This window comes from Myotis myotis, unplaced genomic scaffold (assembly GCF_014108235.1).
Source record: "Myotis myotis isolate mMyoMyo1 unplaced genomic scaffold, mMyoMyo1.p scaffold_m19_p_4, whole genome shotgun sequence".
Lineage (NCBI taxonomy): Eukaryota > Metazoa > Chordata > Mammalia > Chiroptera > Vespertilionidae > Myotis > Myotis myotis.
Window position 1 is genome coordinate 51,481,485 of NW_023416346.1, and position 144,179 is coordinate 51,625,663.

The following is a 144,179-nucleotide window of genomic DNA, read 5'->3' on the forward strand; positions in this document are numbered from 1 at the left end:
TTGAATGACAATAACTTGGCCTCTACCAGGTGCCATATATGGTCCAAATGAAGGTGATAGATTTATTACAGCATTTTAATTTGAGTAAGGATTATTTTGAATAAATGTTCATGGATTGAGCAAAGTGAATATCTAGGTATAATTATGGGGTTTTTCCAATTTCATAGAAGGCATTATCAAAGGGTATATTTAGAGGATTGAAGGGAATGGAGGTTAGCTTGGAGATTACAGAGTGATTTAATGAATGAAAGTGAAGGTGGTGGTGGTAGAACACTTCTTAAGGAATTTAGTCCTTGGCTTTAAAGAAAGTCAGTTAATAAACAGGAGAATCTGAAGAAAGACTGGTGTGGTATAATGGAAGAATATGAGTTTTGATTCTAGCTTATTTTTTTTTACTCATCTGTAAAATGAGGAGGTTGGTAATTAGTAGTTACCATTTACTACACATTTGCCATAAGCCAGGCATTTTATAAGCATAATTTCATTTAATCCTTTCTCAGAGGAGCCTTATGAATGAAATAATATTATCCCCAATTTACAGATGAGGAAGCTGAGGCTCTGAATCAGTTATGTAACACGGTGGAAGGTGGTCCAAGTTCAAAGTTCAAATTGTTTCTATGTGGCTTCTGGATTTTAATAGTTAATGATTCTGAATAAGGGGCATTTTAAAATTTTGTTGTTATTTAACTTGTCTGTTAAGAATGAGAGATAAAATAGAATCTTCTTGTATGTGAAAGGGAAAGAAAGCTAGAGATTTAAGGTGAGTTATGATATTGATTACCTTTTCTCCTAACCTAGGCTAGAATCACTACAGAAAGTGGGTAAAAATCCTTGCAGACTTGTTGACAACCACAGCCCATTTCATTTGCCTCAAGGGTAATATGAATATTTTGTGGTTTTTTTTCTTTTGGGGAAGGTTGATAAAGCAATTTTCAAGGATACTGCAGATTTTATTTAGAGGGGATAGATAGGAGTTTGCTTTTTTAAAAAATTGAATTTATTGGGGTGCAATTTGTTAATAAAATCATACAGCTTTCAAGTGTACAACTCAATAAAACACCATCTTCATACTGCATTGTGTGCTCACTACCCAAAGTAAAGTCCTTTCACTTTTTGAAAGACAAAGAATGAGTTAGTGAGAGACACTGAAATCAAGTTCCATTAAAATCCCGCTGGGATTTTGATCTGGACTGCACTGACTTTATAGATTAATTTGGGAAGAAACGGACTCTTTATAATATTCACTGTTCCCATCCAGTCTTTCCATTTGTTCTGGGTTTTCAATTAATTAAAAACTATAAAATGTACTTCAATCACAAGAAATGGTTGGAATGACAAAGAATTATTTCTCAAAAAAAGAACATTTAGATATAACTACTATATGAATTTGACTATTTTTTAAAAGAGTAACTTGGGTTATTACTTATGCTCACAGTGAGATCATCTTCTGTCTAGGTTTCTGATTTCACCAGTTGTTTCAGACACGCCATTAAAGACAATATTTGTCCTGGTTATTTGGTCTGAAAAAAATAAAGTCTTAGTAATGACAAGACATAATTGGACTGTGCAAAAATTGTTATAAAATCCTGCTGCCTGTGATTTCCTCCACAAGAGGAAATTATTACTTTACAAACCTGTGAAATATATTTAACACACCAAGGCCTGTTCCCCAGTCAATGAAGAATTGTTCTTTTCTGACCTTCCATAAATAACTAATGCCAGCAGCCTGGCTATCTGTTTCAGTTTCTTATTACAGGAGAGTAAAATGGGCAAGACCTAAATATCAGTACCTGCTAGCAGAGCTGTCCTGCTCAATTCTCTTTGGCTTCAAACAGTTTAATTTTCATGCTTTCATTGCTTTTTATGTTGTATTTTGAATTTGTCAATTTTGCTGTACAATTTTCCCTTTTTAATTTCCACGTTTTTCTTTTCTGTTTCTAATTGCGTTGGTGATTCTGAGGAGGACTTATTACTGAGAAAGCCTGATATAGTGGCAAGTACCCAGGCTAGAAGCCATCAGAACTGTGGTAGGAAATCCAGGCTTTGCTACTAGTTAGTTGTGTGACTGGACAAGTCATTTGACCTGCATATGGTTCTCCATCTGTAAAATAAGGATAATAATCCCCTGTCTTCCTAACTAGTAAACAATGGTTCAAATGTTCTGCCTAAAATGTCAGACAGCTGGCAGGGGGAATGTTTTGCTCCTGGGTAGTAGTTCTGGAGGGTTTCTGGTGACAAGGAATTAAACAAGGTTTGTTTTGATCCTGAAAAATGAAAAAGGAAAAGCTATAAATACACTTGGTTTTCTTTTTGGCAATGTAGCTCTTCTTTCCTCTACATCCTGGGTGCAATTAACTGTAGAGGAAAAGGTGAGCTATGGTAGGTGATAAAAATAGCCAGAACTGTCAGCATTACTGAATAGCTTAAGTGATACAGATATTGAAAATTCAAGTAGTTTCTTGGTCTCTAAAATATACCTATATTATACACGCATGCATATACATAGTGTGTTATGTGTCCATACATATAAACAAACAAACAACAACAACAACAAAAAAAACCTGAGAGCTTCAGGCTCTTTCCTCGAAACCTTGTAGAATTTGAGGAACTGCAGTAAGCTGAGGACTCAATGTTCAGAGGACTCGGTGTTCAGAGGAAATTACCTAATTGAAAAGGTCTGGGCTAAGCGACTGATGGTAAAGAAAATTGACAAAACTGTTCTTTAATTACAAGTTCTTTTTCGTCTTGGTCCAACAGATTAATGTGTTACACTGGGTCTGTACTTTGTGTTTTAATTCCACAACTAGACACTAAGTTTGTTGAGGGCAGGGATCATCATTTCTTTGATTTGTGTTAACCTGACTATAGGTGACAATGCTCTCTGTATAGTAAGGTCTCCCTTAATTTCTAAGCAAAATGAGGTATAACAAAACCAATTTTACCCTAGGCCTAGGCCCGTGGTCGGCAAACTGCGGCTCGCGAGCCACATGCGGCTCTTTGGCCCCTTGAGTGTGGCTCTTCCTAAGCCTTAGGAGTACCCTAATTAAGTTAATAACAATGTACCTACCTATATAGTTTAAGTTTAAAAAATGTGGCTCTCAAAAGAAATTTCAATCGTTGTACTGTTGATATTTGGCTCTGTTGACTAATGAGTTTGCCGACCACTGGCCTAGGCTAATTAATATAAACAAGCGTTAAGTTCCTAAGGCATCTCATCAACTTTAAAATGAAATGACGTTGAACAAACGTCATTCAAGAACCTGCTCTATACTATAGGTACCCAGTGAATTATATAGCTGATAAATAATTATTTATTTCTGGTATTACAACAAGATCTCGTGAAATAAATATGACAATTACACTTGTTGTTTGAAGTCCTGAACTTTCTAGGTCAATCAAAAAAGCAAGTTACAGAACTGCCATAGCAATAATTATAGGCATGTTATATATAAGTGGGTGGGTCTGTTGGAAATTGGATGAGTGATCCCACTTCAGAGTAGTAATATACAAAAGCTATAACTCCATGCTCTCTTAATTATAAACCTCCAACCACCTATAGCGTTACCTGGAATGCTTATTAAAAAATTCAAATTTCACCCTGGCGGTGTGGTTCAGTGCTTGAGCGTTCACCTATGAACCAAGAGGTCACTAGTACGATTCCTGGTCAGGGCACATGCCCAGGTTGTGGGCTCAATCCCTAGTGTGGAGCATGCAGGAGGCAGCAGATCAATGACTCTCTCTTTGATGTTTCTATCTTTCTCCCTTCCTCTCTAAAATCAATAAAACATTAAAAATTCAAATTTCTCAGCCCCACTCATATCTGAATGCAATACATTGGCGTTGTAGATACAGGCACCCATATTTTAACAAGCACCCCAGAGGATTCAGATGCAAACTAACGTTTTAGAATGACTCTAGTTGAGGCGGTGAGACACACATGCATGTTGTTACCTCTGGTAATTCTATGGAAAATGAAAATAGCAAGTGAAATGAAATGTCAATTACTAGCAGGAAGAGGAAGCTAGTCTTCCATTCTGCATCAGGAAACTGGAAGAATACTGGCGCTTTATTCTTATTGTTTTTGATGATACATTCTTAGCAGTTTGTCGTGGCTCATTTGCAATTAAGATCTGTTCCTGTTGAAGTCCAGCGACAGTTTGCCGGAATTTTATTTTAACAGCAATTTCTCAAATCTCTTAGGAACAGTATTTGTAGGACCGGCCCATAAGCAACGATCAGGTCCAGCGAGATATCAGAGCGCTGCAGTGGCTTTTCCTTGCAGCATCGTGGATACGAAAGGCATAAAGTGAAAACCCTGCATCCTTGTGATATTTCATCAGCAGGCGGGGCGGGGGTCTTAACGCAGTGAGAGGCGAGATAAATGGAAGCTGCAGGCATTAGCTCAGGCTTGGAGGAGCAAGGTGTCCTTGCTCGGCAAGATCTCTCTCCATAGGAAGGGTAGTGAATCCAAAGATGAATTCTCTTTAAAGGGCAGCTGGAAGATGACCTGAGAGGAACTTTCATGCTGGGAAGCCAGCACAGGTGCTGGCTTGGGCCGGTTCTGCACTTCGCCGAAACCAGCCAGGCGCAGAGCTTGAAAACACACGGGATAACGCGGCCAGCCAGCCCGGCAGCAGCGACTAGGAAGCGCGGGAGTGGAGACCCTGCGGCGAGCCTGCGGGGCGCCGTTAGCCTGTGCAGCTTCGCCGCAGCGCCCCCTCCCTCGCGCTGGGTGCCCGCCCGGCCCCGCCTCCCCGGCTGACGTCCCGGGCGAGCGGAGGCAAAAGCGTGGGTGGGCCGAGCCATGGGCGCCAGCGATTCGGCTGCCGCAGCCTCACCACCGCGCGCCCCGACTCCGCCCGCCCCTCCAGGCGCGTCTTTTTCCGGGCTCGCTCCGCCGCTCCTCGCCCCGCCTCCGCCTCCGCCTCCGCCGGTCGTTGGGGTGCGCGCGCGCCGCTGCGGCTTTTTCTCCGGCCTCCCCGGCGCGCCGCTCCTCGCCTCAGCGCTAGCGGACTCGCCGCTCCTTCCCGCCAGCTCCCCGAGGGCCTGGCGCCTGCCGGCTGCGAGATCGCCGTGGGTAACGCGTCCGGTGAGTAACCCCCCGCTGGTGAGGCTTCGGCCCGGCGCCACCGTCCGACATCTGAGCCCAGAGGCGGTCGAGCGAACGTTCCTATTCCCGTTCCCGAAATCGGCTCCATTTCTTTTTGAACCCCAGCGACTATCCGCCCGCCTCCCCCGGGGCCGGAGAGATCCCCGAGATTTCTACATCTTCCCCTTTACTGAAGTCTGGGGTCCTCGAGACCCTGGGCTGCCTCTTCTGCCGCTCACCATTCCCGGAGAGAGACAGGCATCTTCCTGATCGGGGTACTATCCTTTGCCATGCCCTTTTCCAAAGGGGCACACCAAGAGCTTGCCAGGCTTCCCAACGACCTTTAGGGCGTCCCTAGACCTCAACTCCATTTTGTCCCCTCTGGCTCGCTCTATATATCTGAGGGTAAGCGGGTCTCTTACCTTAGAAGCATCCGCCCTTCTAATGTGAGGGATGCCCTGGTTTTCACTATCCTCTTAGCTTCCGTATTGTTACATATGGTAGAAAACAGCTGGATTTTAGCAGAAGCATGCTCTTATTTCCCCCCCCCCCCGTTCTTTCTATATTCTTGTCCTCAGTGAGTGCTATATATTTAGTATTAGCTTTATTCACTTCCTCATCCTCTCATTCCAGTACCCAACAGAAAGAACTGTGGCGGATTACTATAGCACATAGAAAAATCGAGGAGAATATGATTCATTGCCTAACCCCCATCAAGGGGTTACATATTTTAAATAAGACGTCATTTCTCCTCTTCACTCCAGCATATCCTCCTTCAAAGGCATTTTTTTCCACCCTCTCGTAATGAATTTGCTCTATTCGCTCTTTGACCTTAAAAAAAAAAATCAATCATCACTGCTGTGAGATGCAGAACAAGGACAAAATGGCATTTATATGAATCCCATTGAAAAAGTAAGCAGTCTGCTTTATGGTTTAATCAGCCATTTCCCAGTAGTTGCTTGTCACTTTAGTTTTTCTTGTACTTTGCCTCTAAAATTAGTTTTTTTAAGTTTTTATTTACTGATTTTAGAGAAACATCGATTTGTTGTTTCACTTATATATGCATTCATTGGTTGTTTCTTGTATGTGCCCTGATCAGGATCAAACTTTCAACCGTAGTGGATCAGACCACGCTCTAACCAACTGTGTTACTGGGCCAGGGCTTAACTGTTTCTGATACCTAAGGCTGCATGCAAGTGGAGATTCAATTACAGTAATGTCCATGAGCATATCAGTCAAGATTTTAATAGTGAAAGCCTCTTCCTTGAATTGTAAAATAGCTCATATTTTTCATTGAAGCTGGTAAAGTGCAAGATATGTAAGACTTCTGTAAGAGTTAACACCCTCTCAGCCATTTAAGTGAAGGATGAAACATTAAACTGTTAGTATAGTACTTGCACCATAGAATAAAGCACCTTATTGTTCTGATGTGAGAGTAATTTGACAACTAAAAGTTCACAGACAGTGTAATGAAACACTGAAAAGCTTGAGTAAATTCAGTTTACCCCCATCCTTTTAAAAACCCTATTTAAAAAATAAGTAATTTAGCCCTGGCCTGGTAGCTCAGTTGGTTAGAGCATTGCCGCCCTGACACACCATGGTTTCGGGCTTGATCCCAAATTCATATATAAGTGGAACAACAAATGAATGTCTCTTCCTCTCTCTTTCTCTCCCTCTCTCCCCTCACTTCCCATCTCTCTCTAAAAATAATAAAAAATGATTTATATTAAGATTTGTTTCTGTTTTTGTAATTGAATTTATTGGGGTGACATTGGTTAATTAAATTATGTAGGTTTCAGGTGTACAATTCTGTAGCACATCATCTGTATATTGTATTGCGTGTTTAGCACCCCAAGTCAAGTCTCCTTCTATCACTATTTATCCCCCTATATCCTCTTCTACCTCCCCCACCCCCCTTTCCCTCTGCCAATCACCATACTGTTGTCTAGGTCCATGAGTCTTTCCTTTTTTTCTTTAATTGTTTTGGGTAGGAGTGGAATGGGAGGGGAAATGAGAGTCTTGCCATATTTAGTGAGAAATGAATTGAGGTGTTGGAGAGGCTCAGATTCAGTTCCAGTTCTAGCTAATTGTATAACCTTGAGCAAGTAACTTTACCTCTCTTAGTTTTTGTATTTGTAAAAGCGTCTTGATGGTTGACAGAGTGATCCATAAGTCCCCCAATTTGCATTCTTTGTTCATATACTATATATATGGACACATATATATGTCTATCTGATGCCATTTGCATCAAGGTTGTGCCATATATACTTAGTTATACCAGTTGTTTAGGATGTTTTTCTCAAAGATCTGCATATACTAGTTCCAATTTATATATACATAATTCTTAATCCATTCTTAGCAAATGATTACGCTATGTGTGGAGATCTCTAAATTGGGAAGCATTTTACAAAAAGTCAGGTATTGCTCATTTCTTTTTGTAAGTAAAATGTGCGCAGTGTGCATAACACACTTATTTTCTATAACCCTCATCCAAGGATATGCTGAGAGAGAGAGAGAGAGAAAGAGAGAGAGAGAGAGAGAGAGAGAGAGAGAGAGAGAGAGAGAGAGAGAGAGAGAGAGAGAGAGAGAGAGAAGAAGAAGAAGAAGAAGAAGAAGAAGAAGAAGAAAAAGAGAGAGAGAGAGAGAATCAGTTGCCTCTCATATGTGTCCTAACCAGGGATCAAACCCCAAACCTAGGTATGTGCCCAGGAATCAGCCCTGAAACCTTTTTGGTGTACGGGACAACATTCCAACGAACTGAGCCACTAGGCCAGGTCCATACCACAGTTTGTTTTTTTAGTGTTCATGACTTTTAGAAATTTGTAAGGAAATGTATAAATACTGCCTTGTAACTGTAATTGACTAAGAACTTTAAAAGAATATGCAGGCATCTCTTTCATTCATTTATTTGTTCATTTAATTTACCTTGTTCCTTCATCTGTCACTTATTTTTGTGCCAGTCTCCAGGATATGATGGTTAAGACAAGCCCTACCCTATGAGTTTAATCTGGGATGATAGTGATAGAGGTGGGGATTATGTAGAGATATATGTATAGACAGTTTATTTTTAGGAACAACAATAACAGTCAAATCACAGACATAAAGTCCTGAGGATACTGAAGCTCTACAGGGTAGGAAGATGTGGGTGATAGTATTAATTGCAGCCTTTAGACTCTCTTCTTGGCATTCCTTTTTTTCTTTCTTCCTTAACTTTTAATTGCTGAGACTTTAGCAAAAATAAAAGCTCTTTTTCCCCACTCCTAGCACTCACTGGCTTGTTTTACTCTTTTCTTTCTCTTTTAACTGTTTATTTTGAGATGTAGATACTTAAACACTTGTTAAGAAATGATACACTTTATCTAATTTACTCCAATGGTAACATCTTGCATCACTGTGGTACAATATTACAACGAAGGAAATTGAAATAGATACATTCCATCCATCTGATTCAGAATTCATCAGTTTTACATACACACATTTCGTGTGTATTTAGCTCTATGCAGTGTTATCACATGGTTAAATCTGTGTATTAACTACCACCACAGTTAAGATACAGAACTGTTTCATCACCATTTTGTATCCATAGCCATCTCTCTCTCTCTCCCTCCATGACCCTGGCAACCACTAATTTGTTTTACATGCCTATACTTTTGCCATTTCAAGAATGCTATATAAATAGCATTATACAGTATGTAACTTTTTGAGATTGGGTTTTTTTTTCACTTAGCATAATTCCCTGGAGATTCCTGCAGGGAATGTGTCTTGTATTGATAGTTCCTTTTCATTGTTGAGTCGTAGTCCATGGTGTGGATGTACTAGTTTGTTTAAACATTCACCCTTTGAAGGACATCTGGCTATTTCCTGTGGTTTTTTTAACCTGTTATGAATAAAGCTCCTGTGAACAGTCATGTAGTACTTTTTATGTAAATATAAATTTTCATTTCTTTGGGATAGGTGCCTAAGAGCACAATTGCTGCTTGTATGTTAGTTGCATGTTTAGTTTGATGTAGAACTGCCAAACTGTTTGCCAGAATGGCTTACTATTTTACATTCCCACCAGCAACATATCAATACTCCTTATTCTTGCCAGCATTGGGTGGTGGTACTATTTCATATTTTAGCCATTTTGATAGGTGTATAGTGATATCTTGCCATAGTTTTAATTTGCATTTCCTTTATGGCTAATAATGTTGAATATCTTTTCATGTGCTCATCTCTGAATTCTCTTTAGTGAACTGTATGATCATGTCTTTTGTCAATTTTCCAGTTGGATATTCTTTTTATACTGTTGAGTTCTACAAGTTCTTTATATATTCTAAATACTAGTCCTCTGTTGGATACCTGGTTTGCAAATATATTCCCCCCATCTATAGCTTGCCTTTTCATCATCTTCACAGGGATTTTCATAGTACAAAAGTATTTAATTTTGGTGAGTCCCAGTTTATCAATTTTTTCTTTTATCTATCAGCCTTTGGGGTCAAGGGGTGCTATATACTTTTGTTATTTAATGTATTCCTTGAAATTCCAATAATTTTCTAAGCAGCCTGAACATTTTTAATTTCACAATCCTGGAGTTCAAATATATCCTGTGAACAAGTGGTCTTGATTGTGTAGAATGTGAATCCATACTCACACATGCTATATTAAAATGGCTGTATCTTTTTATGTCTTAACAATATAATTTCTGCCTTACAAGGCTGTCAAGTGAAATGTTAAAATTAATATTTTTAAATTAAATAAGCACAGGATGTGCCAAGGGAATTTTGGTTTCACTTTCTAAATTAAACATATTTTGGCAAAACTGTGTGTGTGTTTTTTTTTTAATCAAGGTTTTTGGTAAATAACCCAAAGGGAAGGAAGTTGTGTTCTCATTTAAATGTACTTTGGATATTTATTTTGCATTTTGAGTAGTGAAGTTGCAAATCATTACCATGTACTTAGTAGACTTTTTATACTCTATCATAATAATGAATGAAAGACTGTTGAATTTGTATGTCTAAACTGTATGTTTTCCTTTTGTAGTAGCTACTCAATGTTCATTTTAATTATCTTTTAAAATATTAGCTTGAAGGGAACTTGCAATTTTATATTTGAAAATGTATGTGCTCATATGAGAAGTTACAGGAAAAAGTTAGTGATTAACTTTGAAAGTATTTGTTTCTGTAAGGTGGTAATGAAATGATTACTTGTCCCTTCATGTCACCATATTTGCTCAACTAAGTGTACAGCTAGGGTAGTGGATTGCTATTTCAAAAAGATCAACCATTGGTATAATGCAAGGACTAGCCAAATCCTGACAATAGCCAAATCTTGCTCACCACCTGTCTTTGTAAAAACAAAAACAAAACAACACACACACACACACACACACACACACACACACACACGAAACAAGAACAATGAGAAATCCAAAGTATAACTTCTGATGTAACACAGCCACATCATTTCATTTCTGTATTGTCTCTGCATTCAAAATTTTAAATTACAATCTCAAAGTTGAAACAGAGAACTATGGCCCTAAAAGCCTATTTAATCCCTGGTCCTTACAGAAAAAGTTTGCCTAGGGACAAAACAACCTTGAAATTTTTTGAGTCTTTATGTTATAAAGGAAATTTAACAAAATTTACCTCGACTTTTAGTACCTTTTAGTTATGTTTCCATGGGAAATTGTGGTTGGGAAGAGTGTATTCATTTTCTTTACTAAGTCCACAAGACACTATTTGTTGTCCAAGAGCAGCATTAAGGAATGGATGAAGAGGGTTGATTTGTTGTCAAGTGTGGGCTATTTTATTGTGAATGTAAATTCACAGGTATGGCAATTAGTGAGATTCAGAAAGAGGCCTATGTGGTCCTGATGTCCTTGGGTGATTTTGTTGTTGCCAGTGTGGTAATGAGAAAGCCAGGAATGGCACTGCTGTTATTCCTGTTCCCAGAACTGCTATGTGATTAAAAAATACATAGTAGTTTGAGCCTATCAAGCTGTGCTTAGACTGTTGGTTTATTGTTTAAAAAAATAACATTCTTTTGTAAATTAGAAGTTGACCCTTTACTTCTTATTTTTTAAATCCTCACCTGAGGATGTTTTTATTGATTTTAGAGAGAGAGGAAGTGAGGGGGAGAGAGAGAGAGAGAGAGAGAGAGAGAGAGAGAGAGAGAGAGAGAGAGAGACATCGATAGATTGCACCCCAATCAGGGAGGGAACCTGCAACCTTTTGGTGTATGGGACAATGCTCCAACCAACTGAGCCACTTGGCCAGGGCAACACTTTAGTTCTTTTAAATGACCTATATATGTGATGTTGAAAATGGAAATCGAGTTAGGAAATTTGATATACATTTGGAAAGAAATTGATTTCCATCTCACATCGTACACTAAAAATAAATTAAGAGTGTATTTAAAAATATAAGCATATATTTTAAAAGCGTCTGGAAAGCATAAGACAATCAAAACAAAGTTAAAAAGGCAGATGACAGACTGAGGAAAATAGCTTCTACATATGCAGTAGAATATTTAATTGACTTTCACTTAACTGACTCACCACATTAAATGATGCTTTTCATTTTCTTTTTAAATTAAACTGTACAGTGAACACTTGCTATTAGTAAGCTGATCTCCAGTATACCAGTGTGCTTGTGTACCCATCAGTAGAACCTATGCTTTTATCACTGAATTTATATATGCTGGCTGTTTTTGCCATTTATTTTCATATTTTGTAATGTGATAAAATATGAGGGAGTGAATTGAAGTTCTTACTGAAAGTTTACAGATGAAATGATGTGATATCTGGGATTTGCTTCAAATGATATGAGGGATGGTGGGTGTGTGGAGTGTGTAGAGATATAAAAGAAATAAAATATAGCACATATGGATATTTTTTGAAGCTGGGTGATAGTTACATTAGGATCATTTCTTTTTTGTTAATCCTCACCCAAGAATATTTTTTCCATTGATTTTTAGAGAGAGTAGAAGGGACGGACACTGACACACTGGTGGAGGAAGAGAGGGAGAAAGGAAGGGGGAAGGAGGCACAGGGGAGAGAGAGGGAGAGAGAGAGAGAGAGAGAGAGAAGAGAGTCACATTGACTGGTTGCCTCCCTTATGTGCCTCGACCTGGCCAGGATCAAACCTGCAACCCAGGTACTTGCCCTTGACTGGGAATCAAACCCATGACCCTTTGGTGCTCTGGTTGACATCCTAACCACAGAGCACCACCAGTCAGAGCAGGTTCATTTTAAAATACAAAACAAATTGTTTTTGAAAGAGTTGAAGAAAGCAAGTTATTACTGTCCAATTAGGGTAAGATGATAAAAGATTCATATAAAATAAATATAAATATTTAAAAGTGTTCTTTACTCAGTGCTTTGCCAATATGTTTTGAGTTCTTTGAAGTTCTATGTTGTCTAAGACTCCTGTTTACATTTCTTTAAACTCAGTGGGCCTAGAGTTAAATAAAAAGCTTTGGCTTCTTGGCCCTATATCAGAAGTTTGATGAATGAGTGTACATTTACTACTGATAAAATGAAATCAAGATAAAATGACTTGTTTGTCGTATGCATTTTTACGATTATTCATCTTAATTGACCTTTTCAATTAACTAATCATCTGTTTCAAATAACATTATATTAAAAGGTATCTACTTTATATCCATGATATATAAAGAGCTCCTACAAATCAATAAGAAAAAAAGACACCCATTTGAAAACGTGGCAGAGGTTATAAATAGGCATTTCCCAGAAAAAAAAAAAGATGCATAAAAAAAAGGATACTAAAATTCACTGTTAGTAATTAGGGATATTAAAACCATTGTTAAAGAACAAAATTCAATCCAGTAAATTTGAAGCTTTGATTTGGCTCTATTAAGCGATTTGTGAATCAGCAACATCTCTTCTAGCAACTAGCCAGGTGTTCTGAGGGGTTGCACAAAATGAAAGATTTTTATAGGAACAATGATGTAGCAGGTATGTTATTAGTAAAATAAAGTAAACGATTATTTTTAGGCTGGGTCATATTCTTTTTTTGTTGTTGTTGGGAAGGGAATGGCAAAGATTACTTTTTAAGATTTTTTTTAAAGAGAGACATTAAGAGAGAGGAAGAGAGAAACATCAATGTAAGAGTGAAGCATCAGCTGTTTGCCTCCCACACAACCTTTACCTGGAATTGGGCCCACAATCCAGGCAGGTGCCCTGACCAGAATGGAACTGGCAACCTTTCAGTGCGCAGGACAATGCCCAACCAACCAAACCACACTGGCCAGGGTGGGAATGGCAAAGATTTTATCCTGGCATTGACCAGGAAATTTCAGACTAATTGGTTTGAATTTCCACTCCTGGGAGAGACTGAAACTACAATTAAGTTAGTTATTAAGTTTTGGTTTGGTGATGGGTTTAGCAAAAGTGACTCCATTTTGGCTACTGTTTCCTTTTTTCAACACCATTTTCACCAAATCCATTGGCAAAAACTATAACATTCACTTTTAGAAAGAACTGGGCAGTGCTATACACTGTTAAAGAGAATGCAAATAGTTAAACTTTTTGATAAAGAATACCAAAATCCTCTTATTTTTTAAATATACTTTTTTTTTTTTTTTACCCAGCAATTCTGTTAGGAACCTATTCTAGGGAAATATCCACACATGTATATAAATGTATACATAAGTTTTTACTGTAGTGAAACAGGTCATAACAGTGAAAACTTGGAAGTAACCTAAATACCCATTAATTGGGGAATGATTTCAATAATAATATGCTGTTATATGGAATACTCTTGATACATACCACCAGTAATCTCTAGAGCAGTGGTTCTCAACCTTGGCTGCACATTAGAATCACCTGGGAATCTTTTTAAAATCCTGATTTCTATGAGGCCCAGAAAAGGGAGTAGTATCAGAGGAGCCATTTAGGGGTTCTTTTACTTTCTATCCTTTACCATTCTACAATGTATTTCTAAATTTATAAGGACTGTTTTGATAGTGACTATACAGATTAATAATATCAAACTTTTACACACTGGAGGACACTTGCTTTCCTCATTGTATATTTTACAATGACACCGTGCTAGAGGTGTAGTACCTTGTACTTAATGAGCGCTCAGATATTTTTAAAAAATACTTTTCTCCCTTCATTAAAATACCATTTGTATTTTTAAATTTTGTATGTTGAAAGTATAAGTATAAAGAAAAAGAAAAACACCTAATCCCAGTATATGCTTGTGCACACATGTTTGTGTACACACATGCATGGACACTTGCATGCCCTATATACACATAGGCATACACATGTGCAAACATGTATCATTCTACACAGTGCATTCTTGCTATACACCAGGAGTGGGGAACCTTTTTTCTCTTTTTTCTGCCAAGGGCCATTTAGATATTTATAACATCATTCGTAGGGCATACAAAATTATCAGCTTAAAAATTAGCCTGTTATATTTAGTCAAACATTTAATGAACTCACTCCTAATGCCTTGGCAGGGCCAGACCAAATGATTTTGCAGGCTTCATGTGACCTGTGGGCTGGACATTACCCACCCGTGTTGTACACAGTGATTTGTAACTTCTTTACTTTAACTTGACACTGTATTGTAAACATCTTTCATGATTGGTAACTCTGAATAAGTGAAAAAGACATCTTGGTGAGAAAAGAACAACATGGTGCCATGTAAATATAGTGCTCTATTCTAGTTAAAATAACTGGTCTCTAGAACAAACTATGTAATCTTTTTAAAAAAGTCCTGGTCACCAAAAGTAAATAACTAAGGAATTTTTAATTTCTCAATGTTGAACCAGTTCAGTTCTGACTTGAATTTAACTGTGTGTATGGATAACACAAAAGGTCTAGTTGATACATACCACCTGGTTAAATTCAAGTTAAATTGTAATTATTAGTAATGATGAATAATTGAAACACATTAAAATGTCATTAGGAATCTTATTTGGGTGGAGTTTGGTTTTAATGAAGATTTTAAACTGAACTTGAACAGTATTTTCAGTTCAAGGAAAAACCAAATGCTCTAATTTTTGTTAAAGGTGAGGGCCTAGTTCCGTGGTCGGCAAACTGTGGCTCGCGAGCCACATGCGGCTCTTTGGCCCCTTGAGTGTGGCTCTTCCTAAGCCTTAGGAGTACCCTAATTAAGTTAATAACAGTGTACCTACCTATATAGTTTAAGTTTAAAAAATTTGGCTCTCAAAAGAAATTTCAATCGTTGTACTGTTGATATTTGGCTCTGTTGACTAATGAGTTTGCCGACCACTGGCCTAGTTGTATTCATTTACAACTTATGAAAGTAAAGAAAATCTATCTATCTATAGAAACATGAATCTTTGTCTATGATATATAAAATTGAATATTAAGAGTACTGTGTTGGAAACCAAGTTTGATTTGGGCAAGTATATATTTATATTCTGCTCTCATATTATCTAGAAACATTAATTAAACTGAAGACTCATTATAAAATCTTCATATTTATCTGTTGCTCTTAAGAGTGAAATACCTTGTCCTAGCCAGTTTGGCTCAGTGGATGGAGCATTGGCCTGTGGACTCAAGGGTCCTGGGTTTGATTCTGGTCAAGGGCACATGCCCGGGTTGCAGGCTTGATCCCTAGTAGGGGACGTGCAGGAGGCAGCCGATCAATGATTCTCTCTGATCATTGATGTTTCTCTCTCTCTCTCCTTCTACCTTCCTCTCTGAAATCAATAATATACACACACAAACACACATACACACACACACACACACACACACACACACACACTAGGGGCCCAGTGCAATGCATGAATTCGTGCACCTTGAAAGGAACTGTGAGCCACGAAGCTGTGGTGGGCACAGGGGCAGGTCTTGGTCCTTCCTCTGTGCCCCCGCCCGGCCCCTCTCACCTTGGCCCCCTGTCTGCCGGCAGCCTCGCTACCGCTGCTCCCACACGCTGATGGCGCCAGCCCCGCTTGCATCCGCTGACGGCTCAGAGTGATTGGGGCCTGTGCCAGCAGCATGTGCGAGTGGGGCCGGCGCCATCAGCAGGTGAGAGCAGCAGGTACTGCCCCAATCACCCCTCAGGAGCAGGGAGAGGTGAAGAAGCCCTCAGGGGCGATCAGGGCTGGCAGCCGCTGCTCACACCTGCTGCTCACACCCACTGACGATTGGGACTGGCACCCAGTGCCATCAGCAGGTGCGAGCGGCAGCTCCGGCGCCATCTGCGGGTGCAAGCAGGGCCAGCACTGGCAGTGGGTGTGAGTGACTGCTACTGGCTCTGATAGCCCCTCAGGAGTAGGGAAGGTGGAGAAGCCCTCAGGGATGATTGGGGCCGGAAGCCGCCACTCGCACCCGCTGATAAATAATTTTCAGTAACCACCAGAGGCTTGCCCTGATGATAGCAACTGGCGCCCCACCTTGGTCTGGCGCCCCCACTCACCTGTTCCACCATCCCACTGTGGCTGACACACAAAATGTTCCGTGCTCTGCCACCTGCTGCCAATGCCCGCCATATTCTGCATGCGCCCCCCTGGTGGTCAGCGCATGTCATAGTGACCAGTTTTTCAGTTGTTCCACTGTTCAGTCTATTTGCATATTAGCCTTTTATTATATAGGATACACACACACACACATACATACTAGAGGCCTGGTGCACAAAAATTTGTGTACTGGTTGGGGGGGGGCTGTCCCTCAGCCCCACTTGTGCCCTCTCACAGTCTGGGACCCCTCGGGAGATAACGACCTGCTGGCTTAGACCTGCTCCCGGGTGGCAGAGGGCAGGCACAATCCCTAGGTGCAGTCCCAGGTCGGGCTGATTGGGGAGTTGCGGCGTCACCCCCGTCACACACAGAACAGGGCCCATCAGGGGGGTTGGGGCACCGTCCCCTGTCACGCACAGAGCAGGGCCAATCAGGGGGTTGGGGAGCTCCCCCCTGTCATGCACAGAGCAGGGCCGATAGGGGAGTTGGGGCACCGCCCCCTGTCACACACAGAGCAGGGCAGATCAGGGGGTTGGGGCACTCCCCCTTGTCACACTCAGGGCAGGGCAGATGGGGAGGTTGCAGCTCTACCCTGTCACACACAGAGCAGGGCCTATCAGGGGGTTGGGGAGCTCCCCCCATCAGGCACAGAGCAGGGCTGATCAGGGGGTTGGGGCACCTTCACCTGTCACGAACAGAGCAGAGCGGATAGGGAGGTTGTGGCCCCACCCCCTGTCACACACTGAGCCACAGGGCGATCAGGGGGTTTGGGCACTGCCCCCTGTCACGCTGCTCCAGGGGCCAGGAGGCCTCGCCGCTCCGCTGATCCCAGTGCTGGGAGGCCTCACGGCTCCGCTTGACACTGAGGCAGTGAGGTCTCATGGCTCTGCTGATCCCGGTGCCAGGAGGCCTCGAGGCTCCGCTGATCCAAGGCCAGGAGGCCTCGCAGCTCCGCTGATCCCGGTGCCAGGAGGCCTCGTGGCTCCGCTGATCCCAGTGCTGGGAGGCATATTACCCTTTTACTATATAGTATAGAGGCCTGGGGCATGGGTGGGGGCAAGGGTGTCCCGGATCAGGGTGGGGGCCCCACTTGGGTGCCTGGCCAGCCTGGATGAGGCGATGATGGCTGTTTGCAGCTGGTCACACCCCCTTCAGGGTGGGGGTCCTCACTGGGGTGCCTGGCCAGTCTGGGTGAGGGGCTGAGGGCCGTTTTCAGGCTGGCGGGCAACTGAAGCTCCCAACCTCTCCTTTTTTTCTTTTTTTTTATTCTGGGATTTATTTACCCTCTGTGGCTGTCACTGGAACTGAGAGCTGGCTTTAGCTCTGAGGCTCGGCTCCAGCTCTGAGACCTTGGCTGCTGAAAGGAGGCATCTGGGTTTGTTTGGCTTCTATAATTGAAACACTGTTGCAGCTCCAGCTCTGAGGCCCGGTTGGCTGAAAGCAGGTTTCTGGGGTTTGTTTAGCTTCTATAATTGCAACAGTGTTTCTTAGAGTGCAGCTCAGAGGCCGGCAGCGGCAGGCGGGGAACCTTGGCTTCCTCCATCACTGGAGCAAGCAAGCCTCCTGTTCGGTTCAGCTGCCTGGCTGCCCGCTGCCGTCTTGATTGGCAGTTAATTTGCATATCTCGCTGATTAGCCAATGGGAAGGGTAGTGAAGTTATGGTTAATTACCATGTTTCTCTATTATTAGATAGGAGATATATATTAGAGGTCCGATGCACAAAATTAGTGCACAGAGGTGGGAGGTGTCCCTCAGCCTGGCCTGCGCCCTCTCACACTCCGGGACCCCTTGGGTAGGGTCCCTAGTCCTGGCTGGCCATCAAGGGCTATTGATCAGGGGCTATCGGGGCTTTCCTTTCCCCTGCTGCCAGCAGCTGGCCCCACCCCCAACGCTGCCACTGCTTGCCATCTGTGCAGTGCTGCCCCCCTCCCCCGCCACCAGTCGCCTCCCTCTGCCTGTGGCAGGTGTGGGGTGCGATTGCTTGGCTGGCCTGGGTCTCCCTCTGCAGGGCAATTGATCATGGGGCTCCCAGATCAATAGTCCTGCAGAGGGAGGCCCCACCCACCTGTGGCAACACCGCCGGGTCGGGAAGTCTGGGCCTCCCTCTTTGAGGCGATTGATCACAGGGCTCTGTGATTGATCGCCTGGCAGAGGGTGGCCTGGGCCTCCCTCTGTGGGGTGATTGTGGGGCAATGGCTGGGCCCCCCCGGCCCCTGACCAATTGCATCCCATTCGCCTTGGCTGGCCTGGAGCCAGTACATGTCATAGGACGGTCGTCTGGACATTCTGCTGTTTGGTCGTTCAGTCTATTTGCATATTATGCTTTAATTATTAGAGAGAGAGAGAGAGAGAGAGAGAGAGAGAGAGAGAGAGAGAGAGAGAGAGAAAGAAGAGGAGAGAGGAGAGAGAAATACCTTACTTTACATTGAAAACTTTGATACTTTAATACTTTTCCATGGATTCAGTAGTCTTTTATAAAAGAAGAGTCTACCATGTAGAGAGTGATGTTAATATGAAGGCTAGTTAGCAATTTGTTTTTTTATATATATATTTTATTGATTTTTTTACAGAGAAGAAGGGAGAGGGATAGTTAGAAACATCGATGAGAGAGATCGATCAGCTGCCTCCTGCACACCCCCCAGTGGGGATGTGCCCGCAACCAAGGTACATGCCCTTGACCAGAATCGAACCTGGGACCCTTGAGTCTGCAGGCTGACGCTCTATCCACTGAGCCAAACCGGTTCGGTAACTTGTGTTTTTATTATGGCATTTGAAACAGTATCTCTGATCTCTAAGGCTGTGCTTCTTGGCTTTTTGGAATTGATGTTACAGCATGAGGATTTTTCTCTCAGAGGCACTGTCAAATTAGCTGATAATATGGGGAAGTCAGGATAGGGGTTCCCTATTCCTGACATGATTAATGAGAGGAGCATGTGAGATGTAGATTATTAGAGAAATGTGGAAAACATTAATGGTGGATTCTAGTGGTTATGAAGTTAATGCAGTATAAGGTATGGTGAAATACCTGTTTTCTCTTAGGTGTTCTGTTTATTACCTATGTGCTTAAAGTATTTTTATACTATAAAAAAGTAATGATAGGGTTTTGAAGGACCACTGCCCTGGAGGTACCTGAGTGATGAGTCATCAAAGAGAACCTGGAGAAATGGGAAGAGCTGCTACCACTGAAATAGTGATCAGTCATTATTGTTCAGAATAAAGGTTTCCCTTGCTATCGGAAAATAGAGCATGCCCTATATACACATAGGCAGCCCCAAGAGTACCACGTATTCAGTGGGGATAAAAATACACTTGCATCAGCCCTGCTAACTGTCTTGAATCCTAGCTCCATGGGGGTCTACAAAGGTGGCATCTCTGGCCTTTGGGAGAACATTCCAGTGTAATCGCCCTCCAATCCCTGTCTTATCTCAGTGGTGTCCTGCACTTACGCAGTTGTTCTTTGGTTACATTAAATGTTGGTGTGGAGTGATTGGCTTATGGTCACAATGCTAACTTTTGTAAAATAGGAGATTTCTTCCTAACAAAATTTTCAGACAGCTGATCTTTTTTCTTTTTTAAAGGCCCCCTAATCCTAAAGATATAGTTTATTTTCAAACCTTTTTACAGAGAAAGTTTGTGCTTACTATCTTGTTTTTAATTCACCCCAACTAACGAAGACCATTCACCAGCTCCCTCCCTGCCCTTGTTCGAAGGTACATGTTGCTTAGGGTACTTCTGACAGGAAAGAGGAGGTGGGTGCTATACTAGGGCATTACCAAAGGAGGAGCAGGTGACAGTGAATTTATGGTTTAAGCCAGTGGTTGGCAAACTCATTAGTCAACAGAGCCAAATATCAACAGTACAATGATTGAAATTTCTTTTGAGAGCCAAATTTTTTAAACTTAAACTATATAGGTAGGTACATTGTTATTAACTTAATTAGGGTACTCCTAAGGCTTAGGAAGAGCCACACTCAAGGGGCCAAAGAGCCCCATGTGGCTCGCAAGCCGCAGTTTGCCGACCACAGGTTTAAGCCAAGTGGACCCCGAGTTTTGAAAACCAGTAATCTCAACTCTAGTTTGTACTTTAGACACATATTTTGAAAGCAAGTTTTAGTCTATGGGGTTCCTTAAGCTAAGTGTACTAGTATATATAGCAGGTCCTTAAATAGCATCATTTAGTTCAATGCCGCTTTATTATAACTTTGTGAGTAACAGTGATTTTGCTCATATATGGCTTTGCTTAAAGTTGCAGAACCTATCAATGATGTTAAGTGAGGATTTACTGTATACATAGTGAGAAGCCCTGTAGTGTATAATGATATCAGTCTCCAGTGGAAATCGCAATATTGAGTAAAAACTACTTGTAGTTCTCAAAGCTGGGATTATTGTTTATACACACACACACACACACACACACACAACTTTAATGACTTTAATGAGATGCAAGCTACTCATTTTAAAGTATCTAATTTTGGTTGAAAGAATTGTTTCTCAACCTTGTTGATTCCTCTAATTTTGCATCATTCCTAGCTAATGTAACACTGAGGTAATTTTATTTGTCCATTCGCTTCTAGAAATCATAATGTTTTCTCATGAATTCATTCCTTTTGCATTAAAAAGAGTGATTAGGAATGTGTTTAGGATGGTGTTTGGTACTTGGCCAGATCTGGGGCCATGTCCTGTTATTGCTGGACCTATTTTAAAAAAAACAACAAACTTTTTCTTGCTTTTAGCGGCACTGCCCCATTGCTGTTGAAAGATCAGGATGTTGGCCTGAGCTTGGCACTAGGCACTGAACCTCACTCAATGCCTTTCCCCTCTACTTTTAGGCATACCAGCACTGGAAACCATAAGATGGGGGTGTTGGAAAAATTTTGACAATACCTTAAGACACTGTCACATAACCATCAGACCTTCAAATGTATGGAAAAAGAGAACTTTTGATTTCAAAACTTCCTCTGTGTTGACCTTAGTTTTTGCTTTTGAAGAATAAGCAGAAGATTGCCCCATAGACATGAGACAGAAAACCACCATCTTACCTTTTAATGCTGCTGGCATGGGTTGCAGATACTTGAAGGAATTATAACCTAGTTTAAAGATGATACGTTTTAGATTAAATATTTACAGAAATAACTGCCAAGAAATGTCTTAAAGGCAAATTACATTGCAGATGCAGCAGAAGTTAAATGCTTTAGGGATAAATGGGTGATATCTACTAGCAGGAAATAGTAACACTGTTGAAACTGTAGCAGGCCCTTGGCTGACCTTTGTACCGGAACACAGAATACATAACCCCTTCCTTAAACAGTATTTCATTGAGATGGGAAAAGACTTCTGCTCTGCTTGGGAGTTTTTGGTACTCTAGTGCTTCTCTTTGAATCTGTTCTTGAAATTCTTGTTTGGATGTCATCCTATGCAAAAGTGCCTCATATTGAGGCATTTTAAATACTTAAGTAATGAATCCTACATTGAGTGTGTTTCACAGTGGGATTAACCTATTCCAAATTTTACACTTGCTGGAGTAGTATTATAACCAGAAGGCAGTCTTGTTTGTAACAGCCACAAATAGTCCCCAGATGAAGTTAATCAAGTCATTTTGGATTTCTGATTTTTTTTTTTAGCTATGTATACAATTCTTTCCCCCAATATTTTGAAGGAAGTTTTTTTTTTTTTAAAAAAAATCATGTTTAGGCAAGCCAACTGATACCTAAGCAGTAACAGGTGTAACTGGATAATCCCGGAGGATAGCTGTTATTATTAGCTTTTTAAAAATATATAAATGTCTGGTTGGGTGTATTATTATTACAGGGTTGAGGGTTGCTTCAAGGGTGACCCTCTTTTCATATTCTTTCTATATGTCTGCTTTCTGTGTTAGTCTAATGTTCATTTAAAGTATTATCTATTGAGTAGTAAGCTCCACAAGTACAAGACATATGTTCACTGAATATTTATTGAACAAATACATGCGCCTGCACCTCTCAATGCCCAGGATTTGGGAAACTAGATTTTAAAAAATATTACCAAGGAAAAGGGTTGTTACTGGCTGTACTTATTTTTAATCCCCTTCCTGAAATAAAAATGTTATTATGGTACTTAATCTTCAGGAATGATGTTTACAAAATGAAAGAAAATAGAGACCTAACCATGTGTTTTCTGCTTTAGTTGAGTCTATGCCCAATAGGGTGACATTACTTTCATATTTTAGAGAGGCCATATTATGGAATAGTCTTTACAGCTTTCTATTGCCATGCTAGAAAGTCTAGTGACTTAGTACCAGACAAATTTTATTCCAATGTATTGTTCATATGTAGGGATCTCTTAACCAAATAGATTCTTTATGTTTTATTGGTTTTAGGAGAGAGAGGGAAGGAGAGGGAGAGAGAGAAAGAAATGTTCATGAGAAAGAAACATCATTTGGCTGCATTCTGCACGCCCCCTATTGGGGATCGAGCCCACAACATGGGTATGTGCCCTGGCAGGGAATCAACAGGAGACTTTTTGGTTCATGGGACAATACTCAACCAAGACACACCAGACAGGGCTTTCTTCCAGATTTTTAAAATGTGATCTTATTACATGGCTTATTTTTAAAATGAATATTTCATTTTGAAATAATTTTAGATTTATAACACAATCATAAAGAGAGTCCAGAGGTCCTATATATCTTTACCCAGCACCCCCTAATGTCATTATTTTACATAACATTGGTGCAGTACTTTTAATTAAACTACAGAATTTATTTGGGTTTCCCTAGTTTTTCTACCAAAGTGTTTTTTCCTGTTCTAGGATCCAAAATTGTTATATATGTTTATTTTAGAAAATATGAATAGATAAAAAGACAAACCAACTGCAATTCCCCTATCCAGAGAGAACTACTGAAATTTTTAGTATATATCCTTCCATATTTTTTCCTATAGAGAATAGAAATCCATCCCCCCAAAACGTTTGGATTTTCCTAAAAGACAGATTAGAAATGTTTCATATACTATTTTTTTAAAATATATTTTATTGATTTTTTACAGAGAGGAAGGGAGAGAGATAAAGAGCCAGAAACATCGATGAGAGAGAAACATCAATCAGCTGCCTCCTGCACATCCCCCACTGGGGAAGTGCCCGCAACCCAGGTACATGCCCTTGACCGGAATCGAACCTGGGACCTTCAGTCCACAGGCCGATGCTCCATCCACTGAGCCAAACCGGCCTCGGCATCATATACTATTTTTTGTGATTTACTTCTTTTACTCTTAATATGGCATTTACATTTTTGTGAATATCTTCCTATGTCTGCTGTTTTTTAATATAGTTATACTTTAATTATTCTCTATCCTTAGGTATTTTGTTTCAATTTCTCTGATTATTTAATTCTTCATTACTTAAGGTCAAATTGTATATTATCTTCCCCCACCCCAACAAACCTGAAAAATGACATACTCTTATCAGTAAATGTAGCTCATTAAGTCAGTGATTCAAAATATGTGTGTATTAATTAGGTTGAACCATTTGAAATTGCCTTTTTTTGGTATGTAACAGATTTGTGACTATTGGGAGTTTTATATGGTTCAACCTAATAGTTTGTAAAAACTTTCGAGGTTGCTCGGATCTCTCCCCCTTGCCTCCCCCCCCCCCCCCGCCCCTTCTTACCCCACTGAGAATCCCTGGCCTCTCACTCAACTGAAAATTTCTGCACGTTAGAATGGTGAGTCGATTCTGAAGCATGTTGACCTGGCAAAAATGTTAACAAACACCTCCCAGGTAGCTCTGTAATTTACAACACCCTTAAGACCTATGCCATGTCAAAGACATATGCAGAGAACTTGAACTCCAGTGAACTGCATCTGCCCATAGTATATTGAAAATAGACATCTGAGCATTCAACCTAAGCTCTGCAAGGTAGCCCAAAGGCTGTTTCCTGGTTCCATAACTGTATTGGATAATTAGGGCACTGGTACCACCTAGTGGCACCTTACAGATGATCTGCTGATGTTGCTGTACTGCTCTGCAACATTTCAAATACTTTTACCTCTTTTCCTTTCTTTTATGCTCTTCCATGTTCACGATCTCACCTTTCTTTCCTCCCCACCTATGCCAGTGGCACTTATGGGTTTCCTTTAGCCCAGATAATAATATTCAGGAAACTATACCTGCCATATGCTTTTGTGGTGTTATCCTTATTTAAATTAAGGCTTTGGAATATGAGACATGAAATAGAGAAAACACACCGAATCAGGTGCTATTTCTCTGCTACAAAGCCATGATTCCTACCCAGAATGGGTATAAAGTTTTTACTTTTTTAAAATATGGCACTTCTCATGTTTAATTTAAAGTTTCTCAATATATGGGAGGAAGCACTCCTATATATCTCAGATGTGAAGAGATATAAACTATTACCTACAGTGAAATCTTTAACTCAGAAGACATTCTTTGTTTTCCTTTCTCTTGAGTATGACTTATTATTTTATTCCATGTTCAGTCAAGAACCATATAGTAAGCACCTACTGTGTACCTGTACTGTGATAGATTATGAAGATTATAGTGGTGATCAGGACAGACTTGACTTCTGGCTTTAATGGGCTTACAACCCAATAGGGGAACAGAAACTTGAACAAGTTTAAGTGCTGTACTCTATGGGTGCTGGGAAAGCAAATAGCAGAGACACCTGAAGGAAGGCTTTTTAGAAGTGTCATTTAAGCTCAGACCTAAAGGAAGCCAGAAAAAAAGGAAGAGAATGTTCTTGGCAGAGGGAAAAGCCTGTGCCAGATGTTTAGGTGAGAGATTAAACGTGGTGCTTTTGAGAAACTTATGGTGGCTGGAGCTCAGAGATCAATCTTTTAAACCTCACAACAGTCCCGTAGTTAGTATTATTCCCTCCATTTTAAAGTTGTAGTAAATGAGGCGCAAAGAGGTTAAATAATTTGCCTAAGGTCATAAAACTCTAGGAAGTGGAACAGCCAGGAATTGGACCCAGGCCATCTGGCTCCAGGATATTGGCCCCTCACTACCACAGTAGACTGCCTCTCAGCAGGGCATTGTGTCATGTTGAAGCATCATTGGTCAACTCTGCAGACTTCCATGAAGCGTAACATCATGTTAATCTGTGGTCTTCTTTTCTGATGGGCAATGTTAAATGAAATCTATACTAGTCACAGACTATTCCTAGAGCTGGAACTTATGAGTATGTGAAAAATCCCTTAAGCTTATAGTATCTGGGTTAGCCCAGAAACTTTCCAGTTAGCTTTGATCTTTTTTTCACTGATTGGAAATCAGATACCTCATTTGTTATGCAACTCTTAAGTTTGTTAACTGGTATTTCCCAGAACATCATAGATGGGAAGTTACAATTGGTTGTACTTTTTTTTTTTTTTTTTTGGCAAAAAATGAGTACAAGATATGTACTGCCTTCAAGACTAGAATTTTTGTTTTTGAATTCTCAATTTAACTTGGCCATATCCTTTTCTATGACTTTTAAAGTTAGTTAAAGGGTTAATACAGCTTCTTAAATAGGTCTATAGTCTTTAAAAGTCATATAAATTAAAAAATCTGTACATGGAGATGTTTTCAAACATTGGATCTGATTTATTCTTTATGTACCTAAAATACAAGTATGTGTTTTTTAAGATGAGGAATTGACTTCCATTTGAAGTTATTAGTTAAGGTCTTACCCTAGATTTTAGAAGTTGGGTGTTCAGTCTTATACAAACTATTTAAGCTTGTCACGATTTGATATTGGAAGTGGAAACATGTAATAGTCGTGTGTGTGTTTGTGTGTGTGTGTGCGTGTGTGCGTGCATGTGTGTAAAGTGGCACAGTGCAGGTGCTTTCATTTATTTGCCCATTTGTATATTACTGTGGATTCCATCCGGAGATAGTACTTGGAAATATCTTTTCCAGTAGTGAATGTTGGCTTCTGCTGATGTAACCAGGCCATTCTTGCCTTGTTCTCTATGGGTCATCACTAGGGATGTTTTCCAAAAAGAGAGGGGACTCTGATAATAATTACAGTGAACAGTAAGTGTAAACCAGGGAACAGACCTTAGCAAGGTGGGAAATGTGATCATCCTCATTCTAACCAATTCATACAGGGATCAAATTTGTGAATTTAGCACAGAAGCATTGGCTCAACTCAGTTGAGATATCCAGTAGCTACAGGTAGATTTGGAGCAAAAACATTAAATTTCAATTAAGTGTATTATTGTATATTGCAGTGAAATTGTTTGTATAGCTATAGCAGCTGTATTTTTACAGGTTTTTGCATTGTAAAGTCTGTGCTGTGAGGCCCTGTTGAGGTTATTGAAGGTCACATTCAGAACTGTGTGGGCCTTTCAGGAAGTGAGATTACTTAATTATACCTTGCTGTTGCCCAAAATGTTTTGAAATGAAAACTTTGAGGGAAAGAAATGATTCTGCCTTTTCTGGCTCCTAATGCTTTTAGACATTAATTTAGCTCGTACACATTTGTAACATGATGTTAAGTTTATTGTAATGTCTAATGTCTAAAGCAAGACAGTCGTAGGTAAGATGATATCCTCTGAAGTTTGAGTTGTTAACCCTAGGGTTCAGTTGTAAACAAGATGGTAGTGATGGAGAACTAACTTCTGAAATCCTCTCCTTTCATAATCCCTCTTATCACCCGAGTGGAATGCAAATACGTGATACCCATTTGGTGCCTTTTGTCTTGTGATACCTTGTGATCTTTTCCAGTGGCAGCCCTCACTTACCATAAGGGGGCTGGTTCTGGTCAGGTGAAAACCATTTTCCTTTTGGAGCAGAAAAGTGCACGTATGTCGTGGTACCTATTAAATCTTACGCAGATATCATCTAGCGCTGGCATTTGAGTTCCTGTTCGTTTTAATAGGATAAGTGAGTGGAACTGTGAGTTTTAAAAAAATTATATTTCCATCTGTGCACAACCCCTCATGATTGTCTGGCTGTTTGATATTGTTTATTCACTTGCTAGTAGTAGTCAAATTTTGTTAGTCACATTTTGACACAGGTGACTACAAAGGCACATTTAACATTTTATAGTAAGAGAAAAGAAACTTAATTTTATTTTATAGTACACAAGCAAAATAAATTTATTTTCCTTTGAGTTTAAAAACAGAGGTGTTTAATCTTCTTTCTGTAGCGGTTGAGGTCAAGTTGTGGCTCCTTTTAGTGGCACTTTGCCACTTGAGTAGGGCCACATAGCCCTATTTGTTGTCACTTATCAACATACAGAATTAATTAAAAGACTGGTGCTGTATTTTCTGCTTATTAAATGATATAATAAAGAGCTAATTAGACCGAACAGCAGAACGACCATCCGGACAATCTTCTGGGTGACTGTCCGGACGACCTTCCAGACGAAGCCAGAGCTGCGAGGGCTGAGTCCCTTGCATGAATTTCGTGCACCAGGCCTCTAGTTAAATGATAAAAGTAATATATTCACTGTAGAAGTTTTAGAAAATTTAAATAAAATATAAGGATAAAACAAAATTACCTATCATTTACAACCCAGAGATGAACATTTGTCTTGGAGCCTACATATATTTGAAGAAGCTGATACTGTACTTTAAGTTTCATGTTAAACCAATTTCACTTCATATATTTCCTATATCCTTGAATATTCTTTCATAATGTTGCATTTGATGACTATAGTAGTTAATCATATGGTTACATCATTATTTACCAATCTCCTTTTGGGCATTCAAAGTTATTTCTAGTTTTTCTGTTATTTATATTACCATGATGACTATTGTCTACATTTTTGTGTTTGCATTTCTGGTTATTTTCTTAGCATATTCCTAGAAGTAGGAAGTGAAATTACTAGGCTATGAAGTATGACTTAAGGCCTTGTAGTGCATATTGCCAAGTTCCTTTCTATAAAGCTTGTACCAATTTACACTTCTGTCAACAGTATATAAAGTGCCTTTTAAAAATACATTTGACAGCACTGAGAAGTTTCTTTGGTCTTAATTTGTACTACTTTTGATGAAGCCCCAGTGCCTTCCTCTCTGTTGTAGTAAATAAAATTATTGCTGGCAAAAATGAAAGTAGCAATGTAATATTATAAACGGTAGTGCTATAAGGAACTGGTAGCCCCAGATACTTTGAGAATCATTGAAACAGGCCATATTTTAGCTCTGAGTCTGTGTTTCTAAAAATATATTTTTCCTTTCTCAAGCAGTTTATCAATCTTAGCTTTAATGTAATGGAAAGTGCTAATTTTTTTCTCATAAAGTTATTGCTCCATGAGTACTTACTGTTTATTATGTTAGTCCTTTCTGTGCGTATATCTCTTGACTCATATTTTGTTGTCTTCAAAAACAAAATGTAACTTCTGCTAAAAATTGCACAAATTTTTGGAAAGTTTTGATCGTCACAGTAGTAGTACTTTCTGGTCAGGATCACTTAAAGTAATAAACACTTCTTTCAAGTATTGTTCAGGTCTTTTGTATTTTAATGAAAGCCTTGTAAATTCAGTACCATCCATGTTTCAACACACTTCTTGAATAAACTTGGAAGAGATTTGGTAAGTTCAATGTTTGATATTATGCAATCTATTTATAAAAATATTTTAAAAATCAGTATCGTAAGATTTTTGGTCCTGATTCATGAGTTACCAGTGTGACAGCAATTTTCCTCTATTAAAACTTTTCACCCCCAGTGGTTGTTTCATAATAGTCAAGCTGTGTCTTAGACCTTACAAATAGGATTTGTTGAGGTTTGTGACTTTCAAAATTATTATTTAAATGCATTTGATATACTGAATGTTTTTAAAGAGAATATATTTTTCTCTCTTGGTACTGTTAATTTAATCCTAGGTAGCTGAAAAGATGAGAATAGTGCACATTTTTGTTGTTTTCTAATATTAAGACATTCATCTTAAGATTGAAACTAATCACTAGTGATTAGAAATAAATTCTTAATTTTACTATATAGCTAATCACATGAGATCGTAAAGTTGGAGAAAGTAGACCCTATTTTAGCTCCTATGGTGTTTTGGAGGGGAGAGGGAGAAGCGTTTCTGATTTTAAAGCCTATTTTGGCTCTGAAAGTCTACAACTTTGTGAGTAAGGATGGAAATTTGCATGTGGTTAATCTTTTTGTCCCAGTTGAAGTCTGATACTTATATTGTAGACTAGGTACTTTTATTTTTTATTTATTTGCTTTTTAAAAAATATTTTTATTGATTTCAGAGAGGAAGGGAAAGGGAGAGATAGGAATATCAATGATGAGAGAAAATCATTATCAGCTGCCTCCTGCATGCCCCCTCCTGGGGATTGAGCGCACAACTGGGGCATGTGCCCTGACCTGGAATCGAATCATGACCTCCTGGTTCATAGATCAATGCTCAACCACTGAACCACACTGGCTGGGCAATACCTTTATTTTTATACACACACAATTTGTGTGTGTGTGTGTTTGTGTGTGTGTGTATATATATACATATATACACACATATATATACATATATACACATACATATAATATATATATAATTTTTTTAAAACTCAAGATTTCCACTCACTTATCACATGTGTATGTGTGTGTGTGTGTGTGTGTATATATGTATGTATGTATATATATATATATATATATATATATATATATATAATTGATCATATTCATGCTAAATTTATCATATTCACTGCCACCAAGCTAATGCCAATAGGGTCTCCAATCTGGGGTAGAGAAAGCTGAGAAATCTTATTTAGGTGAACAGTTTACAAATTCAAGAAAGGCAGTTTCTGGTAGAAGCATAAAGTGTGCTCCATCAAGATAAATCAGAGGCTATCTTTTATAGAGAAAGTTGCTGCCCTGGTTATGGGTTAGTCCATTTTTATGCAAATGAAGAATCAAAATTTACACAGTCTCATTGGTCCAAATAGAACTGTCCTGATTGGTTGGCTTTGCACATTCTGATTGGTTGTTCTGGAACCACTCTGATTGGTCAGTACATATGCAAATTAGGGTATAACTGACATTCCGATTAGATGAAGCAGGTCTCTAAGGATGATGGCTGAAGCTCCCTTACAAGGGTTGACTCAGGTGGGAACACAGTGCAGGAGTCTGGCAGCTCAATTCTGGCTTTCCCCGAGAGCATGAGATGCTTCTGCCAGCAATTGCAGCTAGACTCTGGTTGTGAATTTGGACCCAGTAAACTACAAGGAGTCCTTTTTGGCAGATATATTCCTTCTTGAGGTTCACAAACTAAGTGTGTGTGTGTGTGTGTGTGTGTGTGTGTGTGTGTACGCGTGCGCTTGCATTTACCATGTTAATTATAAAGGAAAAAGTTATCACAAATGGGTGATAACAGATTTTTTAGCGAGAGTTGAAGTATTTCTTTTGGTATTCAAACTAACTCAGTCTTTGATGTTGGATAAAGGCAATGGATGCAGTATTAATTACCCCAGAATACTGCAGATTTATCTATGTAAAGAAATATCTACTGTTCTCATGAAATTTATATGTTCTTCTAGCACTGAAAATGAGCTTTGAGTTAAGAGTAGAACCAAGGATTTTATGTTTAGCTAAAATTGTTATATTTCTAAAATACAATGGCACCTTTTTGTTATACATACTTTCCCAAAATATCTGCTTAAAATGATAAAATAAAGTAAAAAAAATCCGGCAAAGAGGTTTGGTTGGTTGTTGGAGCAGTTTCTTTTGCTCAGCGACTGCAGCTTCTCCTTGGGCAGCAGACGTGGTGAGTCAGTTCAGGACAAGGCCTAAGACTTCCGGCATTGGGTGAAAGAAAATGGTTCAAACCAAGCCCAGTGCTCACAGATCCACATGAGGGAAAGCTTCCTGAAAGAGCTGGCCACTAAAGCTGCCAGGGAAAGTGCCCCCTCTACTGGTGCGGTGTGAAAACGTCATTAAGGGCCGGCCACTAAAGCTGCCAGGGAAAGTGCCCCCTCTACTGGCGCGGTGTGAAAACGTCATCACTACAGGCCCAGGACCATTGTTCCGTCATTACCAGAAATCAACCTACCTAGTTTCTGTTCTTTAAGCTGCGTTTCCAGAGGTAGGTGAGGGAGATCACCCAGGATTTCAAAACGGATTGAGGTTTCCGACTCCGTCACTGGTGCACTACAGAAGGCTAGTGAAGCGTACCTGGTGGGTTTATTTGAAGGTACTAATCTGTGTACCATTCACACTAAGAGAGTTACCATCATGCCCAAAGATACACAGTTGGCTCGCCAGATACAGGGAGAGAGAGATTAAGTGAAGGTAATTTTTATCGTGTTGTAGCAAATTCTGTAAAATACTTTGGTTTAATTTGTGACCTTTTTTTGTAAGAAATTGTTTATAATATGTTGCACTGTACTTAAGTCATTCCATCTTTCTCTCAGGTTGAATGTGAAAAGTGATTGTTCACACACCTTAGTGATATGAGCACTCTTGCTCAGGAGTGAAAACTTAATGGTATTAAGAAGGGATGGGTGATACTTCTTGCTTCTCATGTTTCTGTATGTTAATGACTTGTTGGGTAGCTATTAAGGTACTAGAATTGATAAATGTGTACAGGAGCTTTTTGCGATAAAACTGGTTATGACTTGATCCAAGTGTTTAACAATTGGGGCTAAGTCTAACAATGCATGTAATAAAATGTAGAATGTAGGATTTTTCAAGGGTGAAGATACAAGTCTTAACCACAGTGTGACTTACAATTTCCTAAAAAAAAAACAAAAGTAACCAGGCAGCTATAGAACACACTATTTGCATTTATAATAGCAATTTTATATATAGTAATGTCAACATTTTTAAATTAAATGTTTTACATTCTCCTGTGGGGCACCTTGTCATTAAGGTGTGTGTAATTTAGGGTCCAGTTGGTTTTCGCCTAACTAAACTGCTCTTGTTTTCATAGTAGTAAAATACTTTGCAAATTATACCTTTCATAAGTTCTTATTCTAGCATATGTTAACTGACCCTCTAGCTGATAAAGTAAACACTAATAGGGGGATTTTATAAAGGCTCTAGAATATAATACTAGTTATTCACACAGTATAATCTGTTGCTAATATTCTGAACTAGTTAGTGCAGCTTTTCTTTGTGTTGTGGTTGGTCTCATAACTAGGTTGACTTTTTTCTCTATCAACAGGAAACAAAACCAAAATTATTTTCTTTGTGGAATTTGTATTATAATAACCCTTAGAGTAAACTTGCTGGGAAGGGGGGCACATAGCTCCTGCTTATTGAATCTCTTCTAGTTAAGATGGCGTCCAGTTAGGTTACATCTGGAATATGGTCCTGGGAAGATCACGTTATAGAGATGGTCTTCAAAATGGTTTTTATACTTATCTTTCTATTGAAGTTTTTAGGTCCTTATGTATGTTGACTAAATTTAAAAATAAACTTGTTTATCTAAAAAAATTCTATCATAAAAATAATTATAAACAGCCCAGCCCATGTTTCTCAGTGTTTGAGCATCGATCCATGAACCAGGAGGTCATGGTTCGATTCCCAGTCAGGGCACATGCCCAGGTTGCAGGCTCGATCCCCAGTAGGGCACATGCAGGGGGCAGCCTATTGATGAGTGTCATCATTGATGTTTCTCTCTCTCCCTGTCCCTTCCTCTCTCTGAAATCAATAAAAACATATTTTAAAAATTATTGCAAACAAATGAAATGATGTAAAGGAAAAAAAAATGACTTAATCCAGCCATACTTTCTGACAATTGTTTTATCTTTTACCCATTCCAACAAATATTTGATGCCATTTCCAAGTTAAAATATTATCAACTAGAGTCCGGTGCACAAAAATTTGTGCACTCAGGGGGAGGGGGGGGGTCCTTCAGCCCGGCCTGTACCTTCTCGCAGTCTGGGACCCCTCGGGGAATGACTACCTGCTGGCTTAGGCCCTCTCCCCAGGAGATTGGGCCTAAGCTGGCTGTCAGACATCCCTCTGGCAGCCCGGGAGCCCTTGGGGGATGTCCACTTGCCAGTGGGGAGCAGGCCTAAGCTGCAGTTGGACATGCTTAGCACTGCTGAGGAGGCAGGAGAGGCTCCCACAACCACCACTGTACTGGCAGCCGTCAGCCTGGCTTGTGGCTGAGCAGAGCTCCCGCTGTGGGAGCGCACTGACCACCAGGGGGCAGCTCCTGCATTGAGCGTCTGCCCTCTGGTGGTCAGTGTGTGTCATAGTGACCAGTCATTCCCAGTCATTTTGCTGTTAGGGTCAATTTGCATATTACCCTTTTATTATATAGAATAGAGGTCTGGTGCATGGGTGGGGGGCAGCTGGTTTGCCCTGAAGGGTGTCCCGGATCAGGGTGGGGGTCCTGCTGGGGTGCCTGGTCAGCCTGGGTGAGGGGCTGAGGGCCGTTTTCAGGCTGGCCACACCCCCTTCAGGGAGGAGGGTCCTGCTGGGGTGGCTGGCCACCCTGAGTGAGTGGCTGATGGCTATTTGCAGGCTGGCCACAGCCTCTTCAGTGTGGGGGTCCCCACTGGGGTGCCTGGCCAGCCTGGGTGAGGAACTGATGGCTGTTTTCAGGCTGGCCACAGCCCCTTCAGTGTGGGTGTCCCCACTGGGGTGCCTGGCCAGCCTGCGTGAGGGGCTGAAGGCCGTTTTCAGGCTGGCCAAACCCCCTTCAGGGTAGGGGGTCCTGCTGGGATGCCTGGCCAGCCTGGGCGAGTGGCTGATGGCTGCTTGCAGTCTGGCCACAGCCCCTTCAGGTTGGGGGTCCCCACTGGGGTGCCTGGCCAGCCTGGGTGAGGAACTGATGGCTGTTTTCAGGCTGGCCACAGCCCCTTCAGTGTGGGGATCCCCACTGGGGTGCCTGGCCAGCCTGGGTGAGGGGCAGAGGGCCATTTTCAGGCTGGCCAAACCCCCTTCAGGGTGGGGGGTCCTGCTGAGGTGCCTTGCCAGCCTGGGTGAGTGTCTGATGGCTGTTTGCCAGTTGGCCAAGCCCCCCAGCCACCCAAGCTCCTGTGGAGGCTGGGTGGAAGCAGGTATTTGGGATTTATTTATCTTCTATAATTGAAATTTTGTTGCCTTGAGCAGAGTTCCACAGCCAGCCAGGGTAGGCGGGAAGCTTGGCTTCCTCCATCCCTGGGGCAACCAAGCCTCCTGCTTGCTCTAGCTCCGTGGCTGCAGGCCGCCATCTTGGTTGGGTTAATTTGCATATAGTCGCTCTGATTGGCTGTTGGGCGTGGCTTGGGGCATAGCAGAGGTGTGGTCAATTTGCATGTTTCTCTTTTATTAGATTAGATAGTCTACATTGTAGTTATTTTCTCACTTCAAGATTATAAGAAGTGTTTCCTCATATTTCCAAGTTAAAGTGAGATACAGAGATAATAAGCCACAATATTAAATGATATTTCCAAGTTAAAGTGGGATACAGAGATAATAAGCCACAATCCTTGCCTCGAATGAGCTTACAGTTTAGATAAGTGATTAAGATAAATTTATACCTGTAAATAATACAAGATAATAATTTTACAGCTATTAGGGAAATCTCTATAGAAGTTCAAAAGAAGACTAGACATTTTAGCTCCATATTGGTGAAGGTATCCTGGAAAAGTTGGCTTTTGAACAGAATTCTAGGTAGAAAGAAGAACATGAATACTTGGTGAAACAAGAAAATGGAATGGCAGTTTTTAAGGTAATAAGTGGTTTATTTGGAGTGGAATACAGGTAAGGAGATACTTTTCCTGTTATCATTTTATAGTAAAACTAGAGGCCTGGTGCACAAAATTCATGCCCTGGGGGGGGGGTGTCCTCAGCTCAGCCTGCACCCTCTCCAATCTGGGACGCCTCGGGGGATGTTTGATATCCCTCTCACAATCTGGGACTGCTGGCTTCTAACCACTCGCCTGCCTGCATGCCTGATTGCCCCTAACTGCTTCTGCCTGCCAGCCTGATCACCCCCTAAGCACTCCCCTGCTGGCCTGATAACACCTAACTGCTCCCCTGCCGGCCCAATCACCCCCACCTGCCCTCCCCTGCAGGCCTGGTTGCCCCCAGCTGCCCTCCCCTGCCGGCCTGATCTTATCCCCAACTGCCCTCCCCTGCCGGCCTGATCTCATCCCCAACTGCCCTTCCCTGCTGGCCTGATCGCCTCTAATTGCCTCTGCCTGCCTGATCACCCCTAACTGCCCTCCCCTGCCAGCCTGATCTTGCCCCCAACTGCCCTCCAATGCAGGCTTGATCTTGCCTCCAACTTCCCTCCTCTGCCAGCCAGTTTGGTTCAGATTGGCCGGTTTCTATGCCAGTCAGCATCAAAAGCTCTGCCTCCTAGGCAGCCATTGGCTCCTCACACTTCACCCAGATTTGGTTCTGGTTGGTCAGTTTCTATGCCAGTAAGTGTCTCTGGGCCTATCAACGGGGCCTGATCGGAAAGGCGAGGCTAATCAGCAGCCCTAGGCCTGGAGAGAAATAGAGGTGTGGCTGCTGGCCAGGCCCGGAGCGAAAGAGAGAGGGAAGTGCTGATCAACAGCTGCCACAGAGGCTACAGATCAGACCCTGCTTCTCTAGTCAGGCCTCTCTCAGCCTGATTCACAGCCCCCTCAGCAGTCAGTGCTGGGTCACCTTGCCTGCTGACTGCAGGACTGACTTCCAGTTGGTCAAGCCTCCAGTAGTGACGGACCCAGGGTTTTTATATATTAGGATACTTAATGGTGCTGATTGGTGTATAAATAGGTGTAGGCATTCTGGAAAGTAATTTTGTAGTATATATTAAGAGCTTCCTTTCCCAGCTGTACCAAACACACCCAAAATCTTCTACCTAGGACCTAGTAATCACACTTTTAGGAAATATGAGGAAATACTTTTTATAATCTTGAAGTGGGAAAATGATCCAAAAGCTACAAAGCAGACTATTGTAATATTTTACTGCTTAAAACCAAAACCAGTATTTGGTCCTAAGCACCCAAAATAAAGAAAAAAGCTATACTTGGAAAAATATTTGTAATACATCAGACAAGGGCTTCCCTCAGTAGACAAAGGGCTGTTATGAATCAATAAAGAAAAATGAATAAGCAAGTGAAGAATGGACAAAGGACTTGAACAAGTCACTCATGTAAGAAATTCAGATATCTATACTAATAAAAGCATAATATGCTAATTAGACCGGACAGCCAAACGACCTTCCGGACGTCATTTCAGAAGAAGCTGTGGCGGCGGGGGCTGAGGCAGAGGTGGTTAAAGGCAATCAGGCAGGCAGGCGAGCGGTTAGGAGCCAGTGGTCCCGGATTGTGAGAGGAATGTCCAACTATCAGTTTAGGCCAAATCCCGTCAGTCAGACATCCCCTGAGGGGTCCCGGATTGTGAGAGGGTGCAGGCCAGGCTGAGGGACCACCCCCCCTCCCCATACACTGGTCCTCTAATAAAATATTTTTATATGTTCATTGAAAATTAAAACTGTTTTTGGTATCTATCAGAGTTCAGTCTAGTGTTGGAGGGGATGTGAGGAAATGGGTACTACTGGTGGGAACGTGAAATGGTATATTCTTTTTAGGAGGGCATTACATTTTTCTTTTGTAAATAAGTTTTAGACTTTTACAAAAGAGTTGCAAAAACAGTACACCATTTCCATGGATCCCTATACCTAGCTCTCTCTAATGTTAGCAACTTACATAATTATGGTACAGTTACCAAAACTGAAGAATTAACATAGGTACAATACTATTAATTAAACTACAGACTTCATTCAAATTTTATCAGTATTTCAAATAACATTTTCTGTTCTGGATCCAATCTAGGATCCCACGTTATATTTAGTTCTCATGTCTCCCTAGTCTTCTCTAATCCATGACAGTTCCTCAGCCCTTGTTTTTCATGACCTTGACAATTTTGAAGAATAGTGGTCAGTTACATTGAGAATGTCCCATGTCCCTAATTTGGATTTACCTAACGTATTTTTTTCATGGATAGATTTAGATTGTGCAATTTGGTCAAGAATACCAAAAAAGCAAAGTTGTATCATTTTCAGTGTCATGTACATCATGTCAGTGTGCCCTATTTCTGGTGATGGTAATCTTGATGATGTGGTTAAAGTGATTGTCAACTGTTTTACTACAGGGAAGTTTTAATTTTTCTCTTTGCAATTAATAAATATTAATTATACTGTTATATTAATATCTATTTGGGGAAGATACTTTTTTTTAAATCCTCACCTGAGGATATTTTTCCATTGATTTTTAGAGAAAGTGAAAGAGAGAAAGACAGAAATATCGATGTGAGAGAAACACATCAATTGTTTGCCTCCTGCATGTTCCCTGCCAGGGCCCAGGCCAGGGAGGAACCTGCAACTGAGGTGCATGCCCGTGACCAGAATTGAACCCTGGGACCCTTCAGTCTGCAGGCCAATGCTCTATCCACTGAATCAAACCAGCTAGGGCTGGGGAAGATGCTTTGAGATCATGAATATATCCAGTTCAACTTTAGACTTTTACTCAACCACTGTTAGCATCCATTGATGGATTTTGCCTGCAGCAATTATTACTGTGGTGTGCTAATGAAGATTTTCTATTGCCTTTATTCCTTCCACATGTATTAATTAGAATTATTCTGTAAGGAACATTGGTCTCTTCTCCCTCATTTATTTATTCATTTAGTCAATTTATTTTTATTAGTATAGCCCCCTGGATATTTATTTTATTCTTTGGGATATAATCTCATAATATCATTTATTTTGTGCAAATTGTATCAGCTTTGATCATTGGGAGATCTTTTGGGTTGGCCCCTGTGTCCTGTTGACACGACCTCATTTTTTTAAAGCACATTCTTACATTCTGACCCCAGAAGATACTAGGCTCACCTTGCATTTTTCCTGCCCTGGCTCTGAAATCAACTAGTTCTCCACCGAACCTTGGTTTCTTTTATTGAAAAATAGTCATTGGAAACCCAAGATCTGGGTGCTGGTATCATCAACTAGGGTATCTCTGCTTTTAGTACCTGAGGACAATTTTAATAGACAAACATCTAAAATGGTTATACCCTTTTGACCTAGCGATTATGTTAGAAATGAATCCTATAGAAGCACTGGCATAAATATATTGCTAAGGATGTTCATTGCTGTATTTCTAATGAGAAATTAGACAAATCCAGTATGTCCATCAATAGGAAAGATTGGTTAGACTTAATTTTGATATGGTCGTACAATAGAATACCGTAGAACTATTAAAAATTATTAGGTAGATCTATGTGTTTTGGCATGGAAAGACATGTAAGAGACCCATTTCTTAAAGAAATTAAAACATGCTATTATTTTTAAAAAATATATTTGTATTTCAGAGAGGAGGGGAGAAGGAAAAGAGAGAAACATCAATGATGAGAGAGAATCATTGATTGGCTGCCTCCTGCATGCCCCCTACTGGGGATCCAGCCTGCAACCTGGGCATTTGCCCTTGACAGGAATCGAACCCAGGACTCTTCAATCTGCAGGCTGATGCTCAATCCACTGAGCCAAACCAGCTAGGGCTAAAATATGCTTTTATAAGTCCCCAAGAGTAACCACCAAAGTCTTCAAAGCTATTATTTCTAGAGGATTGAATAAAAAATATACTTTAATATTATATTTTATGTTTTGTAATGTTTCAGTTTTTTAAACAGCTCGTTGAGATATCATGAATGTTTTAAAAATAGTTTGTTTTTAAGTGTAGTTTTCATCTACTATTACTTATCAATATATGACATATATATTTATCTAACACAAGACCTATAAAAGACCATTGCTTAGAGCAGCCGTGGGCAAACTACGGCCTGTGGGCCAGATCCGGCCCGTTTGAAATGAATAAAACTAAAAAAAAAAAAAAAAGACCGTACCCTTTTATGTAATGATGTTTAATTTGAATTTATATTAGTTCACACAAACACTCCATCCATGCTTTTGTTCCGGCCCTCCGGTCCAGTTTAAGAACCCATTGTGGCCCTTGAGTCAAAAAGTTTGCCCACCCCTGGCTTAGGGAAATGTTTTGTATGGGACTCACCAGAATTTAATTTTTTTTTAAATAAATCTTTATTGTTCAGATTATTACAGTTATTCCTATTTTTTTCCCCCATAGCTCCCCTCCACCTGGTTCCCACCCCACACTCTGCCCTTACCTGCCCCTACTGTCCTCATCCATAGGTGTACGATTTTTGTCCAGTCTCTTCCCCCAGCCCCCACACCCTTTTCTCCCCCGAGAATTGTCAGTCCACTCCCTTTCTATGCCCCTGATTCTATTATATTCTCTAGTTTTTTCTGTTCATCAGATTTTTTATTCACTTGATTTTTAGATTCACTTGTTGGTAGATATGTAATTGTTGTTCATAATTTTTATCTTTACCGTTTTTCTTCTTCTTCCCCTTCTTAAAGAATACCTTTAAGCATTTCATATAATACTGGTTTGGTGGTGATGAACTCCTTTAGCTTTTTCTTATCAGTGAAGCTCTTTATCTGACCTTCAATTCTGAATGATAGCTTTGCTGGATAAAGTAATTTTGGTTGTAGGTTCTTGCTATTCATCACTTTGAATATTTCTTGCCACTCCCTTCTGGCCTGCATAGATTCTGTTGAGAAATCAGCTGACAATTGTATGGGTACTCCCTTGTAGGTAACTGACTTTTTTTCTCTTGCTGCTTTTAAGATTCTCTCTTTGTCTTTTGCCCTTGGCATTTTAATTATGATGTGTCTTGTTGTGGTCCTCTTTGGATTCCTTTTGTTTGGGGTTCTCTGTGCTTCCTGGACTTGTAAGTCTATTTCTTTCACCAGGTAGGGGAAGTTTTCTGTCATTATTTCTCCAAATAGATTTTTAATATCTTGCTCTCTCTCTTCTTCTGGCACCCCTATAATTCTGATGTTGGTACGCTTGAAGTTGTCCCAGAGGCTCCTTACACTATCTTGATATTTTTGGATTCTTTTTTCTTTTTTCTTTTCCGGTTGGGTATTTTTTGCTTCTTCATATTTCAAATCTTTGACTTGATTCTTGCAATCCTCTAGTCTGCTGTTGGATCTCTGTATATTATTCTTTATTTCATTCAGTGTATGCTTAATTTCTAGTTGGTCCTTTTTCATATCCTTGAGGGTCTCACTAAATTTATTGGCGGTTTCTAGAAAATTCTTGAAAAACCTTATAATCGTGGTTTTGAATTCTATATCCAGTAGTTTGCTTTCCTCCATTTCTGTCATTTGTGATCTGTTTGTTTGTCTCCGTATTTTGGCTGCTTCCCTGTGTTGATATACTGGCTTTGTGTGCTAGGTGTCCTATAGGGCCCAGTGGCTCAGCCTCCCCACTTACCTGAGGTGGACACTCTTGGTGCATCCCTTTGTGGGCTGTGTGCACAGTCTTGTTGTAGTTAAGCCTTGATTGTTGTTGGTATCACTGGGAGGAATTGACCTCCAGGCCAATTGTCTGTGAGAATCAGCTGTGTCTGCAGTGGGAAAACTTCTGTGCTGGAGACACCCTTTTGGGGCAAGACTTGCTTCAGTGGGGCTTTGGTGCTCACTGAGTCTGCCCCCTGAGTGTGTCCCTTATGGATCTGAGGAATTTTAATCTGGATGGTCCCACTCTGACCACTGGGTACACTGGCTCTTGGATCTCTAAGGAGGTGCTAATTTAGCCTCTGCCTGAGGCTACCCAGCAGGAGCTACGGAGAGATCTGCAGATTCCTCTTCCTTGTTTGGGGTTTGGAGGTGCTCAGATGAGGCCCAGCTGTGAAGCAATGCAAGCTGCTGTGGGGCCTTGGGTCTTCTTTTGGATGTTCTGGTTCTCTCTGACCCAGCTGCAGTTTGTTAGGTAATTTTAGATCTCAAAGGGCCAGGTCATTCATATGCAAAAGCCTCTGCTGGCAGCTTGGGTGGGGCAGGGTCTCAGGGAATCAACAGGGCAGAGCAAACAGCTATGGCTGGTCCTCAGTCCTGCCCTAAGAGGCCCCCGGGTCTCAGTGTCCCACGGTAATCGCTGCAAGCACCTCTGAGAAAGCTGCCCTCGAGTTTTGCCCGCTGCCAGACAGTCCAGTTTCTCTCCGTATGAGTCTGGGTCCCCAGAGACTTGCCTGGAACTGGAGTCAGGGCCGTCGGGAGCTTGAGACTCCCTCCCGATTGAAAAAGACACCGGCGTCCTCTGTTGCCAGCCCTTTCCGCGTGCACCTCCGTACCTCTGCACTTTACTTCCACACCTTCTCTGAGTCTCAGTGTGCTTTTCTCTTTCCTTCTAGTTGTAGAATTTCCACTCAACCAGCCTTCCTGTGGTTCTGGGTGATGTCTGTTTTGTCTTTAGTTGTAGTTTTGAAGTGGTTGTTTGAGGCAGCAATTTCAGGTGTTTACCTATGCCACTATCTTGGTTTCTCTCCAGAATTTAATTTTAGATTTGAACATTAAGTGCTTAGGGCTTTGTTAATATTTTTTACTCATTTCTGAAACATTTGTTTTTAAATTTATTAAGATTGGTCCTTGATATTAAGTAGAGGAGAAAGATTCATCATGCTTGAAATATTTCCAACAGATGCTATCACAAGTTTAGTATTTACTTTACTTCTGAAGAATGTTTTTAAAGTATTGGTTAACAGAATAACTTATTTACAGAGAGGGCAAAAACTAAGCACATTAATGGTTTGTTTTTTGTCTCAAAATATGAGGGTTTTCTGAAGTTGTTTGGATTTGTATTTCTTTTTCCTTAATCACTCTGTTAACTGCACGGATGCTGTTTTTCTCCCTGGTATTCATTCAGTGAATAAGGCTTTCTTAGTACTGCCTTATCCCCCAATTAAAAGATGATAAACTCTAGATCATGTATTATCTCTTTTTTTCATACCACCAGGTGATAAGTAATATGTTGTGTTATGCTGGCAGCAGCTTTGTGTCATTTTCTCTTGTGCTTGATTTAATCTCACGGTATTTTGTTACAGTAACATGCTGTACTTTCTAATCATCAAGTATTATGCACTGTATGTAATTGTATGTGCTACACATTTATACGTCTGGCAGTGAAGTAGGTTTGTGTACACCAGTATCACCACAAACAGGTGATTATTACATTGTGCTACTAAGTCATGATGTTACAACATCACTGGGCAATAAGAATTTTTCAGCTCCATAATAATCTTATAGGATCACCATTGTATATGTGGTCCACTGTTGACTGAAATGTTGTTAAATGCAGCACATGACTGTACAATGGGGCCTTGACTTACGAGTGTCCCGACTAACGAGTTTTTTAAGATACCAGCTGTCTCTAGGCCGATTTTTTGCATTGAGTTGACAGAGTAATTTGAGTTAATGAGCTCCTTAACGAGCTTGGTCTCAGAACAAATTAAACTTGTAAATCAAGGCCCCACTGTATATGAAGTTACCCTCCTTTTGTGTTAATATAAAATGTTAGCCCTCTGGGAGAAAGATAAGAAAATGTTAAATAGCATGCTTTCTATTTATAAGTAGTCTTAACCATTTATAGTCACACATGTACTGATACTATTGCCAGCACTCCCTCCCCAAAAGTAGATTACGGATAGTAACTTGATGTTGGAAAGTAGTTATATTAAACAAGAACAAAAGGCATACTCTGTTAGTAATAGGCCTGGTTATAAATCATTCTTTACTTCATTCTTATAATCTTCTAATGGTAACAAAGGAGAAAATTAACTGTCCTAATAGCAGCTAGTGTGGATGTTAATTTTAGGACTTGGCGTTGGAGTATCCAGATTTAAAAAATTGAAGGGTTATTCTCATAATCGTATGCAAGTAGTACTGAGTGCTACTGAAAGGAAATAAAAGTTTAGTTCTTCTGAATCATAATATCATGCCCAGGAAACCCCAGGGGTTTTGGAATGTAAGTAAGCAGTACCAAATCACTAAAGGGCCTTATTATACGGTGTGAGTATTCAGATCGTAAGTAGTTTTCTCTTGCAAATTCCAATATAGGTTAATCCTCAACTGCAAACATACCCCTAAACCTTCATAGTGTATATATTTTGAAGAACATCACAAAACTTATGTGTGTATTCCTTGAGGCGGGATAAAAATATCTTTAGATTTCTACCTAGACCAGTGTTAATTTGGAAAGAGCCTTGTACTATTTAAAGGAAATTTTTCATTTTTTATTTTGATGGGAAAAGGGGTCCCTGCAGATATTTGGGGGTGAGAATGTCTGACTATTTTTCTGTGGTCAGCCTTTGTCTGTGTCTCTGAACTTAGCTCCTATCCTGACTCTGGAGGAATAAGGGGTACAAATAAAACCATCAAGGTCATGACTACAACTTCTTTCATTTTATTTTTTATTGAGATATGATTGACATATAGCATTGTGTAAATATAAGGTATACATTGTGTTACTTTGATACATTTATATATTGTAATACTAGAAGCCCGTTGCATGAAGATTCGCACAATAGGCCTTCCTTCCCCTGGCTACCGGCACGGGTTTTCCTCCGGCACCCAGGACCCAGGCCTTTGGTCCGGCCGCAGCGAGGCTTGGCTTCTCCACTGCTTCGCTGTGGTTGGAGCCTTCAGTCTTCACTCTGCACCTCCTTATGCAAATTAACCGCCATCTTTGTTGGGTTAATTTGCATAATCACTCTGATTGGCTGGTGGGCATAGCAGAGTGACACCAATTTGCATGTTTCTCTTTTATTAGTGTAGATGATTACTACCATACTTTAGGTAACACCTCCATCATGTCACATAACTATCACTTCTTTTTAGTGGTGAGGATATTTAAGATCTAATCTCTTAGCAATTTTGAAGCTGTTATATAGTATTGTTGCCTATAATCACTATGCTATATATTAGATCTTCATAAATTATTCATCTTCTAGTTGCAAATGCGTACCCTTTAACAAAATGTCCATGTTTTCCCCCTAACCCCCAGCTCCTTGTCACCACCATTCTACTCTGTTTCTATGCCTTCAGCTTTTTTAGATTCTACATATAAGTACTATCATACAATATTTGTCGTTCTCTCTCTGGCAAATCTCACTAAGTATAATGCCCTCAAGTTCCATATATGTTGCAAATGGCAGGATTTCCTTCTGTCTCATTTCTGAATCATATTCCATTGTATATGTATGACATATCTTCTTTATCCATTCTTTTGTTGGCGGACACTTAGGCTGCTTTCATATCTTGGCTATTGTGAATGAATGCTGCAGTGAGAAACGGGGTGCAGATAACTTTGATATCCTGTTTTCATTTTCTTTGGATATATACCCAGAAGAGGCATTGCTGAATCATATGATAGATCTATTTTTAGTATTTTGAGAAGCCTCCATAATATTTTTCATAGTGGCTGCGTCAATTTACATTCCCACCAAAAGTGCATAGGGTTCCCATTTCTCCACATCCTTGCCAGCACTTATTATCACTTGTCTTTTTTTATAATGATTATTATAACAGATGTGATGTGCTATCTCATTGTGGTTTTGATTTGCATTTTCCTGGTGGTTAGTGAGGCTGAGCATCTTTTCATGTCTGTTGTCCATCTGCATATATTTGAAAAAATGTCTATCAGTTCCTCTGCTTATTTTTAAAAATTTATTTATTGTCTAAAATTTTACATATGCCTCATTTTTCCCCAATTGACCCCCTCAGCCATTCCCATCCCAGGCAAGCCCCCACCGCCCCAGTGTCTGTGTTCATTGGTTATGCTAATATGCATGCATACAAGTCCTTTAGTTGCTCTCTAACCCCTCTCCCCTGTCATTTGTCTCTGGATCTATTCTTGTTCATCAAATTTTATTGATCATTATATCCCACATATGAGTGAGATCATGTGATATTTATCTTTCCCTGACTGGATTATTTTGCTTAGCATAATGCTCTCCAGTTCCATCCATGCTGTTGCAAATGGTAAAAGTTCCTTCTTTTTATAGCGGCATAGTATTCCATTGTGTAGATGTACCACAGTTTTTTAATCCACTCATCTGCTGGTGGGCACTTAGGTTGTTTCCAAATCTTAGCTATTGTAAATTGTGCTGCTATGAACATAGGGGTGCATATATCCTTTCTGATTGGTGTTTCTGGTTTCTTGGGGTATATTCCTAGAAGTGGGATCACTGGGTCAAATGGGAGTTCCATTTTTAACTTTTTGAGGAAACTCTATACTGTCTTCCACAGTGGCTGCACCAGTCTGCATTTCCACCAGAAGTGGGGTTACTTTTTCTCCACATCCTCGCCAGCACTTACTATTGCTTGTCTTTTTTTATATATAATGGTTATTATAACAGGTGTGACATGCTATCTCATTGTGGTTTTGATTTGCATTTTCCTGGTGGTTAGTGAGGCTGAGCATCTTTTCATGTCTGTTTGCCATCTGTATATACTAGCATATGAAAAAAGTGTCTATCAGTTCCTCTCCTTATTTTTTAATCTTGCTATTTTCTCACAGAATTTGAACTGCTATTTCTTAGAGTCAGGCTTAGTTACTTTTCTGAATTCCTAATAGTACTACTTCCAGTTTAGACACTCATCTCTAGTCATTTCTTGTTTTTCTTTTGGTACATGGCTTATCATGATCCAAGGTGCACAGGTAATATGTAACAGCACTTGAGGGTTTTTTTTTAAGGGATTCTTTTTTTCGTGTCGTTATACCCATGAATGTTGTCTCTTATTGCAGATTGAAATCGCGAAAAAATACACGTGTTCTTCTTAAGAGGAAAAGAGGTAATCTGTAAGTATTTGTTCTTTAAAAATTCTAAACTTGCAATTATATCAGCTTTTGGAGAAAATTAACTGCCCATAATAACAGGTATCTTGACTATTTTTATAGTGGAAAAACCCTGCCACTATTTATGTTTGTGTTAAAAGAAAGGCAGCATTTGGAAAAGTAATAGGAAAACTTTACCCAGTACAACTCCTAAGATTTAAATCACCTGTAACTAATTTATAAAAGGAGAAGTGATAATTAATATCTAAATAAAATATTTTTCTTTGAGTAATACTAAAAAAAAACGGAGTAGCAGATTGCACTTCCAATCTACTTAGGCTTATAGGCTGTGTGTGCTTTTGGCAAACTATTTAGCTTCTCTGTCTCAATTTCCTCATCTGTAAAATGGGCTTAATGGTAAGTGTCCAGTGAATGGTTCATTATTATTGATGAAGTTACATCTGTGGTAGTGTACACTTTCCTCCATTAAATTGAAGTTTACTCTAGTTACTATTTCTTAAACTAATTATATTTCTGATCTTCAAAAATTTAAGTACTAGCACTATGCTTCACAGAGGCACCTATTCTAGACAATAATATAGAATAAAAGAAATACAACAAATTACCTAAATTTAGAATCATAGTGTTTGAGCCTTGGACCTTGAAAATTACCTAGTCTAGGAGTTCTCAAACATTGATTTTTAGACCAGTGCTGGTCAGTGAAGAATTTTTACTGATCCATGGTGAAGCATGGAAAATAAGGACAATAGGCCATGAGTTTTTTGAAGCTAATTTTTTTCCATTTGAAGGATTACTTCTTATTATTAGATATAGAATATATATCTAAATGTGTATATATATATATATATATATATATATATATATATACTAATAAAAGAGAAAAATGGTAATTGGCGTACGGCGCTACCCTTTTCATTGGCTAATCAGGGCTATATGCAAATTAACTGCCAACTAAGATTGACAGTTAACTGCCAACTAAGATTGGCAGTTAACTGCCAACAAGATGGCGGTTAATTTGCATATGTAGGCACAGTGCAGGGAGGCGAAAGGGAAAGCAGGAAGAAGCCCCCTGCCACTGACAGTGATCGGAAACCCAGGGGGGAGCTAAGAGCTGGGGGGCAGGGCAAAGGCGGCCCTGGGGCCGCCTTTGCCCTGCCCCCCAGCCATGATCGGAGAATCAGGCGCCTTTGCCGCCCTGGCCAGTGATAGCGGGAAATAGGGGTGGAGCCAGCGATGGGAGCTGGGCACGGTCGAAGCTGGCAGTCCCAGGAGCTAGGGGTCCCTTGCCTGGGCCTAAAGCGGAGCCCACAATCGCGGGGCCGCTGCAGCTGCGGGTCCCGCTGCCCGGGCCGGACGCCTAGGCCAGAGGCATTAGGCCTGGGCAGGGGCGGAGCCTGCAACCGCGGGGAGCTGGGGGTCCCCTGCCCAGGCCTGACACCTCTGCCGGAGGCCTCAGGCCTGGTCAAGGGGCCGATCCGGTGATTGGTGATCAGAGGGTGATGAGGGTCAACTCCTCTGGCCGAGGCATCAGGCCTGGGTGGGGGGCGGAGCCGGGGATTGGGGGGATATGGTGGTCCCCTTGCCCAGGCCTGAAGCCTGGGCCAGAGGCCTCAGGCCTGGGCGGGGGTCAGAGCCAGTGATCGGGGGGAGATGGGGGTCCCCTGTCCAAGCCTGACACCTCTGGGGAGGCGTCAGGCCTGGGCAAGGGGCCGATCCTGCGATTGGAGGGTGATGGGGGTCAACGCCTCTGGCCGAGGCATCAGGCCTGGGCAAGGGGCCGATCCTGCGATTGGAGGGTGATGGGGGTCTACGCCTCTGGCCGAGGCATCAGGCCTGGGCAAGGGGCCGATCCTGCGATTGGAGGGTGATGGGGGTCAACGTCTGAGGGCTCCCAGTATGTGAGAGGGGGCAGGCTGGGCCGAGGGACACTCCCCCCCCCCCCCACACACACACCCAGTGCACGAATTTCGTGCACCGGGCCCCTAGTATATATATATATCAATCAATCCTCAAATATTAGTACTAGCTATATATATATTAGAAGTTTGGGGAGTTAAACATGTCTGTATTTTATGAAATGATTTTGGGGAGTTAATTTTGGGGAGTTAAACATGTCTGTATTTTATGAAATGATTGTGATAGTAAGTGGTAGGTATTATGTTTATAATGTTCATACCTGGCAAGAAGTTGACAGCTATGTTATTCCCTTCACCATCCTTCTTTCTTAATAAATTTTTTACTGGTCTGTGATCCTAAAATCTGAATCCAACTTTCTCATTTTGTAGATGATGAAACAGAGGAGCAATTATTTAATTTGTTTCAGGTATTATAGCTCAGCAAGCTGCTGAACCAGGATCAAAACCCTGTATACAATGCTGCCTCTCTCGTATTTCTGGTCTTCTGAGAATTGCTTTCATTACAATAGGTTATGAAGTTGAAACAAAAAATCTACTAGTTTGTATGTGCTGGTAACATTTTGAATTTCAAGTGTAAAGAAATTAGAAAGAATTAAGATTCTTCTATCACTAAAGTCTACTTTCTAGCCTGCATTAGAAAAATCTTAAATATGGCCAAAGGTTTTCATCAGCAGGCCAGAATTAGATGTCTCTGAATTCAGCTACTTAGGCAACATACTACCCTGTCATTGACAAAGGAGGCATGATATCAATAAGGTTAGCATTTCCTTTGGGAAAGAGACAATGGTGTCTTTATGAGGGCAGTAGTTTTCAGGCTTCTAAAGTTAACTTATTTACCCACAGAGAGTCTGCTTGCGTCCTCGTGCCTCTCTCTCCCTCTCCCTCTTCCCCTCCCCCTCCCTCTCCCTCTCCCCCTCTCTCTCAATAAAAATCTATAGCGGTTGACCTGCAGCCCACCTAAATGTATAAGAAAAAACTACCAAGGTTTAGAGTAAGAGTTAGCAAAACCATTAGCAGGAACATCTTGCCAGTGTTTTTAGAAGTTTATAGCCACATTGGAGTGTCTGTGACAATTTAGAGACTCCATTGGCATACCTTTGCCTTGGCTATCCCAAAATACACTTCAAAACAGAAATACCTAATTATCTCCCTTGCCTCACTCACCTTAGGAAAGCATGCCTAGGCCAGGTAAAGAAATGGACATGAAGGGAGAGAAGATAGTGGAAAATATATCCCCACTCCTAACATGGAGACATGAACTCTAGGAGTCCTCTCCAATGGCTACTTATAATGGGCTTGATGTAGCTTCCTTTTTTAGTTAAGAATTATCTCACCCTAATAAATTTAATTTAAAAAAGAATTCTTTAATTTCTAAAACATCAGACACACCCATAATGAAATGTTAAGAATATAAATACATTTTGAGTTACCTGCTGCCTTGGAATATCTGTGTTCTCGTCTTTGCTAGTACTAATATTTGAGGGTTGATTGAATGGGCCATAAGATTTCCATCTTCAACACATTTATCCATTTTTAAGTTCTTTTATTAGTCTCATTTATAAGGTGTATTTAATACTGAAGAGCAGAGTGAGCTTTTTTTAAAATTTATTTTTAAACCATGATACAGTTTCACATTATACTGGCCAGGTAGCTGACTTACTCAGTTCAGTGGTTTATTAGGTCATTTTGTAAGAAATGGTTTAAGACTACATGGTTGTATGATTTTTAACAGTATGAAGGACCAGGAAGCAACATTAACAAAGAGCTAACCTTTTAAACTGGCACCTCCTCTAACAAATGTAGAGAGTAAATCATGTGGCACTATTACTGCTAGTGACAGATTTATTTTTTTGAACTTGCACTTCTGGTTGGTAGCCCACGGTTGTATTATTGCGTTATGATAAGTAGGTAAGATGACAATAGATAGATATACTCTGTACAGTAGTCCTACCTCATTCACGGAGGAAATGTTCCAAGACCCCTGGTGGATGTCAGAAACCACAGTTAGTACCAAACTCTTATATATACTGTGTTTTTTCTGTACATAGATACCAATGGTAAGGCTTATCCATTAGACACAGTAAGAGATTAACAACAATAACTAATAATAAAATAGAACAATTATAACAATAAAATAAATGTTACTTGAACACAAGCGTTGTGCTATCTGCTTCCCATCTATAGCACTGAAACCTTTATATTTCTCACCAAACATATAACTCCCAAAACTTAGTTTTCTCTCTTTTCATGATGTCTAATAAAGTTGGGTTGTAACATCATGTTTGTCAGTAGGTACCACTTCTAGCATAATTTATCCTCAAAATTCCTTTATATAAGCTTTGGATTACAATTAACTCCCAACCTTAGAAAGTTCCATATTAAAAAATGATTTTGTGATCACTGAAATAAGGAAATACATGCACACAGTGTGTGGGATGTTTATAGGCAGCAACACTGTCTCATAGATTGCCTAATTTCAACACAGATAGATAAGATCCCAATTATACCATTCTGTGACCTAGAAAAAACATCATCTGATGCCTACTGGAAAGTTCTTAAAGGCATTATGGGCGGGAACTTGTACTTAGAGTATGAAAGATCATCTTCAACATGGCAGCTAAGGTGCTTTCTTCTCTGGGAAAAGCTGGGAAGAGACTGGCAGGATGGCAGCTTCAGCAATTACTATCTCTCCAGGTGATGAAGTAAACAGGTTTGGCTAATCTTTGTTAGAGATGTACCCAAAGATCAGTCATAGTTGTTAGATACTTCCAGTCAAAATAGCTAGGCACAGGTGCAATGTGTTGATACAGGGCATCTATAGTATTCACCCTGAGTTTTTATTTTGTTTTGTTTTTCAGTTTTCAAGTGTATTATTATAATTTATTATAACAATCAATGGATGTATTTATTATAGTTTTCAAATTCATTATAATTATTGGGTTTAAAGTTTGATTATATAAGCTATTTCATAGTGATTATATTGGTCTACCAATTTGAGTCAGATAAGACTTACAAGGATCAGACAGAAGTAAATTTCACGTGATTATTCAGTCTTGTAGACTGATAGCAAAAGATCTTGCTAGCTACTCTCAATGCCTTTTATTTTCTTAAAATATTAAGTTTTTATTAATATAAAATTAATTATATTGTAATATAGCTTCTATAAAGTTTGATTTTATTAACCAAATGCAGCCATTCTTTTTTTAACATAGTATTTGAACCTTATCCTGTACATTTTAAAATGATTTGGAACTTTTTAATAGTGTGTGAAAGAAAATAGGATTTTGAAAAAAGCACTCCATCCTTTACAAAAGTCTTGGTGGTGCAACATCTGTGGAGAAATATGCTATTTTAAAGTACAAGTGCGATATGTATGTTATTTGTTTAATCTCTTGAAACTTTTATAATAGTTTTCTGATTCAATCCTAATCTTTTCAGAAGGCTAACGAGTTACCTCTTTATTTGGTAAATTACCCTTTAATGATGTGTGACTTGAAAAATGTAATTTCTTGACGTAGCACTTACATAGTTAAGCATTGATTTTCAAATAGATATTTTTTACACTTTTATAAAGTCTTATGTTAAGGACAGATTAATTTGTCCATACTGCGTGTTTCAGCTTGGCAGGTGTATGGGTCCTTGCTTGCACCTTTAGTCCATTTCCTAAAACTTCTGAAATTGTCTTGGCCTTATATGACTTCAGTTTATTAGTTTCTATCATTCTTAAATTGATGATATGTCTGTCATATGCTTCTGGGGATGATGATTTCTTTTAAATTTGGACTTTAATCAGTATGTAATATTTGTTTCCTTTGTATACTAGAGCTTAATGTATCACTAATGCTTTTTGCATTTAGCCTAATTATCTCAGAACTTTTGAAGTAACTGGAATGAAATAGTTACTATTAAGTTTGGCCTCAAAACCAAAAAGAAAAAAAAATTGCATTTGATTTTCCACTAAAACTTCTAGAACTTACTAGACATCTAAACGGACCCCCCCACCCCCAATTTGAGTCAAATAAAACTTACAAGGAGCAGACAGATGTATAAAAAAACCTACATTGATTTGTAGGACAGATCAGTGCTCAAAATTGTTGCCAAGATTTCTTTATATACAAAGTTTGTCACTCTTACCAATTTAGATTATACCAATATGACTAGGGTCATAGACAATGTAGCTGAAAACATGAACTTTACAATCAGGCAGACTGGAGTCAAAAATCCCTACTTAGTTATGTTATCTTGGGCAGATTATTTAATGTCTCAGATTGTTACATCAGCAGGAAAATGAGGATACTACCTTAAAGGGGTTTTCTGAAGGATTAAATAAAATAATATATGCATAGGATTGAGCACAGTGCCTGGCCCATAGTAAATGTTCAATAAGTGGTTATTAATATGCTTTCCATATAGAAAGGTAAACATCATGAACAGTCAACTATTCCATGACTAAAGATGATGTTCTGCCCCTTTCTGGCTGATCTATAATAATAAAAGTATAATATGCTAATTAGACCAGATGACCTTCCAGACGAGGTAGCCACTGTGGCGGCAGGGTGAGGAATATTGGCCTGCTCCTTCCCAGTTTGGCCTCCATCATCTCTCAAGGAATGGTTTTTAAATGAAAGAAATAATAGCCCATTATAAATGCTGATGGGAACAATTCAGTAGATCAGGAAAAATCAATGAGGCAAGAGTGGGGAGAATCCCAGGAAGAATCCATAGAGCAGAACCTCCAGGTTTTTATTGTACGACAAGGTGTCATGCATGAGTGAAGGGGGTTGGCCTTACCTGAGAGCCTCTCCAGTTCATCTATAGTCACAGGAGTGAAAAGAGCATGCTTAGTAGGTGGGCAGATGCAGTGGTGGGCAGTGGGAGTGTGTGGAATTGCTTTTCCAACTTTTTTTTAGTTTTCTCAGCAAAATAGTGAGCCAGGTTGGCAGCTTAGAATGAGGGTGCAGGGAGAATATTGGCATTCTGGGGAGAGAAGAAGGCATGAAACCCTGGAGAGTGGGCCAGTGCACGGACTAGTCAGTGCAGTACCGCCCACTTGAGGGAGCAATCGCAAATTTAAAGGGGGACATTCAGCACAGTCAAGTTTTTCTCCAGTGAAATTCAGCTGTGTTGGATATAGGTGCTGATTGGGTAGAGAACTGGGCTTAACCAAGTCATGGTTTATCCGCTACATACAGCAAAGAGGGAGGCAAGACTGTTAAGTATGTTCCAGGGACTGATTATTATTGCCCATGGAATTTAAGCTGGATAAAATGAAGGATTCCATCAACAATACCATGCAGTAGGTACTACAAGTAGTATTCCTCTTTTCTTATGGTGCCACTGATACAGAGCTTTTCAGTGAGAGGTCATGTAACTTTTTCAGACTCACACTTCATAGCAGACACTGGGGTTAGAACCCAGATCTCCTAACTGTTCAACCCATTTACCACCTACATATGCATGTGCATGTGCCTCTCAGAGTATAGTTGTAATCTAGTAAAGTTGACTCTGGAACAATTCAATTTACCCCTTGCTCTGGTTCATAAAAGTGGAGTAGCACTTTACACGGAGAGCATTAAAGCATCTGCTACACTACTTGCTTCATTTCCAATACATACTGCACTGTTTGCTGCATTAATTTGCTCATCCATTTGTTCTGTCTGATAGGACTGTCCTCATTTCTTAATCATCACCCTCTCCTTTTGAAAACATAGGCATCCTTCACACCCACTTCAAATGCTATGTTGTTGTTGTTTTGTGAAACCTTTCTGGATGGTTCTACTTTCTTCCTCATCTCTTCTCCCCCCCCCCCTTGAATATGTTTAGCATTTTGTTCTTGTTTCTCTTATGGGATTTATCACATTCTATCTTATATATTTGTGAACTAATGTCCTGGCCCCTCCCATATATATGAACATATGTACATTGCATACATAGAATGCAGGGCATGCTTTACTCATCTTTGTATTAAGTGCTCTAAACTTACACATAGTAGGTGTTCAAATCTTACTTTTAAGTGAATTGATCAGTAGATGTGAGTATAACCCTGGAAAACTTTTGACAAGGAAGGATTTTAAGATGATAGGCAAAACTGAACAGAGGCTAGCTGGTGGGCTTGAAACAGCACCAGAATTGGAGATGGGCCTCTGTTATAATTTGCACTATCCCTGGTTTGCTTCTCTGTGAAATAAGGGATCAGACAATATCAGTGGTTAAAATATTCAGCTGAACTGGAGGTTCCAAGGAATCCCTTCAGGGGCTTTCACAGCCTCAACCACCAAAGAAGCTCTGCCTTTTACTTTTATCTATATTTGTATTTTCATATCCATATAAAAATGTATTCAGATGAATGAACGTCACTACACTAGAAATACTTAGAAAAGCTTTGGATGAAATGATATCTCTGATGTCTCCTCACTTGAATGTTCTTTGAGCCCTGCCTACTGTGTGTGTGTGTGTGTGTGTGTACATAAATGTGACTCTGTACTATGATAATTTAAGTAGAAAACATTTCCCTACCTTCAAGGCTTAAGGTAAACATGTATAAAATATTAAGCATATATAATAACATAAATGACTAAAAATCATACAGTACATTTTATTTTTTTATATTTTATTGGTTTTTTACAGAGAGGAAGGGAGAGGGATAGAGAGTTAGAAACATCGATGAGAGAGAAACATCGATCCGTTGCCTCCTGCACACCCCCTACTGGGGATGTGCCCGCAACCAAGGTACATGCCCTTGACTGGAATCGAACCTGGGACCCTTCAGTCTGCAGGCCAACGCTCTATCCCAGTGATGGCGAATCTATGACACGCGTGTCAGAGGTGACACATGAACTCATTTTTTTAGTTGATTTTTCTTTGTTAAATGGCATTTAAATATATAAAATAAATATAAAAATATAAATCTTTGTTTTACTATGGTTGCAAATATCAAAAATTTCTATATGTGACACGGCACCAGAGTTAAGTTAGGGTTTTTCAAAATGCTGACACGCCAAGCTCAAAAGGTTCGCCATCACTGCTCTATCCACTGAGCCAAACCAGTCAGGGCAATACAGTACAGTGTAAATCCAACTAGATTATAAAGCCTTTCAAAAACTGCCTTCTGCTTCTTTTTATGTCTTCAGCTCCAAGTCTGACAATTTCTGAAATGAGAATGAGGTGGTACTCACCTCTTAGGGGCACTTCTTCAATTGGAGACTTTTTTTCTAGTATTGTCCCTGAGAATTTATATGTTGAAACAAATATTATTTTAGTTTAACTCAATTTTTATAGTCCTTTATAATAACAGGAAGGAATTTTTAAAATTGTGTGTGTTTAGATAGATTATCTGTATCTTTTAACGTTTATTACGGGGTATTATAAAGTATTTGGTATAAGAAAGAGGTGTTGTGTTTGATAGACTTGAGAACTAATGGTCTATGCTCTATGCTTGGGTGCTTAGATGTTTGGAAATGATGGTACAATCAAGGATCAGAATGAGTGGTTGACATTTCAAGTGATGTAGGAAATTAGAGAATGGAAAGATTTGTTGATCTGGGTAGTCATGAAATGTCTGATGAAGGAGAGGTGTTGTTAGAGGGGATCTTCGATATTGAGGACCAGGCTCTGTGATAGACATTTGACATACCTTTTCTTAAAGAAATGAATGACCAGACTTCTGAGAGAGACTGAGAGAGCTATTTTTAGGGAGGGGAAAAATAACAAAATTTGAAGTTGGAAGGGCACCAGGAAATCATCTAGGTCAGAAATTCTTAGTTTAGAGTTGGTGTCACCCTTTGGAGTTCATGGATATGTTTCAGGGATTCCCCTGAAATTGTGTGTAATGTTTTGCATATTTTTCTTAGGGGAATTGGGTTTATAGTTCTCACTGGATTCTCAAAGGGATCTATTACCTCTAAGTAAGGGCTATTGATCTAGTCTTAACTTAAGCTCAGACAGCTGGCTTTGCTCAAGGTTATACAGCCAGTTAGTGAACAAGATGGGGACTGAAACCCACGTCTTTTCACTTGAAGTTTCTTGTTCATTTCACCACACTCAATTAATAAACAAAAGCAGAGGCAGAATTAAGCTACCATTTTATAGTAATTGGTGTAAAAAACAAACAACTACCCTGGGGTCAGTAATTTGCCTGTCTGTTTCCACAAGATTTGCAGAAGGATGAGCTTCAATTTGTCTCCAAGTGAAGTAATATTTTAATTTTTATGGTTAAAATACACGTTCACTCACCAAAAGAGCTTTCTCAGCTGAAGGCACACTCCCTAAAAGAGTATCCTGAAGGCTGTTTCTGCAGTTCCTTTCTACTGTTCTTCTGACCTGCAGTGACCTTCGTTTTCTGTCTAATCAAATCAAAACAGCTTTGCCTGATTTGTCAGATTCTGTACCATTGTAGCCCACTTAGCCAACGAATACTCTGTGCCTGTCAGGCTAGTGTCCATATTATTGGCACTGTCCACTCTCCCAAAGTCTTTTCATTCCTACATCTGTATCTTCATGTTGTTCTCCTACCAGGAATGCCCTCCATTTTTATCCTTTATTTCCAGATCCCCAACACAAGGTCCAGCTTAAGTCTAATTTCCACAGATCCTCCACTAGTTACTCTTGGCCATTTGTACTTCCTCTGAACTCCAATTACATTTATTGCTTTTCTTGCACAGCATAGCACTTGTATATTTCTGTAGGGCTTTACATTGGAAATGTTTCAGTGGTTACCTTGGGAGTAGGGTTCTAGGAAGTTCAGGGTGAGACTCTGGATACTCCCAATCCTTGCTTCAGCCAAAGCATTTCCACTTTAGTTTTATATCAGGGCAGTCTGCAAGTGTTTTTATTTGAAGAAATGGTTTAGCTGCATCCTCCTCCTCGCAAAAGAGTTTGAAAAATGCTCGCTCTATCTGGTGTGCTGATTGCCTCATAAGTGTTAATTTGCCAGGACTTACACTACTTCAGACTTAATACTACCAGTCCTGCCTCTGGAGTGCAACTGGTTCATCTATAGTCATAAAAATATGCAACTGGTGCAATTTTGAGCACAAAATGGACACTTAGGAAATGGTTTTATGATTGTATTGCTCTAATTTTGGGGGATAGGAGACAGTGAATAGCATTATCTGAGAAATTTACTTTAATGAAGAACTCAGAAAAAGAGTTCTTATTGATCTTTGAGAAATAAGCCTAAAATGATGGATTGTTTTCCCTTTTGGCTATAAAACCAAATCTGATTTAAATCTGATTTACATATACATATTTCTGATTTACATATACATATTTAAGAGAAACTCATTATTGGCATCCCTACTCACCCAAAGTTTAGCCAAACTTAAATATCATATTCATGCATTCGTGTAAGTAATAAATAGTGTTATTCAACTCCCAGAATGATGCACAGAGTATCATTTATACCTAAAAACCTAGGAAAGAGTAAATTCAGAAGTTTATGGCAATAATGATTAACATAGGAAATGCCAGTTTCAGACCAGTTATTTCAGCTTTCTGTATCAAATCAATTATATAAACTAAAGACCTGAATATTTAAATCAATGGTGCTATCAACTTGTTAATACTCTTTTTGTTTTTGTCTTTTTTCCTGCTGTCTGGCTCATTGTCTTCACCTACAGGTGTACTTTATTGTCGGCTTCCAAAGATTACTAACTTTCATTTGTATGATTAAAATTAAACTGCCTTGGCTATACTGCTATTCTTACTGCTGCTTCCATTATTGCCTTCTTCAGCAAAATAAGGCTTTTTGAAGCCAAAGAATAACAAGAATTAAACACCATTTTAGAAGCCTTGCAACTATGAATCTTAAGCTAAATGTGCCCACCATTATTTTGCTGCCTGTCCACTTGTTAATAACAATATACAGTGCCCTTATATTTATTCCATGGTATTTTCTTACCAATGCCAAGAAGAAAAACGCCATGGCAAAGAGAATAAAAGCTAAGCCCACTTCAGACAAACCTGGAAGTCCATATCGCTCTGTCACGCACTTCGACTCACTAGCTGTCATAGACATCCCTGGAGCAGACACTCTTGATAAATTATTTGATCACGCCATATCCAAGTTTGGGAAGAAGGACAGCCTTGGGACCAGGGAAATCCTAAGTGAAGAAAATGAAATGCAGCCAAATGGAAAGGTGTTTAAGAAGGTAAAATGTTACTGAGTTTTTTATTTTTTAAGGGGGAGGGGGTACATTTTACTTGATCATAAGTCAAGTGCATTTTATTTTATTTATTTATTTTTTAAAATATGTTTTATTGATTTTTCACAGAGAAGAAGGGAGAGAGATAGAGAGTTAGAAACATTGATGAGAGAGAAACATCGATCAGCTGCCTCCTGCACACTCCCCACTGGGGATGTGCCCACAACCAAGGTACATGCCCTTGATCGGAACCGAACCTGGGACCCTTGAGTCCAGAGGCTGACGCTCTATCCACTGAACCAAACCGGTTAGAGCTCAAGTGCATTTTATTTTATTTTATTTTATTTTTTCAAGTGCATTTTAAATATTCCTGCCCTTGCTGATTTGGCTCAGTGGATAGAGTGTTGGCCTGCAGACTGAAGGGTCTCGGGTTTGATTCTCGCCAGGGGCACATGCCTGGGTTGTGGGCTCGATCCCCTATAGGCGGTGTGCAGGAGGCAACCAATCAATGATTCCCTCTCATCATTGATGTTTCTGTCTCTCCCTCTCCCTTCTTCTCTAAAATCAATAAAAATACATTACAAAAAAAAACTTTAAAAAATAAATATCATTGCATTCCATTCTGGTGCTGTGTAACTAAATCTCTGAAGGTCCCCATAGTTTCTGTATATTCACTTCAGGGCAACTTTAACGTTTCATACTTTGAATAATTTTTTAATTGCTTGCTTAGACAAAGGTACTAATATTAGAGAATGTCTCATCTTAACAGTTAATTCTTGGGAATTACAAATGGATGAACTACCTTGAAGTGAACCGCCGAGTGAATAACTTTGGTAGTGGACTCACTGCATTGGGATTAAAACCAAAGAGCACTATTGCCATTTTCTGTGAGACCAGGGCCGAATGGATGATTGCAGCACAGACCTGCTTTAAGTACAACTTTCCTCGTAAGTGCCTTGTGTTTTTGGAGGGGGAGAGAGAGGGCTTTGTTTACATGTGAAACTGTCTTGAGATCTTTGATTTTTCGAAGTAGGTGTCCTTTAATCATTTATCTGCCTGAATTATGTTTATAAAACAACATGTAACATAGTTAAAAGATATCTGACAATTCCTGTTAAAGTTAATAACTTCTAAGAGCTAATATGAGATTTGGCTGCTCAATGGATAGAATTTAGAATTTTACTTTTTAATTGGAAGTGAATTGTACTTGAAAGATTTGGGGTTTGGGGGCATTTTTTAGGAAGTGACCCACAAATAATCACAAAAAATCATTCCTTCAGATAATTCTAGTTCATTGTTTCACTTCAAGGTCTCTTATTGTACTTTTTCCATTTTACTTATGAAATATGCATGTGACAGATTGCACTGGCATTAGATTATGTTGTCTAGAAAGTAAAATTGGGTATATTTCTTTAGCCATTGTTCAAGAAATTATATTTAATTATTAATAGCCCAGAACAGTGCCAGCACTCAGTTATTAGTTAATGAAATAGAACACTATAGGTGTGGTGTAAAAATCAAGGGTTTGTATTTCAAACAAACAAAAATAGATAATATGAAAATAATCCCCTATATATGCATCACCCAACTTCAACAATCAACAGCTTGTGAAAAGTAGCAGTTCTTAACCATGTTGCTGTTTTGGTTACCAGCCTAGAGTTGAATTTCCAAGCCTATCTAAGTTTAGCTGTTGTCCTCTGATTTTGACTATTCTGGGTTTCAGTTTATGTTTTCTTTGTCTGTTAGATCCTAAAGCAGGGGTCCTCAAACTACGGCCCGTGGGCCGCATGGAAATACAAATATTGTATTTGTTCCCGTTTTGTTTTTTTACTTCAAAACAAGATATGTGCAGTGTACATAGGAATTTGTTCATAGTTTTTTTTTAAACTATAGTCCGGTCCTCCAACGGTCTGAGAGACAGTGAACTGGCCCCCTGTTTAAAAAGTTTGAGGACCCCTGTCCTAAAGAGTAGATCTCCCTGTCCACTCCAATTTAGGCTTAGAGATCTCCAATCAGTGTGGACATGAGACCCACAGAGAAAGCTTCTTAGAAGGAGTGAGAAAATGATTTATGGCCTATCTTCTGACTTGATATCCTCAAAATGTGAGGATTCTCAAGGACTTAACCTTTCTTTGGCACTATGACCAATGAAAGTGTGTGCCACAGGGGAGCCCTTGCTGGAGTAGCTCTGACCTTCATTGAAGAGGTGAGCCAGACCATAAAAAAGAATGAAATCTGACCATTTGCAATAGCATGGATGGACCTAGAGGGTATTATGCTAGCCAAAGTAAGTCAGTCAGAGAAAGAAAAAAATTTCACTTACATGTGGAATCTAAAGAACAACATAAATCAACAAACAAAATAGAAACAGACTCATAGATACAGAGAATAGATTCATGGTTGCCAGAGGGGAGGGGATTGGGGAACTGTATGAAAAAGTGAAGGGACTGAGAAGTACAGATTGGTAGTTACAAAATAGTCATGAAGATGTAAAATACTTCATAGGAAAGGAAATATAGTCAATAATAAGATATGTAATAACTATGTATGTGCCAGTAAGTTACTGGAAATATCAGGGGGAACACTTTTGTAAAGTATATGATTGTTTAACCACTATGCTGTACACCTGAAATGAATATAAAATATTATTGAATGTAAAATGTATCTGAGAATTTTTTTTAGAAGTTCAGCCAGAACCTATTGGCCTTGACCATCTTAATGAGCTATTTTTGACGAATTGTGGCACTTCCTGTATTTCTGGATTTCCTCAGGTTTAGAAAGTTAGAATTCTGCGAATTTGTGAGGAAAATTTTGAAATATTGTATCAGGAAATTTGAGGCAAGATTGAAGTGTAATATAGCAAAGACTGTGAAGTCAAGTTAAATTATAAAATATCTTTCCATCTGTGAGTATGCCTATCATTAAAGGCTGATTTAAATAATATACTGAATAAATGTTTATCATTTAACTTTTGTGTTTATTTTTTCATTATGTAGTTGTGACTTTATATGCCACACTTGGCAGTGAAGCTGTAGTTCATGGGTTAAATGAATCCGAGGCTGCCTATCTGATTACTAGTGTTGAACTTCTGGAAAGTAAACTTAAGGTACGTATTACATTTTCTTTTAATTCATGGTAGTGTTATCTGACAGGATGGGAAAATGTTCAGTAATTGAGTTTACTGTAGGCCCATATTTAATAACTGAATTTTCTTTCTGCTCAACAGACTGCATTGTTAGACATCAATTGTGTTAAACATATCATTTATGTGGACAATAAGACTGTCAATAAAACAGAATACCCTGAAGGATTTGAGATTCACAGCATGCAATCAGTAGAAGAGTTGGGATCCAAGCCAGAAAACTGTAAGTAAAGCAGTTAAAACAAATTTATTAATCTATTCATAGTTATTTCAGTAGGTTAGGAAAAGAAATGATGTGAGTGAAAAGCATAAAATTCTTTGATTAAAAATGTTTTAAAATGTATGAAAACTATCAAAACAATATAGTATTCAGGTTTTCCCTCCCTTTTTCTCTAAAGCTAACTACTGTTTTAAAATTTACTAAGTAGCAGAGATGTACACAATGGTTCAAACTTTATGGTGGTTGCTGCCTAACTTTTCTTTTTTTCAAATAACCTTCTAATTTAGACCTCACATAAGAAAAAGGTATCAGGCCTTCTATTCAGTACATTTTTAAAATGCTTAATTCTAGTGATCTTAATGATTTATTAGGGATTGCAAAGCTGTTTAGTGGGTATTTCATTAGAAACAAGTCAGTCCACCTTGTAGCAAAATACCAGTTGTGGAAATTAAATAATATACTGAATAAATGTTTATCATTTAACTTTTGTGTTTATTTTTTCATTATGTAGTTGTGACTTTATATGCCACACTTGGCAGAGAAGCCAAGAGGGTTGAAGAACTTAAACATTCCATTTAAATACTTTTTCTGTCATGTTTAATGTGAAGGTAATGATACTCTACTAGATGAAGAAAGGATTCATTTTGGCAGAATAAAATGTTGGTTGAACCTCTGCTTAGCTTATGAATATTTGATCATTAGTAACTTAACATATGTTTGCAATAAAAGGTATCAAGTATAGCACTCTACCACTTGTGGTGCATGACATGGGGGCTGACATTTTACCAACTTGCAAACAAGCAAGTGAGCTTGCCACCACTTCTTGGAAATACAAGACTGCTGAGTCAGATATGAAGGACAGTTTTTTAATCACAGCAATAGCAGTAGGCAGAGTTTCAGCATTTATGTTGCTTCCTTGCACTCCAGTTTCCACAGGGCAATGTGAAGAGGGTTAGATAACACCTGCACTTGCAGTGGGTTGTGTTATAGGAGAGGAACCCTGATCTTAGGAAACCTGAATCTTAACAATGAGCAGTAAGCATACCTGACCTGTGCCCTGGAGAAAGAGATTGTGTCTATTTTACTGGACAGTAATAAGCAAGCCTGCTCTTTGCTTTTGAGGGAGACTCTATCTCTGTCTTCCAAGGCTGTTAACTGTGCAAACTTTTTTGAAAATATATTCTAGAATAAAGGCAGTGCCTGTACTCACAAGATGTGTGGCAATTCAAGAGACCATGGAGAATTGTCTCTCAGCACCAGGTTGACCCTGCAAGATTGGGGTAAACGTAAATGTGAAGTCCTGATCAATAGGGATCTGTTGCCAATTCTGCTGATTCATCAAAGGATGTTGGCAATAAACTATGGGGATACTGGGTCCTTGTGTCAATAACATAACAGACCACTAGTTCCACTCATTTCTACAATAGATAAGACATCTTTTTGTGATAATTTATCTGAGTAGATGGTTTTTATTATGATAATAAGTATCATATTGTGTGCTTAGACAGAGGAGAGCTTAACATACAGGGTGGGCAAAAGTAGGTTTACAGTTATGAATACATGAAACAGATTATTCTTACATTATTATTTATTATTGTATTATTTTCCATGTGAACAACTGTAAACCTACTTTTGCCCCACCCTGTATGTACTGCTACTGCATCCAGTACTCATCAAATGAAGGATTTAGTTTCAATTTTCTTGGTTTATAAACTCTGACAGATATCTTTAAAGAACAGTAGCATTAGTCAATTTATGTATAACTTTATCTTTGGTTATTTCAGTGGTAAAATCACATTGTTTAACTTGGGCATAAAATGTAATTCAGTTTCATAAACTAATTCTTTTTAAAAAGTTTATTTTGTAGAGCAGTTATAGATTCAGAGCAAAATTGACAGGAACGTACAGAGAGTTCACATACCATATACCCCCTGCCTCTACAAACAAACTGCCTCTCCCACTGTCAACTTTTCCAAATAGAGTGGTACATTTGTTACAATTGGTGAGCCTATAGTGACACAGCATAGTCACCCAAAGTCCATACTTTACATTAGGGATCATTCTTGATGTTATGCATTCTATGGGTTTTTGTCAAATGTATAATGACATGTATAGTATCATCTATACTGATAATAGAGAAATATGCAAACTATCTATTACAGCATCATGTCATGACTGGATCAGCAGGCTGCATCCCTGCCCTCTGCTCAGGCAGCTGCAAGGCCCGGGGTAGGATAATATATAATAGGAGAGGTTACGAAAGGAGAGGGAGAGGAAGGCAGGCCTGCATGCAGACAGGCCAAGAGGAGAAACAAATACAGAAAGGGAACAAGAAAAAGGCATAGGAATGGAAAAGGGAAGGAAACACGGGGCTGCATGTGGGAGGGGTTGGTGACCTGGGGGGGGGGGCGAGCATGTGCGCCCAGCGAGGGGTTGGGCAGGAGCCCCGCCCAGACACGGGAGGAGGGCGGTGGCCCCCAGTGTGGGCCGTTGGCGGGGAGGCACCCACAGGTCTGGGACAGAGTGGTGGATGGTCTGAGACTTCTGGGTGGAGGCACTCCTGCTTTGTGGCGGCGGCAGCAGCAGCAGCGCCTGGGCCACATGGGCCTCGGCCACCCTCACTAGGCCAGGTGTCCCAGGCAGGGATTGGGAGCAGGACGACAGCAGGGAGGTTAGGGAAGGGGGGTTGGTGAACACCTGGCTGGAGGTCAATGCCCTCCCCCCACCCGAACAGAAGCTTTAAGAAGGGAAGGAGGGAGGGAAGAATTTTATAAAGGAGTCAGTAGAGAGCAGAGTTAAAGAAGGAAAGAGGATGTATGAGTGAATGGAAGGAGCTATAATGAAAATCAAGTATAGTTGTGTACTGGGGACAGATTTTAAAAGTAGGAGTCAGAAAAGAAAAAAGATAAATGACACGGAATAATTAAGCAGGTAGATCAATAGATATTAAAACAGTGGAAGTAAGTATAGGAGAATGTATGGGAAAGGTAGGATGAAAGAGAGGGAGGAAAGAGAAGTTTTAAAGGGGAGCTCATAGAGCTTAAAAGGAGAATGGGAAGAAGGAAGAAATGGGGGAGGGAGCAAAGCAGGTCCGAGGGAGGATGTGAAGAAAAAAAATTAAGGTGGGAAGGAAAGAAAAGGGGAGGGAGGGCAGGGGTAAAGATAAAGGAAAGAAGGAATGTGGGGAGGGAGGAAGAGTAGGAGAAAGAAGGGAAGAAGAATGATGGAACAGAAGTAGGAAATAAGGAGGAAAGAAAAGTTTATCAATGTTGAGCCAGTAGGAAAAAGTGTTACATAAAGGAGAGAGAAAAATTGTGTGAGAGGGAGAAGCCAATAAGGAATTCAAATACAATTGTGTGTGAAGGGGATAAGATTAAAAAAAAAAAGTTAATAGGGGCAACCAGGCCAGCAGGGGAGGGCAGTTAGGGGTGACCAGGCTGGCAGGGGTGGGCAGTTAGGGGGATCAGGCCAGCAGGGGAGGGCAGTTAGGGGCATCAGGCCAGCAGGCAGGGCAGTTAGGGGGATCAGGCAGGCAGGCAGGCAGAGTGGTTAGGGCAGGCACACAGGTAAGCGGTTAGGAGACAGAGGTCCTGGATTGTGAGAGGGATCCCAGATTGGAGAGGGTATAGGCTGGGCTGAAGGACACCACCCCCGTGCATGAATTTCATGCACTGGGACTCTAGTACAGAATATAAACTAATTATTGATTGATTGATTGATTGATTGATTAAGGTAGTACATATGTGTCTTTACCCTCCCCTCATAATCCCCCCAACCTCCCCACTCATGCCCTCACGCCCCTGTTGTCTGTGTCCATTGGTTAAGCTTATATGCATGCATACAAGTCCTTTGGTTGATCTCTCCCCTGTACCCCGACCTTCCCCTACCTTCCCTCTGAGGTTTGACGGTCTGATCGATGCTTCTCTATCTCTGGATCTGTTTTTGTTTAAACTAATTTTTTAAAATGCAATAATTTTTTAAACTTTTATTTAATTCTGATAATCTATCTTTGTCTTCTTGAACATTTTGGTGTATTCTGGGATAGCAAAGAGTTACACAGTTAATGTGATACAGTCTCTTAAAGTTGAAACCCCAATGTGTTGTTTAAAACTTAGCATGTTAGAATATTAGAATTGAAGTCACCTTAAATGTAAGTTAACAACAACAAAAACAGAACCCAAGAAAACTCAGGGAGGTGATGTGTATGCCTATTACCTTGATTGTAGTGGTGGTATTATGGGTGTTTGTGTATGTTCCAGTCATTAATGTGTTGCTTTTTCATTCATTTAGCGTGCGTTCCTCCAAATAGACCAACTCCTTCGGACATGGCTATCGTCATGTATACCAGTGGTTCTACTGGCCGACCTAAGGGAGTGATGATGCATCATAGCAATTTAATAGCTGGAATGGCAGGCCAGTGTGAGAGAATTCCTGGCCTGGGGTAAGAGAGAATCATTCAACTTTCTTCTTAGATATCAGAGTTCATGTTGGCATTCTCTGAACTTAATCCATATTAAAATGATAAGGTTGACATTTCTGATTTACAGTGCCTTTTTAAAATAAGCTAAAATGTTTCTCTTATTTTGTTTTAGACCAAAGGACACATATATTGGCTACCTGCCTTTGGCTCATGTCCTAGAATTGACAGCAGAGATATCTTGCTTTACATATGGCTGTAGGATTGGATATTCTTCTCCACTTACACTCTCTGACCAGGTGACAAGTTTTTAAGTATATTGGCACGATCATATCAAGTTTCATTGTTTGGCTGAGAACATATTACTAAAGCATGAGATAGTTTAGTTCAGCTAAAACTTATTCATTGACTTCAAAAACAGCTCCCATGAGCAATGAGTAGCTGTAGTAAATAAACTTGTTTTTTATATTGTTTTACCTACATATTTTTAAATTATTTGGAAACTAATAATTTCTTTTATCTTACTTTTCTCTATTAGATTTTTATTTCAGAGAGCTAGGATAGAGAATATAAACACAGCCTTTTCTGACATACTACTCATGAACGCTAGAGGGTTTTTGGAGAGATTTGGTGGTAGGATTTTGGCCCTATTTTGCACTGCGTTTTCACTAGAGTTATGCTGTCCAATACAGTAGCCATTAGCTACATATCGAAATACAGATTAATTAAAATTAAATCAGAAAAATTCAGTTTTTTAATTTTTCTAGCCACAGTTCAAGCTTTCTGTGGCTTCCATATGGATAGCACAGATAGTGAGCATGTCATCACTGTGGAAAGTTCTATTGGATAGCATTACAGCATATCAAAGCAGCCCCCATATTTCTACCCTGAGTCAGTCTTCTCCCTTCTCTCTGTTGTTCATAGCAGGAAGTCAAACAATGGATGGGGCTAATTCATGTTTGTAAGCCCATTTGCATTCACAGATCTAATACCTACTGTCCGGAGCTCTGAATAATTTCTTCCTTGGCTGTAGAAAAGCTTTAGCCAAACACTGTGGGGTGGGGAGAAGAGCTTCTAAGGGAGTTTTGGAGCTCAAAATGCTGAAAGATAAACTGTCTATAGGTAGGAATGATTTGGTTCTCTCCCATCATTGGAGGCTCCATCACTGAAGGCCCAGCTGTCATTTTTCAGAACCCCTGGAAATGCTGCCTTTTATTTGGGAGTCTTGATGGAACATGCATTTAGTGGGAAGATGTCCCCTTGGTGTTCACAGTTAGAAATTGTAATACTTTTTTTGGTAGACATACCATTTTCAGTGGAGGTTAGGTAGGTTTTATAATATTAAGACAAAAAAAGTTAAATATATATATTTTTGTTATTTTTTTGAGATTACAATCATCTTTGGGGAGTTGTTTTTGGATGTAAACTTAAAGTACACAAACCTTAAGAGTACTGCTTGATTAAATTTAATATATGCATATATATGTAGACTTCTGTGATGATCAGCACCTAGATCAATGGGGAAAAAAGAACCCCAGAATGTCCCTTGTGTCCCCTAATAGTCATTACCACTACTCTACCTCCAAGGATAATCCATCTGTCTTTTAAGTGGCTTAACCATGAGAAAATGTTCTATGTTCCAAATAATTACCTATTTTGTACTTTAAGGACCACAAACCTCTTTGTAAGATGGAGAACATGCTGTATTTCACTAAGCCACTCAGCTAAAAATTTACGTTTAAAATCCACTAGCATAGTGATGCATAAAATAAGTAAACTACCAAGTAAATTGCTAAACAGAACTTGATATAGTGAAGTCATAATAGATCTATGAATGAAACTGGGGCTCAAATTATTTTAAAAATTGAAAGAAAAAGTTGTGCTGATTACATTTGATGCATCGTAGTGAGTTTTTCTTATGTTCAGAGATATTTTCAAAACAGCTTATGGAGTTTCAATAAGCTTTGAGTGTGACTTTCACCCCAGCAGAGAAGTACACAAAGCCCATGCTTTCACTGACTTTCTGAAAACAATAGCCTCAGTGTAGGGATCGGGGGCAGTTGGAGTCTGTTGCTGGTCTGACTTCATTCTAACTGTCTCTCAGGCCAAGTAGTACATTAGAATCCTGTTTTAATACTGTCAGGGGCATTCATACCTACATTTTTTAAAATCCTCACCTGAGGATATTTTTTCCTCAGTTGGGGTGGGGGGTCGGGGAGAGAAACATCGAAACATCGATGTGAGAAAGACACACTGATTGGTTGCCTCCTGCACAAGCCCCGACCAAAGCTGGGGATAGAATCTGCAACCAAGGTACGGACCCTTGGCCAGGAATAGAGCCTGTGACCCTTTGGTCCATGGGCTGACTCTCTAACCACTGAGCACCGTCCAGGGCCTACCTACCTTTTTAATAAACTTTATTATAAAGAGCTTCAATCTGACTAGGAATCAAAAACCCAAGAGTATCCATTACATAAGAAATCAGAAAAAGGTGGAAGACCAGAGAAACCGTATTGGAAGCCAGCAGATGATAGCAATATTGTCAAAACTAGGATTAGTGTGATCATAATAAAGACAAGAACTGGAATATTACTAAGAATAATAAAGAAAGCCAGGAAGGACTCCTTGTGGCCACTGCTATCCTGGAACCACTCTATAGCAAAAACTGGTCAGCAGCACATGGATATCAGCTTGGACTTGAAGGACATAAAAACCCATCTTTCTCTCCACACAGCAGCCTTCTGTGTATGGTATGGATATGCACATGTATGTTTCCACTTGCACATGTGCACACACTTGCACAAACGTGAAACCCAGGAAGTTATTTAATTTCCTCTATTTGTCATAAAGAAAAGTAGGATAAAAGCTATCAAATTCTACCAGCAGAACTTTCTTTTTTTAAAAAAATATATTTTATTGATTTTTTACAGAGAGGAAGGGAGAGGGATAGAGAGTTAGAAACATCGATGAAAGAGAAACATCGATCAGCTGCCTCCTGCACACTCCCTACTGGGTATGTGCCCGCAACCAAGGTACATGCCCTTGACCGGAATCGAACCTGGGACCCTTGAGTCCGCAGGCCGATGCTCTATCCACTGAGCCAAACTGGTTAGGGCTACCAGAAGAACTTTCTCTGTGGCAGAGCTGGTAGTACCTAGGACCCCTTAAGAGCCGGTTTTCTTCTCACTTGTGTTGGCCATGGATAACATGTGACACAGCTAAACTTACAGACCAACAGCATTATAGCAGATTCTTATTTTTATCTACCTCTTTCAGTGGATAATTTTCAGTTTTTCTACCTACTGCTCTGACATTTGAAATCCCCGATAGTACTTATGTATATAAGTAAGAAAAGAAATGTTTGGAAAAAATTTACACGCATTTACAAATGTATGTGCATATCCCCACATGGTCACTGGCAGTGTCTTCAGTATTCTATCAACCACAATGTTACCAAGTTAGTATTTCTGTGTATCAATTTATGTTCATAGTGGTGACTGAGATGGTGGCTTTGCCTTTTATCTAATAAAAGAAAGTTAAAATTATCTTCAACTTTGTTTTAGTGTTTGATCTACCTCAGGTGAGGGGTTTTGTTTTATTGAAAAATGGCTGGTCAGCGCTGTGTTTGATGGTAATGTTATTAATAAGTATGCTTGATTTACCAAAATATCCCATTCTCCTTTCTTCTGCATCATAGTTTCTCCTCTAAGGAAGGCTGACATGTGCTAGAAGAAATAATCTATGGGATAAAGCACTAAAGCACTTCTACTTCAGGCTTATAGGTTATGACAGTTCTAACCAATAACTCACAGAGCAGTAGAAGATCATATTCCATGTATAAATGTCTGCCTTTGTTATTGCTAACACTTGAATTATAACATTTTTTACTAAGTTTAGTTGCCCTAATCCTGTTTACTTATTCTTTAATATAGTCCAGCAAAATTAAAAAAGGAAGTAAAGGAGACTGTACTGTACTGAAGCCAACTCTCATGGCAGCTGTTCCGGTAAGTTCAGATTATAAATGGCATTTGTTGCTTGCAACTTGGATTTTTTAAAAAGTAACGTTCTTAGGTATTTGTGTGCATTTTGAGATAATTTTTCTTGTATATATTATGGCAAATATGTTCCTTAAGACCTTAGCTAAGTGTTGGGAAAGATGAATTGGCAAACTTCTGAAATGTATAGCTGGTAGTGTTTGCTAATACTTGAAAATTAGGTGCTGAAAAATGACCAAAGTCAAATTACCTAGACTGAGGATTGGCATAATACTTTAAAGGTAGAATATGTTCTAAAGATCATTTTGTTTAATCACTTAATTTTAAAAAATGGAGAAAACTAGGCCATCCCAGAGAACAGAGTAAGCGTATCCAAGGTTACGGAGCTGGTTAGTGACAGAACTATTTAGTGACAGAGCTGAGTCTAGAATCCAAGCCTCCTGACCCTATGATGACCTAGAAAGCTGTCATTTGAGAGCTCTCAAAGAAAAAGGTTTAGTTCTCATTCAAAATCCTTATGTGAAATACCTCCTTTTATACAAATAAGATGTTATATTTTATAGCCTTATAATGACAAATTCTGAAATATTTAATGCAATGCTGGTATAATCAAACATATTCTACTACTTTTAGGCTTTAGAAACTCCAGTGGGGATGGGTATCACTACTGCTTGTATTATGATCAGACTTTAAATCTTATCCTAATATCTTTCACAGAATTGCCTTTACATGGAAAAATCTAAGATTAGATAATGAAGTTTTTCTAAGAATTAGAGATGGAAAATACTTTGGGTTTTTTAGCTTCTAATTATGAATTTACCAAATAACTAAAGAATTAGAATAAGTCAGAGTAGCGTTTGCCTTTCTTTTTAGAGGTGCTGTAGAATTTAGTTTGTAGAATACAAACTAAAATGTTCCTGATAATAGGTAGGGTAGTACTTACTATGTTCAAGGCACTGTGCTAAGTGCTTTATTTACATAGATTATCTCACTTAATTCCCCCTAAGGCCCTGCTACATAGGTCTTGCCATCCACATTTTATAAAGAAAAATACTTGCCTAAGGTTACATATCCCATAGTGGTTGAGTTGAAGTTTGAACTATACCAGTCTAATACCAGAGTCTTCTTAACCACTATGGCTGTCCATTCAGGATTATTTTTGTTGTTTTGTTTTGGGAAATAGTAAGTTAGCTTTATTATCCAAAGTATAGGAGTCCCTAGTAAACCATATCAGAGAACATAGTTAGGGAGTGGGAAGGGCTGGGAAATCTAGGAAGAAATATCTGAATTTAAGCTTGAAGAATAAACAAGAGTTAGCTGATACACTGTGTATTTTCCAATTTGTTCATTGTCCATTCTTCTTTACTTTGTGTCTTGGGAGGCTAACTTCTGTGAATGAATTACCAGGGCTTGCCTGCCTTCTGATTTCTTTTTGGGTTCAGCCAGTTTTTGGCACTCATGAGAGATCAGAGGGTAGGAAGTGTGAGAGAGGGATATGCATGCTTACTATCTTTGCTACTTCCCTGCTGGGCTGCAGTTTTGGGAGTCCTAAGGCATGCGTTGACCAGCCTCTTTCCCATTGGCTATAACCAGGTCTTTCCCCTAGCTGCAGTCCTCATTCAGGTTTCAGTAACATTTATCTCCTTACACTTCTTCAGGCCTAGGCATAATAACTGTTGCTAGTCCATTGATGCTTCCCCCAACCTTGTTGGTTCCCTTAGCTCCTCACACTCATCTATAAATAAGCTTTTAAAAATATTTTTATTGAGAATTGTTTTTTGGTAAAGGTTTTATTTTCTGTTTGTTCTTTTAGTCAACCTAAAAGATCCACTTCATGTTGTAATATTCACATTGTGAGAATTCAGAGGAAGTCACTACTTCTTATAAGCAGTGACTCAATTGAACATCATGTAATTAGGTTGAGGTAAAAAGGTGACTTAATGTACTAATAATAAATCCTGGCAATTTGTTGTAGTTGTGTGTGTTCCTTACTCACTGAGGTCTTTCTGTGCCTGTGATTGATATCTAGTATTGAAAGCAGCAGTACAACTGGTTCTCGCACATCTGTCTCCTCCTACATGGCATTTTAACCTCAGCATCCCATACACTTTTTTTTTTTAAATATATTTTATTGATTTTTTTTACAGAGAGGAAGGGAGAGAGATAGAGAGTTAGAAACATCGATGAGAGAGAAACATCGATCAGCTGCCTCCTGCACATCTCCTACTGGGGATGTGCCCGCAACCCAGGTACATGCCCTTGACCGGAATCGAACCTGGGACCTTTCAGTCCGCAGGCCGACGCTCTATCCACTGAGCCAAACCGGTTTCGGCCATACACTTTTTTAAAACCCTCATGCAAGGATATGTGTTGTTTTTTTAAAAAAATGATTTTTAGACAGAGAGGAAGGGAGGGAGGGGAGAGAGAGAGAGAGAGAGAGAGAGAGAGAGAGAGAGAGAGAGAGAGAGAGAGAGAGAAGGGAGAAGGGAGAAGGGAGAAGGGAGAAGGGAGAAGGGAGAAGGGAGAAGGGAGAAGAGAAGAGAGAAATAAACATCAATCTGTTGCCTCCCATACATCCCTCAACCAGAGACTGAACACACAACCTTTTGTTGTACTGGACGACTCTCCAACTAACTAAGCCACCCAGCTAGGCCATCCCAGACACTTTTATAGGATGATACAGCCCTTTTAGAGAACTTTTGGGATTTCTCAATCACAGATCTAGACAAATATTTTAGTTAGACAATAGTGATTCCTTTTGTGGAAGTGGAGAAAATAACATTGTACCATGTTTGAATGCCACAGGAGCCTCTCCACCCCCCAGTTTTACTGAGATATAATCAACATATAATATTACTAGAGGCCTGGTGCACGAATTCGTGCACTAGTGGGGTTCCTCGGCCTGGCCTGTGGAATCAGGCCAAAACAGGCTCTGCAACATCCCCTAAGGGGTCCCGAATTGCGAGAGGGTGCAGGCCAGGACAAGGGACCCCTCTGGTGCACCATCAGGGCCGGGGAGGGACATGGGAGGTTGGCCAGCAGGGGAGGGACCGTGGGAGGGCTCCAGGGCATGTCCAGCCTGTCTCACTCAGTTCTGATCAGCTGGACCCCGGCAGCAAGCTAACCTACCAGTTGGAGCTCTGCCCCCTGGTGGTCAGTGCATGTCATAACGAGTAGTTGAGCGGCCTTAGCATATCATTAGCATATTACTCTTTGATTGGTTGAACCGCCGACCAGTCTACTGGACACTTAGCATATTAGGCTTATATAGGATGTGAGTTTAACATGCACAATATGATGATTTGATATATGTATATATTTTGAAGTGATTACCACAATAAGCTTAGTTAACACATTCATCACCTCACACAGTTAACCATTTGTGTGTGTGTGTGTGTGTGTGTGTGTGTGTGTGTGTGTGTGTTGTGAGAACATTTAAGATTTACCCTCAGGCAACTGTCAAGTATACAATACAGTCTTGTTAACTATAGTCAGAATGCTATACATTAGATTCCCAGAATTTACTCATCTCCTAACTGGAAATTTGCACCCTTTTATCAACATCTCCCTATTTACACCAACCCCCAGCTCCTGGCAACCACCAATCTATTCTCTGTTGCTATATGTTTTGCTTTGTTAGATTCCACATGCAAGTGAGATTATGCAGTATTTGTCTTTGTCTTATTTCACTCAGAGTAATAACAAGGGATGGTTCTGCTATCCTCATTTGTGAACAGCTTTTTATCTTTGCATAACTGAATTTACACTAATTGCTACTTTCACTATTTAAAACTAGGTATTTATAAATAGGTGTGCTTTATATAATAATTCTGTTAATTTGTGCTAAGTAATTCAAGAAAACATCATTTAGTAATAGTCTGGGCTTTTTTTGTTTGTTTTGTTTTTTATTTTGTATATATTAGTGTGGGAGTTTTATTATCCAAAACCTAGTACTATTTTTAATTTTCCAAGGCACTGTGAGCATGAATCCTGTTCCTTTTTGTTGTCTGAGCTTCTATTAAAATGGAATAGTATTGCCTAAATTACAAGGACATAATTTTAAGAAACTGTAAAGCTCTATGACATACTGTAAAATTTACAATGTAGTAGTAAAAAAGAAAAAAAACATTAGGATTACAGTCAACATAGTTCGGTGTTTGGGCACTATTTGAAAATAAATGAATATATTTGAAAGAGCAGAATTTAGAAAAATTACCTTTATGTGAGAGATGAATTTAAGTAATAAAGTAAATATATTTATCGTACTAAAGATATTTACATAAGATATTATAAATAAAGTATCTTCAACTAAAGACCATCTCAGTGTTCGTGTAATTTTTTTCAGATTATTGAATATTTTGTTTACCTTATAGGAAATCATGGATCGAATTTATAAGAATGTTATGAGCAAAGTCCAAGAGATGAATTATATTCAGAAAACCCTGTTCAAGATAGGGTATGATTACAAATTGGAACAGATAAAAAAGGGATATGATGCACCACTTTGTAATCTGTAAGTACATTTTATAGAGTCTTTATTTTGAGTCTTTAGATCTTTTTGTGTTTGTACATCTGGAAGATAAGTAAATGGCAACTTAATTTAATTTGAGCATCACCACCATGATAATAAGGTTGAATTTTTAAAATTTACTTTTAAGTCACATTGCTGATACAGCAAGCAGAAGACCCTGAACAGTGATCTTGGCAACTTAACAATTTTTAATAATTGAGTAAATAGTTGAGATATAATTATAAAACTTGGTCTTATGAAGAAAAACTGGAATAAACTTTTGAATCAAGACTTTTGAGTTTAAAAACAGTGACCTTTCTAACTTGAAAAAAATGATTTTCAAGATTTATTCTGCATGAAGGTTTCTGATTTATTGTTTTCATAAAATAGTGTAATAAGTATATGAATATAACTATTTTAAATGCAATGCTGGGGCGTGGAGATGGGAAAATGTTTTTCATTGGGAGATAAGATAGATGACTAAATGTTCCACAGATAACTTAAAATATTTTTCCTTTGACATCATAATTTTCTTTCATTTACTGTGCATCAAAGTAATTCCCCAACACTGCACTTGAAAAAATTTTAAGAGTCTATGCGGCATTTTTTTTTCTTTTTCTTTGTTAATCCTCAGCTGAAGATATTTTTTTCCATTGATTTTTAGAGAGAGTGGAAGGGAAGGGGAGAGACAGAGAAACATTGATGTGAGAGAGACACATTGATTGGTTGCCTCTTGCATACACCCTGACCAGGCTGTTAGCCTGCACCCAAGGTACATGCCCTTAACCAAAATTGAACCTCTGACCCTTCAGTCCATGGGCTGATGCTCTATTCTCTGAGCCAAACTGGCTAGGGCAATGTGGCATTTTTTCAAGGTGTCACTCTTTGTTGCTTTGTTATCCTCTCATTATCCCCATGGTTTTGAAATTTAGATGTCTCAACCAAAGTTAAGAAATCTTTCCCAGAGCTTATTAATTAGCATGTCTCCAAGAATAATGTGTACATGCACTGCAATAATTAATCCCTCATTTTATTAAGGATACTATTTAAAAAGGTGAAGGCTCTGCTAGGAGGGAATGTCCGTATGATGCTGTCTGGTGGAGCACCATTGTCACCTCAGACACACCGATTCATGAATGTCTGCTTCTGTTGTCCAGTTGGTCAGGGTTATGGATTGACAGAATCGTGTGGTGCTGGCACAGTTACTGAAGGTAAGCATTTTTAACGTGGCAATTCTATATTAGTCACTATTTATAAAGCCTGTTTGAACTACCTTTGTAAACCATGATTATATTGTACCTTGTTAATAATATCAGGATTCAGTGCAAATTTACATAGAGTTTTAGAAACTCTTAGTTCAGTATCATATGTCCTCAGAATTCTGTCGTCATGGTCCTATGACCTTTTCTTTCTCTTCTTTAGAGAACTGCACTCTTGGAATAAAGTATCACTTTTTCTGCTCCCTCTCAAATCTGTATTCCTGCCCTGACTTCTTGTTTGTTTTTTCTTCTGTTATTTTCAATAGCCTATATCAGTTTTCTCAACTTGGACACTATTGAAATTTTGAACCAGATAATTATTTATTATTTGGGGTTCTCCCATGAATTAATTATAGGATGTTTAATGGCTAGATAGTAGTAGTAACCTACTCCCCCCTGTTGTGACAATGAAATATTTCCAAACATTGCCAAATATCCTCTGAGGGGCAGAATCACCCCAGGTTGTGAAACAATGGACATAGTAATTTTTGTGGATTATCCCAGTTTTGCTTTCAATTTATTGTGTCCAAAATTGGTTACAATGTCCAAATGCCATTATCCCAAACTGTCTGTGACAGTCATGTTACCATCCTTAAAACCATTCAAGCTTTGAAATGATCTGATTATTTTTAATATATTTAAATTTGATCATTTCTTCCCATTTATTCACTGGATCACTCCCTCCCCTACATGCCACCTTTAGCATCCAACCTTTTATTACTTTATACTGCTCTTAGGTAACAGCCTTTCAATGGCTATGTCTGACTCTAATATGTAACTTCTGATTCATCCTGTATACTTCAGTCAGAATCATCCACCTCAAACATTGCTTCACACCTAGTGAGCCTAGCTTTCAAGACCTCTTTAATCTGACACCATTACACCTACCCATTATTATTTTGCATTTTCCCCCACGTGTATACATACCTGGCTCTTCTCTCTAGACAAGCCAATCTTCTCACCATTCCTCATGCATGCATTATTGGTCCCACTTCTCTGTATTTTCTGTTCCCTTTTCTTGGACTACCCTTTTTTAAAAAACTGGTCACAGCCATCTTCTAGTGTACTCTTCAATTAAATCTTCCCCAACTATTTCATTTTACATACTAGTAGATCTTTCCAGTCTCTAAGACACTGCTGTGATCAACATCAGTACCATGTAGTTTAGTATTTCGATGTGCTCTAAATTGTTTCACATGCGTTTTTCCCAGGAAGTTTGTTGGTAAGCTCATTGAGGGCAGGGTTGTCTTATGTTGTCCTCACAATATTTAATATATTGTTAGGTATATAATAGGCTGTCCATAAATACTTGATATTGCTAGTAAAAATCACAAATTACAAAAGAACAATATCATCATCATCTTTGATAATAGCAGCTAACATTTATTGAACAATTTATTTTTGCCCACATATAATCTTGTTTAATCCTTATGCATGTTTCTATCTGAACTAGATGAAGAAATGAGGGCTTGGAGAGGTTAAATAACTTGTCTAAATTTCACAGCCAATCACTGAATGGTAGAAAAGAAATTCCAATCAACATCTGTCTTATCAGAATCCACATAGATAATGGTGGAGCCAGCTTTCCTCCTTTAACAGATTTTTGTACTTAATTATCTGAAATGTAGTCATGAGACTAAAAAATGATGTAACAACATTGGAATCGATTGCACTATTGAAATGAAGTTGACATATTGAAAAATGATCACAGTTGGTACTCCTCTCACTATGTTCTCTTCTTTTGTCATCTTGCAGAATCTGGCTATAGCTCTAATATTCCTGTTACCACATTGGTGCGAGCCTGGACTGTGGTACTAATATCTTTGTTGCTTTCCCTTCATAGTTACCGACTATACTACTGGCAGAGTTGGAGCCCCTCTTATTTGCTGTGAAATTAAGCTGAAAGACTGGCAGGAAGGTAAGACTTTTGTAAGTGCTAATGATTCTAATTATGCTACAAACCACTGTGAGCCTAATGACTTCCATTTCTTTTAAGTGTTAGGTAGTCTGTTGTGGCTTATTTCCTATGCTATCGTTTTTCTCAGTAACATCTGTAGGTTACCAAGAGAAAAAGAAAATCTCTCAAATCTAGCCATGATGATTCTGAATTTGGGAATAGTTGATGGTAAAGGGGAAAAATTCTTAGTGGAGCAGTCCTGGGTTAGGGGAAGATGTGTATCATTTTCAGAAGATTGAGTGACTAATCACACACACGTGCGCGCGCATACACACACACAGCTTCTTAGGTCCTCATCCCAGCAAACATTTTTATAGTTGAGACTCAATAATCCAACTATTTGTATAGTTGAATTTTTGTACGTAACTGCAAAAGCAAGCACACTTAGAGGAAACCTGCACTTACAGACATTAGTGGTAATCGTTTTTACAAATCAGTTGACAACAAAAGGAAAACACTTTGTGTCTTCCTATGATGAAATTGTTTTAAAAAATACTAAACATATATCTAAACTGCAAAATTAACAAATAATGAACAACCTAGCCTTGCCAGATAAAGGAAGAATAATTAAAACGCTTAAGATTTTAAGAGAATATACAGCTTGGGATGGAACTGCAAACTGAGAATGTAAAGGATTGGTTACTTGCCGAAACCGGTTTGGCTCAGTGGATAGAGCGTTGGCCTGCGGACTGAGGGGTCCCAGGTTCAATTCCGGTCAAGGGCATGTACATGGGTTGCGGGCACATCCCCAGTAGGAGGTGTGCAGGAGGCAGCTGGTCGATGTTTCTCTCTCATCGATGTTTCTGACTCTCTATCCCTCTCCCTTCCTCTCTGTAAAAAATCAATAAAATATATTTTTTTTAAAAAAAAAAAGGATTGGTTACTTTAGAGGACATCCCTTAGGTTGTTCAAACCCAAGAAAATGAATAGGCTTTATCTGCCATAAATTTAAAGTTTCTAGCAGTGTTTCTGCTTTGTGGCTTTTTTATTATGTGCATTATTTTGGGGGCTTTATGAGAAAATAACCGTTTTTTAAAAAATACTATATTGAAGAGCCAATTTCATTCCCAAGCATTTTATATCCTGGGAATAAGTCCTTTCTCCCATGATAATGCCCGTCCGATTTTTGAATGAAAATCTGAAGAAAATGCAGATAGTATAGAGTGGACAAAAAGTAGGTTTACAATTGTAATACAAATCATACAAGAATAAACTCTGTTTCACATACTCACAACTATAAACCTACTGTATGTATCCTTGTGTATTGAGCACCAGCTTCAAAATCGTTTTATGAGATGGGTTATTCATTAGACAGTATAATCAGAGAAACAAAGTATATAGTAAAACTCAATAAGGAGATTTTTTGCCTTTAATTTTTATTTTCTGATTTCCTGGTATTGTGCTGCAATGTCAGTTTTGGGGATTGGGTCCATTTTTGGATATGTATTTATTTGGAGTTTTCCTTGCTATGAAGGAAATTTTGCTTTATATAATAGGCATGATCTTAATGCCTATTAAGATCCTACGTACAATGGGGTTCATCTTCTTGAGATATTGAATAGTTTTCTATTTAAAGAGCATCTAACAGCTGAAGGGAATACTGCTTTTAATCCTCTGATGACATAAAATCTAATTAGCATGTCGGTTTATAAGTCAGATTTTTATATATTTTCCTTAAAGTAAGCCTTATTCAGTAATAAACAGGTAATGAATACTGATTAACTATTTTAATGATTATTTGTCAATTAATTTGGTGTTTTAATTTTTAAAGTCATGACTGGTCATGGGAAAAATTAATAAAATAAAATTTCGCCCTAGCTGGTTTGGCTCAGTGGATAGAGCGTTGGCCTGTGGACTGAAGGGTCCAAGGTTGGATTTCAGGCAAGGCTACATGCCTGGGTTGTGGGAGGCATGCAGGAGGCAGCCAATCAATGATTCTCTCTCATTGTTGATGTTTCTATTTCTCTCACCCTCTCCCTTCCTCTCTGAAATCAATAAAAATATATTTTAAAAAGAAAATAAAATTTATCTCCTGTTTCCCATAGCCCCCCCTTCTCATTTAGTGTTGTTGCCTTTGTAGGCATTTACTGTCTGCTCCCTTTGATTAAAATCTCCTTAGGAAAAATTTGAAATGCATTGCTATAAACAGATTATTAATTTACTTACAACAGCTTCCAGTGTTACCCTTCTTGGGAACAATTTTATCTTAACAAAGAGAGCTCTATGAACCCTAAACTTTAATGATATTCTAAGTGTGAAATATTATGGTCATGGGAAGGTTTAGGGTGGGTGGTGACTGGTGATTATCACAGTCACCCATTGTCATCATGTAAATCTGCATAAATACAAACTGATATTCTCCAATAAAGTGATGTACAATTTGATCAGCAGGAAAGTATTTTCAAAGGATCTTTAAAAATTAATGCTAGATCAGCCAAAGGACTTGTATACATGCATATAAGCCTAAACAATGGACACAGACACCAGGGGAGTGAGGGCATGAGTGGGGGGTGGGGAGGCAATGGGGAGATAAGGACACATATGTAATACCTTAATCAATAAAGAAAAAATAAAGAAAAAGAATTAATGCTAGAAGAAGTCAATGAGGGGGCAGGAAGACATATGTAGTACTCTCAACAATAAAGATTTTAAAAAGTAATGCAAGTACATTTTGTTTTAGAACAATAACTAATTTGCTTCAATGATTTCCAGGTGGTTATACAATTCATGACAAGCCAAACCCCAGAGGTGAAATCGTAATTGGTGGACAAAATATCTCTATGGGATATTTTAAAAACGAAGAGAAGACGGCAGAGGATTATTCTGTGGATGAGAATGGCCAAAGGTGGTTTTGTACTGGTGATATTGGAGAATTCCATCCTGATGGATGTTTGCAGATTATCGGTCAGTGTATTTCCTTGTTTGTGGTTTTCTTTAGGTTTTGCAACTTCAGCATATATGAAAGATAATATTGGTCAAGTCATTGATAGGGTTGATGGTTCCATTGGTTTAAACTTTGGGAAAGTTATTTAACTTATGTCTGTGCTTCTCCATCTGTAAAATAGGGACATTTTACAGACACAGCATATTGACCTGGTATGGCTTTTATTAGAATTAAATGAGTTTATATATGTCAAATATCTAGAGCAGGGCAGTGCCTGTATCAGGTAAGTGGTAGCAACAGCAGCAGCAGCATTTGAGATGGGGAGGATGGGCAGGAAAATAGCAGATGGATAATAAGAAAACAAAAGTTGCTCAGAAGAGGTTTTTTTTGTTGTTTTTTTGGTCAATGGCATGTGGTTCTCTCTAACCATCTACTGTAACATACCCTATTCTATTCATTCCTCACCCAAGAGGCATTCTGGGCCCAGTTTCCCTAGTTGCCATTTATATGGCTCTAGCTAGCCCTGAACCTTCGGAAATTATAACGTCAATCCTAAACATTAATCTGTTCTTTTGAGAATGTCGGTTTTGCATTGTCGTTTTTGAGCCTACTGAAATAGACTCATGAAATCTATGCCAAATGACCCTTATGCTATTCACTTAATTTATTTTTAAAATATATTTTGTATTGATTTTAGAAAGAGAGGAAGGGAGAGGGAGAGAGAAAAACATTGATGAGAGAGAAACATTGATAGGCTGCCTCCTGCATGCCCCCTACTAGGTATTGAGCCAGCAACCGGGGTATGTGCCCTGACCAGGAATCAAATCAGTGACCTCTTGGTTCATGTGTTGACGCTCAACCACTGAGTCACACTGGCCAGACGCTATTCACTTTAATCAGGAAAAGTTAAATAAAAAATTGACTAGCTGATAAGGATTCTGGTCTGGTCCTTTTAAAGCCATAAAATTTCCTCAGTCATATTTCTAGTAATCCATTTAAATCTGTCTCTGGAACCTTATCTGATATGAGTATAGTTAATATTTTTTAGGGAAATTTGACTTTTTATCCAGAAGTTTGGTCTGTTGGGGAAATTTCTAAGAAATATGGCTCAATCTAGAATCAATACACCCCACGTTTTTCTTGATCCTTAATTGCACTGGAATCAAATGTTTCTTTTGGCATGTAGAGTGGGTTCCCAGGCTATGGGTAAGCAAGTCAACACTCACATGAAGGTCATAAGGCAAGTTAATGTTTATTCATGCTGTGCCATCCTGTGTCAGACATCCTTAGAGCACTACCATTTTAACAAGATAATGTCACATAGGGAACAATGGGTAATTAATATATATTGACCATGTTCTGTATGCCATATATTGTACTGCATGCCTATAAGAGGTAGGCGTCATTATCCCTGATAACATTGAGGATTGGGAAGGTCTACTGACATGCCCAGGATCATATAACTAGTAACTGGCAGAGCTACCATTTGAGTCTAGTGATCCAAAGTCCTGTTTCTTCTATTAACTTTGTTATAATGTTTAAGATTATAAGATATTAAAGCTTTCAGTATAGTGTATGCAATTTTAGCTGGTATTTCTTTATTTTACCTAGGCATCTTCTTTTTTTTAAATATATTTTTATTGATTTCAGAGAGGAAGGTAGAAATAGAGATATTGAAACACCAATGATGAGAGAGAATGATTGGTCAGCTGCCTCCTGCATGCCCTCCAGTGGGAATCGAGCCGGCAACCCAGGCATGTGCCCTTGACTGGAATTGAACACAAGACCCTCCAGTCCATAGGCCAACGCTCTATACACTGAGCCAAACAGGCTAGGGCAACCTAGGCATTTTCTTAACTGACGTGTATAATAAGATTTTAGAAGTATCTTTATAAATAAAGATTAAGCAATGAGATTTTAAAAAATCATAATTGTACAGACCTTATTAAAATGGACTATGGATAACTTAACATTCTTTATGACTTACAGATCGTAAGAAAGATCTGGTGAAGTTACAAGCAGGAGAATATGTATCTCTTGGGAAAGTGGAAGCTGCATTAAAAAACTGCCCACTTATTGACAACATCTGTGCTTTTGCCAAAAGGTAATTGTAAAAGTTATGTTAGTTTCATATACTTACAGTAAAAGGATAATTAGAAAAAGTTTGATTATGTATAATAATAATGAGGGACACATGAAACTTTCATCAGAGTTGGGGAATGTTATATATTTCTGAACGTTCTTGAATTTAAGATTATTTGGGATAATCCAGACATTTTAACTATTTATTAAACCCCTACTATGTCTTGCAAAATACTATGCCACAAAACTCATTTAAGTTTCCTAATAACTGAAACTTAGCATAATTAATTTTTCCAAGAAGATAACACAGCTAGTACAAATTTTCTAAATAAAAACCTGAGAGATTAAACCATTTTCTTTATATTTTAATGTTTTATTTTTATGGGCTTTACTAATTCCTTTAAAATTTCTAAAAAAACACAAGACAAAATGTAGTATCTTAACCATTTACTAAGTGTATAGTTCACCAATGTTAAGTATATTTTGCAGAACTTTTCATCTTGGAAATCTAAAACTTTATATCAATTAAACAATCCCCATTTTCCTTTCCCCCTCAGTTCCTGGCCACTACCATTCTACTTTCTGTTTTTTTGTGAGGTTTTTTGTTTGTTTGTTTGTTTTTAATTTGACTATTCTAGATACCACATATAAATAGAATCATACAGTATTGGCCTCTTTTACTTAGCATAATGTCTTCAAGATTCATCTATATTGTAGTATGTGTCAGAATTTCCTTCCCTTTTAAGGTTAAATTATATAACATTGTATATATAGAGACCACATTTTGTTTAGCCATTCATCCATCAATGGACCTCTTGGTATGCTTCTACCTCTTGACTATTGTGAATATACTGCTATGAACAGGGATATGCAAATATCTCTTCAAGTTCCTGCTTTCAATACTTTCCAATATATACCCAGATGTGGGATTAACGGTTCCTGTGGTAGTTCTACTTCTATGTTTTGAGGCACTCCCATAGTGTTTTCCATAGTAGCGGTGCCATTTTTACTTTTCCACCTGTAATACACAAGGGTTCCCATTTCTTCATATCTTCACCAACACTAGTATCTATTTTTTATAGTACTCATAATAATGGGTGAGAGGGACTATCTCTCCTTAAGGATTGGTGATGTTGAGCATCTTTTCATATGCTTGTTGGCCCATTTATATATTACCTCTAGAGAAATGTCTAGTCAAGTCCTTTGTCCATTAAAATTTTGTTCTCTTATTTTCAATTATACAATACAGTGTTACCAAACACAGTCGCCATGATTTACATTAGATCCTCAGGCTTATTCATCTTATAGTTGAAAGTATGTATCCTTTTACCAACCTCTCCCTGTTTCTTCCAAACCTAGCCCTTGGCAATCACTTTTCTACTCTCTGTTTCTATGAATTTGACTTTATATATAGAAAAAGATTCCACATAGCTGGATAATATTTTATTTTGTATGTATGTATGTACATATGTATGTATATATGTATGTGCATATATTTCACATCTTTATCCATTCTTCCGTTGATAGATACCTTGATTTTTTTTCTATATTTTGGCTATTGTGACTAATGCTGCAAAGGACATGGGAACATGGGAATGCAGATATTATATATTCGATACCCTGTTTTCATTTCCTTTGGATTTATACTGAGGAGTTGAATTGCTGGTTCATAGTTCTGTTTTAAAATGTTTGAGGCACCTTCATACTGTTTTCCAGAATAACTGAACCAATTTACATTCCAACCAACAGTGTATGAGGGTTCCCTTTTCTCCACATCCTAGTCAGCATTTGTTATCTCTTATCTTATGGTTTGTTTGTTTTTTAATTATTCTCTTGTCTTTTTGATAATAGCTATTCTGACAGGTATAAAGTAATATCTCATTGTGGTTTTGATTTGCATTTCTTTCTCTGATGATTAGAGATATTGAGTAACTTTTCATTTGCCTGTTGCCCATTTGTATGTCTTCTTTGGGAAAATGTTTATTCAGTTCCTCTGCCCTTTTAAAAATCAGATTGTGCTTTATTTATTTATTTATTTATTTTTAGCTATTGTGTTTTATGAGTTATTTATAATTTGTATATTAATTCCTTATCAGATAGATATATGATTTTCAAATATTTTCTCCTATTCCTAGGTTGTCTTTTCATTTTGTTCATGATTTCCTTTGCTCTGCAGAAGCTTTTTTGTTTGATGTAGTCCCATTTGTTTATTTTTGCTTTTGTTGCCTTTGCTTTTTCTGTCAAATCCAAAAAGTCATTGTCAAAACCAGTATCAAGAAGCTTATTCCCTATGTTTTCTTCTAAGAATTTTATGGTTTTAGGTCTTTGCCCGTTTTTAATTGGGTTATTTTTTATTGTTATTATTGAGTTATAGGTGGTTTTTATATATTCTAGACATTAACTGCTTATCAACTACATGATTCACAAATATTTTCTAAAATGCCATAGATGGCCTTTTCACATTATATTGACTATATTTTGACACACAGAATTTTTTTATTTTTTTATTTTTTTTAGGATGCAATACTGATTTAATTATAAGCAGTGGAATGAATGTACAAAGTTGGGTTATGGACACACAGAATTTTTAAAATGTTTTGTTGAATTCTCATTTGTCTATTTTTTTATTATTGCCTGTGCTTTTGGTGTCATAGCCAAGAAAGCATTGTGAAATCCAATGTCATGAAGCTTTCTCCCTATGTTTTCTTCTAGGTGTTTATAATTTTAGCTCTTACATGTTTAGGTCTTCAGTTAATCTTTGTATACGGTATAAGGTAAAGGTCGAATTTCATTCATTTCCATGTGGATGTCTAGTTCTCTTAACAACATTTGATGAAGAGACTGTCCTTTACCCATTGAGTGATCATGGGACCCTTGTTGAAGATCATTCTGCCATATATACAAGGGTTTATCTCTGGGCTCTCTATTCTGTTTCATTGGTTTATATTGTCTGTCTTTATGCCAGTACTATGGCTTTATTCTTAATGAAACTGTAACAAAAAGAAGTATGCATTTGAAATTATATTGTAATGTATTATTTCATTGAAAACTTTACTTGCTCTCAGTGTTTTAATTTCTATTTTGTTTTTATATTATATATTTTTAGTGACCAGTCCTATGTGATTAGTTTTGTGGTTCCTAATCAGAAAAGGTTGACACTTTTGGCACAACAGAAAGGAGTGGAAGGCACTTGGGTTGATATCTGCAATAACCCTGCTATGGAAGCTGAAATACTGAAAGAAATTAGAGAAGCTGCAAATGCCAGTAAGTAAGAAATTGCTTGACTTTAAATCCCTTAAAGTCATTTAATGGTGTCTTGAATAGGTTCTTCAAGATGCCTGTTTGTTTTGTTTTTATAATAAAATACATGGGTTTAGAAAACTGCTCCTTAAATATATATAATGAATTTTCATGTTGGAAGGATTCTTAAATGTTATATAGTAGAATAACCTATCTACTTATTTATTGCATGTTGCAACATCCTTGCTAAGTAATCATCTACTCTGTGTTTGGAATGGTCCACCTTTGTTCTGATAGTTCATAATGATGTGACCTTGTGTGGATCTTTTATTATTTATCATTGTGTATCCTACTTGTTGTGGGCACTTTGAATCTAGAGGTCTCGGCCCTTTAGTTCTGGGAAATATCTGTGTATTATGTTTTGTTTGTTTGTTCTTCTTTCAGTTTTTCCCTCCAAATTGTGTTTGTGTTTTTACCTGGGACTATTTTTATATGGAGATTGGATCTCCCCTGCTTTAATCCTCTAATTTGCTTCTTTTGTTTTCTACATCAATTTTGTTTATATTCTGGCAGCGTACTTAACTTTATCATCTTCTATCTTTTGAATATCCAGTATCAGAATTTTATTTTCCAGAGCTCTTTCCTACTTTCTCAGTGTTCTTTCAATAGCATCCTGTTGTTCTTTCATGTATGCAGTTAATATGTCCTCTCTTATTCTTCTGAGGATATTAAAGGGATTCCTTTTATGAAGTTATCTTCTGTTATTGACTGTTTTCTCCAAGTTCCACTGTCTGTTTACTTTGGTCATGGCCTCTCATATATCTGCTGACTCTTGTCTGTCCATTCACATTTGAAAATGAAGTATTGAAAACCTGTTTGTAAATTTTACTGGGCTCACTGGAAAGTTATTCAAATGTTAGTGTCTTGAGTCATTGATCTATTTCTCCAAAGATTACTTCTTCAGTTTCTTGCCTGGGGGTTGTTAGCCTGACTGCCAGTACTCTGGTAGCCAAAAAGAGGAAATTGGAAAAAGGCTGGGAGTGGAGTGAGTGAGTCTTAACCTCATTGAAACCTTCTGTTTCCAGCTTTATTCCCTCTCCCTATTGTCCTTGAGTTCAGTCTCTAGTTCAGTTATTCCAAAAAGTAAACCTGTCTTCAGCTCGCTTGGGAAATAGGATGAAGGAGAACTGTCCTGTGAACAGTGTACTGCTCATCTGTCTTCAGAGACACCATCTCAGGAGATGGGTTTGCTTCTTACGGGCTTCTTGTTGGCAGTTCTCTTGGCTCCCAAACAGTGACTGCTAGTACATTGCTTTTGGTCTTCTAAAATTTCATTGAACTCTCTCTCCCAGTGTTCTCTTTCTTTTGTTTCAGATTATTTTTTCCTGTGGTTAATGCCTTTTTAGTTTTAAAAATTATTTTAAACTGTTTAAATTATTTCATAGGGGGAGTAGAGATGAAATATGTCACCTTCATTTTTAATTGGATGCTGTTAACCTAGTTTTCACCTGTTGCTTTCCCTCTTAAAAAAATAAAAGTATTATTTTTCTGATTGTAGGTTATCTGTATTCATTATACATATTGGACAATATAGAAAAATATAAAGGAGGAAGTAAAAATCACTTGATAGTAGTTATCTTTGGGTGATGACATTGCATTCTGGTATATAATCACCTATGAACATTATCAGTATTTTTATGTCAGTAGATATAGAATTACATTATAATTTTTAATAACTAAATAGTATTATAGTATAAGTGTATCCACTTAAGTGCTGTTGTTTGACTTTTAAGATGAGCTTTTTCCTCCGACTGTGAACAAATATAACACATATCTTGTATACTCAGTTATTTTCTTATGTAATGATTTTCTTAGTATGAATCTCTAAAAATGTAATTTTTGAGTCAAAGAAAATATATATTTTAAAGGTTTTTTCTATGTTGCCAAATAACTCCTCTTTCTCCAGAAAAACTGGGCTAGTTTATGCTCTTGTCATAGACGCACAATTACACATATTTTCCTAATCACACTACTATTATTTATTTTTTAAATTAACTACTTAGGTTCCATTTTGGTTTCGAAATATAGGTAGTAATGTTAGCTAGAAAGTTAAAGTTGAAAAACTGTATTTCCTTAAGAAAAACATTCTTATAGTTAACTCTGGGCACTGTAAAGTTATTTAAGTAACAGTTGCCTATTATTACCATAAAGATAGTGAATTAATGTTTCTCTTTCTTAATGATGGTTTTGTTAATTATGGTATTATTGATATAGCACACTTTTAATATCACCATGCTACCAGAATTTTTATTGATATAAATCCAGATTTCCCCCCTTTAAATGTAGTATTTTAAAAAGTATTTCAGCCTATAACCTGTTAGTCACTCTCTGAATGTACTCATGGCGTAGAATGTGACTTGAATAATTTGTCATGTAACTATGAAAAACAATAATGGGGAAAGTCAAGCTGTATCACAATCAGGTGGAAAATGGAATAAAATTCTAGGACCTGATAGGCCCCCATAACATTTCTGTGCTGGAATGAGGAATGAAATTGAACAACTCATTATTTGGATAATGAACTAAACATGAGCTGAACACATAAGCTTTTCTGTGCCACAAAGATTTCTCTTGTCAACCTTTTGTTTGAAATTATAATTTTAAGACATATCAAAATGTATAAAATAATCTTGATTGTATCCATCTATATCTGTCTGAACTTATACATATTTCATAGCAGTTGTTTTCATGTTTTAAATATAAGTGTGAAATATATGTAGTATCATAACACAAAGTACGAAATTGTTTTGAGGTGATTTTTCAACTACCAGTGGGTAGAAAAACTGCTCTTTACTCCCACCTGCTGGTCACATTTTGTAGTGTTCTAGGTAATTCATAGAAAAATGCCACATTGTAAGATTATTTTTGTTTTTCTTTCCACTAATCTTGCCTACTTGTTGGCATTTTATTCTGTTTATAGGAACTGTGATTGCTCTTTGCTCCCTATAGCCTGTGGTACTAGATAATGTTTAGGAGTTCCCAAAACAAAACCTCTAATGCAGCCTTTTTTTTTTTAAGCTTTGAACAGCATTTTTAGTTAATAAAGATTAAATATAGGAACTTTTATATAAATGTGTTAAATTTGCTCTTGTGCAACTGAAGTAATGTGCCTGCCTTGTCCCAATTTGGTCAGTGTTTCTGGGTTAGAACCTGTGTAAGTGGGGACAGTAATATGAAAGAAACGATTTTGGAGGCAAATCTATAGTTGAGAATTTGTTTCCTTGAGATCCAAATGTGATCTTGGGAATAGATGGGCTTATTTCAGGCACTGCTATGTAACTAGGCTATAATATATCAACAGGATAGACATGATTAATTTGAGCAAGTTTTTGTTCTTTTTCTACCTATTCAGGCATTTCTTTTAAAGTTGGTTTTAAGTAATTTGAACGATTATTTTTCACACTCAGCTTTATAATTTTCTCTCATTTTTAATAAGAAACTAATTCAACCAATCTTTCATAAAACTCATACTAGTCTTAGAACAAAAACTTCCATGAATTTGAGTTCTTTTGTAGTTGTCACTGAAACCAAGTTGTTTCTAAAGTCACTAGGCTATTAGCAGTAGTTTTTAAACATGCAGATGTTTGCTTTTTCAAAATTGGTGTTTTAAATAATTGCGTATAAAATACAGCTCATCTGTAGATTCATATTACTGTCAGTGGGCCTTCAGAATTTTAAGGATGAGCTTGTATTAATAAGTAATGATGAAAAGTAATTTATTGAATTTAAAATTATTAAATACTGTATTTATTGCTTCCGTGCCCTTATTTTCTTACATTTCTTTCAACATGTTGAGTTGTCTCTCTCAAATAATAAAACTGGCATTTTATACCAATGAAAAGTATGAAATTCACAATCCCCTTTTTTATTCTGACTTGAAAGTTTAATAAAGCTTATGAAGAACAGTTGTCTAGAGACTTAATTTTCTGTCGAATGAATTAATAAATGTGGATATATTTTTTGAGGGCTGTCATGTAGCCCTGTGGATGGCAGTGAACAAAATTAATACTCTGCTTTTATAATAGGTGAGACAAATATATAATACATCGGGTGGTCAGTTGTTTTTGTTTTTTTTTTAAGAAAACATTGTAAGAAGATATAGGGAGTCAGAGACAAAGGGACTTCTGTTTTGTTATGAGTGGCCAGGGAAGTCCTCTCTGAGGAGGTGGCATTTGAGTGGACACTGGGATGAAGTAAGGAAGTGAGCTGTGCATCTGCAATGTGGGAGACCATCCCAGGCAGAGGGAACGGCAAGTAGAAAGACTCTTAAGAGGGAGATTGTCTACATATATATATTAGAATAAAAACTTCATACACCAAAACTATCTAACTAAAACAATTTATATATACTTTGAGGAACATAAAATGAAATTGTAAGCTAGTGGTATCAACTAACATACGGTTAAATAAGCTTGCCTCATCCCCTGCATTATCTAGATAAATCCTGCAAAATTCATGTTTTATTAATTGTTTTTCTCCCACTTCCCCACCCTTCTCCCCCTGTACCTGCCCCCTTCTCATTCCAGTGAAGTTGGAGCGTTTTGAAATTCCAATCAAGGTTTGCTTGAGCCCAGAACCATGGACCCCTGAAACTGGTTTGGTCACTGATGCTTTCAAACTGAAAAGGAAAGAACTGAAGAACCATTACCTCAAAGACATTGAGAGAATGTATGGGGGCAAATAAAATGCTGTTCTCTTTATAATTGCACAGTAGGTGGTCTGGTGGTTTTTAAGACTTTTAAGCCTTGTTGAACTATCTGTTAGAATGTGAAGTATATAATTCTAAAGACATGATCATAAAAAACCCCAAACGTGATTAAAATAATTGTTGAATCAACTTTAACTTAGTTTTACATAGTCGTAGTGAAGCTGAAATTGAAAAATTGCTTCCTTTTAGTTGTTACTAATTTTAGAGTAAAAATTCTGTTTTTAAAAATTAGCCTAAGATACTTGTTTTTATGAGAAAATTATTTAATGTTGAACAAAATCCATTGGAGTTGTAGTAGAATGTAGTTTGATGAAATTTTCAGCTTCCAATGTCTATTGTCTTCCTAGTTCAGAGGAAGCTTAAAAATATTAAGCATGACAAAAAACATATATTAACACTACTCAAAACAGAAGTGCTACAGGTCTTTTAAATTCTTTTCCAAACATTTGTCCTGAAGGGGAAATTAAATCATACTATAACATAGAGAATCAACACCTTGCAAACCATTTTAGGATTCATAATTGTTGCATAGGTTAGAATAGAATTATTATATATTGTGAATAATTACAGTGCCTGAATTAAGACTAAAACAACATAAACTCACCAAAAATATCTAGTAATATATTTAAAGGGAAATTGAACTTCTGTTTTTGAAATTTGGAGGTCTAAAATCAGTAACTGTAATTATTTGAATGACTAAAGATTACTTAAGTACATTTGAAAAAATGGTGAAAATTATCTTTCTCTGTTCAAAATAGAAGACTGAGACCAAGAGTAAACCGATAGGAAGTTATTCAAATTTTAATAGGAAGCATTTTCTCTGTTAGGAAAGATGAAATCCTAAGTGTTTATAGAGTTATCACCCTTGCACAGCACTAAACCTGGGAAAGGATTTAGACTCTGAATTGATCTTTGATAGCAGGGACTGATTTTAAAATGTGCTCATATTAAATTACACATGTAATTTAAGGTCTGTTTGCGGTTCTGATTGTATTCTTGAGCAGTAGTTCATATTTTGAAAACCTTTCCTTTTGCTTTAATTTTAGCAAAGCGGGTTATGACTTCCCCAATATCTTGTTTGAATGTATGGAATGATTAATTAACTTGGATGAGTTTGGGGAAGTTAAAGGGAAGAACACACTGTTACTACTTTTTTCCTGTTTGTGAGAAGAGTTTAAAACTGGAAAATGCTGGATTCGGGAGAAGGGAAGTTACTCAATAAGGAGCTAATATTTGTACAGTAACTTGGCATGTGGGCTTCTTTTTGAATCTTTAATTAAAATCAGGGATTATATGTCCCTGATAGATATTCACACTTGAACCATAGTTACTGTAAACAGCAAAAAATCTTAATACTGTTACTCTTTGCACTTTTTTCTTAATCGTTTTACATATATATAAAGCTTATATTGCTTTGTACAGATGTGGGCCACCACTGCAACAAAATACATTCTCTTTGCTCTAAAATATTTATAAGGAAACTATTTAAATGTTATGTATATGGTGGTAAAAAGGAAAAAAATCATCTGGTGTTATTATTATCAAGAACGAAGGTTTTTGTAAAGATTTCTGTTCAGTGTTCTGCAGTGTAAAATTTGAGGCAAGTTCTCCCTGCAGTTATGTATATGTGAGTATTTTCATTCTTCCCAACTTGCCTTTGAGGAGTGATGAACCATTATTATCAAGTAGACTACTATTCAGCTTCTACTGTTCCTGGCCCACTGTTAATCCTTTAAGGATGATTTCCTTAGACATTTTCAATATATGACTTTCGCCCGCATTCAGAATGGTGATTTTAAATGTGCAAGTGCATGCATATTCAGATATTTGCACCCCCACCCACTTCCATCTCCCGAAAGCTAGACCACTGCCAACTAATCTGTTGTGTAGGTCCTTTAGAAATACATAATTAACACTTAAGGTTGGGTGCTGCTAATTCTTTGCGAAAATCCAAATATTGTTAAGGGACCAGGGAGATGCCACTACCCCCTGATTTTTCATTAGGAAATATACATATTTATGTAAACAAATCTTTCCATATTCATAGTGACTTTTTAAGTATTTGAGCCTAAAGATTTTGATCCTACATTTCTATACGTGTTTAAATCATTCACTGTTCTTACATGTCAGCCATTCAAATAAAGTGTACTTTAAAACTTTACTACAGTTAATGTACATTTCTAAGTAGAACACTTGTGACCTTTGCTTTAATTTAATGAAAGTGTCTTGCCTCCTTGATATTTGTATTGATTCTTTTTTTTTCTAAAGTGGTGATATAATTGTATGGCTTTTCAGAACAGAGACACGGGTGAATGATTTTAAAAGTCAGAAGTTAAGGAAAGTAATATTTCTTTGGTCATAAAGACTGATTAAAAATCCTCATCTATATTTTCTTGATAGCATAGGACAAATGTTTTGAGGTGAGATGAAAACAGGTTAAAGACTGTGTGATATTTGGGATTTGGAGAAAAATATTTTAATTTTCAAATGTAGTTACAAATTAGAATGTGTTCATATTTGTACTTTCTGTTTAAATGCACGATTGCAGGATTGTTACTTGGATTTTTGTGTTTCTTCTTGATGAAAAGTTCTGTTCTTGTTTTTAGTTTGTACTCGAATCTCAAGAAATAAATCCACCCATGTTATCAAGTTAATTTGTGCTTAATTATGCACCAAGGTAAAATCTGCAAGTTTGAAGAATATTAGCCAAACTTTTAAATACCTATATTTAAAGTACTCATCTTTGTTTATGGAATTGTATTAAGCAGTCAACCTGGTTTGTGTAAGATCCACTCATACTCCAGTTTGTAGTATTTGAACCCAAAAGCTGTTACTTTGATGCAGTTAATAGAGTAGAACCCTTTAACTGATATTGTGAGACAAAACATAGTCATGTTGTGTGAATTGTTAGTAGGTGCTAATAAGTGATAACTGTTGCATTTAGTGTAATTAAAATTTATGGAGAAATTAATTTATCTGATTACATGATGGTTTTTATAAAAAAAAAAAAGTGTTAAAGCTCTGGAACCAGACTTCCTCAGTCTATTTCCTGGCTTTGCCACTCACTAGCTTTGTGACTTTGGTTGGGCAAGTGACTTACATCCCTCAGCTGCATTTCTCCATCTGGAAAAGTGGGGTTGACTGATAATAGGATCTAGCTCATAGGGTGGTTGTTAGGTAACATGAGTTAATTCATATAAAGTGTTTAAAACATAGTAAACTTATGTTAACTGTCACCATTATCATCATTATTGTATTCAGACAGTATTCATCAGTCAGGTTGTCTAATGTATTGCTAGCATACGCGGGGCCTTAAAGGATTAATTGCCTCCTGCTGAAGACTTTGTAGAAAGAGTTCTGGTTTCAGAGGTGAGGAAACCTGGGCTCATTCTTTCACGAGCTTTGTAACCATGGACAAATCTCATAACACCCTCTCACCCCCGTAACCTTAGTTTCTTCTTCCCTTTTATTTAAAAAAAAAACTGGACTTCAAAAATATTTTTTTTGCAAAAAGGGAAAGCTGAATGACAGAAGATGTAAGGGATGTAATAGTCTATGACAGTGGTTCTCAACCTTCCCAATGCCGCAACCCTTTAATACAGTTCCTCATGTTGTGGTGACCCCCAGCCATAAAAGTATTTTCGTTGCTACTTCATAACTGTAATTTTGCTACTGTTATGAATCATAATGTAAATATCTGATACGCAGGATGTATTTTCATTGTTACAAATTGAACATAATTAAAGCATGGTGATTAATCACAAAAACAATATGTAATTATATATGTGTTTTCCGATGGTCTTGGGCGACCCCCGTGAAAGGATCGTTCGACGCCCCCCAAAAGGGTCGCGACCCACAGGTTGAGAACCACTGGTCCATGAGGTCCATCACAACCAGCTTTTTTTGTTTTGTTTTTTTAATTCTTTATTGTTTACAGTATTACATATAGTATTACATATATCTCCTTTTCCCCCCATTGACCTCTCCCCAGCCACCCCCAACCCCCTGCACATGCCCTCACCACCACCCCTAGCATGTGTGTCCATTGGTTATGCTTATATGCATGATACAAGTCCTTTGGTTGCTCTCTTATCTGCCCCCCTCCCCTGCCTTCCCACTGAAGTTCCATGGTCTGTTTGATGCTTCTCTGTCTCTGGATCTATTTTTGTTCATCAGTTTATGTTGTTCATTATATTCCACATATGAGCGAGATCATGTGATATTTATCTTTCTCCAACTGGCTTATTTCGCTTAGCATAATGCTTTCCATGCCCATCCATGCTGATGCTAATGGTAAGAGTTCTTTCTTTTTTACAGCAGCATAGTATTCCATTGTGTAGATGTACCACAGTTTTTTAAATCATTCATCTGCTGATAGGCACTTAGTTGTTTCCAAATCTTAGCTATTGTAAATTGTGCTGCTATGATCATAGGGGTGGCATATATCCTTTCTGGTTGGTGTTTCTGATTTCTTGGGATATATTCCCACAACTAGCTTTTGTGTAATTTTGCTGTCCCTAGGTTTTGGTTTGTCTTTTAAATGATGCTCTAGATCCCAAGTTTTCTGTAGGGATATGAGGCTGTGGATAATGCCATCACAAGTGAGGAATCTACTAAGTACGAAGAGTCTCTGTAATTCTTATGTTCTCTCTTTTAAAGAAAAAAATCAGGGTTCTGTACAAATCATTGAAGGCAGTTCTTTCAAACTTTTTTACTGTGATTCACATTCCTGTGTGCAAATGCTTATGTGTATATAAAATGATATTTTTTAACAATGTTTATGTGGAAAAAAAATACACATGTGATGCTCACTTTCTTTTTTTATTTAAATGCTGATCGTGACCCAAATTGGTTCAAGGACCCACAAAATAATGCTATCCAGTAGAACTTTCTGTGAATTTGGAACTCCTCTGTGTCTGTGCTATCCATCACAGTAGCTACTAGCCACATGTAGCTATTGAGCATTTGAAATGTTAGTGTGACTGAGGAACTGAATTTTATATTTCATTTCATGTTGAATAGCATAGCTCTACAGACTTTGCAAGACACGGTTTGGAAAGGATAGGTTAAAATAAGCTACTCTATAAAGTCTATTAAAGAAAGCTATTCCCTGGTCTCCTCTTTTTTAATTCCTCTACCTCAGAGGCAGCCACTTTCAACTTTTAGTGAATTATTTGGATATTTACTGTCTTGTATTTAAATAATGTGCTTGTTGTGGTGCTGCTTTTCAACTTTGTCATGTTTTATTGACCTCTTACTATACCGAAGCACACTTCCTATCCTCCCAATATATATGTGTACTTAGATAAATAAGTGTTTAAATGATAATAAGTATGCTACTCAGAGCTGAAATGTATAGTAGGAAAACTGATTAATTTTCTTTTTCTGCATTTATTTAATATTATCTCTTGCATTTGCTTGGCTTTCTATGTATTTGTCACTGATAATTCAACCTCAGACTCTCCACCAATTGTCTTCTCTCAAGATTTGCAGATAACAAGAATTCTAACAATCTCATCTTATGGAAGAAATCTGCCCTAGAACCATCTGACCTACATCAATCTAGATCATTCGTCGTGCAGGGCCATTTCTTAGGATCTACCTTCACCATCATCCTAGTAGTTCCCTTCACCTTTATCATGTGTTGGATCTTATTTCTGGTATCCCACGTCTTTTTCTTACTTGGATTATTTCCTCTTTGATGTAACACATCTTGTAATAGCTTACTGAGAAGGGATATATAGAAGTCGCATTTCAGACCTTAATTGATCATTTGGTTGGACGTACAATTCTAGATTGAAAGTGTTCCCTCCATTGACATTAAGCTTCCAGTGTTAATTTTGGCAATTCAAAGCCTTTCAAATTTCTCCCATCCCTTCTATGTGACTTGTTTTCCCTTGCCAAAGCTCATAAAATCTCTGTGCTCTAAAATCTCATGATCATGTGTGGCTATGTTTCCATTCATTTTACTAGACCATTTCAACCCAGAAACTGACATGTACACCTGTTCTGAGAAATTTTCTTGAATTTAGTTGATTTTCCCCCTCCATTTTCTTCTCTCTCTTTTGAACTTCTAATGTTCAAATGAGGAGTCACCTGGGTTGATCCTTAATTGCCTTTATATTTTTGTTCCTACTTTTCATCTTTAAAAAATTATTTCTGGGAGATTTCCTCTACTGGCTATTTTAGCTCTTCGTTTGAATTTTTCTGCTATCATGTTTATAATTTCTAAGAGCTGTGATTTGTTGTTGTTGTAAATATTTTTTTCTCAGTTCTTGCTTCATGGTATTTTTTAAAAGTTTTTCTTTTTTTGCTTTCTTTACCATGCAGAGCAAATTTACTCCAGTTTAGCTGTTTTCTTTATTACTCTTGTCTCTGTTCTATAAAAATAATTGATAATCCTTGCCTGCTTGTTTAATAGAGGAAAGTACTAGAAAGCTGACTGGAAGGTCTAAGTGTGTGCGTGGAGCTTTTAAAGAGCTTTGCTGTAAGGCGATTTTGTCTGAGCCATTTTGCAAATCCCACATTAGTATCTTTAGAATTTTCCTCTAGGGCTGATTGGATTCCCCTGTGAGAAGTTTCTTCCAATTTCTTGTATGGAGGGTGAATTTTGAACTACCAGTATTCTGGGTAAATCATATGCCCCCCCCCTCAAAAAAAAAGGCTGGGAAGAGGGTTGCTTCTGTATTCATCATGCATACAATTGCTTAATTGCCATGTTTTCTGTCATGTTCCCAATGTCCCCTCAGTTTTCCTCCTTCAATCTTCTGCTGGGGTGAGAAGTGGGCAGTATGGTTGAGGGAAGTGGTTGATGGATCTGTATATTTTTTTAAGACAGCTGCTTCAGTCTTTGCTCCACTATAACAGAATACCGTACATGGTATGGCTTAAACATCACTATCTCTCACAGTTCTGGAGGCACTAAGTCTGAAATAAGTGTGCCAGTATTGTCAGGTTCTTGGTGAGAACCTGGTTTACAGACAATCTTTTGCTGTATCTCACATGGCAAAGAGCAGAGAGAGCAAAGTCTTGTGTCTCTTATAAGGGCACTAACCTCATCACTCCCAAAGACCCCGTTTCCTAATCACATTGGGGATTAAAACTTCAACATAGGGCCAGCATGGCTCAGTGGTTGAGCGTCAGTCTATGAACCAGGAGGTCACAGTTTGATTCCTGGTCAGGGCACATGTCCAAGTTGTGGGCTCGATCCCAAGTATGGGGCGTGCAGGAGGCAGCTGTTCAATGATTCTCCCTCATCATTGATGTTTCTATCCTTTCCCTTCCTCTCTGAAATCAATAAAAACATATTTTAAAATAAACTTCAACATACTAATATTGGGGTGACGCAAACAGCCCAAAACATAAGTTTTTGATCAGTCCTTTCTTTGGCTTTAGCCCCTTTACTTCCACTTGTAGAAGTACCTGGTCCTGCCATTTTCAGAGCCCTTTGGATATTACACACAATATAAATAGTTTGTTTCTCTTTTTTTCTCACTGCCCATTTAGGATTGTATAAAGATTTGACTTTACACCAGCCTCTGGCTTCCAAAAATTATTAATGTTTTCATTTCTATTTTCTCTGTCCTTGCAGGTTTACACCTTTAAAAAATTTACTTAGTATAGTTTTAGTGAGTTTTCTTTCTGTCTGGAACTCCTTTATTTTTTACCCAGAAATCACCCCTAAGGTTTCTTTTTTAAGAATAGTTTTATTGATTTCAGAGCAGAAGGAAGAGGGAGAGAGATAGAAACATCAATGATGTGAGAGAATGATTGATCGGCTGCCTCCTGCCCATCACTCACTCAGGATCGAGCCTGCAACCAGGGCATGTGCCCTGACCAGGAATAGAACCGTGACCTCCTGGTTCATAGATTGATGCTCAACCACTGAGCCATGCTGGCTGGGCCCCCAAGGTTTCTTTATTAAATATGATAAAGTCTGTATCTAAATTATTAAGAGGTGCTTAGCTACTCACCAGGATAGCTTAATTAACAAAACAAAAACAAACAAAAAACCTGACAATACTAAGTGACTGTGACAACGTGGAATAAAGCATGTAAATTCTCATACATTACTGGGGGGAGTGGAAATTGGTGCAGCCATTTTTTGAAACCTGTTTCACTATTACTAAAGCTAAATATACATTTAAACAATGACCTAGCCATCCCACTTCCAGGTATATACCCAGGAGAAATAAGTACAGCTGGTTCTCAATGTTGTTGATAGGTTCTGCAACTTTAAGTAAAATTATGTACAACAAAACCAATGTTTACCATAGGCTAATTGATGTAAACAAGAGTTAACTTCTTATGGCATCTCATCTGCGTTCTAATGAATTATTGAATAAAACTATGCTATTCGAGGACCTGCTGTACTTCTGTCCACATATAAGAATTATAGCAGCACTACTAATACTGATCCCAAATTGGAAACAACTAAAACAGCCATCAACAGAATAGATGAAGTTGTGTTATATCCAAAAGAAGAAATACTACTACATAGCAAATAAAAAATTAACTCTAGCTACATGCAAAAGCATGGATAAATCTCACAGATAATTATGTCATATAAAAGAAGCTAGTCACAAGAGTACATTATGATTCCATGTATATGAAGTTCAATAACAGTCAAGATATCTATGGTGATAAAATGCAGAAAATAGTTTTCTTTGAAGAGAGTGGTGTTATTGCCTGGAATGGGGTATGCAGGAACCTTCTGGCATACTGGAAATGTCCTATATCTTGTTTAGAGGAACATCCTGGTAGGGCCAGACATGTCTGGCCTGCACAGGTAAGATTGGTACTGTAAAGGAAAAACTGAAAGGTGTGGGTATTTGGGTGTGTTGGAGGAGAAGAAGATGAAACAATTAGGTTCATCATATTCTGTCCAGCATATGCTAATCCTCAAGCTGACCAACATTTGGAGCAAGTGTGTTTAAGTAAGTGGTCAGAAGAGCCTGAAAGATCATCTAATGGGGAGCATCTTTGTGGTTCTGACTGGGGGAAGCACATGTAGGTGGCTACAAAATAAGAGGTCCAGAAAACTTGGGTGAACTTAAAATACCTGAATGTAGGTCAGTATATGTCAATGTTTACACACACTTGTAGTCTCATTTGGGCTTAGTTTTTGAGACATGACATCTTGATGTACCAAAAAATTCATCTCTTAACTCTCTTCCCACTATTACCACCCTAGATCAGACCCTAACCCCTTTTTACCAAGAACTATAATAATCTCCTAACTAGTTTCTTGGCAAGTATTTTTTTTTCCATCCCTGCCAGTATATTCCATCTTGTATATAAACCTGCCAAACCTACCTTCCTAAAATACCATCTTGTTGATACTATTTGTATTCTAATCAATATGTTAGTTTGGTATTCAAGTTCCAAAATCAAAAGAGCTCTCTACCTACCTTACCTCATCTCTCTAACAGGAACCTTCCATTCTGTTTCACTTCTGCATTCTCCAGTATGCCAAATTCATTCTCCCAAATGGTTCTTCACTCTGGCTGCACTTAGGAATCATGTGGGAAGGTTAGCATCCACAACAAAAACAAATGAAAACCAGTACTCATGTCTCATTCTCTCTCACTGGCCAATGGTGGCTTCCCTGCTACATCTGTAAATTCCTTCATGAGCACCTCTCTTTAGAATTAAATCACAAAATACTTCCAGAAGGAAGGGCAGTCTTCACAGATTACCAAGGAAGGCTCCTAGTTAACTGTTGGCTCCCTCAAATTACTGTTTGCATGGGATCAATTTTTCTTTTGCTTTGGTAGATTAGCTATTTCCTTCAACACTTGAAAACCTCAGAGAATCTGAAAGAAGGTATAGATCCAGGACATTTCTTGGAAGACACTCCTAAGAGTATCAAGAATCAGAAATGGGCTCTGCTTCCTATGGTGGGCCACTTGGAAATGCTAAATATCAACTTTACCTAATTTGCATTTTTGCCTTGGGGTTGTAAGAAATCAAAGGAAAAGGGAAAAGAAGACAGAATGTACTAATCCACTCATCTGTCTCTCCAGAGTGACTTTTGCGGCAGAAATCTGAAAACGATGCTTTTGAAGTTAGATATTTATTCTTGTGCCTAGCTCTTTTCTAGCCCATGAGTTATAAGAAGCTCAGAATCAGATATATGTATACATGCATATATATTATAGGCATGTCTATATTTTCTTTTTTAAATCCTCATCAGAGGATATTTTTCCATTGATTTTTAGAGAGAGTGGAAGAAAGAGAAGAAATACCGACATGAGAGAAACATCAATTGGTTACCTCCTGTGCGAGCCCTGATCAGGGCCCAGGGAGGAGCCTGCAACCTAGGTACGTGCCCTTGACCAGAATCAAACCGGGACCCTTTATTCCCCAGGCTGATGCTCTATCCACTGAGCCAAAGCGGCTAGGGCTATTTTCTCCTTTATGGCCATCAGATCTACCTTAGCTGCATTTTCAACATTCCTTAGAATAGGGCACTCCAATGGCTACATTCAATTTGGGATGGTGAATAACACATTCAAACAGGAAAGTAGCAATATGGCTCTCTCAGACCTGGTGAAAGGCAGGACCAGAGAGGGAACTCAGGACATCTTCCTACTTAGATGGTGACTAAAATATGAACTATCTCAGGGAGAAATGCAGAGATGAATTAAAATCTGTCAGATTTGATCCCAAACTTCTCCAAGTCACATCATTTTTAATCCAAATCTGCATTTCATTAGCCATCAAGATTCATGATGGTGAGAGAATTAACCTTTCTAAGTGAATTCAAGTGAAGGAAAGGATACAGAGTCTTCTGTTTCATTTCATCAGGAGTCTTTGTTTTCTCTGCAAGAGGCCCCTTGGGCTCTCTTTGCTTGTGAATTCTTCCCTTTTGCTTAGTTATAAGCAATAGCTCTCTCTACCCTATCTCCTAGTGTTGTGGGGTATCTTGGTGGGCCTTTGGTTTTGCTCAGAGAAGAAAAACTCCAAACAGACCTGGAGCTGTGAGGATTCAGCATCCTGTCTCCAGGAGGAAGGCTGTATGACTTCATTCTCTTATAACGTGGGAACTTTCTTTTTTAAAAGTTATTAAAGATGGGTTTGACCCCGGGCTTTTCTTCTACAGTAAATCCATTTCTGTTTTAAGGTCCTCTTATGTTCCAATAAGGTTTCTTTTGTTTTACAACATGATAATAAATACTTCTGAACATTTTATTGTTTAGTATTGCTAGGTGCAATAGGGGAGAAGGAAAAAAGGTCTTGTGCTGCTATCAGCACACAATATAGTGAGTCCTCAATGTCATTCATAGGTTCTGAAACTTTAGACAAAAGGATGGATAAGGAAACCAATTTTACCATGGGCTCATTGATATAAATGAGTTGAGTTCTTATGGCATCTCATCAATGTTATAATGAAAGGGTATGGAATGAAACAACATTGAACCAAATGACATTATTTGAGTATCTGCAGCATTAGAAGATGAACTGTGAGCTTAAGACTCTTAAGTATGCACGAATTTGGCAAAAACAGAAAGCTTTCCAGACTTTAGTTATCTGGGAAGGCTTCTTTGGAGCCTCTAGTCTGAGCCTAATGATGAAGAGGCAAGACAGACTCTTACCAATTTCTAGCAAATAGCAGAGTGTGTATGCACCTGTAGCAGTATTTTTTCTGTGACTATCAGCCTGCAAAGACAAAATGGGGTGATAGCAACAGCAATATCATGGGCCATAGCTTGAGATTCTAGATCACAGATCTCTAGAGATTGAAGGTGTGCCTGATATATTGATGTCCTCTGCCCTTGGGGTGGCCAGAACTCCCTGGAAGGGTACTTTCTTATTAATTTATTCCAGGGGGTCATATATGTTATCTATGTTTGTTATGTGATAAAAAACTTTTGGGAAAGTGCTATTCTAGATATGTCCCTCTTCTTGGAAAGCATTGGTAACACATGGACACAATGCTTTGTTTCCATGCCTGTAGTCCTAGACAGACTGTTAGTTTTCTGAAGGTAGACAGACTGTGTCAGACTGATTCATTACTAAATCTCCAATGCGTCCCAGGTTCGATTCTGGTCAAGGGCACATACCTCAGTTGCAGGTCAAGGGCATGTACTTTGGTTGCAGGCTTGATCTCCAACCCTGGTGGGGGCACATGAGGAAAGCAACTAATCGATGTGTCTCTTTCACATCAATGTTTTTCTCTCTCTGTTTCTCCCTCTCCCTTCCTCTCTCTCTAAAAATCAATGGAAAATTATCCTCAGGTGAGGATTAACAAAACAAAACAAGACTAGAAAAAACAAATGGAGAAAAAAACCCTTGTGCTCTAGTGGTGGGAATGTAAATCGGTGCAACCACAACAGAAAACAGTATGGCAGTACCTCAAAAATTCAAAATAGAACTACCACATCACCCAGTAAATTTCACTTCTGAGTATACATTTAAAAAGTGAAAACATAAATTTGAAAAGATATATTCACCCCCATGCCCATTGCAGAATTATTTACAATGGTCAAGATACACACGCACACACACGCACACACACAGACACACACACACTGGAATATTATTCAACCATAAAAGGGAAAATCTTGCCATTTGAAACAAAGTAGATGGACTTTGAAGGCATTATGCTAAGTTAAATAAGTCATACACAGAAAGACAAATACAATATGAGCTCACATATGTGAAATTTAAAAAGAAAAAGGAGCTCATAGATACAGAGAACAGATTGGTTGTAAAGATGAGGGGTGGTGAAATGGGTGAAGGGGTCAAAAAATATAACCTTCCTGAAACACTAATTTGAAAATGTTCATTGAAGCATTATTTACAATAGTCAAGACTTGGAAGTAGCCCAAGTGTCCATTGGTAGATGATGAATGGAGATAAAAGCTGGCATACTTACACAATGGAATACTACTCTGTCATAAAAAGGAAGAAAATGTTACATTTTGCAACAGCATGGATGGACTTGAAGAACAATATGCTAAGTGAAATAAGTCAGTCAGAGAAAGACAAGTACCATATGGTTTCACTCATATGTGGAATTTAATGAACAAACTGAACTACCAAGCAAAATAGAGACAGACTCATAGATATAGAGCAGGCAGAGAACCCTGGTGGTGATGGTGGGTGGTGGGTGTTGGGGTGGAAGGATTAAGCAAAAAAGAAAAAGAGAGAGAGAACTCATGGCCATGGACATAAGTGTGGTGATTGTGGGGTGTAGGGGCTGGTGGAGGTGGAAGAGGGCATCGAAGGGCTATATGGTGATGGAAAAAATAAAACAAACGAAAACTACAACTTTCCAGTTATAAAATAAATAAGTCTTTAGGACGTAATGTAATGATGTCTATGCTTAATAATACAATATTGCACATTTAGAAGTTGCTAAAAGAGTACATATTAAAAGGTCTCATCTCAAGAAAAATATTTGTGACTATATATGACATGTTAATATGGTGATCATTTCAGAATGTATACAAATATCAAATCATAATGTTATATACCTGAAACTAATATGAGGTAACATGTCAATCACACCTGAATTTTTTTAAAAAGGAAAATATTTCATGAATAAATAAATGAGAAAGTTTAGACCTTGAAGGATGAGTAAAATTTTAATAACATGGAAGTGTTATAGGTTTGCAAGTAAGAATAATATAAATAGAGTCAGGTATGTGTCAGGCATAATTTGGAGAGCAATTGAGAGGTCCACAACTATTCATGGTGGGGTTTTTTTTTACTATTTTTTTTCAGTTACAGTTGACATACAATATTATAGTAGTTTCAAGTGTAAACCTTGGTGATTAGACATTATATAACTTTCTAAGTCAGCCGTGGGCAAACTACGGCCCGCGGGCCGGATACGGCCCGTTTGAAATGAATAAAACTAAAAAAAAAAAAAAAAAAAAAAGACCGTACCCTTTTATGTAATGATGTTTACTTTGAATTTATATTAGTTCACACAAACACTCCATCCATGCTTTTGTTCCGGCCCTCCGGTCCAGTTTAAGAACCCATTGTGGCCCTCGAGTCAAAAAGTTTGCCCACCCCTGTTCTAAGTGATCATCCCAATAAAACTCTTACCCATCTGGCACCACACAGTTATTAGAATATTATTGACTGTATTCCCTAGGCTATACTTTACATCCCCATGACTATTCTGTAACTACCAAATGTACTTCTTAATCCCTTCATCTTTTTCACCCATCGCCCTAAACCCCCTCCCCTCTGGCCTTCAAAATGTTCCCTGTATCTATGTCCGTTATTTGTTTCTGTTCTGCTTGTTCATTTATCAGTGGGAAATTAGGAGGTCCCACACTTCGTATTTAACATAATGCTGGATGAATAAAGAGCCCCTGAAGCATTATTGCCCCCAAACAAATTCAGGATTAAAACAAACACATGATAATTGACCCAACTGGTTTGATTTCTCTCTTTGCATCTAATTTCAAGTCAAGTTCTGCCTACCCACTGTGGGAACCAATTTCTCACTTGGTCTGGGTCCTAATTCCAATAATGCCTAATGTTCCCATATCACCTTCTAGTTCAGAGGCACTCACTGAAACTCCTGGCACCCCTGAGGCAAATGATGCTGGGCCATCCCTATTGATGTAGAAATGAGGGGAGGTAAACCCTCTTGTTTTCTCTACCCATATGTTATCGATATTGTTTTCCACATGGGTCCAAATGTCTATTTCCAAAATATCTCAAATGTCACATCCTCAGGACAGCTGCTCTGAGCTCTCTAAGGTTGAGTTATATGCCCATCTTCTGGGTCTCATAGCACCATCTGCTTATTGTTAATGATAAAATAACCACAACTGACATTGTAGAGCATTTAATATGTTCAAGGCATTATGCTAAGTGGTGAATAAGTATTATCTTATTCAATCACTAGAGGCCCAGTGCACAAAATTCCTGCATGGGGGGAGAGGGTCCCCTCAGCCCAGCCTGCACCCTCTCCAATCTGAGACCCCTTCTCACAGCCTGGGACTGCTGGCTCCTAATCGCTCACCTGCCTGCCTGCCTAGTCGCCCCTAACTGCCCCCCCACCCCCCGCCAGCCTGATCACCCCTCACTGCCTCTGCGTGCTGGCCTGATCACCCCTAACTGCCCCCTCTGTTGGCCTGGTTGCCCCTAACTGCCCCTTGGTGCCAGCCAGGTCGCCCCCAACTGCCCACTCCCTGCCAGCCTGGTTGCTCCTAACTGCCCCCCCTACCAGCCTGGTCACCCCTTACTGCCCCCCCCCGCTGACCTGGTTGCCCCTAACTGCACCCCCCTGCCAGTCTGATCACCCCAACTGCCTAGTCACCCCTCACCACCACCCCCGCCAGCCTAATCACCCCCAACTGCCCTCCCTGTGAGCCTGGTCACCTCCAACTTCACCCCTCCACCAGCCTAGTCACCCTTAACTGCCTCCCCCACTGGCCTGGTCACCTCTTACTGCACCCCCGCTGGCCTGGTTGCCCCCAATTGCCCCCCTCTGCCAGCCTGGTCACCCTTAACTGCACCCCCTTGCTGGTCTGGTCACCCCCAACTACCCACCCTGCTGACCTGGTCTCCCCACGCAGCCTGCTGTTCAGTGGTTTGGTTGTCCCTCACTAACCCGCTGATGGCCTGGTCGTATGCTGACATCTTGTGAGGGTGTGAGGGTTAATTTGCATATTACCTCTTTATTATATAGGATTGCCACAGAAACCCTATAGTTAGCACTTTTATTATTATCTCCACTTTATAGAAGTGTAGGAAATGGACCTCTGTGATCCATCTCCAGCATGATTGGCTTTTGATGGAATTTGCTGAATTTCCCCAGGGCAAACAGAATGTAGGGAGGAGGGAAGCGGATATAGGAACAAAGAATTGTGTACATGGACCAGCATCATGGTGGAAACCCCTGAGGCACCTACCTTGGCTAGACAAGGGGAGGTGGAGGCAACTAGAGAAGGCCTCAGACCAATTTTTTTTAAATGGCCCAAAGGGAGACAGCAAGACCTAGGTGACATATGAGGAAACAGGTGACCCCATAGTGCTCAGCCTGGAGGAAGGACTGAATAAATGGTCTGTGTTTGTTGCCCCAGATGTGCCTGTACAATGGGATGGAAGCCCGCTCTCCAGAATGTATTAAAATTCTTGTTTTTGCCATACTTCTGTCTCTGAGTATATTATTTGAATTCAGACAAGTGAGCATTTTTCACAGAAAGAACTTGAGCACAGAGAAGTTGAGTGACTTTGCTCAAGGTAGCACAGCTGGTATGTGGCCAAGGCAGAACTAAAAAAGCAGGTTTGTTTGAGGTTGGAGCTGTCCCTCCCAAGCACTAGGCTCTACTATGTGCCTCTAATAGGACCTTTATCACATGGTGTTGTAATGGTCTGGGTAGGCCTCACCCCTAAGATGATCACCCCATCATGGCAAGGAGAAAGTCTCATGTGCATCCCCAACCTAGAACAACATTCTGAATGAGGAAAAACGAAAACCCAGACTTCCACCAGATGGCACTATGGCAGTCCAAGAGAAAAGTGCTCTCAGGACTTTTTCTTTCCTACTCCTTTCCTATAGAATAACCCAAATATCCATCCACATTCTTTTCTTTCCTTTCCCAGAGAAGGCTGAGTGGGTGGCAGAAATATTTTCAAGATACTTTTTTAGACATGGATTGACACAAACTTGGCAATTTAATTTATAAACTTATGTTTTGTCCCCTAAACCCTTTTAGATTCATGTACTTCTTTCAAAGATCTAAAAGTTTTTTTCTCAGATTCTTGTCACCATTTAAAAGCTAGAAATACAAATCTGAATTGTCCAAAGTATTGAAGATGGCTGTGCAGTGGAGTGGAAAGGTTTCTTGACTAGAAGTCTGGAGATTTGGATTCTAATGGCTCTGCTATTAACTAATGAGGGACTTCAGGTGAGACCCTTCTCCTTTCTAGAAAATAAGGGGATAAGGTGAGCCTTACAACACAGAAGTTGTTTGTTGTTTTTCTGCTAGCATCTGTACAAAGGACATCATACAGAAGCATTATAAAGTGATGGTAATAAAGATTACAGACTCTTGTTCAAGTCTCAGTTTGGCCACCCACAAGCTACATGAGTTTGGGCAAGTCACTTAACCACTTGAGGCCTTGGTTTCCTCATCTGTATAATAGAATCATATCATACCTACCTCACAGGGTTCTTGCAAGGATTGAGATAATTCATACAAAGTGTTAACACAGTGCTTGGCACACATAAGCTTTCAATAAAAGCTATTATAACATAGAGCTGAAGCTTACATTTTAACAACTTTATCTAAAGTTTGGGTGTACATTTAGTAGTCAGCAAAATGGGAAGGAATCTTTAAGTAATAAAGCACAAATAGTCAGGGATACCCTTTTATAAATACAAGGATAAATATTTCATGCGTACAAGAGAAGGCTAAGTGTGTAATTGAAGTAGAGAGTTGCAAAAGTAGCCATAAATAACTGGAAACCTCAGACAGTGGTGGAAGTATAAAAAGATACAGCTACTCTAGGAAAAGGTCTGGCAGCTTCTTATAAACTAAACTACATCTCCTCAGTGACCCAGAATTCCCACTCCTAAGTATTTACTCAAGAGAAAGGAAAATATACATCCACAAAACGATCTGTATGAGAACATTCATACCAGCTTTATTTTTTAATAGCCAGAAACCAAATGTCTATTTGCAGGGAAATTGATAATAAATTAACAAACTGTGTTATCATCACACAGTGGAGTACTACTCATCAAAAGCAACAAACTACTGATACTTGCAACAACATGGATGATTCTTTTTTAAAAAATATATTTCTTTATTGATTTCAGAGAGGAAGGGAAAAGGAGAGAGAGATAGAAACATGAATGATGAGAGAGAATCATTGATTGAGCCCGCAACCCAGGCATGTGTCCTTGGCCAGAATCGAACCTGGGACCCTTCAGTCCACAGGCTGACGCTCTATCCACTGAGCCAAGCCGACTAGGGCAGATGATTCTATTTTTTAATAAACTTTTATTGATTTCAGAGAGGAAGGGAGAGGAATAGAGAGATGGAAACATCGATGAGAGAGAATCATTGATTGACTGCTTCCTGCATGCCCCCAACTGGGGACCGAACCCGCAACCTGGGCATGTGCCCTTGACCACAATCGAACCTGAGACCCTTCAGTCCACAGGCCAATGCTCTATCCACTGAGCCAAACCAGCTAGGACATGGATGATTTTTAAAGACACCAGGCTGAGTAAAAGAAGTCTAATACAGAAAGTTCACACTAGTCCTGGCTGGTGTGGCTCAGTTGGTTGGAGCATCATCCATACACTAGTTCAATTCCCAATTAGGACACACGAGGTAGGCAACAGAATGATGTTTTTCTCTCACATCTATGTTTCTCTGTCTCTCTGTCTCTATCTCTCACTCTCTCTAAAAATCAGTATATATGCATTCACACTATATGATTCCATTTATTGAAATTCTATGACAGGCAAAATCAATCAATGATGAAAAAATCAGAACAGTTGTTGTAAATCAGAAAAGTGGTTGTCTCTAGGAGTGAAGGGAAAAGATTGCCTGGGAAATGACATGAAGAGACTTTCTTGAGTACTCAGCAAATGTGCAATTTATGTTTGCGTATTTCATTGTACATATGTTTGACCTCAAATTGAAAAAAAAATAAAAAGCAAATACTGAACTCTAATTAAGGATAGGTGTGTGGAAAGTGCTTAGGAGCGAAGTGTACCAATGTCTGCAACTTAAAAAAAGACAATGGGTAGACAGATATATGGAGTGATGGATAGGTGAGGGATAGATAAAACCAGTATAGAAAAACATTAGTGGTAGAATCTAGTTAGCAAGTAGCAAGGTGTCCACTGTAAAATTCTTTCAACTCTATGTTTAAAATTGTTTATAATAAGCTTTTTTTTGGAAAAAAAATATAACCACAAACTTCCACATCTTGCACAGAACAAATAATTTTCAAACTTGAAAGGCTTCATTGGAGGAAGGCAGACCTCAGAAATAGGTAAATATTTCCTGAGCACCTACTATGTGCCAGTCACTGTGCCAAGCTAGGTAAAAGATATAAAGATGAAGAGCACAGCACTTGCCCTCAAAGGGTTTGTAAGGACCATCTGATAAGCATACATATCACTATTATGCTGTAGAATTGCTAAGGAAAGTGAAATTTCATCTGGTTGAAAGTATCTTAATTAGTCTCCCTACAAAGAAGAAATGATAATTATGTGACGTGTTAGAGTTGTTAGCTAATGCTATGGTGATAATCATATTGCTCAAATCAACACATATACCTCAAACTTACACAATGTTATACATCAATTATCTATACTAATGCCGGAAGCCGGTCCATCCTTGCTGCTTGACACAGTCGCTGGCCGGTCCATCCTTGCTGCTTGATACAGTCGCTGCAGGAAAGAAACATCTGCACAGCACATGTTTCAAGGGACCTGGCGTATATAGCATACTGTTTTTAATATGTTTGCTCCCCTTAGCGCTGTGTGTTTTAACCAAGGTCACCTCTCCAAGAAAGGTTGTTTCCCCAGGTAGGAATTTTTCCCTGAAGTCAGGGAGGGGATGAAACTCCTTAACTAAGTGCCAGGCGGGTAGTTAATCACTACAAACAATCATGCTTAAGCTACATAATCTTTACTCCCTGGAATGGAGATAAGAAACGCCCTAACCTTTGTAATAGAAATTGACAGGATTAAAATCAACTGGGATAAATACGGATGTAACAAGACAATAAACAGCAGAACTTCGCTGGAGATCCAGACCAGAACTTGGCTGGAGATCCTGGCTAGAGATCCTGGCTAGGCTGCTGATCAACTGAACTCTGTCTCCGTGTCATTCTTCCTTCTTCGCCGACTCCATCCACACCTTTGGGGACCCCTGGACCTGCTGGGGTTGGACTCCGGCATACTAATAAAAGGGTAATATGTTAATTAGCCTGGGAGACTTTCAAGGAGACCTTCTGGACATTCTTCTGGACAAAGCCATGGTGTGGGGCCAAGGTAGAGGTGGTTAGAGGCCAAGAGGGGAGGGCAGTTGTGGGTGATCAGGACAGCGGGGGGGCAGTTTGGAGTGAGCAGGCCAGCAGGGGCAGTTGGGGGTGAGCAGGACAGTGGGGAGGGAAGGCGGGGGGCGAGCAGGCCAACCAGGGGTGCAGTTGGGGTGATCAGGCTGGTGGGGGGGCATTTGGGGGCAAGCAGGCCAGCAGTGGGGGGCAGTTGAGGGCGAGCAGGCTGACAGGCAGAGTGGTTAGGGGCAATCAGGCAGCAGGCCGGCAGGTGAGCGGTTAGGAGCCAGCAGTCCCGGATTGCGAGAGGGATGTCCGACTGTCAGTTTAGGCCCAATCCCTCTAAACTGGCAGTAGGACATCCTTCGAGGGGTCCCAGATTGGAGAGTGTGCAGGCCAGGCTGAGGAACACCCCCTCCCCTGTGCACGAATTTCATGCACTGGGCCACTAGTATTTCAATAAGAACAATAATTTGTAAAAAAGAGAGAGAAAGAGAGAAATGTGGCATTGAAGACATGCTGTGTAGCTATTGCTGCAAAAACTGGTAAGATCAGAAGACATATTCAAGTGAGAGCAGAGTGTCTTCAAGGCCACACTAAAGTGATAATTTGGCCCGCCTATTTAAGAATTTTGAGCCAAGTGACATCCTTAAGAAATTCTAGGAGAAAGGGGCTGCTGCAATGCACACCATTACTTTAGAGGGATTTCCAGGCAAAGGAGCTTTTTACTTAACTGCAATGAGCTTAGGGAGCAGGTGGAAGCATCCATAAGGAAGAGAGGGGTTCTGAATGACCCAGGAAATCTCAGAAGCTCAAGAAGAGAAGATCTTGGGTTCATCTTCTGGGAAACATATTTAGTCTGTGCCACTTTCCTATTTCTTCCCTCCATGATGTTGTGGCTCTGTAAAGCTCAACTGGTTGTTTACAGTCAGCATCCATTCTGATTGTCAGTCCATTATGACTGGTCCATGCCTAAGATACACTGCTGTTAAATATTTTTTATATCAACTCTTCCCACCTCATAGGGTTGTTGTAAAGTTAATTACTATAATGTACGTAATATGCCTACCACATGGTAGGTATTTGATAAATGAGATCAGGGACCATATTTGATGCTTCAGTATATGGCCTGGATATAAGATGACCTCATCACAAGTCCACCAAGACCTACAAGAAGACTCTAGGTAGATACTTGAAGACCTTGAGGTCCATTCCAACCCACAAATACTGTGATCTTTACCAAACCCCAGTTCCCTCAAAATACTGCACGTGTTCCTATGGAATAACGGAGAAGCCCCAGTTGCACCCAGGAACTGTCCCACTTATTCTTCCCGTCTTTTGAGAATGGATTTACTGTGGTGGATTATGGCAGGCTACACCCTCAAGATGGTGCTGTTAGGAACAGGTAGGGTGAGTTGCAACACAGTGAGCTCAAAGCACTTGGGATCTTCCTCTTTTCAAACAAGGCTTTGGACTCTAGTGCTTAAAGCTTAAGTCCAAGGTCAAAAGTCTCTCCAAACCAGAATTCTGGTTGATGTTTATGACCACTGCTCTTCCCTCTTCAGTTTCTGGCACTCCCTGCTTTTCCCCAGTTCACAGAAGAAGTGACTGTGAGAGTTATAAAGCCATAGTTCACCAATGTAACTTGTTCACCAAAGTGTCTCTAGGACCAGCACAGTGCTTTGCAAAGTGTAACATGCGATAAATATCTATATATATAAAAGCCTAATAAGCAAAGTGTCCCCTCAGGAGTTTGACCAGGAGTTCAATCACTCACTATGACTTGTGCTGACCACCAGGGGGCAGCACGGACTGAAGGAAGGCCCTGGCCGGCAGCCAGCAGCTGCTAGGGACCCTACCTGTGCACAAATTTTGTGCACTGGGATTCTAGTTTGTTAAATAAATGAATGAGTGAATTACACTTTCTCAGTCTGTAGTTGATGCTTCATGAAGCTTCTTTCTTCCCTTCCCTCAGAGCCCATTGTGGCTTTGCCAGTCTCCTTCACTACAACAGTGCTTACCATTTGTGACTGTCCTTTGGCAACCAGCCAAACTCAATTCAGTTCAATTCAACCAACTTTCATGGAGCTGCACTACTAGCAGGAAGCACTCATAGTGTCAAAGACTTGTGAAATCATTTCCTAGCCTGTGGTGTCTCAATTGTAATTTGAAAACAACCTTGGCATGGAAAAGAACTTTTTCCAAGATATTTTGAAAGTCTAAATACATGATTATAAATTACTTCCCTTTGTCAACATAATTGATTAGTATTCAGGAAATAAATGACTTCTGAAGATGGGTAAACAGATAATTATCCCACAGGTATGTGGCAGATGTAGAAGGGGGATAGAAAGGTAGGAAGGAAGAAGACTCATCTTTGTCTGATGAATTTGCAGTTACATTAAGTGTGGTGGAAATAAGGGGGTTGGCATCTGAGCTATTCAGGGCTGGCCTGGGACTGGGAATTGAAGGGACACCCAGCAGGCCCTTGCATGAAAAGAAAGTCAGAATACCCCCACACATACCTGTTGTTTTTTTCCTGAGTGTTGGACCTTTTCAAATTTTATAACTCTTGTCCATTCCTGTTTCTACCCCCTTCTACCCATCTCCTACTCCCAATACTAGTCTTCTGTAAAATAGTAATGTACTTTTTCTCTGGTAATTATTTCTTTTATTGGATTAGAATTAGTTTTGTATGTGTTCATTAAAACATCATTTTTAATAACAATGTCCTAGAAATAACAAAAAATCTTATAGTAAGAGGTAATTTAAATATATAATGATAGAGGGAATGCAGACTGGTGCAGCCACTGTGGAGAACAGTATGGAGTTCCCTCAAAAAACTAAAAATGGAACTCCCATTTGACCCAATGATCCCAATTCTAGAAATATATCCCAAGAAACCAGAAACCCCAATCAGAAAGGATATATGCACCCCTATGTTCATAACAGCACAATTCACCATAGCTAAGATTTGGAAACAGCCTAAGTGCCATCAGCAGATGAGTGGATTAAAAAACTATGGTATATCTACACAATGGAATACTACACTGTGGTAAAAAAGAAGGAACTCTTGCCATTTGCAACAGCATGGATGGAACTGGAGAGCATTATGCTAAGTGAAATAAGCCAGTCAGAGAAAGATAAATACCACATGATCTCACTCATTTGTGGAATATAGAGAACAACATTGACTGATGAACAGGGACGATCCAAAGACAGAAAACAGCGATCAAACTATCAATCCACAGAGGGGAAGAAGGAGGGTGGGGGAAAGGGGAAGAGATCAACCAAAGGACTTGTATGCATGCATATAAGCCAAATCAATGGACATGGACAACAGGGGGATGAAAGCATGAGTGGGGGGAAAGTTGGGGGTTAATGGGGGGGATGAGGACAGCCTTGTAATACCTTAACCAATAAAGAAATTAAAGATAAAAAAAAAAGGAGAAACCAATACGGCGTCATAGGTAAACACCGAAATTGTTGCCTCCTACAACAACTTCAAAAATACAACAAAAAGACAAAACGGACATCATCCAGAACTACAGGAAGGCTGGATGAGTGGAAATTCTACAACTAAAAGGAAAGAGATAAGCACTCTGAGACTCAGGAGCTGCGGAAGTAAAGTATGGAGACTCGAGTGCGCGCGCGGAAACGGACTGGTACCTGAGGACGCAGCGGTCTTGCGGCGGTCTTTTTGAATCAGGAGGGAGTCACAAGCTCCCGACTGCTCTGAACTCCGGTTCCAGGAAGTCTCTGGGGACCCAGGACTCATACAGGGAGAAACTGGACTGTCTGGCAGCAGGCAGAACTCAGAACTTGAGGGCAGCTTTCCCTCAGAGGTGCTTGCAGCAATTAAATTACCGGGACACCAAGACGTGTGGCCCCTTAGGGCAGGGCCAAGGATCAGCCATAGCTGCTTGCTCCTCCCTGTTGATTCCTTGAGACCTCGCGACACCCAGGCTGCGGCAGAGGCTTTTACATTTGAATGCCCTGGCCCTTTGCAACCTGAAAATTACCTAACAAATTACAGCTGGGCCAGACAGACCCAGAACTTCCAAGAGAAGGCCCAAGGCCCCACAAAAGCTTGCATTGCTTCACAGCTGGGCCTCATCTGGGCACCTCCAAACTCCAAAAAAGGAAGGGGAATCTGCAGATCTTTTTGTAGCTCCTGCTGGGTAACCTCAGGAAGAGACTAAATTAGCACCTCCTTAGATCCAAGAGCCAGTGTACCCAGTGGTCAGAGTGGGACCATCCAGATTACAACTCCTCAGATCCATAAGGGACACACTCAGGGGGCAGACTCAGTGAGCACCAAAGCCCCACTGAAACAAGTCTTGCCCCATAAGGGTGTCTTCAGCACAGAAGTTCTCCCACTGCAGACACAGCTGATTCTCACTGCCAATTGGCCTGGAGGCCAATTCCTCCCAGTGATACCTACAACAATCAAGGAATAACTACAACAAGACTGTGCACAAAGCCCACAAGGGGGTGCACCAAGAGTGTCCACCTCAGGTAACTGGGGAGGCTGAGCCACGGGCCCTACAGGACACCTAGCACACAAAACCACTCTACCAACACAGGGAAGCATAAAAAATGCAGAGACAAAGAAACAGGTCACAAATGACAGAAATGGAGGAAAGAAAATGACTGGGTATAGAGTTCAAAACCATGTTTATAAGGTTTTTCAAGAATTTTATGGAAACCGCCAATAAACTTAGTGAGACCCTGGAGGATATGAAAAAAGACCAACTAGAAATTAAGCATACACTGACTGAAATAAAGAATAATATACAGAGATCCAACAGCAGACAAGAGGATCCCAAGAATCAAGTCAAAGATTTGAAATACGAAAAAACAAAAAATACCCAACCGAAGAAGCAAAAAGAAAAAAGAATCCAAAAATATGAAGATAGTGTACGGAGCCTCTGGGACAACTTCAAGCGTACCAACATCAGAATTATAGGGGTGCCAGAAGAAGAGAGAGGGCAAGATATTGAAAACCTATTTGAAGAAATAATGACAGAAAACTTCCCCTACCTGGTGAAAGAAATAGACTTACAAGTCCAGGAAGCGCAGAGAACCCCAAACAAAAGGAACCCAAAGAGGACCACACCAAGACACATCATAATTAAAATGCCAAGAGCAAAAGACAAAGAGAGAATCTTAAAAGCAGCAAGAGAAAGAAACTCAGTTACCTACAAGGGAGTACCCATATGACTGTCAGCTGATTTCTCAACAGAAACCATGCAGGCCAGAAGGGAGTGGCAAGAAATATTCAAAGTGATGAATAGCAAGAACCTACAACCAAGATTACTTTATCCAGCAAAGCTATCATTCAGAATTGAAGGTCAGATAAAGAGCTTCACAGATAAGGAAAAGCTAAAGGAGTTCACCACCAAACCAGCATTATATGAAATGCTGAAAGGTATCCTTTAAGAAGAAGAGGAAGAAAAAGGAACTCTTACCATTTGCCACAGCATGGATGGAACTAGAGAGCATTATGCTAAGTGAAATAAGCCAGTCAGAGAAAGATAAATACTACATGATCTCACTCATTTTTGGAATATAATGAACAACATAAACTGATGAACAAGGACTGATCCAGAGACGGAGAGGCATTGATTGGACTGTAGGGCCTTGGAGGGAAGGTAGGGGAGGGTGGGGGTAAGGGGGAAAGATCAACCAAAGGACTTATATGCAAGCATATAGGCCTAACCAATGGACACGGACAACGGGGGGGGGGGGGGGTGAGGGCATGAGCGGGGGGGTGGGGGGTAGGGGGTAACGTGGGGATAAGGACACATATGTAATATCTTAATCAATAAAAAATATATTAAAAAAGATAAAAAAAGAAAAGAAAGGAGAAAAATCATATTGTTGTTTTTTTTTTTTAAAAAAAACCCAGATAGTTTTGAAGAAGACCAGACAGAATTTCTAGAAATAGTAAAAGCAGTCAATAAAATTAAAAACTCAATGAGAAGGTTAAGCAGTGGACTAGACAGTTGAAAAAAGAATTTATTGAACTTTGAAAATAGATCAGAAAAATTACTATTCTAATCAATGCAAAAATCAAAACCAGAAAATAATATAAAGTAAAAATCATAATCTGTTTACCAAGTGGTAACCTTTTTTTTTTACTTTTTTTTGTTGTTGACATTATTATAGACCAAGTGGTAACCTTTTGTTAATATTTTTTGTGCATATATTTCCCTATATACATACATATATTGAGCATATATATATGCATGTAATGTAGGTTATAGCAGACATAATAATGTATTATAGCTTAAATATATAATGATAGATTCATAGTCTGGAATACTGTGTAGAAAATAAAATCGTATATAATAAAAGGCTAATATGCAAATTGTCCCCACAGGCAGGAATTTGACCAACAGGGAGTGGCATGGAACATGGCAGGCATCAGCAATGTGGTACTGGCAGTGGGGGGCAGTGGAAGCGCTGCTGGCCCTGATGGACCCCAACAAGAGCGGGACTGCGGTGGGATGGTGGAGCAAGTGAGCAGGCAGTGCCAGGCCAAAGCGGGTACGAAGGGAGGCCCCAGCCAGTGGTGGCAGCAGGCAGCCAGGAGAAGGGAGGCCCTGGCTGGCACCCAGCAGCCGCTAGGGACTCTACCCGTGCATGAATTTCATGCACTGGGCTTCTAGGCTTCTAGTGATGTTATAAAATAAGAATTGACATAGAAAAAATTCACAATATGTCATTAAATAAAAAAATAGGATACAAAATCATGTGTGAGCTGTGTGTGTGTGTGTGTGTGTGTGTGTGTGTGTGTGTGTGTGTGTGTATGCATACAGCACTGGTAATTTTTTTCTTGGTGTTTTTCTGTATTTCCCAAATTTTCTGCATTGAATGCTGCAGTCTGAGTTGAGGTACTACAAGGGGGAGTAGAAAGACTCTGAGAACACATACAAAGGTTTCAAGCAAGGCTCCCCTCAGTTAGTAAATTTTGAAGAAGGCTAAAGGCAAAGAGAAACTCCGGGAATATGCTGTTCTACAAGTGCAAAGGTGAGGAGATGGTGTCTATTGATGGTGAGGACTTAAGGTCCACCAAAAAAGATGGGATTCTATTAAACAAGCAATGCAGAGAAAATCTGAGTTTCTGAATAATGGGTGAATTGATGGAAGTAGTATTGGAGAATTATTTTAGCCATAGAAGGGTGGATTGGGTTGTAGGCAGGGAGATCTGCCAGAAGACTCTCAGTTTGCATATTTGACCTGAGGTAATGAGAGCCTGGATTAAACTTGTGGCAATAAAACCAGAAAGGAAGGAGCAGATGGATCTGAGAGATGTTACCAAGGAAAAATCAGAGCTAGATATTCAAATTTGCCTAATATATGCCAAGTGGTAGTGGAAACCATATAAGGAGACACATCCCAATGAAATGGATGTTAAGAGAGAATAGCTGAGGACTGAGTTTCCAAGGATTACAACAGTTATTGGGAGGAGGAAAGAAAAGGAGCCAGTGAAGGAGACAGAGACTGATGGCTTGCAGTGGTTCTCAACCTGCTGGCCCTTTAAATACAGTTCCTCATGTTGTGACCCAACCATAAAATTATTTTCGTTGCTACCTCATAACTGTAATTTTGCTACTGTTATGAATAGTAATGTAAATATCTGATATGCAGGATGGTCTTAGGCCACCCCTGTGAAAGGGTCGTTCGACCGCCAAAGGGATCGCAACCCACAGGTTGAGAACCGCTGGTTTAGAGAGATAAGAAGAGAAAATTGAGAATTCAATGTCATGACAGCCAAGGGCAGCACAGTTACAGGAAGGAGTAAGTGGTTTGATGGTATCAAGTTCATCCTTGAGGTCAAACATTCAAACTGAGCAGAAACCCTTGAATTTGGTGAGGAAATTGTTACTGAATTTATTTATAGAGAGAGGTTTTAACAGAAAGTTCTGAATTCTAGAAGGTTCTAGGGAAGACAAAGCTGGGGAAATAGAGGTAGCTCATGCATACCACCCATGTGACAAGATTAATGTGTTAGGACTGAGAAGAACAAGATCAAGCTTTGTCATTCTAGTTCTGCTATTTAACCACTTGAAGTGGTTTCCTTTTCTGAAAACAGGAATAATCCCACTAGCTCATAAACTGTTTAAAATCTAATATAAGTTTAAGTGACCCCTTTTATGCTATAGTGAAGGGGCTTCCTTTTCCATGCCCCCCAACAAATAATCTCTAGATTTCTGGGCATGTTTTAAGAACAGTCTTTTACCTTAACAGTCCTGTCCCTAGGCTGGTACTATTTTGAGAATTTCCTGTATGTACCTTCTGGAATTTTCCAGGCCAAGTCACTTTATCAATTCTTCCCTGAGCCCCTCTGAAGTGAAGACATTGAGGCACGGTGATTGGGAGGGAGCCACTGGTCAGGATTATGTGTAATGTCTCGGATACCTGGGTAGAGGCTATTAAAGCAAGGAAGGCTCTGTTTGAGACCCCAAGTATAGTTTGTGCCAAACACATACCCCAACAACAGAGGCTGTATGTAGTATGTAGCTCCTTAGAGGATGGTAGGCAGAAATACCAGAAAACCTTCCTTTTTAAACCATAGCACCTGCAGACTAAATGGCCCCCTGGACTGCATGCTCTGGAACATGCAGATTGATTTTCAAGGTGTGCATAAAGGCGTATACTTTTATTTCATCCTTTCTATTCTCACTTGGCAACCGCTTGCAACCAGATCTAACCAGAACTACCTCATTTTTTTCCCTATGTACTGTCTTTTGAGCACTTTTCCTTTGTGAAGTTGAATCTGTTCCCAGTTTGATATACTGTGGATTGATCTTTGTCTTATTGCCTTGTTTCCCCTAAAAGAAGATTCCCTCTGAGGGGCCTAGACCTGTGGCCAAGCTCTGGAGAGGTACAGTGAGTACTGGCCTAACTGGATGCAGGTGGGGGAAGTGAGTATATTTTCTAAAACTGGCAATTTTCAGTCCCTGAGACATTTAGACAGTGTAGTCAAAGGGCCAGTTTAATGTCCCTGCTCCTTTTAATGGAAGAACTTGCTTTCCTTTTTGGGAAGGCGGCTTACCTTGTTAAAACGGGGTCACATCATGGATGGGCACTCACATGCTAAGATGTGTGGGCATCTCTAAAAACATGTCAGGAGATCAGAGCAAGAGTACTTCCAAGGAGGTTGGTGTATTATCAGAAACTTCATTGGAAGACCAGTGAGTCCTATTCTGCTTTGGATTTTCTTGCAAGTGCCTAACCATTCAGTCACCGAATTTGGTCTGAGCGTCTTCTGAATAAGATACTGTCCTCCACTGAGGGAAGGAGGGCTAAAAAATTAGGCCAGGGTCCTTTGTCTATGATAGTAATTGCCATAAGATGACGAAAGGGGTCTTGGCTAACGCTTCACTGAAGAGCTGAAGGAACCCGGGTCAGGGACTGCTTTGGGGGGCCAGATATTATACCTGGGGCAAAGCAGGGCCTGCAGGGCAGGTGGCCAGAACTTGGAAGGAAATCTCTTCCGAAGTCCAGGGTCCAGGCTTGGCCCCAGCAAGCTGCCTTGACAGCCTGTAATGCCTAGGGTCTCGCGCATTCCGAGTCCCCGCCCCCTTCCCCCTTCCCCCTTCCCCCTTCCCCCTTCCCGGCCTCACCCCCTCCCTGTCTCCTTCTCCCCTCACCAGCTGTCCCCATTCCCTGGAGCCTGGAGACAGCTGGATCCTGGGAAGAGCCAGCCTGGGACTGGAGGGGGCGTGGTGGGGAAGGGGAGGGGCAAGGGTTCAGGAATAAGGAGGCCCGAGCAGCAGGCACCCCCAGCCACTGTGTATCCTAGCCCGCGGGAGAGCTGGGTTCCTTCGCCTTGTTCATTGCTAACGCTCGTCCAGGGAGAAAGGTCAGAAGGGTCCTGGAGCTGCCCTGTCACTCCCAGACAGCCATGAACTGCAGCGAGAGCCAGCGGCTGCGAACCCTCCTGAACCGCCTGCTGCTGGAGCTGCAGCACCGGGGCAACGCCAGTGGCCTGGGCGCTGGCCTCGGACCCAACAGGGGCATGGGGGTCGTGCCTGACACCTTCTTGAGCAGCGAGGTGACCAGTCCCAAGGGCGACGACGCTTATCTCTATATTCTCCTTATCATGATCTTCTACGCGTGCCTGGCCGGAGGCCTCATCCTGGCCTACACCCGTTCCCGCAAGCTCATGGACGCCAAGGACCAGATGTCCCAGGCCTGCCCCGAACACCAGTGGGTCACGGGAGGCGCCCTGGCCGCAGCCAACGCCGAGACTGCCTCCAGTTCACAGGCTGAGGGACGCCATCAGCTCGCCCCTGGGGAACTGCCCGCCCTCGCCCAGAGCACCGAGCCGGTCTAGAACCACAACTGCAGCTCAGCTCTCTTGTGCCTTCCTCGTCTCTCTTATTATCCCTGGGCGCGGTCCCTGCCTCTTCCTTTCCTCCTCTTCCAGGGTTCGCCTCACCTAAGGCCCACACAGTGATGAGCAGCCAGAAAACCTGGTTTGGAAGAAGCATCATCCTACCCACTCGGGGCCAGTTTCTCCCTCTTCTCTCTCCTCTCTCCTGCTTCCCCCGATTCACTTCCCCCTCCATTCCTACCCTACACATCCAACTGCGTTAAAACTGCCTCTGCTCTCTTCTCTTCAGACAGCCCACACTCAAGCCCTCTGGGAACTGAATCCAACATATCCAACACTTGGCATTGAACTGAAGCAATGAAGTCTATCAGAACTCTGGGCCATCTAACCGGCAGCTGCTCCAGGGGCTGCCAGGGACTGTTCACTCTGCAGAGCCAATGGACTTGTCATCACTGCCAGGCCCCGCTGCAGCAGCTCCAGCTTCCTGTTGCCTTAGAGACAGAGACAACGAAAATGGAGAGACTTTAGATATCATTTCCTTCCCTCCCTCTTTCAGCAGGGAGCTAGCAGGGCATTAGGACCAGTCTGTGGAACAGAATGGACATAATAGGGACTGAAGGGTGAGAGGGTCACAAATGGGAAGGGAAGGCCTATGACCCAACTGTATGGTTTTCTTGCACCCAGTTGTCACCCCAAAGGTAACTTGCCTGATTTTTAGTAGCTTTGCCATCCATCTTCTGCGATGAGTAATCATTGCTGGATGAATCACCCCAATACCTCAAATGCTTCTCCTCTATTGGTTTAGTTGTTATGGCAGCTGTCTGCTTCATCCATGGAATGCAAGGCTCAGATGTCCCCTGCTCTGTAACCTGAGGAATGTCAGAGGCAGGTAATAAAGGTTGCTTAAATAATAACCTAAGACTCTTCTCTCAAAGATCCCAGCCTTGAGACCAAGTACTATTTAGAGGAGGATTTTTAGTTTAGTTTTGTTTTTGAAATGATGTTTAGATTTGGAGGTTGGATTGTGGTGATATTTATATCTACATATCCAGTTCCAATAGGATAGATGTGATTGTGGGTGAAGAAAAGGTTAACAGGGCTAAATGGGTTATTTTTCAAGTGTTTCAAAAATTAGAACAACTTTTATACTTTTCCTTAATTCTGAAGCACTTTCAAAGTAAGAATTTCCCACTTTCCTTTTGCAGTATTTCAGGATACACTTAAAAAACTCCTCATACCTATCAGCTATTATCACAGTTAAATTTTAGAAGGCAGTTTTGTAACTCTTGCAAACAAAGGGCTTATTAAAAAGAGAAAAAGTCACTAAATAGTGTAAATCTTAAGTCAGAAGGAAGATGCTTGAACTAAGCAATCTTACCCAATGATGGATAAATTTAGAAGTGTATAATTATTGATTTATTATCATTGTCTCAAGAAGGTCATCAGAAACTTGTCTGCTTAGGGCTTAAATGCTTATACCTGATGATAGCTGTTTGGTCTTCATCAAATACATAAAATCACCTCTTAACACTAAGCCAAGTTGCTTAAATACTGATGGTTTCTCAGTAATAGCAGGGCAAAGATGTTATGGGTAACTTAAATGCATTGATAATACACAAACCTCGTCTGAGGCATTGATTTTAACTTCGTAGCCCATCTGTTATTTTACGGGAGCTATTAATAAGTTAAATGATCTTACTTTCATTCCCAGGGTCAACTCCTTGAAGATGCACTGGCCTTGCTCCATTGGCTCCTCTCCAGTCCCAGTTTCAGCACTAAGATAGTCCCCTGTCGTGCAGGTGGGGGCCAGGGTTTGGGCAACAGTCCCAGACAACGATAGGAAGAGAGGGGATGTTGTAAAATCATCTCCAGGCCAGGCAGGAAGTCCTGAGTGTTGTGTGGAGGGAGGGCACATATTTAGCCATGCCAGATGCATTCTGGAGGGGCCATTCCCCAGAAGTGTATTTCAAGTACAACAGTGCCCCTCATTTATCTGGCATACCAAGGGACCAATAATTACAACAGTGTCTGTATTTCAGGTACAACAATGTCAGTCACTTATGTGGCATAATTTGGGACACAAGATTGTTTTATTAATGAAACATATAAATGAGGAAAGGAAGGAAGGAAGGGAGGACGCTGGGATCAGTTCAGACAATGCCCATGACAAACATCAATGTGCCAGCTATGTAAAACAAATCTTACAGAAAAAAAATCTTGGTTTTAAAAATATTTTAAACTTTTTATGATGATTAGGTTAGTTATTAAGAACATGTAGCAAGAGTAGCTACAGAACTTCCCCAGTGGGGAGAAAAGTGAACTAGCCTGGGAAGAGTGATTTCCTTTACTGCCAGTCGCTTTCTTCAAACACCTTCAGGGGTGTAACTGTGTCTCAGATGATGAAGTTTCCCAGAAGTCTGGACACTCTACCACCCAGTGAAGGTGTCACCGGCATTGAAGTGATCATATTGTGCTCAGCAAAATATATAGAGAAAAAAGCAAAACTAGATGTTTGGCTAGCCTCCAGTTTTGATAATGTATTTCCTGAATAGCATGAGCTGACTGTACAAATTGTAGCCTTCTCCTTAATGTGACTAATAAATTAGAGTCTGCTTTTTTCAACCCACCCAGCAGTCTATTTCTCTCTTCTGTGTAAGCAGATCCTGTTTCACTTCAGGTTCAGAACTTTGCTTCATAATAATAATTAAGAAGTTCCACAATCTCTTACTTGAAACTTGAGGCATGGAACAAAGCCTGACCAGAAGTTGTTTTGAGTTCCAATATCTGAAAGTGCTCATAGTGCAAAAAGAAATGGGAGCTTTTCTTCCATTACAGACATAATTCTGTGTTGTTGATTCACTTTTCTAGTGGGATATAAATGGGATTTCTCATTTTTTTTTGTATTTACCATCTTTGTTCCAATTTGCCATCTCTTAGAAACCAACGATCTGCACATGATTTGTATCAACAAACAAATACTTTCCAAACAATAACAATCTTGCCTGAATGCTAAAGTAAATGTGCTGTGGTGTTGGAGAGAAGGCAGGGCCAGAATCAGGGGAACTGGGGTCCAGCATTAGCTTTGCTAATTAGCAGGCTTTGTTCTCAGAGTGAAATACTTAACTTCTCTGGGCCAACTCCACTGGTGGGAATTTGAGGGTCAAGTGAAATAACATGTGGGGAAAGGCTAGGGAAAGTACAGCAGCTATAAAAGCATAAGATGTTCAGTTTATATTTTCATTTTCCTTCTTTGGGAAGTTGTTGGGGGAAGAGGGAAGAGTAAATTCTTCATTATGTAAAGTTTACTCTCGTTGTTTAAAAAGAAGATTGGAGAGACTTGGCCACTAGTTGCCATATTTCTGAGCCTAAATCCCCCATTCTCAGAATCATGGAATACCAGGAATCTGTGCATAACTGTCTCACCATCCTATTCTATTCCCCTTTTCCTAAATGCCCACAGTGCCTTTAACAAATTATGACAATAATATTGTATTTTCAGGGCTCCACCAGGACTGTAGTATAGATTTTGAAGACATAGGTCAGTGATTAAGAGAGGGCATAAGCGAAGAGAATGAATGGAAAGAAGAATGGGCTGTGGGCTTTAGGAGGGAAGTAGGGGGAAGAGCAATTTAAAGTGCTCTGTGAATGTAAGGGTACATGACTGAGGACCAACAAGGGTGAATAGGTTAAATTGGTCAATAGTCAATCTTAGGTGAACTTGAACCATCTTTCAAAATGGCTTTAGGAGATATTGGGTGGGTGGTCACTTTTCAGCCCCTTTTGTTACTTGACACAACCTACAGTCTGTCCAGAAAGCCAAATAATGCTATTAATTTAACTCTTCTTTTTGTGCAAAATGTCAGAAAATGGGACCAGGTTACTGCTGGAGGCAAAGACCAACAAGTACTTAGCATAATAAATGCAAGGGGTCTGTCAGAAGGCTGATGGACCTTGGGCTTTCGCAAGGGCTAAAAGCTATGCATTGATTGTTCTGTTGAGATAATAGTGGCTCAGGGCAATCCCCTAACCCAGCGGTTCTCAACCTGTGGGTCGCGACCCCTTTGGGGGTGGAAGGACCCTTTCACAGAGGTCACCTAGGACCATCGGAAAACACATATATAATTACATATTGTTTTTGTGATTAATCACCATGCTTTAATTATGTTCAATTTGTTACAATGAAATTGGGAGTCACCACAACATGAGGAACTGTATTAAAGGATTGCGGCATTAGGAAGGTTGAGAACCACTGCTCTAACCTGATAATCTTTTACTGTTTATCAAACCTTACCTTTGATATGCCTATTTGCTTTGCTAAAGGGAAAATGTATATTCTAGTAAATAAAAAGCAGTGGGACCAGAGATTCGGAGAGCCACTCCACTAGAGAGTAGGTCTCTGCCTGGTTCCCCCAATAACTTCTGAATTTATATTTCTTGTCTAGTATATCTATTTGCGTGTGGCCCTTTCTCCAGATTCTGAATCCTTGGTGCAAATGGTTGCAGCAGGTTACGCCATCAGTCCCCCTTCAATTGTGATTTGAAGAAGAGCAGAGTCTTCACCAAGAAGACTTCATCCTTGGCTTCATCCTCTGAAAAGAATGCAGATGATACAGGGGGATATCTCATATACATATATATCTACATATCTACATATCTACATATCTACATATCTACATATCTACATATCTACATATCTACATATCTACATATCTACATATCTATATCTATATCTATCTACCTATCTACCTATCTACCTATCTACCTATCTATCTATCTATTATCTATCTATCTATCTATCTATCTATCTATCTATCTATCTATCTCTATTAGAGGCCCAGTTCATGATATTCATGCATGTGTTGGGTCCCTAGTGGCTGCCAGCTGCCAGCTGCCAGCTGGGGCCTTCCTTCATTCCATGCTGCCCTCTGGTGGTCAGTGCACATCATAGTGAGTGATCCAACTTCTGGTTGGTTGAACTCCTGAGGGGACAATTTGCATATTAGGCATATAGATAGATAGATAGATAGATAGATAGATAGATAGATAGACATCATATATATATAAAATGTTAAAATATACACAATGTAAAATTTACCACCTTAGCCATTTGTAAAAGTGTACAGATTAGAAGTGTTAAGTACATTCCTGTTATGGTGCCACAGTGTTCTTTTAAGCCACAGAAAAAGGCAAGCACTAAATTACTTTATATAGAAGCAGCAAGACTTAATCATTGATTCAGATGACTCCCCCCATAGGATATTCATATTTTATACTAGATCACTTAGAGCAATGTGAGGGTGAAATCCAAGAAAAATATCTCTAATGTGGATCTCGGTGGAATCTAGAAGGAGAGATATCTTGAAATGTTTACATTTTGGGGTGTACTTTATTTCCCACAGCTTCTCAAATCACATCCTACTTTTTGTGGCTTTTTTTTTTTTTTAGAAAAGAGCAATCAGTTTTTTAAATTATTGATTTTAAAGATATATATATATATATATATATATATATATATATATATAGAGAGAGAGAGAGAGAGAGAGAGAGAGAGAGAGAGAGAGAGAGATGGATGTGAGAGAGAAACATCCATTGGTTGCCTCCTGCATGACTGGGGATCAAACATGCAACCTGGGTATGTGCTCTGAATGAGAATCGAATCTGCCACCTTTTGCTGTATGAGACAACACTCCAACCAACTGAGCCACACGAGCTGCGGAAAATAACATCTTACTCTTACTGTTAAATGCTCTTAGAACTCTGGGGAGGACTGTAGTGGCCATGTATGACTGCATTTTAGTAGAAATTTGTGGAATTCCCATATATCTGATCCATAAGATGCCCATTCACAGAAACACCTCAGGTTCCTGGAAAGACAGGGGATCTCCCCTTGGCTCTTTTTAGGATCTAGATGTGATCTAATAGAAGTTGCAGCTCCAGCAGGCCTGGAAAAGAAAGAATGGAGTCAATGGGCATGTTAATTTTGCTCTTCCTCTTATGAGGCTAATCCTCTGGAGGTACTGTGGTCAAGACCAGACCTTGGCAAAACTATAGGATTGATATTCATCTCATTTTTACTTCTTCTGTTTCAAGCTTTCCCCTGACATTCCAGTCCCAGTTCTCCAAAATTGTTCCTTCCCTACTGCCAGGGTCCAATGATCTTATTCATTTTCATTTAAACTGTTATTCATTCCAGTTATGATCCAAGGAATGAATCTTTAATGGTGGCCTTAAACACTGAGTAAAAGAGAGAAGTATGAAGGAGGGAGTTTGTCCTAAGACTCTCAAATCTGATATGGGTAAGTAAGGCAGCTCTGGCATCCACTCATTGTGGTAAGCTGAAGGACAGAAGTTTGGCATTTTCCTTATTCCCATTACTTCTGGGGGTATTGGGAGGATTGCAACCTTCAGCCATCTAGGAAAGCATCTGCATTTCCATGTGAATAACCTAGGGGGGAGGGTGGGATGGGGATGAAGATAGAAGTAACTGAGAGAGGCAGAAAGGGAAAAAAGCCCTTGGCCTGCTCCCAGTTATACCTCTGTCCATTGGACACTGGAGGGGAATGTTTGAGGTGAATGAAGGAAGAAATATTAGAATGGATCCCCTGAGGACTAATTCCTATACTTTTCCTGCCATCTTCCTATACAACTCTACCAAAGCAAGGCCATAGTCAGATGACAAGCCCTACTTGGAGGAGGTGTTCTGGAATCAGTTGGGTTAGTCTTTATCCTGGCACCATCCCTTGGTGGTTTTGGCTTTTCCTCTAGCAAGTCCAGGAGGCTGGCCAGTTCAAGAACCTTTACTTTTTGACTTTTTTCATCATCCCCTAAAGCAGAATATTGTACTACATAGGGCATGGACTCTAGAGCCAGATTGCCTGGGTCCAAATCTGTGGTTTGCCTTTCACAAGCTGGGTAATATCAGGAATGTTACTTAACCTCCAAGCTTCCTTTCCGCATCTGTAAATTAGATGTAAGAAATACTACCTCCCTCCCAGGGTTGTTGTAAGGTTGAGTAGTTAACATAGTGCCTAGCTCAGGGTAAATGTTTAGTAATGGTAGTTTCCAGTCTTGCCCAAATTCATTACAATTGGGTTATTATCTACAAGACACCATGAAAAATGATTTGTCATGGTCACCAATGACCTGCATATTGGTAAATCTAATGCTCAGTTCTTAGTCCTCATTTTCTATGACTACTTAGCAACATTTAATGCAACTGATTACTCATTCCTTGAAACTTTTCTCTTGACATTGATAATACCTCAGGATCCTGGTTTGCCTCCTTCTTCACCAGTCCTTTTCCTTCTTAGTCTCCTTTGCTGGTTCCTCCTCATCTCCTCAACCTTCCATTGTTGAAGGCTCCATTCTGGGACCTGTTCTCTTTTCCATCTATTCTCTTTACCTTGGTGATGTCAACTAGTTCCAACATTCAAAATGTCACCTTCATATATAAATACCATCTTTACAATAATGATACCCAAATTTATATATTTTTTTTATTCTTAGAACTCCTACTCTGAGCTCCAGGCTTGCATACCTGACTGACTACCTAACATCTCTACTTGGGTAGCTAAACCTGTCTCAAGGTTAGCATATCCAAATCAGAACTTTTGAGTCCCTTACTCCCAAATTTGTTCTTCAACTTGAGAAAGAAAAAAGGATCTGGCAGCTAGTCTGACATTTACATCTAGTCCTCACTGTTGGTAAGAAGCTGGCCTTTTGTTCACAGGTAGGGCATGTTATACTCCTGTTGGATATAAATCATCTCACAGAACACCAACATCAGATTAGTCTAATGACAAGAAATGTCTCTGTGATCATGATAGAGTGAGACAAAAGACCATTTCATAATTTTATCTTAGTACAGACAAAAACTAGGTTACTGTGAAACTCACAAAATACTAACTGTCTTTCCTCCCTGGCCAATCTGATGACTGCTACTTCTCTACCCGTTCAGCTTTAGACTCACTCTAGGTTTCCTTCATTCTACATGAGATTTATTAAGATAGCTAATCATAGCCCTAGCCAGGTAGCTCAGTTGGTTAGAGCATCGTCCTGATATGCCAAGGTTATGGGTTCCATCCCTCATCAGGGCACATACAATAATCAACCAATGAATGCATAAGTAAGTGGAACAAGTCTCTCTCTCTCTCTCTCTCTCTCTCTCTCTCTCTCTCTCTCTCTCCCCCAAAAGAAAAAAAAATGATACCCAATCATATAATTCCCTTCACTTCCTAATAACATCCAATCCGGAGCGAACACTTGCTTCCTTTGATTCTGTTTAAAATCATCTAACATGAGCTCCAATCCAATAACAAGTCCTTTCTAGCACCTTTTACTTAGATATCTATGGTTCTCCGTGGTGTGAAATCTCCATTGCTGCTATCAGTAATATATCCAATTTGTTCAATTACAGGTTGGTTCCTGTTGGTCATTGGCTAGAGGGCATTGACACATTAATCTTCCCCATTTTTTGTGTAAATAATGAAGCCCAAATAGGTGTCATAATGCTTATACTCTCTCCCTCACCCTTCCACATTCAATTTAGGAATTAATTCCTTTTACTCTATCTCCAAAAGGGATTCTACATATGATCATTTCTCATGATCTCTACTTCTACCACCCTAGATATACCACACCTCATTTCTAATTAACATAACACTCCCTAACTGGTCTTCTTTATTTACCCTTGACCCCCTGCAGTCAGTTCTTTACACAATAGACAGAACAATATTAAAGCATTAAGCAGATTGTGTCCCATCTTTACCTAAATCCCTCCATTGGATTGATTAACCATACAATTAGAATAGAATCTCAATTCCTTATCATGGTCTACAAGGCCCCACTGACCCTTGCCAACTTCTCTAAACCTCATTTCCTAATAACATTCCCTTTTGTTCAATAAACTCGTTACACTATCTTCTTGCTGCTCCTTGAACACATCAAGCTCCTTTCTGTCTCAGAGCCTTTGCCTGGTCTGTTTCCTCTGCCTGGAATATTCTTCCTCCACATTTTCTCATGGCTCTTTCCTTTTCATTATTCAGGTCTCAGTTCAAATGCCACTTCCCAGAGGCTGTCGTTGACCAATTTAGTTGCTCCTTTCTCTCTGTCCCCACCCTATTCTCTATCCCATTACCCTATTTTAACTTCACAGCAGAAGTCAAAAGTATCTAAAAATATCATATTTGTTTACTTACTAGCTTATTATCTACTAGTAGGCCAGTGCATGAAATTCATGCACATTAAAAGGTAATTAATTAGCGGAGATATTTTAATATTGCTATTTGCCCTTTCTCTATAATAGAAGTGTGAGAGATGAAAGGAAATTAGTAAAATGTATATGAAAATAATATATAAATTTATTAATAAATTAACAGTAACAAAAGGATATAACAACAGAGGCATGATATAAAAACGACAAAAACATGATATAAAAACTACAGTGATGCAAACAATGACTGATAAAGTGATTAAACTTACTCTAATATCTCCCTGTATACCACATTAAGAGTGAAAACACTTTCAGGGTGCTTGACTAATTTCCCTTGTGATGAAGTATTTAGAACTTTAACTGTAATGTCACATGCTCTTCAAACTCGAGAGAAAGCAACATATAACTAACTGACCATGTGCAAAAACGGGTTCAGGTAGGAACATGCCTACTCTGTCTAGAGTTTGTCCTTGTGATTTATTAATAGTCATCACAAATGCTGGCATCACGGGAAACTGTCGTCGAATCAATTTAAATGGGAGGCCAGTGTTAGATGGGGACAAATTAATTCTTGGAATCAGAACAACCTCTCCCTCTGCAGATCCTGTTAATACTTCAGCGTTGATAATGTTAGGTCATAATCTTTTGATAATAAATCTGGTACCATTACAAAGACCCCATTTACTATTGAGATTTCTCAATAGCATGATGATTGCACCCAATTTCAATTTTAATTTATGACATGGCATTCTGGAAGGAGTAATACTATTAAGAAATTTGATGGGAAAATTTTCCTTTTCAGCATCATCTGTGGAATCAATGGAATCATCACTCAAATAAGTGTGAAAATCTCCATCGAGTATATCCAAAATTTCTTCATTTAATTTTTGAACATGTTCATTTTTTGGACAAAGATTGCACGTTTAGATATATTTTTAATATTATTTATAGATATAGTATTTCCAAAGCTGGCTTCAATAATAGATCCATTACAAATCATTTCACAGGGGATTTCAATAATATCCATTCCTAAATGAAAACTGCTATCAAATTTGCCATCTCCAAGTTTTACTGACCATCCACTATAAGCAGAATCCTCTGATCTCATATTTGTTGTAAGAGACAACTTTCTGAAACATCCCCAAACATTGCAGTACTTTAACTCGTTTGTACTATGGCCGATCACATAGCATGCGGTACAATACTGAGACATTGTTGAAAATCTCCTCCAAGAAGGAGAACTTTCCCACCAAATACAACATTCAGACTCATAATTTCTCTTAGTAATCTGCCTATGGCATTTATAGCATGACTGGATACCTTGGTGCATTCATCAATAATGAGAAGTTGGGCCTTTTTGATAGTTTTAGCAACTTCACTCTTTATATTGAGTCTAGAAATTGAAGTTTCATTTAATAGAATCGGTAATTTATATTGGGAATGAAAGGTGCTTCCACTGAGAAGTAAATTTGCAGCAATTCCTGTAGATGCTGTGGGTAAAACAGTACCACCACGACCTCTAATATAATGTATTAAAACTTTATACAGATATGTAGGGGAATAGGATTCCTAGCTGGCAGGCCCCTGACAGCAAGCTGGCCACCTGTCGATTCCATGAGGAATGGGACTCCCTCCCCCCTCCTGTCAGGGTCCGGGGTGCAGGTGAATGGGGTTCCTGGATGGCAGGCCACTGACATCAAGCTATCCAACAGCAGATTCTGTGAGGAATGGGGCTGCTTCCTCCCTACTGTCAGGGTCTGGTTTGAAGGCCGGACTCAGTACTTCCACTCTCTGCTCCGAGGGCGAGTTCCTGCCTGAAACCTCTCCCTGAGGGCGGGTTCCTGCCGGAAACCTCACCCTCCAGGAAACAACTGGGGGAGGGCACAGCTGTTTCCAAGACGACCCCTGCAAGACTGACTTCTTTCCGGTTGGTCGAGCTTCTGGACGTGATGTTACATCCAGGGTTTTTATATAAGTAGATCAGCCTCCCCTTTGTGGGCTGTAAGTTCCATAAATGCAAAAATTTTTAGGTCCATTTGAAATATTTATAATTTATTTTTATAAAATTTTTGAGATATAGTTAACATAAGAAAGTGCACACATTTACAATATATAAGGGTTGATTTTTGACATATGCATGCACCTGTGAAATCATCACCAAAATTAAGTTAATAAATATATTCACCACAAATAGTTTCTTTGTGATCCTTTCTGCCTTCTTCCTACTGGTTCAGAAAATTAATGATCTGTTTTTTGTTCCTATAAATTTGCATCTTCTAGAATTTTATATAAATGTAGTCATGCAGTGCACTTTTACTCAGCATACTGATTTTGAGATTTACCCATGTCCTTACATGTATCAATATTTATTTTCTCCTTATTACTGAGTAATTGCAGGATGTACCATAATTTATTTGCCCTTCCATCTGTTGAAAGGTAGATATTTGGGTTGTTTCCCATTTTTCACAATGATAAACAAAGATCCTATGAACATTTGTGTGCAAGTCCTTGTGGATATATATGCTGAATGCAGGGATTTTCTGTGTCTGGTTCTTTATAGCATCTGCCATGCCCAGGCAATTGTATTTATACAGTATGTGGTCATTAAATATCTGTCGAGCCGAAGCCGGTTTGGCTCAGTGGATAGAGCGTCGGCCTGCGGACTGAAGGCGTCAGTCCCAGGTTCGATTCCGGTCAGGGGCGTGTACCTGGGTTGCGGGCATATCCCCAGTGGGAGATGTGCAGGAGGCAGCTGATCGATGTTTCTAGCTCTCTATCTCTCTCCCTTCCTCTCTGTAAGAAATCAATAAAATATATTAAAAAAAAATATCTGTCGAATGAATGAATGTGTCTTTCTTTTTAGGAATGGATATTTCCACTGTTTTTGTGCTTACTCAAGAATCCTTTACCACCCTAACTTTTGTCCTCTTCTTGCCTTTCTAATCTGCAGCCCTGGGTGACCCCTTGAAGGTGACTATTTCCATTCTTGGCTGTTAGAGAAACCCTGCTTATCGAATTCACTGCCAATGCATTCTCTACTCTAAGCTGGCCCCTCTGGCTGTTCAACAATCCATTCATTCCTCGCTTGCTGACTCCCTATCACATTCCCCACAGCAGCTGCTCCAAACTTCCTGCCCTCTCCTCAAGCCCCCAGTCCCATCGCCCCCTCATTCTCAGGAGATGACTTCACCTCCTTCATTACTGAGATGATTGAGGCCAACTGACAGGAGCTTCTTCAACTTCCATCTGAGACATTTCCACATAGCCATCTCAAATGTTTCCGGCTCTCAGGAGGATGTGTTCCTTTACCTTGCCAAGGTTAAACTCTCTGCCTGTGTGCTTGATCTTAGCCCCAACTTTAAAGATATTAATAACGACAGTAGCAGCACAAAATGTACTTAGCTATTGATATGGACCACACATAGGGGCTAAGCTCTGAGAAAACAGCTCTCTGATTTTTATTCAAAAACTATGAACTATGTCTTTAACATGTCTCATTTCTTTTTTCCCCAAACTAAAAAACTCATTTTTAAATAAAAGTATGCAAATGCTAAGCACTTGACATGTGCCATTGAATTTAATCTCACAGTCAGATTGTAGCATAATGCTTTAAAAAAACAGATAAGGACATGGGATCAGAAAGTTTAAGTAACTTACTTTGTGTCATATAGCTAGTACGTGGTGAAGTTAGGATTTGAGCTAAAATCTAAAATCAGAACTCTCCCTTTCTTCTCTTGAAGTTCAGGGGGTTCTCTTAATCCTACTCCTCAGTTCATGCCCAGTTATCATTCTTGGCCAAAATATAAAGCAACTATAAGAAAAAGTAAAATAAAGGGGAATAGAGACACACTAGGGCCATGGTCGGCAAACTGAGGCTCGCAAGCCACATGCAGCTCTTTGGCCCCTTGAGTGTGGCTCTTCCTAAGCCTTAGGAGTACCCTAATTAAGTTAATAACAATGTACCTACCTATATAGTTTAAGTTTAAAAACTTTGTCTCTCAAAAGAAATTTCAATCGTTGTACTGTTGATATTTGGCTCTGTTGACTAATGAGTTTGCCAACCACTGCACTAGGGGAAGACATGAAATACCTTTCCAGACTAACGAGATTGAACTTCATCCTATAGGAAGTGATTCCCAAACTTCAGTAAGCTCTCTGAGGGGTGCTGGTTAATAGGGCAGATTCCCAGGTTCTACCTTCAGACCTATGGGATCAGTACCTTTGGTGTTAGGCAAAAATGGAAGCATAAAAACCAGTTAGGAGGCTATGACAGTATTCCAGAGGAGATGGCAGTGGCCTGGACTGTGGTGGTGGCTATGGAAGTGGAAAGACATGGGCAGATTCTTTAAACTGTGGTAAAATACACTTACCATAAATTTACCATTTGAACCATTTTAAATTGTACAATTCAGTGACATTTAGTACTCACATGATGTGCAATTAGCACTACTATCAATTTTGGAACATTTAAAATTGTTACTGAATTTATTAGGGTGACACTGGTTAATAAAATTATATAACTTTTAAGAATGCAATTCTATTGAGAGCATTATGCTAAGTGAAATAAGCCAGAGAAAGACAAATACCATATGCTTTTACTTATATGTGGAATCCAGTGAACAAACAAATAAGCAAGCAAAATAGAAACAGAATCATAGATACAGAGAACAGACTGACAGCTGTCTGAGGGAAGGTAGGTTGGGGGACTGGATGAAAATGGTGATGGGATAAGAAAAACAAACCACAGATCACAATATGGTGATTACCAGAAGGAAAGGGGGTTTGAGGAGGTAGAAGAGGGTAAAAGGGGATAAATGGTAAAGAAAGGAGACTTCACTTTGGGTGGCAAACACATAATACAATATACAGATTCTGTAATTTCAGAACATTTTTATCACCCACATTAGAGAATTTGAAAAGGTAGACCTGGCAGGGCTATGTAACTGATAGAATATCGATGGTGAGTGAGATGGGTGGGTCAAGCTCATTAGGTTTGGATGGCATGCTGATCGGGATAATGGTGATCTCTAACAGAGATGAGTAAATAGAAAGTGGAATCTTGCACACATAGAAATGAAGGCGACATGAAGGCAATTATGGACATGAGTTTCTCAGAGACTTTCAGGGGAAGATATGAAGCAACCAGTTGGAGTGGATGTGGATAGGAGGTGAAAGTCAGGGCCTGAGGGTCCAGACTTTATAATAGCAAACACTTACAAAAGGCTCACTACTTGCCAGACTCTGGTCCAAGTGCTCTATATACATGATCTCAATAAATCCTCATGTTATGTATAAAATAACTCACCAAAGTTACTAGCATGTGACAGAGGGAGAATTGGAACTCAGGCAGAATGACTTTAGGGTCAGTGTTTATAAACATTATGCTGTGCTGCCTCTCACAAAGGCCATTTCATCTACAGAGGGATAATGCTGAAGCCAGGAGAATGGAGGCAAGGCTGAAGGTACAGACTTAAAGAAAATCTTAGGGTCTTAAAATCAGCAATGACCATACTTGAGTCACCAACTGCTGTCAATAAGAACATCCTCTTTCAGTCACCGAGTGACTTTAGATTTGCTTCAATTCATGAGGTTAAACTCAAACTATAGCAGTTTAAAACTGATGGTCCTTCAACTCATTACCTGAATAGTGATACAGGTACAGCTTGTGAGAGCTCCGCATGTGAGTAACTAGGTAGAGAATCAGAACTTTGAAGGAGAAATGACTTATTGCAGACCATTCCCTGGCTTGGTTTCTCTAAGCATCTAAGGAAGCAAATAAACTCTAGCACTTCTTGGCATTAGGTATTTAAGGAGATTTCCCTACTTGCAAGATGGGAAATTCATTCTCTCTCTCTCTCTCTCTCTCTCTCTCTCTCTCTCTCTCTCTCTCTCCCTTCCTTCTTCCCTCCCTCCCTCTCTCTCTTTCTCCATTTAAAAGCCTCCACAAACCCCCATAAAAATACTGTCTTTTAAAAATGAGAATATAATAGAACACTCACAATACCCAAACTCTCCCAAACATTACTGATTTATTCTTTCAGGATTTTGAATACATTTAAGGATCTTGTAAAATCTCAGAGGGCAGACACATCTATTGTGCAGGTCTATATCTCTACAAGCTGTAGAAAAGTTTCCAGAATCTTCATTGAACTCCAGCCATTCATTGAAAGTTGATTTTGGAGGAGGACCTAGGGTTGAAGATGAGTGTTAGTGTTTGCTTTTCTTTCTTAAGAAGGGGGAGGCTTGACTATGTTTCAATACTGAGAGGAGAGTCTGTAGACAGGGAGAAGGTGAAGATACAGGAGAGAGCTGGGGGATAATAGCTGGAGCTGGGTCCTGGAGTGGGTGGAATGGAATTCATGGGACCCCCTCCTCCCTCTTTTGTGACAGAATGGGGGAAGGACGCTCTAGATGGGGCCCTACCTAGTTAGATGATTTAGGAAGGGTGGGGAAGGAAGTTAAACATTCCCACCTGACAGTTTTTATTCTCACTGTAAAATGAGATAGCAGGGAAATGAAGGATGATGATCACAGGTTTGGTAAAAGTGAAGAAATTTTAAATTGTCATTTTTGAGAAGGTTTGAAAGAGCTAGTTAGAAAACCCCAAATATTGTGCAACAGCAGGAGGACCCTTTTGAGAATGGTAGGCATGACTGTATAGTATGGGACAAGCAGCTCATCTGTGTATAGAAAAACACACAGGACATAGCAACAGGCATAGAGAAAGAAGTTTTCCTTTCTCTTAAGTGGAGATAACTACAAGTATTTCTACTTTTTCTTGGTAATGAAAAATGTAGTAGACTAGAGCTGAGAAGACCTGGGTTCAAGTCCAGTGTTTAATCATCTTCTGTGTGTCATGGGAGAACTAATGTCATCTTTTACATGTATTGACTTATCTACTTCAAAAGGCTCTTATATGAAAGAAAGAAGATGGAGAATGACAAAAGCCGTACACAAAACATGAAATTGGCAAAACCAAAGAAAGTGAAAAATAGCTCCAAAATAAACATTTTGAAAGCTAAATTGTAGGACAATATAAAAGACAGAAATATTTACAACACATATTACAATGAACTTACTATACAAAGAGCTCTTACAAATAAAAAAAACAAAGAAGAAAATTAGGCAAAAGGAATGAGTAGGCTATTAACAGAAGAACTACAAAAAGCCTTACATAGAAAAGATGTTCAAAATCACTAATATAAAAATTAGAATGAAAACAAACAACAATCACTAATATTATCTTCACTTACCACATTTACAAAAACTAAAATATTTCTAGCAATTTATTCCACAAATATACTCACACAAGTACACAAAGATATGTGTGTCATGATATCCACTGTTTCAAAATTTGTAACAGTAAGAAACAAACACCCTTGTGCACAACTAAAATTTCCTTGAAAAAAAAATTATTGTGTAAACATATGATGGACTATCATGGAGCCACATTAAAAAGAAGCCATGGGAAAACATCTAAGATAAATGATTACATGAAAATAATGAGTGAAGAACTGTATGTGTATAGTTGTATTGTATTTGGTAGTTGCAAAATAATCACAGGATATAAAGCACAGCATAGGGAATATAGTCAATGATATTGTTATAATTAAGTATGGTGCCAGGTGGGTACTTGAAATATTGGGGGGATCACTTTGTAAATTATATGAATGTCTAATCACTCTGCATACACCTGAAACTGACACAAAATAATATTGAATGTCAACTGTAATTGAAAAGAAAATAAAATATTTAAAACATATGTAGAGAGTAGAAAAATATGTGGAGGAATATACAACAAACTTGACAGTGGTTATTATTGAGAGGGGAGATTATAAGGACTTTCTACTTTAGGTCTTTCTGCAAATTTTTCCCACCACTGCATCATAAAAATTTTAAAAACATAGAAAAGTAGAAAGACTTGTACTGTGAACACCTAGAATTTTCACTACTGAGGTTCTGCCATTAACATTTTACTTTACGTGCTTTCTCACATATCTCTCTTACTATCCCTCTCTTCATCCCTTCAATCCATCTTATATTTTAAAGTATTTTATATTACCTTTAACTTCAAGATAAGTAGCTGACATAAGTACACTTTTTCCAAAATACCTCACTATGCATATTATTTACTGGATTTCAATATTTATTTGAAGATGTTTTTCTTTTTGTGATAAAATTAACATGCAATGAATCACACAAAGCTTAAGTGAGTGAATCAACAGGTTGTAACGGATGGATATACTGTGTAACCCAAATCTCTATCAGGACATAGAATATTATCATTGCTCCAGAAAGTTTCCTCATGCCCATCCCAGTCAATCTCTACCTCACTCCATTCTGTAACTTTGAAATTATTTAAATACAATTTTAGTTTTAGAATATTTTTTTATTGCTTAAAGTATTACAAAGGGTACATATGTGTCCTTCCCCCACCCCCTTGACAATCCCCTGGCCTCCCCTACCCCCCAGTGTATTATGTCCATTGGTTATGCTTATATGCATGCATACAAGTCCTTCGGTTGATCTCTCACCCCCCCTCCCTCCTGCCCCCCAACCCTCCCCGGCCTTCCCACTGCAGTTTAACAATCTGTTTGAGGCAGCTCTGCTTCTGTATCTATTATTGTTCAAAAGTTTATAATGGTATCTATTATCCATGAATGAGTGAGATCATGTGGTATTTTTCCTTCATTGACTGGCTTATTTCACTTAGCATAATGCTCTCCACTTCCATCCATGCCATTGCAAATGGTAAGAGTTCCTTCTTTTTTGCAGCAGCATAGTATTCCATCGTGTAGATGTACCACAGTTTTCTAATCCATTCATCTACTGATGGGTACTTAGGCTGTTTCCAGATCTTAGCTATGGTGAATTATGCTGCTATGAATATATGGGTGCATATATCCTTTCTGATTGGTGTTTCTGGTTTCTAGTTTTAGAATATTTTAAAATTTACAGAAAAATTGCAAAGTTAGTACAGAGTTCTTGTATACCTTCATATCTAGTTTCCCTTATTCTTAACATCTTACATAACTATGACATATTTGTCACAAATAATGATCCAATATTAATACAATATTATTAACTGAAGTCCATACTTTATTCAGATTATATTAGTTTTTCCCTAGTGCTTTTCTTTTCTTTTTTTTTTTTTTTTTGGCTCCAGGATGCCATCTGAGATATCACATTATATTTAGGTATCATATTTCTTTTGGATCCTTCTAAGCTGTGACAGTTTCACAGGCTTTCCTGGGTTTTGATGACCTTGACAATTTTGAAGAGTACTGGTCAAGTATTTTATTAATATCCCTCAATTTAGGCTTGTTTGGTGTGCCTCTAATGGTTAAACTGTTTCTGTAACTTTTACATACTTATCAAAGCCATGTTTAACTTTTGTAATCAGACTTAATAAAGATATGTATATGTATATATGTATATGTATATATATATACACACACACACATATATATCCTATATAATAAAAGTGTAATATGCAAATCAACCAAATGGCAGAATGACTGGTCGCTATGACGTGCACTGACCACTAGGGGTCAGGTGCTCTATGCAGGAGCTGCTCCCTGGTGGTCAGTGCGCTCCCACAAGGGGAACACTGCTCAGCCAGCTTGCGGGAGCCTCTTCTGCCTCCGCTGCAGGGGGGGTAGGTAAGGAGCGAGGAATCCCAGACTGTGAAAACCCCGGAATGCAAGAGGGATGTCTGACTGCTGGCTTAGGCCCGATTCTGGGGGTGGGGGGTGGGGATCAGGCGGACATCTCCCGAAGGGTCCCGGACTGCAAGAGGGCACAGGCTGGGCTGAGGGACCCCACCCCCAGTGCATGAATCTCATGCAACAGGCCATATATATATATATACATATATGTATATATATATATATATATATATATATATATATATATATAAATATATATATATATAAATATATATAAATATATGTATATATATGCAATAATATATATTATTATATATTATTACATAATAATATATTATTATGCAATATATATAACATATATTACACAAACATATTATGTAAATATATATATGTATATATTAAAGGCATGTTAGTGGGTGCTGAGGAGGAATGAGGTGGCTGATGATAAGTAACTAAAAATAAGCATGTCTACTTTGAGCAACTTGAAGAAAATCAATGAGAATATGGAAAGTTATGGTTGCCCAGGATGGTCCAGGCTGACCACATGCAGGTACATCCTTGCAGTGGCTGTAACCTGCCTGAGAAGAGGCTGGGTAGGAGGTCAGGAGAGAACTGAGGGGGAGGAGATTCCTCAAAGGGGACTGAAATCTTTCCATAACAAATGTCTCCTAAATCAAGAGCTTTTTTAATCTTGAAGGATTGACTACTCAGCACCACATCAAGTGAGAATTCCTCACCATGTTCTGTGTAGATAGAGACGTGAAGCTGGAGAGTGAAACCAGTTCCGGGAATGCTCAGGCATGAGCACAGCCTCAGCACTGGGTCTATTTTGGGAACATTTGGACATACTCTGCTGCATCAGATTTATACTTTGGCAAAACCAGTGATGGTTCAAAGATATAATTCTTGGCTTCCATCTTACACCTCATATTTTCATACATACACTAGCATATTCTGAACAGAGATGGGGAGCAAGGAATGGCTGGTTAACCATGATGACACTGGCCATCTGCAGGGGTCTACCTGCCTGGGAAAGGACAAGTGCCTATTATGCAGGGTTAATGGGGTCAGAGAGAGATCAACTCAGTGAAATGTGAGAGAATCAATAGGCAGAGTGTTTGACCATAGCACATTCACACATTTCACAGAGGAAGGAGGCTAGTGTTATACCCAACACCTGAATATGCTTGAGAGATAAACCCCAATATTAAGCATGTGCTGCGGCTGGCTTCCTTAAGCACCCCTAAAGGCCGTATAAATGGGATTTGGCATCCTTTCTTGGTTCCACAGGGAGACGGAAGAGAGGAGCCTGTGTGAGAGCTCCCATACTTACTTCACTGTCCAAGTGAAGGTGTGTCCCAAGGCAATGTGGGTTGGAGGACCCACAGCAGGCTAGTGGGAAATGAGCAAACAGCTGGGGACACTTCAAGACAAGATAGGATTTTAGATCCAGCACTGGCGAGGGGGGGGGGAGGGGGAGGGGGGTGGCAGGAAGAAGACATGGGGAGGGGTAGGAGATGGTGGGAGAAAACCCTTTGGCTATTAAGGCTCAGCACTTGGTCTAGGGCTCTGTACACAAATGACACATTAATTAATGTTCTAATAATAACTACGATTTATTGAGTACTTAAAATTTCCCAGGAGCTATGCTTCATATACATTACCATCTTTAATCTCTTTTCTCTCTTTTTCTCTCTCCTTCCTCAATACCCTGTGAGAGGGGTAATAATATTAGTCCCTATTTTACAAGTAAGGCACTGAATCCCAGAGAGGTCAAGTAACTTGTCCAAGGTCACAATTAGCGAGTGGCAGAGTTGATATTTGAATCCAGGGTCTGGGGGGCTTCAATTCTTCCCTCTTCTTCACTGGTGTGGAAGGCCTCAAGGTGAATGGTCAGGGTTGGCAGGATGAGGGGACTGAGCTCCTAGCTGATGGCTCCAGCTTCATGTTCTTCCTTCTCAGAGTCACGATTCCCCTCTTCCCAATAATATTTTCCCCATCCGTAGCCCCAGGATCTGCCCATCCCCAGGGAGCAGAGAGAGGAGCCTTCTACAGATTACCCTTCAAAGGGCTGGGCACAGTGGGAGCATCAAGGCAATAGTAGCTGGCATGTCTCTGTCCTGCTCCTGTCCTCTTTGATCATTTTTGCTTCCTCGCCTCCTGCTTCAGGTTCTCACTCTCTTGTGACAATAGGTATTTGCCATATGGAAGCTCAAAGGCTCAAGGAGTAGGTGGTCCTTGCTCCGCCAGGAGGCAGGATGTGGTGTAGCTGGAGCTTCCACAAGGCCATCTCTGCCCAGCAAGCTCCTGCATGCGGGCTGCGGACTCCACCCGCCCTTCTTTCAGCAGCAACTGTTCCCATCTGCATACATTCAAAGGCTTGCTTCCCTTGCCTTAGGTGAGGCTTCAGAAAATTAATAAGTGAGGTCCTGCTTCTTCCCACATTATAGGAGCACCCACCAGTCCAGGCTGCTGGAGACAGAAGCATGGGGATTAGCTGCTCCCAGGCTGTATCTTACCTGCAGCACCTGGATGCTGCACCCCACAACCCCTTCCTCAGTTACCAAGCCTTTGCCAGCCTCTTTTTCTTTTTTTTTTCTTTTATATTTTTTTCTTTTTTCTTGTCTTCTCTACCTTCCATTTCCTTCATTTTCCCCTCTTCTCTTTTCTTTCACTTGCTTGCTTGCTCTTTCTCTTCTTCAATTCCTTTTGCTAAGTGCTTTTTTAGATTGTATACTTGTTATCAATTCAAAGATGTATTTGGAAAAAAACTTCCTCTTTCTACACAATTGCTAGAGTACAACCAGTGTTAATAGCGTGTTGTGTGGCCTTTCACACTTTTCTTCACAGCAATACCAATACCACACAAACACACAAAAGGTGGCTTAAGTATTGAGAGCCACAATATCACAATCTTATTACAGAAGTGAAGTATTTCGGTTTGATAGACAAGAGCATATTTACCATATAAATGTTCAGTTGTAGCTTGTTATTAAAACCTTTTCATGAACCACATTGAGTAGAATTCAGAGGAGAAATGAATGTAAGTGTGGGCAGATCATCCTCTGAGTTTTACTCAATGCACTTATTCTGGTATAGTCACATGGATGTATGGCCTCTTCCACCATCTATTTTAAAATAAAAATAGCATTATACTAAGCACAACACTCTGCATCTTTAAAAAAAACAAAAACAAAAACAATATATCATGGGCAACCCTCCTGGCAAGTAGAGCTATAACTCATGTTCCATTTCAGCATTTCAGTATTCCAGTGTGTGGCTGTCTTGTAACTAACCATTACCATTTTGATGGACCTTCAGATTATTTTCCTTTATTTTTTTGTCACTGCCAATTGTAGTGAACAGCCTTGGGCATAGGTCTCTGGTCACTTGTACAAATAACATATTAGGATAAACATCTGGAAGAGCTTTGCCAGCTCAAAACTTTGCACATCTTAACTTTTGATAATTACTACCAGATTACCTTCCAAATTGCTCTTAGCAACTCACTCTTCTACTAGAAATAAGAGAAGCTAGTTAAGTAAGAGAGTTGGCCATTCCCCATCTGCTCGCCAGTACTGAATGTTATCAATATTTTAAAATGGTGCAAGTGTAAGGGGTAAAAAAAATATGCTATCCCATCATTTATAATATTTTATATCCTTGACAACCTCTGAGGTTGGAAACTTCTCATATGCTTATTATTTGTATTTCCACTTCTGTGATTTGCCCATTCACAACCTCTGCCATAATCATGGAGTTGTAGGCTTTTTCTTAGATAATTTTAGAAATTATTTATATTATAGGGCTATTAAACTATTTTTTATTTGAATTACATATATTTTCTCTCAGTGGGACTGCTATACAGTCCTTCACCCCACAGAAAGTTTTAAATCATGTTGTCAAATTTGTCAATCATTATGGTTTTTACATCTCCTATCTTGATTGAAAAGGTCTCTCCTAGTCTGAGGTTATAAAAATACTAGAGGCCTGGTGCATGAAATTCGTGCACGGCGGGGGGGGGGGTGCCCCTCAGCCCAGCCTGCACCCTCTCCAATCTGGGACCCCTCAGGGGATGTCCAACTGCTGGATTAGGTCCGATCCCTCTCACAATCTGGGACTGCTGGCTCCCAACCACTCAACTGCCTGCCTGCCTGATTGCCCCTAACCACTCCCCTGCCAGCCTGCTCAATGCCTAACTGCTCCCCTGCTGGCCCAATCGCCCCCAACTGTCCTCCCCTGCCGGCCTGGTCCCCCCCAACTGCCCTCCCCTGCCAGCCTGGTCCACCCCAACTGCCCTCCCCTGCTGGTCCAGTCACCCTTAA

General features: G+C 39.3%; 2 protein-coding genes across 6 annotated transcripts; both read left to right on the top strand.

Annotated features, from left to right (window-relative positions):
- The first annotated feature begins 4,882 nt into the window (after window positions 1-4,882).
- Window positions 4,883-93,283, top strand: ACSL4 (acyl-CoA synthetase long chain family member 4). Of its 5 annotated transcripts, none has more exons than XM_036303980.1 (16): window positions 4,883-5,089; window positions 46,047-46,100; window positions 57,631-58,161; window positions 58,925-59,102; window positions 61,152-61,261; window positions 61,382-61,520; window positions 65,808-65,958; window positions 66,110-66,233; window positions 69,867-69,938; window positions 74,303-74,442; window positions 75,478-75,650; window positions 77,542-77,616; window positions 80,368-80,559; window positions 82,529-82,643; window positions 85,728-85,885; window positions 90,448-93,283. In XM_036303980.1, the coding sequence occupies exons 3-16, from the start codon at window positions 57,811-57,813 to the stop codon at window positions 90,603-90,605; spliced, it is 2,136 nt and encodes a 711-aa protein (XP_036159873.1). In that variant the 5' UTR covers window positions 4,883-5,089; window positions 46,047-46,100; window positions 57,631-57,810; the 3' UTR covers window positions 90,606-93,283. The 5 variants fall into 5 exon arrangements, with proteins under 5 accessions (XP_036159873.1, XP_036159876.1, XP_036159877.1 ...); XM_036303983.1 differs by having other exon boundaries at window positions 4,891-5,089; window positions 46,047-46,093; window positions 57,922-58,161; XM_036303984.1 differs by having other exon boundaries at window positions 4,891-5,089; window positions 46,047-46,093; window positions 57,925-58,161.
- A 27,184-nt stretch (window positions 93,284-120,467) lies between these two features.
- KCNE5 (potassium voltage-gated channel subfamily E regulatory subunit 5) lies at window positions 120,468-121,850 on the top strand. Its single transcript, XM_036306085.1, has one exon. It carries the CDS (start codon window positions 120,544-120,546, stop codon window positions 120,973-120,975), a length of 432 nt encoding a protein of 143 aa, XP_036161978.1. The 5' UTR covers window positions 120,468-120,543; the 3' UTR covers window positions 120,976-121,850.
- Window positions 121,851-144,179: the final 22,329 nt, after the last annotated feature.

What these genes read in the sequence shown, in the direction of transcription:
- ACSL4 (XM_036303980.1), top strand. Translation starts at nt 57,811, where the DNA reads ATGAATCTTAAGCTAAATGTGCCCACCATTATTTTGCTGCCTGTCCAC. An exon ending in GCTGAAAGACTGGCAGGAAG is followed by an intron (nt 77,617 to 80,367) that starts GTAAGACTTTTG and finishes AATGATTTCCAG; the next exon opens with GTGGTTATACAATTCATGAC. An exon ending in TAGAGAAGCTGCAAATGCCA is followed by an intron (nt 85,886 to 90,447) that starts GTAAGTAAGAAA and finishes TTCTCATTCCAG; the next exon opens with TGAAGTTGGAGCGTTTTGAA.
- KCNE5 (XM_036306085.1), top strand. Translation starts at nt 120,544, where the DNA reads ATGAACTGCAGCGAGAGCCAGCGGCTGCGAACCCTCCTGAACCGCCTG.